This window comes from Arvicanthis niloticus, chromosome 12 (assembly GCF_011762505.2).
Source record: "Arvicanthis niloticus isolate mArvNil1 chromosome 12, mArvNil1.pat.X, whole genome shotgun sequence".
NCBI classification, from domain to species: domain Eukaryota; kingdom Metazoa; phylum Chordata; class Mammalia; order Rodentia; family Muridae; genus Arvicanthis; species Arvicanthis niloticus.
The window spans coordinates 39,593,737-39,737,915 of NC_047669.1; positions in this window are offsets into that span (position 1 = coordinate 39,593,737).

Here is a 144,179-nt window from a genome sequence, read left to right on the forward strand (position 1 = left end):
ATCTTTTGAGTTTTGTTTGTTATTTCTTTGCTTGTTTGCATAAGGGTAAAACCGTGCTTCTTAACCTTACTAATGTTGAGACTCTTTAATACACTTCTGCATATAATGGTTGTTAGGATTTAGTGGCATAAGTAAGTACCTTAGCAGGTTTCCGCCAAGGTACTTAAAGAGATCACACCACACAAAAGATCTCATGCAAGATACTTATTGGAGAAGAGAAATGAAAGTCCATCTTGGAGTAGACACAAAACATAAGAGAGAGACAGAGTCAGACAGGCTGGAAGACAGAGACCACCATGATGGTCATTGGGGAGAAAGATATAGCACAACCTTTTAAAGAGTATGCATGTAACATAGGGAAAATATGCAACTTTAGAAATAGTGAAATCATGTCTACCCAGTGTTAAGTCCCTGAAGGACAGGCTAGGGGAGCACCTGATTTCCAACAGTGGTGACACCAACAATAAAATTATTTTCAGTACTTCCACACAACTGTAATTTTGCTACTATTATGAATTAGAATGCAAATATCTACGCTTTCCAATGGCCTTCAGCTATCCCTGTGAAAAAGTCATTAGACCATTAAAGGAATCATGACCAACAAGTTGAGAAACACTGAGATCAAGTCTTATGTAGAGTAGCCTGGTATCAAACTCAGTATATAGCAGAGGCTGGCCTTAATCTCCATACCCTTATTCTTCCTCCTCATAAGAATTAATACTACAGACATGTTGACCCTCATATATTTTCTATAATCAATTTCTAACTTAATTCCCTTCCTGATTAAGAATAAACTTATATTGTTATAATTTTTGAATCATTGACTTATACCTTATGGCTCAATATGTGACCTACTCAATGTGTGAAATTTCCCTGCAAATTTGAAAAGAATAAATACCCTGTTTGTGTTAACTGCACTATTATATAAAGGTCAAATAGGTCACATGATATATTAATGGTGCTATTCAACTGTATTTTCAATGGTTCCATCAATTATTAATAGTGAGATATTAAAGTCTCTAACTAAAATGATTATCAGTATCACTCTTTGAAATGCTAAAATTTTAATTGCATGATTTATGGCTATTAAATAAAACCACTAACAAATGATGGAATTTTTGAGAATGTATCCATTAGATATGCCACTTTTATTGGTTATTTCATTTATTTAACATTTCAAATGTTATTCCTCTTCCTGGTTTCCCCTCTGCAAACACCCCTATTCTATTCCCCCTGCTTCTATGAGGGAGCTCCCCCACCTACCCACCCACCCACCCACCCACTCACTCACTCCCACTTTACCAATCTAGCATTCCCCTACCTTGGGGCATCAAGACTCCACAGGACCAAGGGCCTCCTCTCCCACTGATGCCAGATAAAGACAATCCTCTGCTACATAAGCAGTTGGAACTATGGGTCCCTCCATGTGTATTCTTTGGTTGGTGATTTAGTCTCTGAGAGATTATGCCACCTTTATTTCTGCTAATTGTCCAGATATTGGCTTTGTCTACTGCTCATCTAGCCTTCCCAAACTTCTTTTTATTCATGTTAGTTTTAGCCCATATTTGTATTTTTGAGATTCTTTCAGAGGAAAATCATTCAGTGACATTCTTATTTTAATTTGAATTGAGTTTTTATTTTCAAATGAATTTGTATTTTCACAGGATGGAGTCTTGAGTGGCTGAGGTCTTGCCCTTGGGTTTTACTGTTACAACAGTGTAGGGTACCAGGGTTCTTTTTTATGATACTAATCTCTAACCAATTACATATGATGACACTAGTCTCTAATAAATTACACATGATGACAATCTCTGACCAATTACATATGATTTGTCAGTTTCCTTGTCTTAAAATTTTACACTTAACTAACACAGCTTTCCTTTTCAAACTTCACTTTTTAATGTCTTCATGCCTCATTCGTGGCTGTTTCTACTATAAATCTGCATGAGATCAATGAGCAGTAGCCACTCCACAACCTTAATGTTGTCCTGTCTTAAAATGTTCTCTGCCAAAGAAATTAATCCATTAACTGTAAATTCAATTTCTACCAGTATTGCTGTAGATTCCACACCAGAATATCATATTAAAGACTTCTAGCTAAGTTCTCTTTTTATTGAAAATTGATTTTTTTCATACAATATATTACAGCTTCCTATCCCCCACATCCTCCCAGATTCGCCCTACTTCCAAACCCTTTCTTTCTCACTATTGTTAGAATACAAATAGGTATATAATAGTAATAATAATGATAATAAATGTAAGCTAAAATTGAAACAAACAAAACAGTATACGACAAAATGAAAAACAAATAGACAAAGAAAAAAACAGAAGGGGCACTTATAGCTAAGTTCATTATAGAACACTATTCCCCTTGGAAGCTTCATGAGCCAGGCTGCCAATGTCTAGATTTCTCTCAGAACTATTGTATTACAAATTCCCAAAAGAATAAACCATTAAATTCTGTTTACAGTATTCAAGGGTATTTTAAGCCCAAAGTTTCAAACACTTCCACATTTTTTCCGCAATTCAGGTCCAAGTACCTAATAAACATTTATCAATTTTATGGCAATGGTGGCTTCTTCTCAGTAACAATTCTATTTTAGTTAGTTGGCTTTTTCTGAGACAAATAACTGACAAAAGCAGCCTGGAGAAAGTTTTATTTTGGCTTACAGCTTCAGAGATACAGAGTTTCATGACAAGAAAGACATCTCAACAGGAGTAGTATATGGCAGAAGATTGATGAATGAATTACTTCATCCCAGGCAATGGAACAACACCACTCACATTTAATACAGATCCTTCCACCTCAATTATTCTAATCTAGTTTACCCCTCACAGCCAGGAAGAGAGATCTGTTTCCACAGATTCCAAGATTTAGTAATTAGAGTTATCTTTCTGGATTTTGAAATTCTCTCAAAATTCCTCTTTTGGAAAAAATATACATTTTGAAGCTGTTTGTCTTGTCTAGTTTTATATCAAATTGAGAAATGATAGTCATTTTGGAAGAGGCAACTTCAGTAGAGAAAATGCTCACATAAGTCTGCCCTATGAGCCAGTCTGTGCCTGTGCCTGGAGCAGTCCTAGGGAGTCAGGTCTGTACCCAATTCCCCCAAACCAAAAGGAGGCTGGACTCCAAGGAGCTCTAACATGCCCAGGAGTGTAAGTGAGTAAGTTGCTACCCTGCCCTCTCAAAAAAATAAAACAGAGAGTAAGTGGGACCAGGTGGGACCCAAATCTCCCTCAAGGCCAGGGGAACACGAGACCCTTCTGGTCTGTAACAGTGCATGGAGCCTCGAACACACTGGCACAGGGGGAAAGTTCCTAAACAGGACACCAATGGCTTACGCTCTAAGTTCAAGAATTGACAAATAGAACCTCATAAAATTGTAAAGCTTTTGTAAGGCAAAGGACACTGTCAATAGCACAAAATGTCAACCAACAGACTGAGAAAATATCTTTTCCAATCCTACATCTGATAGAGGGCTAATATCCAAAATATACAAAGAACTCAAGAAATTAGACTCCAGACAATCAAATAACCCTAATGAAAATGGGGTACAGAACTCAACAAATAATTTCCAACTGAGGAATACTGAATAGCAGAGAAGCAGCTAAAGAAATGTTCAACATCCTTAGTCATCAGGAAAATGCAAATCAAAACAACCCTGAGATTCCACCTCACACCAGTAAGAATGGTTAAGATTAAAAACTCAGATGACAGCAGATGCTGGCGAGGATGTGGAGAAGAGGAACGCTCCTCCATTACTGGTGAAATTGCAAGCTGATACAACCGATCTGGAAATTAGTCTGGCAGTTCCTCAGAAAATTGGACATAGCATTACCTTAGGACCCAGCTATACCACTCCTGGGCATATACCCAGAAGATGCTCCAACATATAACAAGGACATATGTTCCATTATGTTCATAGCAACCTTATTTATAATAGCCAGAAGCTGAACAGAACCCAGATGTCCTTCAAGAGAGGAATACAGTGTTACGATTCTAGAGACTTGTTGATATAATAAACAGTACAAATGTAATTGTTCCTTCTACCACCAAATTCCTTATCATGAAGCCTCAATATTAGTAGTATTTAGAAATATTTAAAGAAATAAAGAAAAATGAGCTCACACAAGTGAATCTTACTGTCCTTATAAGGAAGAGTTATTGGAAACACACGTGCACAAAAAAGGGGCCATGTGAGTTCACAAAAGGTCAATAAAATCAAACCTGCCATGCCCTTGATTTTAATCTAATCTCCCTAACGAAAAAAACTAAACTTCTGTTATTTAAGCTCCTTTGTCAGTTGTTTTGTTATGGCAGTCCTAGAAAGCTCACATAAAGGAATATGTGGAAGAAAGGAAATAATTAAGCAACTTTTAGCCTTTTGTCTCTTATCATGAAACTTAAGAAATGTATTTGTAAATGTTTTAATACCCCTTGGTAAAAACTGAAACTAAATTTTACAAAGGTAAGTTGATTGCCTCTCCAGAGAATTCTTTCTTGGACAGCAAAAAGGGCTCATCCCTGATAGAGGATGAGTCTCCTTATCCTAGCAGCTATTATTTCTTTGTTTGGGGAGGAAACCTATGGTTTTTTTTTCTTCCTTGAGGGCATATCCATTGATATTTTCATTGTTCTTATTTGTATCTGATTCATATGTAGATATTTCTAGGAGAGACTGTTTCACAGCAGTCTTCCTGGTATCCTGGCTCTTACAATCTTTCTGTTCCCTCCTCCTCCTCAATGTTCCCTGTGCCATGGATGCATGAATTGTGATGTAGATGTATTTTGAGGGTTGTGGCTCTCTGTACTGTGCCCATTTGAGGTTTTCTGTGATAGTGTCTATTTGCTCTTAAGAGGAATTTCTTTGATGAGAGATAATAGCTACAATTATCTGAGGATGTAAGAAGACTTAGAGTCTATCAAGAGTTGACGCCTGTCTAATATGTTGGTGGTACTATATTATTTTCTTATATCCATAACCTCACCAGCCCTGGGAACCTAAATAGGTTTCCAATATGATGCATGATTTCTCTCATGTTGAATGGGTCTCATGTCCAACTAAATGTCTATTGGCCACACCCAACAGGTGAGCACCACTTATTGCAGAGTCACTTAGGAAGGATTTGATAGAGGGTTGCTAGGAGACGCTAGTTAAAAAAAAAAAAAAAAAAGGGAAGGGGAAAAGAGATGTAAATCTATTTCAAGTAAAATTTATCTTTTAAAACAGAATAAAATTATGCTTTATAAAAAAATTTTATTGAGTCATTATGAAATTTTTCAATTTTTTGTTTGAAGAAGATCTAAGAATGCTGGCTTCCATAGGGATAAACAAAATAGACCATGAAAATTCTGGTGACTCCAAATCCATTGCAATGTACTGACTGTAAAAAACTACATATAGATACAGATGAATTTTCTTAGATGTTCCTATGTATTGAATCATTAGTCTTGTGAACCATAGATTCCCCTGATCTCCTTAGAAAATTACGGAGCCAACATATTCTACTAACTATAACATATATTAAACCTCAAAAACAGGTTAAAAGAAAGATTGAATTTAGAAGATCTTTGAGGAAGAAATCACTGTAGGATGAAACTGGAACAAAAAGTAATCCTGACAATTGTACAGGGAAATCCTCAGGAAAGGAAAAGAAAAGAAATATAAAGAAAAGGAAGGAGCAAAAAAGGGAAGGAGGAGGGAAATTGTTTCAGATGGAGAACAAACAGATACAATTGCAGAAGAAGGTTAAGGTTCCCTCAATGAGGTCCATGGAGAAGTTAGTTAAAGATATATTAGTAGAAATCTATGAATTATTAAATCATGTTAGAAAGAAAAATAAGGGGCATGTGGCAATTTAAACCTTGATTATAAGACCAAGACAGGGCATTTAAGTCAAGCTTTCTATAGAAATTCTGTACCTCCTCAGGAGTTGTTTCCAGTGACCATGAATCAAAAGGACACTAGGTTATTTAGCATGAAAAGATCCACTATGCTATAGATATAACTAATTAAGTTTCAATCAATAACATATAATTTTGGAACATTTGTAATATTTATATATACAGCCATGTCATTAAATTCATGGGCAGTTGCAGTGAAAGTCTCAGGTTCTCACCCTGTCTTAGTTAGGGTTTAATTGCTGTGAAGAGACACTATGACCAAGGCAATTCTTATAAAGGACATTTATTTTTTCCTTTATCATTGTAATTTATTTTTGTTACATTACAATTTAATAAACATTATATTTATTTCAATACAAGGTGAGTATATTCAGATACTTGAAATTTTTATTGGATATTTTATTCATTTATATTTCAAATGTTATCCCCTATCCTGGTTTCTCCTCTGCAAACCCCCCATCCCATCCTCCCTCCCTATGCTTCTTTGATGGTGTTTCCTCACCCACCCAACCACTCCCACACCACCACCCTGACTTTCCCCTACACTGGCATCAAGTCTTCACAGGGCCTCGAGCCTTTCCTCACACTAATGCCAGACAAAAGCATCCTTTGCTGGGGCCATGGGTCTCTCCATGTGTACACTTGGTTATTTAATTGGGACTAGTGTGCAGGTCCATTATCATCAAGGTAGAAAACATGGCAGCCTTTAGGTAGGCATGATGCTGGAGAAAAAGCTAAGAGGTCTACATCTTGTTCTGAAGGGAACCAGGAGAAGACTGACTTTCAGACAGCTAGGAAGAGAATTTCAAAGCCCAGCCCTACATTGACAGACTTACTCCAACAAAGCCACACACACTTTAACAAGACCAATCTTCTTATTAGTGTCATTCCCTGGGCCATGCATATTCAAAGCACTACACACCACTACTAAATATTTCTCTGAGCCTGGCAACAGCTATCTATATCTTAAGAAAGCACTATGAAGAATGCTGGAGAAATTACATTCTCTTAAATCTAGAGAAATAGCAACTGGAAAAATAGAAGTACTATCAAGCACAAGTATCTGTCCTATGATGACTAATTTCATCTTTAAGGTCTAATGCAAATTGTACAGTTTCAGTATTCTACAACAAGTTAATTCTTAACTTTTAATGAATTAAGCCCATATGATTTATGCCTTGCCAACACATATCTTAAAAATTGTTTAAAGTCTTAGATTACTATTTTCTTTATGAACAGGTTACTCTAATGCATATTTAGTTTATAGTTTATTATGCTTATTGCTTATCTAAGAGTACATATAATATACCAGAGTTTCACCTTAATCCCAAGAACCTTAAGAATAATACAAAGTTCTTTCTACTGAAACTGGTCCAGTATAGGGTCAGTGCACATTCTAGAACCTGCTTCTTCTTTGGTCTCCTTTATAGGTTCTACTTTCTTGGTGGTTTTTACATACATTATTAACCAACATTGCTACTTAGACTCACCTTGAACAATGCAAAGGTGGGTTCATTTATCTCTTCAGCCATGCTGCTATCTGTTACACTGAAAAATACAGACAACTAGTATAATGCTCTTACAACTTTATCATTTGAGCCCTATTACAGTATTATTTTTCTTGACCAACATTGCATGAGGGATGCACAAATTAGATTTAAAAGTGGAAACATAGATCATATCTAGGTATATTTTATTTGAGGGTTATTATAACAAATATTAGGGTTATTTGTATGTTGTAAAACATAAAGACCTATAGGCAATTGACTCTCAAATTATTAAATGTTATCTAAAGAAACATTGTCAAAGAAAAATCTATACCATAATTGCCACTGATTCTTCATGACTTTAATCCTATTATCAGTTATATAAAGGTGAAATTTTTGTGTTTGAACATTCTATGGGGGATCTGCCTATAAAAATAGGCCATGCATTAAAAATCCCAAAGTATGTCAGATTCTTGCCAAACAGTCTCAAAGGCTCACCACCTCTTCCCCTTTTTTATTTCATTAAAAACACTGAGCTAGTCTTAGGTCATTCTGACAGAATGCCTTCCTTACTCATCATGGAATATGCATTATCAAAAGCAATGCACTTATATTTTAGGTTGGTAAGGCTCTGTGCAGAATCTTACCCATCCTTGGCTTGTCAGCCTGTTAATTTAATAACTCTGTCTAGGGGTCCATTTTCAGGTTCAAGTCATATACTTGGCTGCCAACCTGTTGATGTTGTAGAAGAAAAGATTTAACACAATGGGTAGGAATAAAAGTATTCCCAGGACAAAAAGAGCTAGCATAATCAAGCTATATGTGCCATTTTTGAAGGTTGACCAAAATAGAAATAATGACCTCAGACCATGGGTAATTTTATCTCTAGTATCTACTGTATCAATGTTCAACAGAGCAGCATTCTTGAAAGCCATAAGCTCCCTATGTATCATTAAAACATCCAGAGAGGTGTTAGAATTATGCCAAATACACTGCACATGTCATTAAGCTTCTTCCTAATTATAATCACTACCACTGTAAATTGTAGAACTAACATAAATTCAATGGTATTTGGGGTGATGCTCAAGATGACTCCATACCCTTAAGTTGTGAACCTCCTTCTACTTAATTTGAATAGGATAAAGAGCATCAATCCATTCTTCCAAATGCCTATCTAAATCCTCTGATATATTCAACACATTAATAACATTTTTTGCTAAATGATTAACAAAAGTAGCTGTCTTAACTTCTTCTGTCACAGCAATTACAGAAGCAGTGATGCTAGCAATTAATGTAATTAAAGCTCTCATACCAGCAATAATCAAGCCCACTATAAGGAATTGGGCTGCTTGGCAGAAATATGACATTGGCCAAGGACAAGGAAGTAGGCTTCAGGCAGAAATCTGACATTAGGCTAAAACAAAGAAGTAATTTCATTCAGGAATCTAAAATTTAGGCTAGAACAAGGAAGTAGGCTCCAGACATGAAAATGAGCTTGGACTAGGAAAGGGAAGTAGGCTCAGATACTTTGGTCATCCTGATACACCCTTAGAAACAGTGATCACGGGAGTATTCACATAAATGGGTTTAATGCCTTGCTTTTTCTTTGACTATTTTTATTTATTGTCTTGCTTGTTTCTTGACTTTTTGCATCTATTGCATTGCTAGACCTTCAACCTAGAACTGACCTTAATACATGCATGTAACCCAAATGGTATAAAAGCATAAAGGAGGAGGAGGGATGTGATGGGGGGTTAGGGGATTCTAGGGAGGGGAAATGGAGAAAAGGGATGACATCTGTATTGTAACTAAATAAAATATCCAATAAAAATAAATAAAAACAAAAATAAATGAAAAATAAAAATCCCAAAGCAAAACTCAATGAAGACAAAGTTCATTTTTTCTGGAAATGTTAGCAGTTCTCCAAACTTAACTTTCTTCCATACCAAAAAGTTAGCTTTAAGTTAAAGACATAACGAGTGAATAAATTATATACAATATAATTTACTCCTTAAAAATGAGATTTTAAAAGATGTACATTAGCTATACATCTTCACAAATCTCAATAGTTTAGTAAGTGTAGTTGACATGCACGTTGCCTACTGCATATTGTGAAATTATCCCATAAATTTGCATCATTAGCAGCTCTTTTTACAATAGCTAAGAGTAGATAATTGATCCTTGTAAAAATCTCTAATCAAAATACTATTTATGTGAATTTAAAAATATCTGAACATAAAACACAGCACTCATTGTTTGCCTTCTCAGGGGAAAAATCTTAATTGTTCTTAATTATAGGAAAAATAAACATCCCCTATGTATTAAGATGAAAACATAGTTAATATTTCAATTTGATCCTGACAATTATTCCTTTGTCAATGATTAGATATCACTTTAGAATAATAGTTGATTCTAATGGTAAGTTTTATGCTGTTTTGTTTGTACTGTCTTAGAATGCTAATTTCAATTTTCTAATAAAACTAAAACATCTAGAATTCTAAGAACTCATGAAGTGCTTTTATGTTATCGAATTTACAATTAATTAACAAGTTGCATTTTAGCATCACATCAATCTCAGCATCCAAATATGTGCTGGTATAACTATCCAAATCACTGATTCCTAATACCTGATGCAACCTTGAATCTCTTGATACCTTCCAGGTCTTTCTTGATTCCTGTCAGTTTCCAGCCTCGACACAGGATCAGAGTTCTCAACTGGAAGCAGGGATATCTGAAAGGCACGTAATAAATATACACAAACTACTTTTTGAGTAAAAGCTGACAAGCAATTTTTTAAGGCTTAATGTTTCTCTCTCTTCTCTCTCACTCTCAGCTGTCTTTCCCGTTATTTGCTCACAACTTGAGACTTCACACACTCTGTGTTCTCCTGCACACTCTGCTTTTCTCCTATGCACTTTTCTTTTCTTGAACTCCCATACTCTTACACACTTCTGTGTATTCTCTTCTGACTCTCACACACACTCTTCACACATATCTTATATATACCTCAAACACACCACATGCACTCTCTTTTCACTCATATACACACACTCCATACACACCTTGCATTCCATCTTCATTTACTCTTCACATTCTCTCTTCACTCACTCTTTACATGCTCTTCTCATGCTGTCTCACCTTTTTCTTGCCCCAGTCTTTTATTGATATTTCAAAAGCAGGCAGAAAAAAAGACATTGTATAATCATTGCCAAATCAAATTCAAAAGAATAACCATGTCCCACAAAGAATTAAGAATTACAATTGTTCCCCAAAGTTTCAAACTTCCCTATTCGCAGGCCTGTAGCCAAAATAATAATAATTGCAAACTTATCATTATTTAAACTTTAACCTTTAACTTATTATACTTCAGAACTCAGAGCTCCGAGGTCAGCTACTTGTATTTTCCTGTGAATGATAAGTGACATGGGCAAAGCTGCCAGGCAGTGACCAGAAAGAGTCAAGTTAACCCTTAACTCAGTAGTTCCACTAGCTTTCTACTTCTGTGATTTGCGCACAATGACTCTCCTAAGACTCCCAGTTTTTTTACTTAGTTTTACCAATATAAGATTTTATATATTCTATACCTCCTTATCTAGGAACCACTCTTAAATGTTATGCAAAACTTATTTCATAACTTCAATAGATTTTTCCTTTCTTGAGGTCCCAGTGTTGGCTCTATTTCATTTTCTAATAATCTCTTCAAACTTTCTTTTCAAGTCAAACATTAATCTGGAACTACCATTGTGCAGTTATTGCATTGTTTCCAAGATGAGAACACATAGATGCACCTGTGCTGTGCTGTGCCATATGCCTCAATTTTTAATTGTTTAAGAATTATTATATCACAGAACATCTAGTTTCACAGAGTTCACCAGAGCAGAAGGAGAAAGAAGTAGGAAAGTCAGATAGAATAAAATAATTATGCATACCAAGGCCAACTGAAAGACAGTCACGCACAAATGAATTCTATACAGCCATTGTCCAAGGCTAAGGTTAGGAGAAATGGGAACAACTGTTTTTTACCAAGAGCTGCGGGTGGGCTACTGAGATGTCTCCATCCAGGCCTACTGCAAGCAGTCTCTTATTTCAGATGGTGGGTCTCATGGAGGGATGTGTCTCCTGCTTCTCATGGTCCCAGACACCATCCTCTTTTAAAGGAGCTGCCAAGAGCTTCAGAAATGTCTCTGTCTCAGCCTACTGCAGGCAGTCCTTGTCATTGTATGCTGTCCCCAGCAGATTCCTAAGCACCTCATGGCCTTGATCCCAGCTACCTATACTGTAAATTATAATCCACTGTGGCATTTCTAACTAAATGTGGAGGTCCTGAAAATTTCGGCAACATTAAAAATTTTCTGAACGTGGAACAGCCACAAATGAATTAAACACAAACACAATAAATCCAACCTATTTCTGGCAGTGTCTTTCATGTTGCATCAGAGAACTTAACTGTACCACTGGCTCAGAATAAACCACATGCTCACTTGACTCTGTATTCTGTCACCCCACACATAATTTATCTAAAAAAACTTCAGCTCAGATACAAGCCTGTTGTAATTGAAGGATTACAGTAGATTTTGTTGTTTGGTTGGTTTTGTTTGCTTTTGTTTTTGTTTTTGACTTTTTTGTTTTGCTTTATTTGGGGATTTTTTTTTTGTTTGGGGGGGGTTAATTTATTTTGCTTTTTGTGCAGGCACAGTTTTGTGCTCCTACAGAAACATATTGGTTTGATTACTGTGGTGGTTTAATCAGAATGAACCCCATAAGCTCATATATTTGAATGCTTTGTCATTAGGGAATGGTGCTGCTTTAGATATTAGAAGGTGTGACCTTGTTGGAGAAAGTGTGTCACTAGGAGTGGACTTTGCAGTTTCAAAAGCCCAAGGTAGTCCCAGTATCTTTCTATTCCTGCTGCTTGTGAATCTGTATGTAGAAATCACAATTTTCCCAGCACCATGCCTTCCTGAATGCTATCTTGTTTTCTATCATAAAGATAAAGAACAAAATCTCTGATACTGTAAGCCAGCTTCAACTTAATGCTTCCTATATATGCGTTTCCATGGTCATGACATCTCTTCACAGCAATAGGACATTGACCAAGACAATTACCTGAAATGAATTTTAATATTTAAACTTTCCCTATCAATCATTCATCATCAGTGGTTATCAGATTAGCATATCTTTGAGTAGCTACTACTAACATAGAATGTTGATTTTTAAAGTTTATATTCAGATTATTGATATGAATGTCAGTAATTAGAACTGTTAACTAAGAGGTCTGGAGTAATATTCCATGCATAAAAATACTGGTCATAAAAGTATAAAGATCAGAGTTCAAATCTCCAAAACCCATAAAAAGTTGAGTACATGTGACAGCTGCCGCTTATTTTAACACTGGGAAAGCAGAAACAGATAATCACCAAGGACAGTTAGAAGCAAAGAATGCTAGGTCCAAGAAAAGACTCTGCCTCTGTAAATAAAATGAAGAGCCATGATGGAATACACATGACATCAAGTGGGGCCTCCACAAGCATACTCATACATGTCAATGCACACTTGCACACACAAGATATATACACACATGCAAATAGTTTCACATACTAAATATGTGCACATGCAAAGAAGTAGTCAAGTTAATATTGGAATTGAGATTAGAACAGAATTATCATCAATGTCTGAAATTTTCTAAGAATACTTCCATTTTTTATAAATTGCCCTGATATTATTAATATAAAAGCATCACTGACCTCAAATCTTGAGATGACCTTGAACCTAAAGAATTTACTTATTTATGTAAAAATAAACAGGAATACTTCTTTTTTCTTTTATGAATGCCTAAGAAATATATAAGATTTAATAATATTTAATATATTATTAAATATTTGCTATTTGTACCTAATTTATAAATCCAAAAATATCAAGTCTTATTTTCTCAGATGAAAAATAGTCATGAGTAGAAAACCTTTGAGTCACTATATGGTCGAGGATATTCTGAATTGTCACATTGAAAACTGATAGCCAAAGCTCTGGAGTATAGCTCAATAGAGTCCTTGCCTAGTATGCTTGAGACCATGGGTTCAATCCAAATACTTCAAAATAAGAATAAGGGAGAAAATCACAAAGCAGAAACAAGTGAAAGAAATGCTCTACTATCAAGGATTTACATTTCAATTAGATGTGTGATAAAATTTATTCTAGATTTTCATATAATAATCAAAATAATTAGGTGTCCTATTAATTTTCAATATGTGGTAACTATACAGAAAAACACAAGACAACGTAAAAGTAATAAATAACCATTAGATGTGATAATAAAATGGCTTAAAATATAGCCTCAAGTGACTATTTTTGTTAAGTAAAATAAAATACAATAAGATAAAACAAAAACTAACACATTAGAATGAGCCTAAACAAACAAGCAGAAAGAAAAGAGCATAAGAGAAGGCACAGGATGGTATGTTCTCAGGAATGGACTGAGTTGAAAAAGTGTCACCACCTTTTGAGCAAACTAGAATGGTGATCCACTCATACCTGCTCTTAATATTTTCTTTTGCATTATTTACAGCTACATCATTTTATTTGATATTAATGTATAGTATGCAATCTTAATTTAAATGCATCATGAGATGTGAAATACTATCTATAAAATAAACAAGGGTTTGTCTTTCCAAATTTCTATGTGCATACAGCACTTCAAGAGCTGAATATTAAGCTTTTAATTAATAATAAAAAGTTTGACAAGTACTGAGATTACAACAAAGTCAGATATGGTGTTCAGACTACAACAACGTTAGCCTATAAATTCAGTCATGACATTATTAATTACATTTCACTTTAATAATTAACACAATGCTGATAATATTCAAGTTTCTCAATTAAAAAGAAGCTCAGTTACATATAAAAAATAAGTTCTGGTGATTTATTGTATTATAAGTTGACCAAAGATAATGATATTGATAATTGATAATGATATTGTGTACTGTATCTGAAAATAAAAATGAGAATTGTTTTCAAATTTGTTAGTACCAATTAATGATAAACACTTGAGAAAGACATGCTTAACAGACTTGAGTCTTACACACCACATACAAATTGGAAATGTCACACAATTCCTTGTAAATACTTACAATTTTTACATTAACTAAATAAAAATAATGAATGTTGATTTTTTCTAATACATTCAGTATACCATCACTTTGTAGCATTATGGTTAAAAGAAAATGTACAGCTCATGGTAAAATTCAGTTAAATAAATCTTAAGATTAATTTTAATTAACTTTCCAAAGATAGATGAGAATTTTTGTTGGGTTTCTGAACTATATAAAATGAAATCATTTTATAATTAAGAAATTAATGAAAGAGCACCAAGAATCAGAAAACTCGAACCTAGTGAACATTATCATGTGACTTAAAAGTGAAAACACAAACATTTATTCTCACAATCTTAATGGTGGGGTGTAATATTTTAATGTAAATATTAGTAAAAAATTATTATTCATAAATACATGTTATTGAAACTCAGCTGTTATCACTGTTTTGATACATTGTCTAGAGTACCTTTCATGTTGCAGAGGAAGTGTTGAGTTGATCCCAAGAGAACAATCTAACAGGCAGATTGTAAAGACTTACATATTTCCAGAAAATGATTGCTGATGTGTATTCCAGATCCTCACAATGCAGTACTTGAATACGTACTGTGATGATGGAAACGGTCCACAGTGGCACTGATACAACTAATATGCATTATACCTGCATTATTGAAAGCATGAAAGTGGCTGATGTGACAAGAAACTGATTTGCAACATTTAATGTAATTCAACTTGACTTAATTTTTCTTCGTTATTTTAAAATGTTAATGTTGATTTAGTTTCACCTGCTTTTAGATACAATATAGCGCAGATGTTCTCAAGCCAACAACATGGTTGTATTCCAACAACACATTTCATGTCGAAAATGCATTCAATTTATCCATCTTAACGACTATCATGGATTAACCACACAACACAGTGTAGAGAACAGGCCATTAATAATCCTAATTCCATGTCTGAGCAGGAGCTTCAGCATACAATATGACATGTGGAAAAGGGTATCATACCATATATAGGGAGCTCAGGAAATGTCCATAATTCAACCTTGAAGCATTCTTTTACTAAAACATCATATTTGCGCTACCATAAAGTGAATGTAACAGGAAGTCAAACCCTCATAATGCAGGGAACTTCTGTGACCACAGTTAAGAGACTTCCTGTAGTTTAGGTTTTAATTTCAGCCCCCATTTAAACTATTTCTGAAGCCTCATGAAATGTGCCTAATCTTTTGGTTAATAGCAACATATATTTTAAATTATTATTAATATTGAATATGATGACATATAGGTTATATAAAATTCTACTAGTATAAAATCCTTACTTAATATGTTGTTATGACTAACAGTTTTTATATCAAAATATGTTCAAGTCATGCTCAAAATATCTGTACTCCTAGAATCTACTATAAGTGTCATGCATAAAAGAACCAACAGAGAAAATATCTGTTTTCATGAAACTTGCATACTATAAGAGAAAATTTAAATTAATATATGAAACAAAAAATACAATAAAAGTTAAAGGCATCTAAAACACAATGTAGATCATTTCAACATGCTGAATTGTCATAAAATAGAAATTATATGACAATAAAAACTGCTACAAATCTTTGTCTGCCACCAATAACTGCTAATTTAAATTTTTTATATTGGATTCTCTTCAATGTTTCATTGATTTTTGAACACACTAGAACACACCTGTGGTCCTCACACTGAAGCAGAGCAGAAGGATAGCATAGCTAGCCCAACCTGCATTGCAAGACTCTGATACATCAAATGATAGAGATTTTGAAGTTGGAAATGTAAATTGCATTTAAAAGACAAGATTGTACTTGTTGTAAAACCAGTGTTTTCTGCTTAAAAAATAAAAGCTACATTTGTATTTCAAAAGTCTTCTGGTGTGTGTGTGTGTGTGTGTGTGTGTGTGTGTGTGTGTGTGTGTGTGTGTTGGTGTCATCAGCCTTTAAATTCAGCCTCCAAATCAACTAAAAATCACAGTAATTTATCATTTATTTTCATTTTAGTTATTTAATTTTGGAAGATTATATTGCAGTTCTTAAGTCACCTATACCTTATGTTCAATCTTTATATTCAAATAGAATATGAGGATGTTGTTGAAAACTAGAAGGAAATATAAAAATTAAAAATATAATTTGCAATCAATTTTAAAATATTAGATGTACCCAATTAAGAAGAAACATAAATTAGCTCTTTGCCATATTACAACTCAGCAAAGATATTCACAAAAATATCTTGAATAATTAATTTAAAGACAAAAGAGGTGGGCCTTTTAGCCTTGAGAAGAATACACAAATCATACTTTGTAAGATTTTTGATAATAATTTAGTTTCTGAGCAGGGGATATAGCTCAACTGAGAAAGTGCTTACCCTACATGCTTAAAAACCTAGACTGAATTTTACAGTGCTATACTATCCAGGCTGAATAGTGCAAAAGGTGTAATCTAGGCACTAGAAAAATACAAACAGAAGATTCAGAAATTTAAGAAATCTATTATCAATGAGATATAAAAAATACAGATCATATTCAATCATTACGACTTACAAAACTGATTCAGTACAAAGTGTAAAACCAAGGCACAGAAATGGCATGCTACTCAATCTTTTAAATTTTATTTTAATTAATTATAGTGGTTTTGTTTATATCATAAGCCTCAATTTTAGAAGATTACACATATAAAGAATGCTCTTTGAGAATAAAGTCATCAGGCTAGATATAAGTAGTAAAATGTTAATGAGAAAATACTGTATTTTGAAAGTTAATATTCTAACTCTGTATTCTAATTCTGGATAATTCTGGATTATTCTGGATCAGGAGATAGAACAAATGGCTGTTTTTTAAAAAAAAATCAGTGAAATAATGCATTTGATATTTTTCAAGATTCCATTACAAATTAAATTCTGAAGCCATAAGGGTGATATCAGTGACTTAAGTATAATTCCCTAAAGTAATGAAAAGGGGTAACAAAAAGAATTAAAAAAAAAAAAAAACAATGAAAACAACAAAAACAATACAGAAAGAAATTAAGGAATTAGAAAGCTAAAATGATTTATCTAGCCCCTTATATCATTCCCTATACTTGTTCTAGAGTTATTTCGACTTATAGCTTGTTCCTTATTTTGGTTAATTAATTAATTAATTAATTTTTAGTTATTTACTTTACATCTTCTTCACTGCCCCCTCCCAGTCACCTCCTCCCACAATCCTTCCACCATCACCCCTTCCCTTCTCCTCTGAGTCAGTGTTCCCCCAACCTCTCAGCATCCCCTACCCTGGCACATCAAGTCTGCAAGCCAGTGTCTAAAGCTCTAGAGAAAGGTTTTCTCTACTCCAAACCCTTTTGTAATCTCAGCACTGGCTCTTAATCAGTGTGGATTCTGTTGGTCCTGGGTTCTGCCTTCTATGCCCATTCCTGACCCCCTCTCTAGAAGGTACACCAGCAGTGACCCAGAAACACTATGGATTCACCCTTCTGGACTTTATTGTCTTGTCAGGAACCAAGGTTACACATTAAGCTGACATGCAGAACTTGGAAAGAAATAAATAAGTCTTTCACCTTCAAAATATCCAAGAATCCAATACTTGACAAGTCATGAACCTTGAGGAAAACCCAATAATATTGTTCAGCTAAAGGAAAAAAAAAGCAATAAACTGATTAATAGCATATTTCTATATAGATAGGTTTATACATCTCTCAGTACTCATCAAAGAAACTTCTTGCAGTAGATGGTAATTAACACACATACACACACGCACACACACACACACATATATACATATTTACAATACAGATGTCATCCCCTTTTCCTATTTCCCCTCCCTAAAACCCCCTATTCCATCCTCCCTCCTCCTTTATGCTTTTATACCATTTTGATTACATACATGTATTAAGGTCAGTTCTAGGTTGAGGGTCAAGCAATACAATAAATGCAAGTAGTCAAGGAACAAGCAAGACAATAAACAAAAATAGTCAAAGAAAAAGCAAGGCATTGATCCCATTTAAGTGAACACTCCCATGATCACTGTTTCTAAGGGCTTATCAGGATGACCAAAGTATCTGAGCCTACTTCCCTGTCCTAGCTCAAGGTCATTTCCATGTCTGAAGTCGACTTCCTTGTTTTAAGCCTAAATTTTATATTTCTGTCTGAAATTACTTCTTTGTTCTAGCCTAAAATTTAGATTTCTACCTGAAATTACTTCTTTGTTTTAGCCTAATGTCAGATTCCTGCCTGAAGCCTACTTCCTTGTCCTTGGCCAATGTCATATTCCTGCCAAGCAGCCTATTTCTTTGTCATTGGCCCATGTCAGATTCTTGCCAAGCAGCTCCCACTTTTTTATTTTATTAACAAGACTGAACCTCTCTTAGGTCGTTCTGACAATAATGCTTTTTTTACCCATTATGGAATATGCATTATCAAAAAACAATGCACTTATATCTTAAGTTGGTAAGGCTCTAACACAGATATATTTTACATTACATGCCACTCTACATATACTATACCTAGTTTCTTCCTACCTATAACATGAATCATCCCTTTGTCTTGTTTATAAATTGATACTCCTTGGTCACTCGGTGAACATTTCTTTCCATTATTATATAAAATTGACTGCTTGATATGGCAGGACTTTGTACACATGACCTTCTTCAGTTTACATAGCCCTAAAACAGGAGCACCAATGCCCGTACTTCTCATAGACCAGAAAGAAGATGACATGTTCTACTTTAGTGTAAAGATTACTGGTGAAAGATTGCACTGAGGTTTTAAGTTTGTTTAAATTTCTTAGATGATCTTGAGTTAGCTGTGGTAGGTGGTATATATATCAAGACATTTATCCATGTGTTCAGGTTTTCCAATTTTGTAGAGTATAGATTTTTAAAGTATATCCTTATGATTCTCTGAATTTCCCTGGTTTCTGTTTGCATAACCCCTTTCTCTCTATTTTATTAATTTGGGTTGTCTCTCTGTGTCTTTTTAGATAAGTCAGCTAACAGTTATCACTCTTACTGAATTTCTCAAAAAAAAAAATCAATTCTCTGTTTTCTTGATTCCTTGTAATTGTTTTTGTTTCCTTTTTATTGATCTCACCCCTGAGTTTGATTATTTCTTGCACTCTTCTTGCAATCTACTTCTTTTGAATATGATTTCTTCTTTTTGTTCTAAAGATTTTAGGTTAATATGAGATCTCTCCAAAATATAATACTTACATGTGGATGTTAGTAGTTAAATCTTTGATAATCAGAGGATAGTCCATATGATCACAGAGGTTAGTTACAGAGTAGGGAACTAGAGAACATGGAAGGATCTCTTGAGGATGGAGAGATAGAATATATTGTTGTAAGTGGATAGATGAGGATAGGCTCAGATGGGAAGATTAAACAGAGAAGTGAAAAGAAGAAGAGGAATAAGGAAGGGAATATACCAGAGAGAGAGCTAAAACTAAGAGCCATTTTAGGGACCTTATGAAAACCTACTCTAGTAGAAGTCTAAGTAGCTTCCTAAAATATATACCTATATAAAATTATTCTAACCAAATAATGGGGAAGAAAACTCTAACTATACATATGTCACTAGCAAATGAAATTTCCAGATCCAAGAGTTAGTTACATCTAACTGAGATATTGCTCAATAGAGTCCCATAGAAATCCTCGAAGAACCAGGTTATTTCTAAGGCTATTTTTTGTTCTCCAAATACGAAGTATAAGGCCATATGGGTGAAGAAAACACCTACACAACTCATTGATCATGGAGAAATCAAGCTACTACCTAACTAGAGTTTTTCCACCAATGAGCATTGTTAAAGGTACAAGAAAGCAACCTACATGTTACCTAAATAGAAAAGTAAACACCAACCCTATGTCATTCTCTTCAGTCTATAGTGATGACTTCCTTGGAAGATATACTGTTGCAATAGGGGCATAAAAATTGTAGCAATAAGTAACCACTCTCAACTTGGATGGAAGATTTATTTCATGAAATAGAATATATTCATGACACTGCTCAGATGGCTAAGAACCTGAGAGAAGATAGGCCATGATCCTAAGGGAAACACAAATACTACAGTTCTTCCAAAGGAATATGCCAATACAATGACTCCAGTGGCATTTTGCTATACTCATAGATCAATATCTTTTTCAGCTATCATCAGAGAAACTTCTTCCTCCTAAACACAGAAACAAATACAGAGACCCAAAACTCAACATTATTCAGAGAATGAGGGACCTTGGAATTTTCAGTTCTAAACTGGATGTCTCGATCCAATTCATCCTCTTCAGGGATCAGGGAATTTTACAGATGGTGAGGCAGAAAGATTTTAGGAGCCAGAGGGAATGGGGACACGAAGGAAACAAAGCCTTGTATACATAAAAGGCTGACACACATATGAATTTAGAGACTGTGGCAGCACACACAAAGCCTGCACAAGTTTAATTCATATGGATACCAGTGCTAAGAGAGGAATTGGATACCAATACATGATTTGTTTGCTTAGTAACTGAAAAAATATTCACCTTCCCCACAAAATCTATACATTTCCCAAAATCTTACTCACCCATCCAAACCCATATTCTCTTTATTGCTCTTCAAAAGTCAAATAGGTAACTAAAATACACATGCATGTGCACACGTGTGCACAGATACACACACATGCACACACAGAGAAAGAGAGAGAGAGAGAGAGAGAGAGAGAGAGAGAGAGAGAGAACAAAACAGAGTCAAAGAAAAAGTACATAAAACATACAAACATACAAACAGAGATATAGTCATGAGCACATAAGAGCACAGTCACTCAGGCACACATGTAGGCATAGGCAGACACACACACAGAAAGAGAGAGAGAGAGAGAGAGAGAGAGAGAGAGAGAGAGAGAGAGAGAGAACAAAACAAAGGCAAAGGAGAAATATGTGAAACATACACAGAGATACAGACATTCACACCCATGAGCACACTCACCAAGGTACCCAGGTATGTAGACACACATACATAATTGCACATGCACACATGTATGTGCACGGAGATGCAAACTAAAAACATAGGCTCACATGTTTGAATGCTCAGTCCCTAATTGGTAGAACTGTTTTGAGGTCTAAGAAGCTTATGGAGGTGATGTATTGAGGTTTCAAAATCAATATCAACCAACCAGAACCCCCAGAGCTCCCAGGGACTAAACCACCAACCAAAGAATAAAAATGGACAGAGCCATGGCTCCAGCAGCATATATAGCAGAGGATGGGTATATCTGGTATCAATGGGAGAGGAGGCCCTTTGTCCTGTGAAGTCTCCATGTCCCAGTGTAAGGGAATGCTAGGTGGGAGTGAGTGGGTCGGTGGGGGAACACTCTCATTATATCAAGGGATGGGATAGGGGGTTTTCAGAGGGAAAATTAGGAAGGGGGATAACATTTGAAATGTAAATAAAGAAAATATCAAATAAATTTATTTAGAAGAAGAAGAAGAAGAAGAAGAAGAAGAAGAAGAAGAAGAAGGAGGAGGAGGAGGAGGAGGAGGAGGAGGAGGAGGAGGAGGAGGAGGAGGAGGAGGAAGAAGAAGAAGAAGAAGAAGAAGAAGAAGAAGAAGAAGACGAAGAAGAAGAAGAAGACGAAGAAGAAGAAGAAGAAGAAGACAGGGTACAGCTGCATCGTCCAGCAGGTTCCTGTTTTTGGTTTTTGAAGGGAATTCCACACTGACTTCTATGTCAGCTGAGTCCATCTACATTCCTGCCTGCAATATTCAGGACTTCCCTTAACTCAGTCTCACCAGAGTGCGCCAATCTTCCTTTTACTGCAGCATGTACAGTCATATTCTCTTTATGGTAGTCTCTCTGGCTGAAACTAGACGGAATCCCACTGCAATTTAAATTTCTATTTCCATGATGGCTGAGGATGTTAAGATGTCTTGGTCATATGTCTTTATTCTTTGGACAAATGTCTATTTGATTCTCTAGCCCAATTACTGATTGGATGATTTGAGAGGGAGGTAGGTGATTAATATGTGCATTTCTATAAATAATCTAGATGTTAACCTATTATTTTCCATTTTAGAATCTCTCAACATCATTGTGAAGTAGCTTTAATATTCATTTATGTGATAATTTATAGTTTACATACTTAGTTTTTTATATTTTTATAATAACTCTTATTCATAGCAACTGATCAACCCTGTAAATTTCCTAAAGGGGAATATTTTTGTAAATATTTTGTAAGTATTTTTATGTTAGCTTTAGTGTTTAAAATGTTTGTTCTAAATCTACTCTACTTGTTAGAATGTAACCTTGCAGTGCTTTGGATAAGAATGGCCTCCATAGGCTCACATGTTTGAATGCTCAGTTCCTAATTGGTAGAACTGTTCTGAGGTCTAAGAAGCTTATGGAGGTGATGTATTTAGGTTTCAAAAGCCTCAAACAGGCCCAGTTGCTCTCCCTTTGCTCAGTGCCTGTGGACCAGATGTGATCTCTCAGCGACTGCTCCAGTGCCATTTCTGCCTGCCTCCTGCCATGATAATCATGAAGTCACTCCCTGAACCTATAAGCAAGCCTTCAACTAAGGGCTTTCTTTGCTTTGGTCATATGTCTTTTCAAAGCAATAGAAAAGGAACTAAAACATCAGTGATTTTAGCTACAGTTTGAAATAAAATTTCCATATGTACAGGGAAAAGTTATTTGTCATTGTAATAGATCTTCTGATTTAAAATTATATTAGCAAAGGACCAAATAGTATAGTTTTGGCTTAGTATTAATATAAATTAAAAGATGAATTGGGGGGTTAATATCATCATTGGAAACATTTAGAATGACTTTTGAGCTCTTTAGATATCATAAGAAACAGAGTAACTTTCAACCTTCCCTGTTGCTTGCAACCTGACCAAGACCCTTGAGAGTAGGGGTAAGAAGGCAGATTCAAGATGACACAGACTCTGGGAATCAGGCTAGTGGCAAAAGTAGACTCATTTATTGCAAGCACTGAACAAACCTTTATAACCCACTCGGGGTATCTCATTAGCTCTCCAGCAGCTAGATGTGACTCTTGTCTTTTTCTCATTGGCTTGTTCCATCACCTGATCCAGCTTCAGCTGTCTCTAGCCCTACTGGCAGAATCTTGATTGGCTGGGGGAGGAAGCATTAGTGCCAACATTGCCACTGAGACTGCTTAGCTAAGTTCCGCCTACACATCCCCTTCCAAAAAAAAAAAAAAAAAAAAAAAAAAAAAAAACCTAGTAAAAAGAATATGTGCTTTAAGATGAATTCAATCTAAGATGAAACAATTTGTTCTCCTGCCCTGAGACTTATAATCTTAAATTCTAAAATTAATCATCAATATGCAAGCCCATATAAAGTGTTGACACATCTAATAAAGATAAATACACAAGATATATGATCTGTTTCCTTCTGTTTTATCAGAAGAACATTGGGATTATTTACATTATATTGTAAATACATGCCAAACAAAGTCCTCTCTAAGGGCAGTTATATTCTTTCTTTGTGGACACTTTCTTCTTTGTCATGCTACAGTGTGGAACTCTGCATCTTCTAAAGGGAGCATTAGTGATGTGGACCAGTAATTAATGACAAGAACGCATAGCAGGAGTACTTGAACCATTGATGTAAACCACATAGTATATTCATTTACACATTAGTATGTTAAGGGTGCAGAAATCAATTTATCTAGTATATTGGTAAATTGAAATAAAAAATTTCAAAATAAATATTTCTTAGCTAGTATGATAAGTAATGCAAAATTATGTAAGAATTTTCATTCATATTTAAATATCCTAAAAAATTATAGAATGATTTTAAATGATGACCATGCCTAATTAAATATTGATTAATCTGGCCAGAGGTTTCCTAAATCTTTGATATTTTGTAATGATAACCTCTCAAGATAGTCCTACTTAATCTCAGTGTAATCCTGCTATTTAACCTCAGGGAACAAGTAGTTTTCAAAACTGAGCTCCTCCAAGGTCCTAGGAGAGTGTCTGTGTGCACTGGTCACCTTTGTGATCTCACAGCGTTCTTTTGTCATACACATTATAATATTAAAGTTCAGCCCCATTCTATATGAAAAGCACAGCCCATTGACCTAATTTAAGATAGTGTCATGACTTTTGAGGCGCCTAGGGGGGCCCAGGAGGCCCATGCAATTTAACTGAAGCTCAGATGCACTCTAGATTTTGGTTCTATTAGACATCCTTCAGGATAAGTTTAGGGTAGGGGCTGGGGATCTGGCTCCAGATTCAGGGAGCTGAGTTTCCACCATTCCTGAAATTTTTACTGATCCCTCCTGGTATTGTTGCACAAGTCAATCTTGTATGTGTTTGTATGTGCTTTATTTTATTTTGTTTTGTTTTGTTTTGTTTTGTTTTGTTTTGTTTTGTTTTGTTTTGTTGTAAGTTTTAGCCAGTGCTCCAGATAACCAAGGGTGGCAGCTCAGGGCATCCAGTTGCTTCTGATTCTAGCATGTTTCAAACTAGTGAAGTGAGAAGAATCTTCAAATGGCCACCTGGTGGAGCAGCATGTGCCTCTTCATCTTGAATTCCACTATTAGTGAGTGTAGGAAAATATTGTGTCTTTAATAAATAACAATTCAATGTATGTTGTAAATTTCTTCGTTTGAAAAATGGGAAATTTTTCATTAGACAGTATTTATATATGTCATCTGAAGAACCTTTGAGAGTCTATATATGCAATTTAAAAATATATTAATTTGCTTTAAAACAGTATGTATAGCTATAAAAGTTGGAGTTATTTTAAGTTTGAGAATGTACTAAGTCTACTAAATATTGAAATCTTGCAGACTCTCTGTCCTGGGTTTTGCTTTTCCTATTGGATGACATAGATAACCGTGTTCTTGTAATTGGTAAAGGTGCCCACACTGAAGTCTAGGCTTGAAAGCATTCTAATAGTGGTTAAGATTTTGAGGTTTGGTTTTGAGAAAAAGCTGTATACAGCTAGAGTATGTGTGATAGGGATTTCTCTAACATTAAGAAACATAATTTATTCTGTGAGAGTTTTCAAGGTGCTTATATTATTATGACATATTTAACCTTTTGATATTAAAAATAAAAAATCTATTAAAATTATCTTTCTAAAATATTTGCAAAATACTGTCTTTAAAAATCAAAAACAAAAAAATCTTAACGTTACTATTTTCCAAAGACACATGAAATAATATATATTATTTTCAGAAAAAAAAAATGGTTAAAACAAGCCCTGAACTTATACACTCAGAATGAACAGGATTGGGGAGGATTATGACTCTTATGCTAAAATGTAGTAGTTAAATGTAAATATAAGGGCTGGAGAGATGGCTCAGTGGTTAAGAGCACTCACTGACTGCTCTTCCAAAGGTCCTGAGTTCAATTCCCAGCAACCACATAGTGGCTCACAACCATCTGTAATGGGATCTGATGCCTTCTTCTGGTGTGTTTGAAGACAGTTATAGTGTACTCATATAAATAAAATAAATCTTTAAATGTAAATATAAAACTTTATCAATATTCCAATATTAGAGTACCAATAAAGTTCCATTAAGGAAAAATTTCTTCTAGTGAAAATATTCCAGTTGTGCTGGGTCAGTCACATGGTGTATTGGCTGGTTTTGCGTGGCAACTTGAATCATCAGAGAGGAAGGAGCCTCAGTTGGGGAAAATGCCTCCAGGAGACCCACCTTTAAGGCATTTTCTGAATCACTGATCAATGGAGGAGGACCCAGCCCATGGTAGGTGGTACCCTTACACTAGTGGTCCTGAGTTCAATGATAAAGCATACTGAGCAACCCATGTGAAGGAAGTCAGAAAGAAGCATCCCTCTATGTCTTTGCCATCAGCTCCTGCCTTTAGGATCCAGCCCTGTTTGAATTCCTATCCTGACTTCTTTCAGTGATGAACAGCAATGTAGAAGTTTAAGCCAAGTAAATTCAAAATGTTCATCCATCAAAGTGCATTTCTCATGCTCTCACAGATGAGAACATGTAGAACTGGCTGTATCCCAATCTCATATAGCATCTATGTAAGTAAATGTAACAGGATAGCATTCTATGCTAAACTCTGAAAATTTATAACTAAATTTAAGTTTTGGTCGTGGTGTTTCATCTCAGCAATAAAAAAATCCCTGCGACACATGGACATAGAAACAAATGTGGGGTCAACTTGGTCCATGCTGAAGAGAGAGGCAGAACACTTTTCTTTTTGAGGTATTCTACTTTATCTTCCCAAAACGCTTATACTTAGTTCAGTAGCTTATGGGACCACATCCATGCAGTGTCATAATTTTTCTAAGTGTTCTGGGGTTTATAAGAAAACAAACTGAGAAAGTGAGCAAAGAGCCTTCCTCTGTGGTCTTTCCTCAGCTCCAGTCTTCAGGTTTCTGTTTGAGTTCAGGCCCTGGCTTCCCAAGATGATGGATTCTAACCTTCAAGATGTAATAAACCTTTTTCTCCCCAGTGTGATTTTGATTAGTGTTTTATCCTAGCAACAAAAAGTAAAACAGTTGCTTATTTAAATATTATTTCCTGCAGAATTAACAGTATCCTTTAGAATGAATTTGTCCAATTTGCCTTTATTTCTTTTTCATAAAGAAAGCCATCATTTTCATATAAAGCACTGGGAAATGTATCAAGATTTTTCTAAATTCACTTTAGATTCTAAGCAAAGAAAACCTATTTCTATATAAATTTTCAAGAACAAAGGCGTGGGAGTGTATTGTATAGTTGTGGAGTGAGCAAGAAAAAGTTGGTCGATCCACTGTGTATTATCATCAGGAAAATTAAATATGAAAGACAATACTATAAGAAAAGAAACATGTTTTCATATTTTACGAACAGAATGAGTTGAAATCACTGTTGAGAAATTTTTAAACCCATTACAAAAGTTTAGGCATGTGCTACTTAAATTTAGTTATAAATTTTCAGAGTTTAGCATAGAATGCTATCCTGTTACATTTACTTATATAGATGCTATATGAGATTGGAATACAGCCAGTTCTACATGTTCTCATCTGTGAGAGCATGAGAAATGCACTTTGATGGATGAACATTTTGAATACTTCCAGTCTTACACCACAAACGTCTAAATATAATAGTTCTTGCTGTGGTAATGTATGTATTAATCAAGCGTCTTACAATTGTTTAATGGTTATTTCTTAAAGTTCAACAAGCTTTGACAGAACTTATAGTCTGTCTCCAAGACAAAGAACTCTGTCTCCAAGACAAAGAACCTACTTGGAGAAACCGCCTAGTACATGAAGCAACTGGTAAACCCCAGCTAGGGATCAATGTACAGTTGACACATAGAATATGAAGGGGAAACACACCAGCAATGAGCTAATGAGTAGAGAAAGATTCCTGCACGGGATGAATGGTGTTGAAAACAATGGGAAGGCATCGTTTTGCTTATCTGAGCAGCACCAGTGCTGTATAAATTTATTTATGTATATAGTATATGTTTGTGTATGTATATGTACATACATATATGTCTGCATATTCATGTATGTATATATGTGTGTATATACATGTGTGTATATTTATGTATATATGTGAGTATATATATAATGTGTATGTAGAGTATATGTATGTGTATATGTATGTTTATATATGTATGCGTATGTATGTATGTGTGTATGTATACATGTGTGCATGTGTGTGTGTATTTACAATATTTATTAAAGTAGCTTACAGGCTATGATCAGCTATTTCAGGTTTAGCTCATTCCAGTTGAACCTAATCAATAACCAAGAGGGCTAACCTGTTCATTTGAGATTTTAAGATATTTTCAAAGTGATAATTATATACTGGAAGACAAATTAGGTAAATTTAACTGTGTTTTATTATTCAAAATTAAAAAACATAAACTAATCCAAATATTAGCATAACTTTAAGTTTAGACAAAAATGAAATAGAAAAAAATTGATTTTGCTTCTTAAACTTTTTAAATAAATTTTCAGTGGTATTAGTAAATATAGAAACATATTAACAAATATAAACATATTTCATCCAATAGGAGAAAAGTACTTTGTTCATAGCAAAACAAACACTATCAGTTGTCACATGCTCTATGACACAAAACAATAAAAAGGCTAGGCTTGATCTCTCAAATATAATATTTCTTTTAAAATACATCCCTTTACTCCAACGTTGTAAGCTATTTCTTCACAGTATTGAATGTATTGAAGCAAATGTTAAATACAAATGTGATAAAGACAACGGCTAACAGCTCAGACAGGTACCTGCTTTTCTGCTAGAATGAAATGCTGTCCTTGACTGTGCTAACATCTCATTTTCTATGTCCCTGCAACTTTAAGTAGATAACATGATTTTTGAAGCTATAGATAAATATGTTAAGCCTTTTTCAAAAACAAATACATTGCTTCTTTTGACAGACACATCTGGAAGCATGCATCACTGTGTGAGAGAGGTCTCCTGTTCCTGATTTAAGAGACCAGGTTTATGATCCCAAAAGCTCCAAGCCCTACAGCAATGATTCTAATGAAACTAGGACTTGCAGCTCTAAGGAAAGATTGCATAGACTTTTATTTGATGGTTGTGGTTATAGCTTTAACAAAAGGGTCACCCCCAAGGCATCAATAAATGTTTCCACTAAGCAATATATACAGCATCTGAAAGAAATTAAGAACTAACTAATGATGGTATGTAGAGACACAAGATGATTTATAATATGAGTAGACAGTTAAATTAATCTTCTAATACAGAGATCAAGATATAAATTTGTGAATATACTGAAAATGTGAGTATCACACATTTTTCAATTAATATACTTATTGTCCAGCACTAAGGTTAATGTAAGTAAGAAAGAAAACTTAAAGTCTTCCAGGTTTTCTGTGGTTTTATTGTTGAATAAATATAGTCAAGTTACTTTGCTTGGGGTTCATATCCCTTATCTATAAATAATAGTAATAATACATAATACAAGTACCATGAGGAAAAATTATAATTGTTTCTTAAAGCTCTGAATAGAGGCTTTTCCCTGGAAGCTTCTATTATGATACCAGTAGTGATTATAGACATCATTTATTAATTAATATATTCTGACACTATGAAGCATAATTTTATTTATTAAAATAGGCAGGTTTTAATATCTTAAAGAAATTCCACTTCCAGAACTCAATTCGCCTATTGAGGAACAGAAACTAGCATCCTAGGGAAAAATTATAGATGTCAAGTTAAAGCCAAGCATCTGGTGAGTAAAACCTCTAGTCCACAGGGATGTGTTGGCTCCATAGGAGGCAGCTAGAGTCAGAGAAGCAAGTCCTCATGAACACCTTACTGGTAATGCTTCTTTGACACTAAGATTTAATTCAAAAGTTGATAAATGAAGCACTAATTCCCTAGAATCCAGCAGCTCCTTTATGTTTCAATAGGTGCTACTGTGAAGAATTACATTTCATCTCCCAATATAACAAGGGCAGCATACTTGATTGACTCTTTTCATTTGAACATCTAGTGAAATAGTTTGTGGAATTTGGAACAAGCACTACAATGTACATATAAAATTAAGAGAAAAACAATCACTGTGGTTAAAAATTTAAGCAGCCTGAGACTGAAATATATCAAGAGATCAACAAACGTATTTTTTAACATCTAATTCACACATAAATGTTTAAATTGAATAAAAATAATGAAAATCCTTCTGTCTCTGCACTCCCCACTTTTTCTCTCTTTCTCTCTCTCGCACACAAACACATATACAAACTCACTATCTTTCTATATGCAAGTGTATGTTTAAGTGTTTAATATGATATGTCTCTTTTATAATCAAAGACATAAACTTCCTTGAAAATTTAAGGAAGTGAGAACAATGTCTTGGCATAAAAAGAGTTCAGCTTCTAGCTTGCAAGAGTAAAGTTACAGTCCCCTTAGGTGTTCATTTCCACAGCTAGCTTGTATTCTATGTTTTCTCATTACAACAGCTTGCAGAATATTTCAATTCAATTATTTCTTTGTTTTATCACAGTAATACCATAAAAAAAACCTTCAAAGCTTCTTAAACACAGCACCCCACTCCTATGGTTGTGCACAAGTGAAATCTCCCTTGGAAAGGATCTGTTGAAGAAAACAGAGTTAACTGAAAGCCCAACCCAAATTAACCACAAAAATCTGCCAAGTTCATACCAAAGCCACAGTTTCTTCAGTGCCAGTTACTATTTGGGCATGATAGGGACAGTAGAACTGGCAGATTCTGCCCAGAGCTTGACCAGTGCACCTCTTAACACTCAGCATCTTCTGGGAGCTTGACATTAGCTGCCTAGTCAATCAATGCTAAGAGACACTACTGATAGCTCTTTTCCCCAGATCTCTGTTTTGCTTTCATTTCATGGGAGTTAGAATTTCATCACAGTCTATAGACTTCTCTTTCCTGTAGCCAGATTCTCTACTGATCCTTCACAGGCATTTATCTCATAACATCACTTCCATGTCAAATCCCAATTTAGTATATTCTTCTAGAATTGAACTGTTCTTTCTATTTCAATGAAAAACAAAAGTGTTCTTTTCAGAATCAACGAACATCGTGGTGATTTCTGCCAGCTTGATTAGACTATGGGTCACCAGACAATTGGATCAGTAGGATTCTAACACACTGGGCAGATTGTTCCTCTTGATGACACTATTGGAGGATGATGAATAGTGGAAAATAAAACGTAAATGAAGGAAGTAGGTCAATGGAAGGTGTTCTTAGGGCTATACCACATCCCGGTCCCTTTCTGAGAGCTTCTTAACTCTGCTACTTATCCACAAAGAAGAACAGACTTCCTCCAAAAAATCCACTGACATAATACTTTATCCTAAGCTCATTAGGTTCCAATAATTAAAAACTAAGAACTTGAAATAATGAGCTAAACAATGAGCTAAATCCTCTTTCCACCTGTCAGATAGGGATAAAATGATACAATATGTACCACAATATACTTACAAACTCATTTATTCTTTCTTGTTTGCACTTCCTGTCTCATATTACTACTGCATACTAATGCTTTTATTAAGTGTCATTTTGTCCAGTTATACATTAGATCATGTGGTATCTGGCTCATGTGTGATACACTTCCTTTCTAGTCTCTTCTACTTTTCTCTTGAAATATATATGTGTATGTATATGTCTCTGGGCGTGTATGCATATAAAAGATTTATTTATTTATTTATTTATTTATGTATGTATGTATGTATTTAATGTATGTGAGTACATTGTCTTCAAACACACCAGACACACCAGAATGGGGAATTGGATCCTGTTATAAATGGCTGTGAACCACCATGTGGTTACTGGGAGTTAAAATCAGAACCTATAGAATAGCAGTCAGTGCTCTTAGCCCAAAGATATTTCTTCAACCTCTGAACCATACCTTGGATACTCAACATTTTTACTAATAAAACACATTGCATTGTTATTTAACAAAAATACTAGAAGTTAAATATTTCTTCAGTTTCCATCTGTACTGAGTCTATGGCTCTATTGTTGGGTTTTTTTTTCTTTTTTTACATTCTCTCTGCATGTTGTCTGAATTTATATATTATACAAACCCAGTGCCATGTTTTGCCAAAATCACAAAAGACATTGATCTTTACAATGGTAGTCAGTTCTAAACTTTCAACCAATTCACAAAATCAGCATATAATTTTGGTCACTTATTCACAGAAAGTCTCTTTCCATGTTGACTCCTGACAGTGCACTCCTCTTTCTCTATTCCCCAATGAATCCCCCTTAAATCCTCTGCTACACGTTCCTATTCTTTCTGCATTCTTGAAACTATTTGGAATTTCCACAGCTTTGCTCTAAGATCAATATTCTTTTCTAATTACTTATGTTTGTAATGTTCTCTCTTTCTCAAAGCTTTAAATATCTTCTAGGATTTGCTAACCACCAAATTGTATTCTCTAACATTGAAATCACCCAGGTTTTGAGAAATCTACTCAAAATGGCCAAACAATCGCCCTTTACTCAACATACATAAACATGTATCCGTTACTTTCTCCATTAAAAGATAACTGATTAATATCATCCTCTTTTTACACTTACTTAAGTCAAAAGCCTTAGAGTACCATGACTATATCATGCCATACAGAAAGATGCTGCTGTATGCTTTGTTCTTTTTTTAATGGCTCTGTCTTCAAAACACAGCCAACTCACCTGTCCTCCTCATTGTCACTGCCACAATGTTCTCATAGACTACTTCAGTAGACATCTACCTGTTTTGTATCCACCCTTACTCTTTCAGTCTGTTCTTTGCTTTGTCATTAAAGTTACAGAAAATCACATCATTCTTCCATGAAGAAGTGCTCTAGAATAATTGTCAGGCAGAGAAAAATTTAAAGCTCTTGCATACCTGGCTTTCTTTTTTTTTTTTCTTATTATCTGGTCTCATTTATTATCTCATTCTCTATCTTGTTTATTTCACATCAATCACATTAGCTTTTTAGTGTGTCTTCTGCCATTATTTCCTAGATTTGAGAATTTTGAGATACAGAATTTTATTTAGAAATAGGCACACAACACACACACACATGAAGAATTTTTATTTGTACTTAATTCATATATATTGATGTTATCCAGAGCTATGAATATATGTTGAAGGAATAATTGCAAAACCTTAACATTGAGACAAACAGAAAGGAGGGAGGAAGACCATATTACAAGAACTAGAATAAAAATTAGAAAGAAAACCTAGTTAACGTATGATTATTATAATTCAGGTGTGACTAGTGCTGTGTTAAGTGGATGATAATAGCATAATGAGTTCTGTCTATGACAGCTCAGGCTCCTATAACAAGTACTATAATCTATGTGCTATATAAACAACATAATATTTCCATGACACTTTTGCCCCATAATTCCAAAATCAGCATGCTGGCACAGTCAGTGAGACTAACAACTACCAGTTTCTCCATTTCTCCTTATATTACCTCCCAGAAGGAAAGAAAGTAGTTCTTTGATCTCTTTTTCATGAGACTATAATTCTTCTCATTACGTACCGAGGGAAACTCACATACCTGGCGTTATTAAATGCCAACAGTTAGCCATTCTAATGTTATCACACATGAATTAGAGGTTTAATATTTGAATTTTAAATTTGAGTCACTGCAACTCCCCCAGTAAAAACAATGACTGTGTCTCTAAAGAGCTTGCCCTAACAGGATAGTTTCACACATGTGCTACATTGTCATAGATAGGAAACAGGAGGAGCTACAGGGATGCCCTTGATAAGTGGGTAAGTTAAGGTAGTTTGGACATCGATTTCTCCAGATGTTACCTATGACTTTCTTTAAGATCCAGCTATGTATATTCATGAATACTTTCAGTGCTGTGAGTTCTTCTTAAAATAATAACATAATAATGATTATAATAATAATAGTAGTATTTGAATACAAATAGTTGTCTTGAAGACTCCATGCTGAGTCTCAGAATATTTTATTAAAAAGTAAAAATTAAAAAGTAAAAGAGAAAAATTAAATCAGGTTGAAAAATAAAAGTGAGATTGAAATTGTGAAACAAAACAATATATCAAATTTTATATCACAACAATATATCAAAACAAACAAAATATCAAATTTTATTTCAACTGTCAACTACTAAAATTCATAATGACACACACACTTAACTTTTCTTAATTAAGATTTCATTAAGAAAGTTATTATATAATTTTAATAAGTATTTTTGTTATGAGAGAATGAAGAGGCATTTGCAAAACAGAAATTATTCTCTTCTTGATCATTACAGTGCCCACATTCTTTTGAATAATACCTGTTATATAATAGTCTCTGGATCAATTTCTGTTAAATTAATGACAACTATCTATCACAAAACATAAGGACTAAGTGGCTACACTGATTTTACACCACTACATCTCTATCAAACTGTTGAAAATTACAATCAAAGGATAATGCGAGTGTATAACTTATTCTAGATAAACAGCACTTATTTATATTTTTCAGTGTCATTTAGATTCTAACTTTTGACCCAACTTGTTAAGTATAGAACACTTTCTGTCAATGTCTCATAACAACTTTGAAAAACTGCTGTTTCTAAGTGCACTAGACTGCTAATTTTTTCACTAGAAGTCAAGAGAGCAATAGTCCCTTTTATCTATAAACTGCACTCAAGTAATTTTCACACTGATTGAATTAAATGTGCAAATGGAAAGAGTGCTGATTTGAAATTTAATGAAAATGATGCAATGTATCAAAATTAAGTAACTGATGTGCTAAAAATTAATTGCTCAGTTGTTTAACCTCATGTTTTGAAGTGCTACAAAAAATACAATTTCAAAGAAAAGTTATATGAATTAGTAGAAAAAATGGTTATTAATACTGTGATATTGGGCAAATACATGTTTTTATAATTGTCAGGTTTTTTTTTACATAATGAAGTCTACTTAACCTTTTATATTACTAATGAACAATAAATTTAGAAAAAAGGATATTAAATCTGTATAATAATGATGATATTCCAGTGGCCTTATACATAAAACTGTTGCTATTTATGGTGTGACATTAGTAAATATAGATTTGAGTCACAACAAAAATTCTCTCTGGCCTTTTAGTGAAGACACAGCTTTAAAGAATGATACCAATAGATATGATAGTAAAAGTGTTGAGACCCGTACTCTGCCTCAACGCTTTGGAGCTAAGTGCTCTGGTCAAGAGAGAGAGTGGGGCTCTTGGGGCAGAAGACGCAAAGAATGGAGACAAGACAGGGTGTTCGGTCAGGTCTCAAGTCTCAAGTCTCGTTTATTGAAGGGAATTCTGAGGTATTTATACACTTTTGCCATGTGCCTTGCAGGTGTTGATATGACGTAAGCCTTACAGGCATGGCTAGCATGGATAGCACGTGCACTGTGCGCCTTGCAGGCTTGGATACCACATGTGCCTTACAGGCATATATGGCCTGGATAGCACGTGGACAGCATGTGAACTGCATGCCTTGCAGGTGTGGCTACCACGTGTGCCTTGCATCTGGGGGCAATAAACAGCAAAACAAAATATGTGGGATATCAGAGTGTGCTTCAGCTATTGTAGGCTATTGAAAACCAAATCTCTTATCAGGGTATATGGTTCCAGATGGCTGCAAAGTTGATCTAGCCGCTTTCTACTAAAGTTGGCTCCCAACATAAAAGCATAATTTCAACTGCCTCATCAACAATCTACTGACAGATGGGTGGTAACTCACAAAATCTACACCCTGGCCATTTCTTCCTTCACAGACAGACATTCTCACCAAACAGTGTTTTCTCTCAAAGTAAATTTCTCAGTTCCTTCAACCAATATGTATGTTCTCTTCAGTAGTAGCGTTGTACCAGAAAGCATTCATGAACCCCAAAAGACCACCAAGAAGCCATTTCTAATGTAATAGCATTAGGGAGTCATTATTAAAATCACAAATGGTCTGAAATCTTTGAAATCACAAATGGTCTGAAATATTTGCTAGGAAATAGCTACTGAGTAACTCTGGCCAAGGTCAAGCCCTGAGGTTCTTCCTGGTATGTGAGAGCGGATCGGGTTCTGTCACAGGTCAAGTTCTCAGGCTTTTTTTTCTTTCCTTTAGGATAGATCTAGGCCTGTCCCAAGATGGAGTAGGTTTGGCCTCTCAGTAGCAACTTCTAGCATCCAAATCTCAGCAGTATCCAAAGCTTTCAGACTCTGTGTGGCCTCAGGTGTTACCCTAGACAACAACTCAGAGGAAGATAACACAGTTCTGCCACTGGAATTTTTGTTCCGCCATCTCATGGTTCCAAGAAAGTACCACTTTCTCCCTACACAGTGCCTTCTCAATACAAACTCTTGAGCTGCTATCTTCATTAATCTTCCAGATGCTTTTCCAATTCTGTATGATAGTCGAGAGTTAGCATTAAATAACTAAACTTTTAACAGAGTATAGGGAGGTACTCTAAGCATTCACTGATCTCAGCTGCATCCTGAAATTATGCTCTTATATTTATTGTTCAAATATTTTGTAATCGCACTGGATTTCTGTTACTTTGTTTCCCTGTCAATTCAAAAACTAATTTAAAAGTATGTTACTGACCTTAAAACATCCATAGGTATTCTGGCTCTTTTGCTATTGAATTTTAGTTTTACTGTAGTATTTTGCAATAGCAAAACAATAATTTTAGTCCTTATTAGTTGACAGTGTGTCGTTGTATATAATCCATTTTGGTATATACTTTGTATTTTTAAAGTAGTTTTACATTTGATACTACTAATATAAATTATATATTAATACCAGGTTTTTCATCAAGAATGGTTCATTTTGATCTCCAACTCACTTAATTTGTTGAAAAATCTTTTTTATTCTATTCAGGTTCATTGTGCAAAGTTTCATTTATGAAAATATTCAAGTAATATGTTTATTAATGTATTTGAATCACTAATGAACAACTTTCTAAATTAGAAGAGCTTACTGATAAATTCTATCAAGTAGACAGATGCTGCAATAAAAAATATCTACAATCTTTTTGAGAAAATATAAGCACACAGAATATTTCTGACCTCATTCTTTGCTGCCACCAAACATTACCCTAAGATGCAAATCTGACACAGGATATAACATAAAAGGAAAACTAGACAGTCATATCTTTCATAAATACAGATGTAAAAATACTCAACACAATTGAACCCAACAATCAATAAAAAGAATTATCCACTAAAAACAAATAGAATTATCCACTAAAAACAAATAGAATTTGTCTACTCAGGCAAGGCAGGCTCTCCCTTCAATGACAGTGAGTGGAACCCATTAAGTCAATATGAGCAGGCTGAAAGAAAAAGTACCATGTGATTCTAACATTAGATACAGAAAACATATTTAACAAAATCCAACAACAATTTATAACAAAAATGAGTGAGTAATAGCAGGATGTTCCCGCAATGCACTTAAGAAAAAAAATCTAAAGGATCAACCATTGATATCATTCAATACTTAAGAAATTAGAATCGTTCTTGCTCAGGTCAGGAGCATGGCAAACATAACATTATGTTTTTCAGAGTGTTTTAGATCTGTATTAATTTCTGTGTCACATAGTTGATGTTATGCTATTAATGGAATGCACACAGAATATCTGTGTATACTGGCACTTGATTTCTTGAGTTCATTTTCTTTGATATCACTTCTGTTTTATGAGACAAGTTATGATTATTCCAGAATGGCTTCAAACCTGCTGTATGGTGGAGAATGACTTTGAACTTATGCTCATGCCTCTACCTCCAGAGTGCTAAGATTAGTGGCATGCACCATCACACATAGTTTATGTGTGATGTACTAGGGGTCAAACACAGTGTCTCACGCATATTAGGCAATCACTGTTTAATTACATAGCCAGCATTACAAAGTCTTGCAGAATCATAGATTCAGTTGTCAGATGCTAAAACTAAAAAGCAGAAGTTAGTATATTGCCTACTTTAGTCTTTATGTATTTATGTCTTACTGATTTTCTTCTCTAAAAATTAGCATATTTGTTAACTTAAAATATTCTACATATTAAATAGTATTTCAATTTGAGCATTTAATATATTTGTGATGTAATTATTAAAGGCAGCAATGTAGCAATGATCATTTTTCTACTGCTGGAATTAATAACAAATTGGAAAGATATGAGTGTGCCTAAAGACAGATACCATATTCTAAAACTGAATTTCTATTACAACAAATAAGACAAAATTCGGAGGAAGCAACAGAAAGTGTACCTAGAAGACTTTAACTTATGGGCATCATTTACAATGATTAGTTATTTAAATCTAAATCTTAATGAATTGCTTTTAACTTTCCTCACTCTAACATTTTTAAAATTGTTTCATAATCTAAAATCTCTGGATGACAACTGTTTCTAGATCATTGACAGAGAGTGTTTGACAATTAGAAATGTTGTAAGAACTGATTTTTGAGTATAAAACTTAGATTTTGGTAAATCAAACTTGGTTGGCCTTGAAAGCTGCAAAACAGGATACCGTCAGTGGGCAATAGGGTGGCACTTGAACACAGACAAGTGCCAATGAAGTGACATAAATTATTATCCTGTGACTCCCTGGAACAGAATGCTCATTCAAGGCAACCTTTGGCAGACAAGCTGACTGCTATGAAAAACTTGTCATAAGATTGAATAATACAAGTGACATGGAGCAGGCTGGCTTTTCCAGTGACACCAGAGAGTTTAAAGAAAAAAAGAAATTAAGGTTAAGGTCAAGGTTTTTAATCTTTATCCAGTAATGATGGAGAACAAAGAAAGGACCCATGTGCATCTTAAATTTATTTTATGCCTCTTGCAAATTCGGTAGTTGAATGCCAAAACTGAAAACCAGAAGCAAGCATTTTACCTGTGGATAACTAACTCATAACATCAAATGATTTAGCTCCCTTGCAAGATCCAAAAGAATTTAAAGGAGAGTCTAGGGCCCAGCAAATGGAATGGGGCATTTTTATGAATTCCAATGAGTCTTAAAAGTTTGACACATAAACCAAATTCATTCTTAGAGTAAATGAAAAAGCTTTTCCTATCTCTAGTGATGAAACCCTCCCTTACCTGTGGGTCTGCAGTAACCTCAACAGAAGAGATGGCCATTCAGTGGAAGAGCATTTGTCAATCCCACTATCTTTGCCATTCCACTCCAATGCCAGGGTGTAATGTAGCTTAAGATCACTGCATCTCCAAGGTAGCACCTGTACATCTACCCTTATACAATAAGAACAGCATGATTTTAATGACATGTACAGATATATCTCAGAGCTATTTATGGAAAAAAACTGGTTTGATGAACTTAGTTTATTCCAACATGAACAATGAAATGTAGGAGGAACACTTCTGCAACTACTGAAGTATTAACAATTCATCTGTGGAGTTGCTGACACAAATCTACTTGGAACATATGACTTTTCAAACATGATCTTCATAACATTAGGGATAATTCTATGGGAGTAATATGCAAGTTATTTAACAACATAATACTCAAAAAAGTACTCTGAGTGACACAAAATACAGGAGTCATCATTTCTGACATTTTTGACACCAGTAGTAAATCACATAAACACTAAATTTAATAATGAGTGATTTAAAGGTATAGCTATACTTTGAAAGGTATACTCCAGGCATGAAGACATCTTTTGCATAACAAGTATGTTGTATCTTATGAAAGTATTATAGGGAATTGCACAAAAATACACAGGATATTTTACAAACAGTTATTCATCATTCATAAGAATCCCTATATCCCACTATAAGAATCCATGTACTAATATGTGCCTGTAAACAAGAAACCCTTCTAAGGTAATTGGACTATAGGGAAGCTACTTTTGAATGAGCTGATGTACTCATGTGAGCTGCTATTTGACCTTCATGTCAATGCCGTTCTATAGGAGAGTCAATCCAACCCTTCTCTGCTCTGGCACCTGGCCTTGCTGTGTGACCTCACCTCTATCTATGCTCCTGCCTGAATGCTGTCTGCTAGACCAGCCTTACTGAAGCTATTACCATGCTTTTTGGACTTTTTAGTCACTGAACTTGAGTAATAAATAGACCTTTAACAACAAAAAAAAAGTCTTCAGCCTCAGTTACTTTGTTTTATCAACAGAAAATAGATTAGGATATTGTATAAATTTTACCACTACATAAACTGGTGATCAGAGAACAGGGTATTTTGTCTTGACTTTTTTACAACATTATTTCAATAAAACTTATTCAAATTATTATTATTATTCAAATTATCACACATCCAAAACCACCCACCTCCCATACATGCAAACACAAACAGTAGGTTTAGGTAGATAATTAAGTATAATGATCTTTTCCAGAGATCATGACTCCATTAAGTCTATATATTAAGACAATGCAGATAGCGAAACTTAAAGTATTGTCAAATTAAATCCAGTGAACAAAATTCTGATGCATCCTTTTTATATCTTGACATTAACAGAGTCACTTTGAGATTCATGTCTAGCTGGTGATTTATTATCTTATCTCTATTTTGCCCTTACATTAAAGTTATTTTACTCTTTATTGAATAACTTTATAAATTCTTCAACACTTGGATAAGCATAAAGCCATAAATTGAAAATTCTTGTATTCTATATCACAGAGAAAATATAATTCTAGTTCCGTGTCCAAAAATAAATAAATAAATAAATAACTCTAGTAATCTTTAAAAATAGTTTGGGGTTTCTTGTACTCCAAGTACAAAATAGTTTCTTGTACTCCAAAGTACAAGATTGACAGTGAAGAGCTGTCATCCCTCATCACTTAAAAGACAAACCCAGATCACACACATTTTACCAACAGTCTTTATATTATACCCTATGTGAAGGAACAAACTAAAGCAAGCAACTTAATATTCTTTTCTCATAGAAATGATGAGAGTAAGTCTTCCAAATTTAGTATTTTGTCAAAATACTACAGCAGAGGCAGTTTTATCCAGTGCCATGATCTTTGCAATCTGGTCAAAAATAAAACACTTTCAGATATGTCATCAGCGTTTCTGCTGGCAGTATTTTATAAAAGTTAGCCATAACCCTTCTTGACACTTACCCTCACCCCAGGCAGCTTGTTTCTGGCAGTGACTACAGATGTTCAGCAAAGTTTTGCAAGATTCTCTGTACTTCTTTATCCCACTACTTCTCTTTTAGACGACATAATTATTATAACAAGACCCTGAACTTCATATGTCTGTTAATAGCTGAACTTCTAATTGGGGGTTTTCCCATGTCACTGCAGCCCAATTCTTCAGTTTGTGTTCAGTGTGCATGTGTAGATCTAGTCATGCCTTATCTCCCTAGAGGAAGCTTAAATGTGTTGACCACTGTTTCATCTCTTCACTTAACATTTATTCATGTACTTTTTAAACAGAAGCACATGCTTTGATGATGCCTGAGAGTCTCATGTTGAAGACAAACCAACTACAGTTATCAGGCTGCTAGATCTTGATAAGAAGCATCATTGGAGATCATCAATAATCTTACAGTTTAGGCAAAATTTGTGATAGCATTACATTCGCTTTGTCTTATATTATACCTGATACTTCATTTCTTTTGATGGATGATATTCTGTTGTTTCAGAGAGTTTCATGAAGTCAGGGTGTAGTCATTCATTGTATTCACTCTAAAGTTAAATCAATTCTAATTAAAGTTTGTATAAATCATATCATAACAATTCTCAGATAACTAGTGCCAGATATTGGAAAAGCATAAATGCTGGATTGTTTAATATTCAATTTTAGTTCTTTTAGTTATATTAAGAATATTTCTTCTTAGCTCTGGGTCGGCATACACCTACAATCCTAACATTTCTAAGGCTGAGGCAAAGTAATCACAAATTCCCAGCCTGAGTTACATAGCATCACCTGGTCTCAAAAAGGAAAACAAAGAGCTGAAGGCTCAGTCACTAAAACATCTTTCTCATAAGCATAAAGTTAAGATGCTCATGAACTATATTAAAAAGCTGGGCAGAGTGGCAACTGTAATCTCACTGATGATCTAAATGTTGGAAAAGAAGGATGCTAGGGAGGTTGCAGGGAAGCTAATGCGGCTTAAACGGTTAAAGTTCCAAGATAATCAGATGTTTATAGTACAATTGAATATCACGACCCAAGATTGCCTTCTGACAACCAGTGTGTGAATGCCCTCCCACCCAGACATACAGTACATTCACAAACGGACCTACCCAAAAGGAAGAAAAACACATGTACCTTGTTTATGCATTTTTAAAGAAAACAAAAACACTCACAACACATAAGAAATTCCCAAAGAATAAAATTTCAAGTCAGTAAGAAAATTTGCTGTTCTAACATTCCTTATATCACAAGTAAATGTGTCTTCATTAAAAACATAAATAAAAGTAACTCATCCTTTTAAAAAATAAATGCAAATCCCTGGGAATTCCCCGGGCGCTCTAGCCAGGGAGCAGGTAGGCTAACTACAGATGCTCACCTTCTCTCCGTTCCTCCAAACCCAATCCCACAGTCTCATGACAACTGTGCAGCAGACCCAAACACACAAGCATACACCCCATCTCCTGTAGATAACACAGATTGTCTTCTCCTCCACCAATCTCTTTATCTCAGCCCCCCAACTCCAAGAGGCACTTCCTGAGACCCTGCATGCCACTCCCACCAGCTTAACTGCAGATTAACACCTCTTCCTCTCCTCTAAATTAAATTCCCCAGTTTCATCACAGGCTCTGTAACAGACTCCCTGTTTTGAACTTTTTTCACTCTCTGTGGCCATCCCAAGAGACTAAACAGAATATAGAAGAACACTTTGCTTTCCTCCCTCTATTGAGCTCTGTCAGCTATGCCCCCGGCCCATTCTTATTCCTAAAGCTTCACACTTTTAATAAATGAATGTCATAATTAGCTCATAAATGGTTCACTTATTAAACTTATATTACTTGCTAAGAATGCCCAATCCCTAATTAAAACTAGAAACTCCATGAACAAGAAAACAATAAAATTAAATTAGGTATGTTTTAAAATAAAGCAGGTATTTTTCACTGCAAGCATAGTTAAATTTCAAGCCTGACTAAAAATTGATCTTTGGGAAGCCTATACCAAGTCTGGTGTTTCTTATGTTAATGATGTCACCAGAAACATGCTATATTATAGCATGTGGTACTATCAATCAATCATAAATCATGGCACTTAAGGTTACACAAGTAATAAAAGAATTAACTAGGCCAATATTATTTTCACATCTTTAAAGATTTTAAATGTCTGTGATGTCAGAAGTCTCATAAGAACTACTAATCATGAGACTCTTAAAAAAATAAACTTGCATAGATCATAAAAATTTCTTTTCTGTTCTCCAGTTGTCTTCAAAATTGACCCTCCAGTCTGAGGCCATTCACTTATACATCATAAATGTGATATGAAAGGAGTTTGGTTCATTTCTGAAACATGAATATCATGAAATGTATATACTCATTCTAATTGTGTAATAGATTTGAATAGTGATCAATTGCTTTTATTTTCTCATTCTTATTGGTTGGTTTCAAATTGCATATACAAACTTTGAATATATTCAAATTTTCATGAAACCCAACAGGACTCTGGTGATTCCTATGAACTGGATGTGCAGCCTTGCACTAGAACATGGTGAACCAACTAAGGGCCACACCCTGAAGAAATCTGCCTTTCCCTCTTTTAGCAGCTTTCAGCAGTCAATTGTTCCTTAGCTAAGGGTGGGACTTCATGTGCGTGTCCCTACTCCTTGCTGAGATTTTCTCTTGATTTTGTTTGTAAAGGTATATGGTTTTCTGCATGCTGTCTAAACTGCTGAGAATTCACATAGCAACTGTTCTGCTCTGCCTTTAAAACACTTTCGTTGTACTCATCCACAAACTCTAGTTCTTATACTCTTTCCATCATTTTCTGCAATTATCTTTGAGCCTTGGGAGAAAGAGGTGCAATAAAGATGTGCCATTTAGTCTAAGAATTCTGTAGTCTCTTAATCTCCCCATATCTTGGCCAACTGTGCATCATTTTGTTATAATATATTGCACAAAGAAAGTTCTCTGATAAGGATATAATAATAAGTCATTAAGAGCTGGCTCAATATGTCCATTTTGCAAAGTAATGGCATAGTTTCTCCCCTAGGGCTTAGGGCCTGTCTAGTCATAGGTTTTTGGTCCCATTTCAGTCTAAGGTATGAATTTCAACTTATAGAGCAGGCCTTAAATATATACAGAGAGTAGTTAGCTACTGCCATGATTTTCATTCCATTATTGTACCAGTAGGTATGTTTGGCTAAGCTAGTTGTTCTTATAGCATGCAGGGGTTGCAGATAAGTAAATCTGATGGTTACCTTTCTCCTCTAGTACAGTTCACCTTGAGGCACTATGAAAACTATCAGGAAGAGATGAAGCTTCTGAGTGAGCACCAACATGATTTCTACGTGTTATAGGACTAAAGTATGTGTTGTCTTCAGCAACAGGATATTACCATCAAGAACCAATTGCCTTAAAATTAACTCCCCCATTTCCAAAAATATACATTTTAATGTATATAACATAGATCCTTCGTCCCATCTGTATCTCTCAAATGTGATTATAATCTTATGATCATACTACATAATTGCTTGCCTATATTTAATTTATTAAATCTTTGTGACTCTGGTATTATTGTTTTTCCTGATGTGGTGTGGTATCAATGACTGCATTCTCTTGGTACGTGAGCATGTATATTAATACTTCACTGCATGTTCTCAGATGAAGTGGTCAGTTTTGCAGTTTTTGAAGGTATTTATCTATCAATTAGGATTCATTGTACAAAGAAAATTAAGCTCACTGTATACAGCTGATTGCTCTTTTCCCCAGAGTGTATTTCTGACAGCAATAGAATTATATTATGTCATTGCTAGACTTATAACATGACTTTTCTTTTCTAATCTAATCTGTTCCCTAAAAGTTCCTTAAATTATTCTAAACATTTATATGTCTCAAGCTTTATTCTGATATTGTTAATATCTTCTATCATTCTTCCATTTAATGTTCTATGGTTGTCTTTCATAAACTTAAGTTCTTTGGGGTAAATTAATTTTGTCTGTTTTTCTCCATGGGGCATGGAATGTATGGCTGAAATCAGGTCATCCGAGGTGAATGAAAGCTTTGTTTTAGAAGTGCAAGTGACATCTGTGGAAGAAATCCTACATAGTATGTGATTATTGTCGCATTGTCAGAGCAGGTGAATCCCAATATACAAACATTTTGTTATTAACTTGAAAGGAAGTAAATATCAGTCATTCTAGAGTGAATTATCTTTTATAGGAGTTAAGAGTAAAGAGTGGGTGACTACAGGCAATCCTGACATGGTACCAGAACTCCAGTTGTAATGGGAAAGGGTAGAAACAGGAAAGGAAAGTTACTAGATTTTAAGTCCATAGTCCCAGTATTAATACAAGTTTCAGACTTTTTCTTAAATTTCATACATTTTTTTCCTTTTCTAAACTATGACAGCTCTAAAATAAATACTTTATTGGTACATGTTTCCTTTAAGGGGAGATGTTTTCTTCAATGCTTTAATATCAAACAATGCAATTTTTACGTTCCTTTTTATTTTTTTACTTGTTTCAGCGGCTGTTTACTGACTTACAAGTGAGTCCTATGATTACAGGCCTACAAATGGCTGGAGCAGTAGGAAGATGGAAGGCGGGGGGGGGGGGGGGGGTGCAAAAGGAATGTACACTGAGACGAAGGCCCCAGGCCATCAACCCCTACTCTTGCTGTCTGTAGCCTAACTCCAGGCCAGAGCAGAGAGTTCTACCGGCAACATTTTTCTACAGAACTACAAGAACAAAATACATAGTTGTTGCTGTCCTCTTGTGATAAACTCAGGGATTTCTGATCCTTCATCCTCTTTGAACCCCTAGCTTTGGTAGGGCCACACAAAGGATCACTGATCTCTTCTCCGTGTGTCAGCAGCATTGATTTTCCCTACCGCCCCAGCACCCCATTATGGGAGACAGTGAGTATAACTTGTGTCGCTGGCCTGATGGATCTGATGGGGCTTCCAGGTGCTTCAAGCATGGTGTTAGAGAAGCCAGAGGTAGGTGCCAGCTCATCAACACGATGAACACATTTCTCCTTTTGAAGAAACCTCAGGCCTGGCGAGCATTCATGGCCAAGTTCAGCAGAGGTCTAAGTCCTCAAGCTAGTCTTCCTGGACCACATTCTATACAGACAGAAGAGATGCCATGGTACAGATGGGCCTGCCTTGTTATCTGGGGGATTATGCATCACAGCAATGAGAACATGTGGGTTCTAGTCACCTGGTCGACACTGCTGCCAAACGTGATGAGCATGATAATGATTCCCATGCAGCACTTGAAGGTGGTTTCCATAGCATCCGGGGTAGAGGCACCTCTGGGGTCTTTGGTAATGGGTACCAGGTGGTAGAGTTCCTCCAGTAATTGCAAGTGGTAGATAGGGGCTTCTGCCTTGCTGGCAAGCAGATGCTCCATGCAAACAGCCACCAGAGGATAGTCAGCTTTAATCTTGCCAGCAGGGTTGCATTGCCTAAATATCATCTTCTGAGCAAGGAAGACATTTCTGCAGAATTCCCAACAATTAGGTAGCCACTGGTAACCATGATATTGTCCCTGGCCTCCAAAATCTCGTCAAACCTGTGGTCTTCTTCAGGCTTCTAAGTGTACTGACGATCTTGTGGTTCGTGCCTTTTACTCCCAGGACCTTCTTAACCTCATGTACATTGGTCACCTTGAAGAGGAAAGACTGTCAAATTCCGTGTTTATATCCTGTTCTGCTCTGAACATCATATACGGATGTCTTTATCAGACACAGCAGAGGGGTTCAAGAAGCCCTGTAAGGTTTTCATGCTTTTTGCTGCCCCATGAGCTAACATTCATCACCTAGGTCACCAGGAAGCCAGTAACTTTCTCCTTCACCTAAAATGAAATGAGCCCGCCAACATCCACATAGATCTTACTGCCTACCTCTACCACCTAGTGGATAGAAGTTTGTGTAATCCAGCCTCTGAATGTTCATGTCAAACTTTTTCAAAAAGATATTATTCACAGGGACCCCCAGAATATCTCCCTTCCTCGCACTCTGCCTCCACAGTGCTGCTGTACTTGAATCCAATTTGGATCTCAGGTCCCTTCATGTCCAGAGCCACCTTAACATGCATGCAAGTAGAAAATAGAGTGAGATGTGAAGCTTCCTGTGGATATGTGTACATTCTTAACATGGTCTCTAAGTGGTACTCTTCAGTTCCATGAGAGAAGTTCAGATATCTACATTCATTCCATACTTAAACATCTCATAATGCATATCCAGAGACTGGTATGCAGGACCAAGAGTACCAAATGATGTGGGTATTGCTGGCCTCAATGGGTGCACAGGAACGTGTATTACAAGAAGATGTCCAGTTTAGCTGTTTGACGCTTCTGGATCTGAATGAAGGAACTGTCAGCTTCACTGTGTGGTTTGGGCATAGTGTGGTTTGGACTCTGGTTCCTGTCTCAATGTCCAATTTAGGCTCTAAGAGGATCAGGACTGTTACTGCTATGCATGTTTTAAATTATTTCTTTTAATTTTTTTTTAAAAATTTATTTAATCGTTTTTCTTTTTTACAGTCCAGATTTTATCCTCTTCCTGGTCCACCCTCTGACTGTTCCTCATCCCATACCTCCCCATCTCCTGGTCTCCACGAGGATGTCCCCACCACCCGACCATGCCCACTCTATCAAACTTCCCTATTCCCTGGGGCCTCCAGTCTCTTGAGAGTTAGGTACATCTTCTCTGACTGAGTCCAGACCCAGCAGTCCTCTGCTGTACATGTGTTGAGGACCTCATATCAGCTGGTGCTTGCTGCCTGGTTGGTGGCTCAGTGTCGGAGAGATCTCCAGGGTCCAGGTTAGTTGAGACTGCTCATCTTACTACAGGGGTGCCCTCCTCCTCAGTTTCTTCCAACTTTTTTCTAATTCAATCACAGGGGTCAGCAGCTTCTGTTCATTGGTTGGGTGTAAATATCTGCATCTGACTCTTTCAGCTGCTTCTTGGGTCTTTCAGAGTTGCAGTCATGATAGGTCCCCTTTTTGTGAGCACTGAATAGCCTCATCAATAGTGTCAGGCCCTGGGGCTTCCCCTTGAACTGAATCCTAATTTGGGCTTGTCAGTGGACCTTCTTTTCCTCAGGCTCTTCTCCACTTTTCTCCATGTAGTTCATTCAGACAAGAACAATTATGGGTCACAATTTTCAACTGTGGGATGGCAACCTCGTCCTTCACTTTATGCCCTGTCTTTTTCTGTTTGTAATGGGCTCTACAAGTTCCCTCTCACCACTGTATAGCATTTCACTTAAGGTCCCTCCCTTTGAGTCCTAAGAGTCTCTCAACTCCCAGGTCTCTGGAACACTCCTCCATTCCTGGTGGGATTGCAAACAGGTACAATAACTCTGGAAATCAATCTGGAGATTCCTCAGAAAATTGGAAATAAATCTATCTGAAGATCCAGCTATAACACTTTTGGGCACATACCCCAAATGATGCCACATTATGCCACAAGGGCATGTGTTCCACTATGTTCATAATGGCCTTGTTTGTGATATCCAGAAGCTGAAAACAACTCAGATGACTCACGACAAAAGGATGGATACAGATAATGTGGTTCATTTACACAGTGAAATTCTACTCAGCTATTAAGAATGATGATATCATGCCCTTCAGCCCCTCTCCCGCATCTGAGGCCTGGTGCAGACTCACGCCCTGTCCGATCCTTTGTGGACACCAGACTCCTCCTGAGACATCATAGAAGGTCCACTGAACCCAGAGTGGTAAGAAGTAAGACCCAAACACTGCCTTACATCCATAGCTGGGTGCGGGGAGTGCTCAGATTCTAGCAGAAAAACAAACCCTGCCCCTTTGGAGTGGCGCTCCCCTTCCACCATTCTCCCGGATCAGAGGCCTGGTGCAGACCTGCTCCCGGTCACTCCTGTGTAGACACCTGACTCTTCCTGAGACAACCTAGAGGGTCTACTGAACCCAGAGGGATAGAGGGTCCACTGAACCCAGAGTGGCAGAAGTACCACTGAACCCAGAGTGGTAGAGGAACAACTGAACTCAGAGCAACAGACAACATATCCCAAGACATCCTAGAGGAACCACCACACTCAGAGCAGTGGACACCTTATCCTGAGACATCATAGAGGAGACACTGTACCCAGAACAGCAGACACCTAGCTGGTCTGCTACCTTGGAGGCACCATATCCTGAGGCATCCTAGAGGTACCACTGTACTCAGAGCAGCTGGAGAAGATGGCTGAGAAGCACCTTAAGAAATGCTCAGCATCCTTAGTCATCAGGGAAATGCAAATTAAAACAACCCTGAGATACCACCACACACCAGTCAGAATGCCTAAGATCAAAAACTCAGGTGATAGTAGATGCTGGCTAGAATGTGAAGAAAGAGGAACACTCCTCCATTGTTGGTGGGATTGCAAGATGGTACAACCACTCTGGAAATCAGTCTGGTGGATCCTCTGAAGTTTGGACATAGCATTACCTGAGGATCCAGCTATACCACTCCTGGTCATACACCCAGAAGATGCTCCAACATATAACAAGGACATATGCTCCACTATGTGCATAGTAGCCTTATTTATAATAGCCAGAAGCTGGAAAGAACCAAGATGTCCCTCAACAGAGGAATGGATACAAAAAATGTGGTACATTTACACAATAGATCTATTTACTCAGCTATTAAAAATAATGAATTCGAAAAATTTTTAGGTAAATGGATGGATCTAGAAATTATCATCCTGAGTGAGTTAACCCAATCACAAAAGAACACACATGTTATTTACTCTCTGATAAGCAGATGTTAACCCAAAAGATTGGTATTCCAAGACTCAACTCACAGACCACATGAAGCTCATGAAGAAGGAAGACCAAGAGGGGATGCCTCAGTTCTACTTAGAGCAAGTAACAAAAATACTCAAGGGAACAAATATAGAAACAAAACATGGGACAGATGTGGAAGGAGGGGCCATCTGGAGACCATTCCACCTGGGTATTTATCCTATGTACAGTCACCTAAGCTAGACACTGATGTAGATGGCTGGAAGTGCATGCTGTCAAGAACATGATATAGCTGTCTCCTTAGAGGTCTGCCAGACACTGACACATTCAGAGGACTATGCTCACAGGTAACCACTGATATGATCAAGGGTTTCCCAATGGAGAAGTTAGAGAGAAGACTGAAGGAGCAGAAAGAGTTTGTGACCCCATGAGGAAAGCAACAATACCAACCAACCAGAGCCTCCCCTCCCCCAGGGTCTAAACCACCAGCCCGGGAGCACATAGGTAGGGACCCATGACTCCAGCAGTATATGTAGGGGAGGATGGCCTTGTAGGGCTTAGGTGGTAGAGGAGATTCTTGGTCCCATGAAAAATGAACACAGATGGGGGGGGGAGAATGTGAGGGTGGGGAGGGAGTAGTGGGGGTGGTGAGTAGGTGGGGGGGCACAGCCTCATAGAAGCATGAGGAGGGGGGATGGGATAGGAGGTGTCTGGGTGGTGGGAGGAAGTGGGGTAAGGGGATAAAATCTGAAATGTAAATATAATACCCAATTTCAAAAAAGAGAAAGAAAAAAACAGGAAAATCACACCCTCATGGAAACACAGAGAGGGGGATGGGATAGGGGTTCCTGGGTGGTGGAGGGCATAAGGTGAGGGGATAAATTTTGGAATGAGAATATTATATCCAATTAAAAAAGGGAAAAAAGAAGAGAAAAGTTGTTAAAACCAACATCTTTAACAAAATGTCAACCCTCTAAAAAAATTATCTTGATACTAAAACTTGTTTTGAGAATTGTATATTGCAGAATATACAGCCTTGGTGTATCTACTCATCAAGCAAGCTGAGCAGACCTGCTCAAACCTCTGATGTCCTGGAATTCCATCTGGATGCAGAGGCTTATCAATTTACTCTTCCCCCCACCCCTCTTCTAATATCTCAAGGCATGTAATCAGCTTGAAGAAGTTAATGAAGAGTCAGCGCCCCTATTCCCTGGGCTTGGGGACTAAGGTGGTTAATATTGTGCTGTCTTTCTAGGGAAAAGTACTGGTTTTTGTTGGAACAGGGAGGATTAGCTAGGACTTATTGCATAGCCATAACCTATAGGTAGAAATCTGTATAATTAATATCAAGATGAAGGTATAATTTCTTAAATGGTACAAAATTTACTTTGATTTCAAATTTAAGGTTTTCATTGGTACGAGTTTCTTATTGATATAAAAGTGAGATGAGCTTCTGGTCTGGGCCAGAGCACTGAGCAGATCTTGGGTGGCAGCTCTGCCCCCAACATCCAAGAACCCAGAGGAAGCAGGGATCCCAGGCACTCGAACTCAGGCAGTATCCTAGGTAAGCAGACAGCAGGGCCTGTCCTAAACAGGGAGTAACTGGGAACCAAAAGGACCCAGGAAGTTACTCCTGGCCCGGAACACTGGTTCCTTCCGGTCTGGGCCAGAGCACTGAGCAGATCTTGGGTGGCAGCTCTGTCCCCAACCTCCAAGAACCCAGAGGAAGCAGGGATCCCAGGCACTCTAACTTGGACAGTGTCTTAGAAACTAGTTCTCAGATCTGAGGCCTAGATCAGACCTCTGCCAGGTCTGCTGTTGTGTGGACCCCGGATTCCACCTGAGACATACTGGAAGTTCCACTCAATCCAGATCCACAGAGGAACAAATGAACTCAGAGCTTCAGACAACATATCCTGAGATATTCTAGAGGAGACACTGCAACCAGAACAGCAGACACCTAGCTGGACTACTACCTTGGAGGCACCATATCCTGAGGCATCCTAGAGGTACCACTGTAATCAGTGCAGCTGGAAAAGATCACAGAGACATCTGGACCCCTAGGAGATCAGACACAAGCTAGATAACTAGAAAGACAGGCTTCAGTCAGAGACAGCAAGTACAGGCAGCACTAGAGTTAACCAAATGGCAAAAGGCAAGAGCAAGAATGTAAGCAACAGAAACCAAAGTTACATGGCATCATCAGAACCCAGCTCCCCCATCAGAGCAAGCCCTGAACACCCCATCACACCAGAAAAGCAGGATTCAGAATTAAAATCACTTCTCATGATGATGATAGAGGGCTTTAAGAAAGACATAAATAACACTCTCAAAGAACTTAAGGAGAGCACTGGTAGACAGATAGAAACCCTTAAAGAGGAAACACAAAAATCCCTTAAGGAATTTCAAGAAAATGCAACCAAACTGGAAAAGGAATTAAACAGAACCATGCAGGATCTAAAAATGGAAGTAGAAACAATAAAGAAATCACAAAGGGACAATACCCTGGAGATAGAAAACCTAAAAAAAGATCAGGAGTCATAGACACAAGTATCACCAACAGAATACAAGAGATGGAAGAGAGAATCTCATGTGCAGAAGATACCATGGAAAACATTGACACAACTGTCAAAGAAAATGCAAAATACAAAAAACTACTAACCCAAAATATACAAGAAATCCAAGACACAATGAGAAGGCCAAACCTAAGGATAATAGGTATAGATGAGGGGGAAGACTCCCAACTAAAAGGACCAGTAAATATCCTCAACAAAATTATAGAGGAAAACTTCCCTAACCTAAAGAAAGAGATGTCCATAAATATACAAGAAGCTTACAGAACTCCAAATAGTTTAGAACAGAAAAGAAATACTTCCCGCCATATAATAGTCAAAACATCAAATGTACAAAACAAAGAAAAAATACTAAAAGCAGTAAGGGAAAAAGGCAAAGTAACATATAAAGGCAGACCTATAAGAATTACACCAGACTTCTCACCAGAGACCATAAAAGCCAGAAGATCCTGGACCGATATCATACAGACCCTAAGAGAACACAAATGCCAGCCCAGACTACTATACCCAGCAAAACTGTCAATCATTATTGATGGAGAAACCAAAATATTCCATAACAAATCCAAATTTACACAGTATCTCAACACAAATCCAGCACTTCAAAGAATAATTGGTGGAAAACTCCAACACAAGGAGGGAAACTACAACATAGGAAAAGCAAGAAAGTAATCTTCCAAAAACCCCAAAAGAAGATAGTTACACAAACATATCTCCACGGATGTTAGCCCAAAAGCTTGGATTAGCGAAGACTCAACACACAGACCACATGAAGATCATGAAGAAGGAAGACCAAGAGGGGATGCCTCAGTTCTACTTAGAACGAGAAATAAAAATGCTCAAGGGAGCAAATAGGGAAACAAAACAAGGAACAGAAACTGAAGGAGGGGCCATCAGGAGACCTTTCCACCTGGGTATTCACCCCATGTACAGCCACCTAATTTAAACACTGTTGTGGATGGCTGGAAGTGCATAATGTGAGGAACATGATATAGCTGTCTCCTTAGAGGTCAGCCAAAGACTAAAACACTCAGAGGACAATGTTCACAATTAACCACTGATATGATCAGGGGTTTCCCAATGGAGAACTTAGTGAGAGGACTGAAGGAGCAGAAAGGGTTATTGACCCCAGGTGGAAAGCAACAATACCAAACAACCAGAGCTCCCCAGGGTCTAAACCACCAGCCTGGGAACACATAGGGAGGGACCGAAGACTCCAGAGGTATATGTAGGGGAGGATGGCCCTGTCAGACATAGGTGGGAGAGGAGTTTCTTGGTTCCATAAAAAAATGAATGAAAAATGAATGAATGAACACACGGGGGGGGGGAATGTGAGGGCGGGGAGGGGATAGTGAGGGGGGTAGGTGTGGTCACTGCCTCATAGAAGCATGAGGAGGGGGATGGGATAGGTTTCTGGGTGGTGGGAGGAAGTAGGCTAAGGGGATAAAATCTGAAAAGTAAATACTACAACCAATTTTAAGAAGCGGGGAAAAAAAAAGTCTTCAGAACCAACATCTTTTAAAAAAAATGTCAGCCCCCTGGGGGTGAGAATTTTTTTTTCTTGATACTAAAACTTGTTCTGAGAATTGTATATTGCAGAATACACAGCCTTGGTGTATCTACTCATCAAGCATACTGAGCAGACCTGCCCAAACCTCTGATGTCCTGGAATTCCATCTGGATTCAGTGAAGACACAGCATCAGAGGCTTATCAACTTACTCTCCCCCCCCACCCATCTTCTAAAATCTCAACGCCCTTAATCAGCTTGAAGAAGTTAAAGAAGAGTCAGAGCCCCTATTCCCTGAGCTTGGGGACTAATGTGGTTAAGAATGGTCTGTCTTTCTAGGGACAAGTAGTGGTTTTGTTGGAACAGGGGGGATTAGCTAGGACTTATTGCATAGCCATAACCTACTGGTAGAAATCTGTATAATTAATATCAAGATGAAGTTATAAATTCTTAAATGGTACAAAATTTACTTTGATCTCAAATTTAAGGTTTTCATTGGTACGAGCCTCTTATTAATATAAAAATGAGATGAATATTGATACACTCATGGGCATTGTGCCTGTATAACACATTTAGGAATACAATGCCTAGACCCAGCCCTTTTTTAACTTTTTTAACTGATTTGGGACGGTTAACCTATGAGTTAAGGGACTATAGCAAATTCATATTTTTGAGTTTATTGTTAGGGTGCTTTCCATATTTTACTTAGAAATAGCTGAGAGGAGTTAACAGAAAACAGTCCAGATTACCTTACATGGATAGTTGGTTTTCAAAACATCAGAAGTCCATAGAACTGATGCTACAAATATTTATATATTAATGTTCATATTGATTAGAGACCTGTCTGCTCCTGACAGCTTCCTGTCGTGGATTCTAAGAAGAAATTGAGCATCCTTGGAGTTACTCCAGTTGTGTGGTAACAGCCACCAGGCAAGAATTGCCTCTCTCCATCTACAGACAAATTACTGTCCAGAAAAGGACACACATGCAGAATAGTCGACTGATTATACCTGCCTAGACAGAGTAATCAGTCCTTAATAATCCTGCATCACCAAGGTCTGTCAGATGATTCTGGGCCAGAAGGCTGAAGATTTGATGCTCCAACGTTCAGTAGTATAGGGGCTTTTCAGGTGTTCAGAGGTCTCTATAAATTGGGTAAGTTTTAGAAGCTATGCTTTGTGCTTCCCACAATTATAGTTAACTCAGTCATTCTGGATTTCTGACGGGGTTGAAAACTTATAGCTATTTACCGTAAGAGAAAAGATTTGAGTGGATGGTCGTCAGCTGACATTCATCCTAAAGCGAGGTTCAGAACTAAATGTTTTAGTTAGGATAGATGACAGAGGTGCTGGTTAGTCAACAAAATGATGGACTGGGTATTAGGACTATCTTGTACCTCACTGGTACAAATTGGCATAATTATGCTCTAATTGTATTTTGAGAGAAAAGTTTCATTTTAACAGGAAGGGTGATGTGTAGGAGGAGCTAAGGTAGGAGGAGTACTGAGAGGAAGAAAAGGAGTAAGAAGAGGAGGAGAAGAAGGATAGGAGAAGCTAGGTGATGAAAGAGAGAAAGAGGGGGGAGACAGGGAGGCAGATATTCATGTATCTCCACCAGTCAAAGGTAGTTGTTATATCTAGGTCGGTCAGTGGGTTACACCTCTGATTGAACAATTCCAAACTTATAACGCTTATGATTAACATTATTTAAAAAAAATGTGTAAATGCAAAAAGGAAAAGGGGGCATGGGATAGGGGTTTTCTAAGGGGGGGGAATGGGGAAAGGGGATGGCATCTGAAGTGTAAATAAAATATCTAATAAAAAATAGTAAAAAAAAAAGTAAACATGAAAAAAATAAAAAAAAATAAAAAATAAATAAATAAAAAGTGAGATGAATATTGATACTCTCATGGGCATTGTGCCTGTATTGAGGCTTAGACCCAGTCCTTCTTTAACTTTTTTAACTGATTTGAGATAGTTAGCCTGTGAGTTAAGGGACTATAGCAAATTCATGGCTTGGAGTTTATTGTTAGGGTGTTTTCTATATTTTATTTAGAAATAGCTCAGAGGAGTTAACAGACAACAGTCCAGATTACCTTACATCGATAGTTGGTTTTCAAAATGTCAGAAGTCCGCAGAATTGAAGTGACAAACATTTCTGTATTAATGTTCAATTGATTAGAGACCTGTCTGCTCCTGACAGCTTCCTGTCTTGGATTCTAAGAAGAGATTGAGCATCTTTGGAGTTACTCCAGTTGTGGTGAGACAGCCACTAGGCAGGAATTGCCTCTTTCCATCTACAGAAAATTTACTGTCCAGAAAAGGTCACACTTGCAGAATAGTTGACTGATTATATCTGCCTAGACAGAGTAATCAGCCCTTAATAATTCTGTATCACTAAGGTCTGTCAGATGATCCTGGGCCAGAAGGCTGAAGATCATCTGCTCCAATGCTTTGCAGTATAGGGACTGTCCAGTTGTTCAGAAGTCTCTATAAATTCTCTAAGTTTTAGAAGCTATGCTTTGTGCTTCCCATAATTTCAGTTAACTCAATCATTCTTGATTTATGACAGGGTTGATAACTTATAGTCTCATAGCCAATCCTGGTTATTTACTTTGAGAGAAAAGATCTGAGTGGATGGTTTTCAGCTGACATTCATTCTAAAGCCAAGAAAAAAAGCCAGGTTCAGAACTAAGTGTTTTAGTTAGGAGAGATGACAGAGGTTCTGGTTAGTCAACAAAAGGATGGACTGGGTATTAGGACTATCTTGTACCTCACTGGTACAAATAGGCATAATTATGCTCTAATTGTATTTTGAGAGAAAAGTTTTATTTTAACAGAAAGGGTAATATGTAGGAGGAGCTAAGGTGGGAGGAGTACCGAGAGGAAGAGAAGGAGCAAGGAGAAGAGAAGAAGGAAAGGAGAAGCTAGGTGATGAGAGAGAGAAAGAGAGAGAAAGAGAGGTGGGGGTGGGGGACATGGAGGCAGATGTTCACGTGTCTCCACCAGTCAAAGATAGTTGATATATCTAGGTTGGGTATTGGGTTACACTTCTGATTGAGCATTACCAAACTTATAAAGCTTTTGATTAACATTTTTAAAAAATTGTATAAAAGCATAAAGGAAAAGGGGGCATGGGATAGGGGTTTTCTAGGGAGGGCAAGTGGGGAAAGGGGATGGCATCTGAAATGTAAATAAAATATCCAATAAAAAAAGAATGATGACATCGTGAGTTTTGCAGGCAAATGGATGGAACTAGATAATATCATCCTGATCCTGTGTGAGGTAACTGGGACCTAAACAGACAGGCATGGTATATACACACTAATAAGTAGATATTAGCCAGAAATAGTACAGACTATCCAGGATACAATCCATAGAACTAAAAAAGGTTAATGCGCCGAGGGACCGAAGTGAAGATGGCTCAATCCTACTTGGCAGGGAGAAGAAAAAAATCACAGGAAGGGGGAAGAAGGGGGGACCTGAATGGATAGGGGGACAGGGAGGGGAAGAGGGGAAGAGGGGAAGAGGGGAACATGATCAGGTATTTGGTGGAGGGAAGAGGACTGAAGCCCTGAGGGCCAGCAGAAAGAATGGAAATAGGCAAGCTCAGGAGGTAGGAGGTTGGGTGACACTCCAGAATGTTTTAAATGATTATTTCAAGCAAAATCAGTTTTGAAATGTATTAGACTTTTCTTTGTCTTAAAAAAATTGTACATAATGAGTTATTACACTTATTGTGTTGTAGGACTGCTAACATCGGTCTCACATATTGCATCTGGCCATCACACTCTGTCAGCTGCACTGATAGAAACTTCAGCAAGCCTGGATGACTGCCCATCATTGCTTCATTAGGGTATAGAATAGACCCTTATAATCACTCGGTCTCTTTAACTTCGTGTTGTTCAGTAAGGAATTAATACTTTCTCCTATAGACTTTTGATTCATAAAATAAAAATCAATGCAATCACATCATAACATAGCATGCATGTAGAGAAGATATGTAGAAAAACTTCATTTATAAGAACTCAAAAAAGGCTGTGGTATCATTTATACTACAATACTACCTCACAAGTGTAGATGTGTGCACATGCTTATGAATACATGTTCTAATTGCTTTACTTTTAAATTTTAGGTTGGGTCCTGACCCACTACAATAGCTGAGTTAGGTATTAGTAAAAAGGCTAATTATCATGCAATATTATCAATGCTGCATTTAACCAGATCCCCCTACCACCACCATCACCATTTTTAGCTCTCTTATCTCCACACTGCTTATCCAGTCCGTTACATCACCAAATGTATTAATAACCATTTATTACATAATAAATCCCAGGCTTTCATGGTCTGATCTACCACAGGTAGTTATTCTCATGTATAAAGTAATAAAATCATTAGCTTTTCCTTTTGCCATTACACTGCCATTATCAACATGCCCTTCTGGAATGAGAAGTTATTAAAAGGAGAGAAATTAGAAGCTATGCAATTCTATCTTAAGATAGTACAGTCCACCTGTATAATAAAGACACAAAGTCTCTCAGAAGCCAGTGTTTGTAAAGTTTTTATTCTAATCATATTAGCAAACTCATTGAGTCTCAGAAACAGAATGGTAAAAGAACATGGTGAGGGGGTTTAAAAGAAGAAAATTGAGAAGTCAAAGAACACATATTTGTCCACCATGCATTAAAATGGAATATCTGTAGTTGCACTGCATGTATTTTTAGAAATGCTACATAAAACTAGACAGTGATAGCAGCTGAGAAGAGTAATAGAGAACTTGAATATAAGTGCATAAGTGCTGTCCGTTTTCCTTACCTCAGCTAGCTGTATATAGATATCAGTGTCCATGATCCACAAGGTGAAGTACTTTTATAAATGTCTCAAAAGAAAACTATAGGCTGTCCAAGAAAAGACTCTTCAAAAAACATATACAGTTGTTATCTCTTGTTAAAGGTGAAAAAAATAAACCTATGGGCCATTTACCATGCCAGCTTTCCAGATAGCTACTGTCCTAACAATATTACAGCATTAAATATGATTGTCCTCTCAACCCAAGTAAAGCTTTGCTTTCTGAACTAAAAGAAAACACTCAAATGTAAGGAATTTCTCTTTACCATTGTGGGGCCATGTAGGGTGTCTTGGTTTTTGGTGTGGCATAGGCCTCCAACCCCGACCCCAATGGGGCAAATGCAGGTATTCAGCCACGCCCCCAGAACCCAGGGTCCTGACACATGGTCTAAGACCTCCATTTGAGATTTGGAATGGCCTAGAAGACTTAGATTTAGTTATGGATATGATGATGTCTCTGGACAGCTTTAACTCAAAAGACTTATGCTCCATGTGGAAGTACAGCCTTTTGACTGTAATGTTTGGCTGAATAAAAAGATGATAAATCAGGGGGGAAAAAAAGACCTCCATTTGATCTGCACTGTTCAATCATCAATCAGGGCAAGGGTCCTACCAGCCCCTCCATAGCTAGAGGGTGTAACTACAGGCTTCAGCCTCAAGAGATTTCCATATTAATGGGTTACTGAAGGCCAGAGGGCATAGCTAATTAAGTATTTTTTTCCAAGTTCCTCCTCCATCCCCCCCCCCCCCGCCCTATTTAGGTCAGGTCCCCACTGACCTAAGTAGGCAGTGCACATCCAGATTCAACTATCATCCACTATGAAAATAAAGCCATTTTGGAACCCTGGACTCCTCGTGTTATTGGAGAGGACATCCCTGTGCTCCAGCAACAGGGACCCTCATACCATAACAATATGGTCAACTTTACCATCCATCTTTTCTCCCTAGCGAACAGGATAATTCAATTATGCAAGGCTGTATTGGCAATGCTTATCTTCAGCATGTAAATATTGCAAATGATAAATGTTTCATCTACACTGCACACATATAACCAAAATCAATAATCTCATGCTTTTTCTGTCTAATACATAAGACAAAAACTCAAAATTATACTCTCTTGTCATTTAAGAACCTAAGAAAAATAGCTAAGGGAGTGAATATACATATGAGATCTCAAACTGAAAAGAATTTTCTGTAGTCATTTCTGAACTTCCAGCATTTGATTAATTAAAAATAATATATCCCGAGAGATACTAATGTAGTTGTTCTTTCTCTAAATTCTCTTTAAGGTAATCGGAGATCCACATCATGTAAAACAATTGTGTAGCAGATGTCCTTTAGACTGGTCATTATGCTTAGGGGCATATGCTGTACTTTAGAACATATGAAGTCAAGTGTAAACTTTTCCTTTCGCTTGTGCTAAAAAAAAAAAAGAAATCAATAGTCATTGAAGTGAACATGAAGATTAATGACTTTAGGGAATTTTGGAAATAGAAAAATATAGATCTATTCTAGCTAAATCATGCTTTTATAAACAACAGAAGTATTGGCCTTATAATATGAAAGTTCTATATAGAGCAGATCCTTCTGCTTCCTTGACACTAGAAGTCCTGACCTTCCTGACAATAGGGACAACCAACCCCTGACCTTCACTGCAGTTCAGAAGGTCATCCTACACTGCTCTAGCTCTAAGGCCACCTAGAAATTTTTCTACTTGTAACAAAGTACTCTTTGTTTAAATAGCTCTGGGAGTTTAAATAGCCCAGGTGTAAATTTATCTCAGAGTTTTAGAAACAGGGCCCAGGATAATTCTTGTCCAATATTCTAGCCATAATCCCTCTCACTCAATCTATGTAAGGAGGTATTCTTTATGCCTCTGTGGGGTAGCAGGAGGGAATACTAGAAAACCAGGCCTCGATATCCATAGTGACAACTTAATAATTCACTGATTCTCAGTCTTTTTCCTCCTCCAATTTCTTTCTTTTCATTTGTTAACTTTTGTTTCTTAAGAAAGCCAGGAGCCTGCCTCAGAATTCTTTCAAGGAAACCTACGATTTGTAAAATATTTTACTTGAAATAAAATTACATCACTTTCTTCTTCCCTTTCCTCACAAGCTCCTCTCAGTTACCAGATCTCAAACCTCTCCCATGCCCATTAAAGTTGATAGCTACATTCCTGCAGTCTAGAATTCATGATTCTGGAAAATCCTACTTAAGCTGCCAAGGGAGAAAAACAGTTTTAAATAGTCCTATCTAGCTGCAACACCCATGAACCATGACAATTACCAGAATGTTAAGATATAAATAAAGGTGAAAGAAGTATCACTTTTCACATGGTGGCAACCAAACAGTGTTTATTTGAACATAAAACCCACTAAACAGACCTTGGCTGTCTTGGAACTCACTCTGTAGATGAGGCTGGCCTCGAACCTACAGAGATCTACCTGCCTCTTCCTCAACTGTGAACATTTCTCTGCCTTTTGCTTCATGCTACCAAAGTATAAAAAGACCATAATCTAGGTGTTCTTGCTACTACACTTCTTAGGTTCAAAACTATAGTATTGTTTAAATAATTTCCTTGTTGACAAATGTTTTTAACGAAATGTCAGTAGTCATTCAAAAAGAGTGAGATGGTATATATTACTTCTTAGATTTCTCCAGGAACCAAGAATCTTTGTAATTTTTCCAATGTCTGCCAGCTAACTTCTCTAACCTTATCAGGAAATAGTGTGTTGATTTATCTCAGCATACCTGAAGGAAGACATAACTTCTAAAGAGTAGCATTAATCTTAATGAAAGCCAGACAAGACTTTAGGTGGACATGTCACAGAATGGCACAGGCAGTTTAAGTGTGATGTTTGATACTTGAATCAGATAGCTTCGACTGTATGAGGTCCTGAGCAAAACAGAAAAGTCATATTACATGGATCTCTAAGCAACCAGTCTAAAAATACCAGTAAAGTTGGTTAAGTTCATTCCCAGGTTATTACCTAGATACACTTACTTCATTAAATGTCACATGATTCTAGAAACATTTGAGTCACTGAATATGATTCTAATATTAGTTTAGAATATAGTAACTTAAGATCTGGGAAAATTATACATTTTTAATACTACAATAGTAGGTTAAAATTAAAATAGTAATAGTAAGATTAACCTTCATTTACAAATTAAAACTAAACTTCATTCTCAGGTCTGAGCTTACAAATTGATTCAAGCAACCGCATACCTGCCTATCTAAAATAATCTTTGTGAACAAGCAATCATATCTTCTTTGGTTTTATTTGGTTAGTTTTGGTTTGGGGGGATTTATTTTTGGCTTGTAGACAGTATATATAGTACTGTGTGTCATAATGACGATGTCTTTCTAGTATATTCTGTAATTGAGACGTGTGTAAGCTGGACAGCCTTCCTTTTCTCCTTCATATCCCATCCTCTCCTAATGCTTTCCCTTCCTTCACCGAACCATCTTTTTAGTCCTATGCTACATGTTTTATGTATCAAATGCTATCTAGAATACATGAGTCTAATCAAGTATGCTATATTTGTCTTCTCTGAGTCTGGTTTTGTTCAATTAATATGATGATCTCCAACTTGCACCATTTATGGGCAAATAGCATCTCATTAGTCTTCATAGATGGCTAGAAATGCAATGTGAACAAACAACACTTACATCTTTTTATCCATTCACCTGATAATGGACACATGTGTGTGATTTGTGACAGTCCCATGCAGGCTCTGGTAGTGTCGCTGTTTAGTAAAACTCAAAATTATTTATTACAGTACTTTCTGTATCTTGATTTTTCTCATAATTCTTTTGTACCTCCATGTAAACTATAGGCTTATTGTTCTCTTTCTGTAAAGAATGCCATTGAATGTTATACATTTTCCTTTGATTATCTAGACAATATATTTTGGCAGTATATCCCTTTGTATCCAACTTTTATTCGGTTAGCCGAATTTATCCAGTTCTGGCAATCCATGGAAATCGTGCCACCTTTCATAATCTTTGACTTTTCTTCAGTTTCTTAAAATTTCCTGTTAAAGATGTCTTTTACTTCCTCAATTAGTTTTATTTCTAGTTATGTTTTTCAAGTGATTATGATGGATGCAGACTGTATTTATTATTCCTTTTTCAGCATGTTAATTATCAACATAAAGAAAAGTACTGATATTTCTGAAATTTTTTACAGGTTCTAAAAGTTTACTTGTGGACCCTTGATGTCTCATTCCTATAGTATTATTTCATCATAAGGATGTTTGGTCTTTTCCTTTTCCATAGATATCTTTGGATATCTCTTCTCTTGAGTTAGTGCTTTAGCTAAGACATTAAGCTAAACAATTTGGCATGCATTACCACAGGTACATATTGAGTAAATTTAAAGAAACTGGAAACCCCTGTCTTATACTTGATTTTATTAAAAATATTTTCAGTTTTGTCCTATTTTGTATATTTCAGCTACACTTTTGTGATATATGGTCTTTGCTATGTTAAAATATGCACCTTCTCCTTTTTTGGTTCCTTTGGTGTTTTTAATCATGGTGTGATGTTAGACTTCATCAGAGGCCCTTTCTTTATCAATTGAGAAGATTGTGTAATTTCTGTTATCACTGCCATTGGTAGAACCTGCCAAATGAAAACTTTTGAAAAGATCGGTCACCAACAACTCAAAGTTTAATGGGAAATGCATTCAGAATTCTAATGATACTTTTAAGAGTATCTGGGGGTGGGGGACCTGCATTTAAGTGCTTTTAATTTAATTTATCCAAAGCAAGATGCAGTTTTATTTCATACATGAGTATTACAAGGAGGCAAAGTAGTGCTTTGTAAGAGTATCATTAATCAGTCCTTATGCTGTGATCTTAGGAAAAGCATCCGAGAACTTGCTGGAAATACCAGTGCACAGCCTTACCCAAGTTGATTCACCAGTGTCTCTTAGAACAAGGGTCTAACAGTCTACATCTGAACCCTGGTGATTCGAATTGTATATCAAATGTGAGGCCCTTATCTAAAGACCATCCCAAATCACTCTTTACCGATCTTGGAGTAAAAAGTAACCCAGATTAAACGTGGTAGTGGAATAAGAAATTAGTGGTGTAAACTTCAAAAAGTTTATTGAGCATATAAACAAATAAACTTGGTACTGAAGATTCCATCATCCTGAAAGTCTGAAGAGCTCTTTAAAGTTATATAATATCAAGCTATAGTCACAAAACAAAGCAACAGATACCTTGCTATCAGCCAGTGCAAGTTGAAGTATGGTCTCTTGCTCTAATCCTGACCTGGTGCTTTTACGCTCATGTTGTACCAGGAAGTACACTGTATTAAAAAAATTCTGCTGTTGATATCAGTCTGGGATCTTGGGAATTCAGGATAAAGAAGCATAAAGGAAAAAAGAATTAATGGATGTTTAGTGCCTTACATGTCACTGGAAAATAGAGAAAATGGCTGTCCTGGGGGAAAAATTCAGCCTTAAATGGATTATAGGATATAAAACTAGAAATATCATTTCAGCTTTATCATTTGAAAAATATCAGTTAGGTTTTCATTTCACCAAGATTAAGTATGTAGCATTACACATAAGAGGAAGAACCCTTAGTGCATTCTGGTTAAATATGGATGGGCTAATTAATTGCTTTGCAAGTTGCAAAGACTTACACTAGTTACTTAATATTAATGATATTTTATCTGTGAAATGAGATTTACAAAAACATAGATGTTTCATAGAGATAAGAGAAAACATCAGTTATACAAAGAGTTTCAATGAAAGCTTTATAATAGATATTATCTAAGCAACAGATTTAGAATGGGTAATATTTAAAAAAAAAAAAAAAAAGCAGAAGGGCAGACCACAGGTGAGAGGTACATGTGGTTTTATCTTAAAGGTTTCATTAGTATCTTGAATAATAGTGATTATTTCTCTCTTGAGTTTACATGAAATTCTAAATTAATTCTTGTAGTAGCCAGAGCTAAAACTATGCATACAATCAATTAAAAAGCAACTCTCTCCCCAGTGGTAGCAAAATTAAACAGAAGCTAATTTGTGAATCTTAGATTTCATTTGTCATGACTAACTCTGAAGACAGAGGAAGCCATATGGAAGACCTATACACATCTATATAGGTCTGTTTATGTGAATGAGTGTATACCTGTGTACATGTGCATATGAAAAGCAGAAATCAACATTGGATGCCTCCCTCTATCACTCTGCACTCTTGCTTGTGAAATAGAATTTCTCACTAAAGTTGAAAACTTGAATCCTATTTGTTCTGAACACTGAGGCCAGCAAGCCCTAGGGATTGACCATCTTTCCTCTTGGCCTTCTCAGTGTGATAATTGAGTGTGTTTGAATGTGTTTCTGTAGGGTTGTTGAATCTGAATTCAGGTCTTCATGCTTACACTGCAGACACTGCATGGACTCAGCCATCTTTCTTCCTTTCTCTCTCTCTCTCTGCCTCTCTCTCTCTCTTTCTTTCTTTTTTTCTTTTACTGGATATTTTCTTTATTTAGATATCAAATGTTATCCCCTTTCCTGGTTCCACCCCCAAACTCCCTATCCCATCCTCCCTCCCCCTGCTTCTATGAGCATGTTCCCACACCCACCTACCCACTCTCTCTTCCCCTCACTTTCATTTCCCTACACTGGGGCATCAAGCCTTCATAGAATCAAAGACCTCTTCTCCCACTGATGCTGGACATGGTCATTCTCTGCTACATATGCAGCTGGAGCCATGAGTCTCTCCATGTGTACTCTTTGGTTGGTGATTTAGTCCCTGGGAGCTCTGGGTGGGAGGTGTCTGGTTGGTCAATATTGTTGTGCTTCCTATGGGGTTGCAAACCCTTTCAGCTCTCTCAGTCCTTTATCTCCTTTTAGCCCCATATCAGCAATATTCCATTTTTGAGAGTAACCCTCTGTCAGCATCAGAGAGGATACAGAACATGAGTTCTTCAAGTGCAAAGAGCTAAATTATACCAAGAATTTGATTGAGCTTAGAAACGTATTCTCTTGGCTTCTACATCAGAGACTAGCTCAGCTAACAGAGCATTCTGACCTTGTAAGACCAAGGGCAAAGAAACTAGCTGGGCTTACCTATGACCTCCAGAACAGCTAGATAACAAATTGGTGCTTTTTTAAGTTGGCATGTTTGTGGTGATTAGTTATGCAGCACTGAAAACTAATACAATTTTTTCAGCAGCTGATGGATACTCATCTTAACTAGGATTGTGTTAAGAAATGTTTTCTGATCATACCCACCTTTTTCCCACATTCATTCTATAATGAATATGTAAAATGGAAGATCCATTAGAAAGACTTCAGAAACAAAACAATTACAGGCAATGCCATGGCTCTCCTTATACACACTACATTGAGACAGTAGGAGGGAGAAGAAAAGAGAGGCATAGAAGAATACATATCAGATCATGGTTGATCATCCCATTGCTCCATTTATAGAATACTAAGAAGTATAAAAATTAAACTGTGGTGTTTATGAAGTGTATATATAGGGACATAGGGCAGAGTATGCACAGAAAAACAAAATTATTACCAATAAATTCATGACAAGGTTGTCTTTGGGAGAGCAGAGATGAGAAGGAAAGTATATGGAGACAGCAACAGCTGTGTGGCAGAATGACTGATCAAGACTTAGATAGTGATTACTCTGTATAACCGTATGGAGTATCACTAGAAATAACATTCATTTTATACCATTTTTATACATTTAATGCTCTGAGGCTAATAATGAACTTTTGTATCCTTCAAATGACAGCTCAGGACTTAATTCTTAAAATCAGATACTTTAGTGGAACATCTGGGAGATGTAGATGGAAGATCCTCTTTATCTAAAAGCCCGTGTCTTTTCTTTTCTACCCTGGATTTATGAAGTAGTCTACTTTCACTGACCTTTCACTGCCCTTATCTTTCTGTGTGTATGCTGAAGGAAAATCACCATAGTTTGAACATGGGCGTAAATTATTTCTGAAGGAACTCTCAACTACTCTGACTCACCAGACCTGCAATTTTCTTGAATCATTTCATATGCTTCTGTTCTTTGCTTCTACTTTAAAGGCAGAAGAAATGCTGTCAAGGAGGCTGATACTAATGCATCCTGCACTGTTACCTCACTGATTTGCTGCCTTTTTTTAGACTAATGTGATGAGGCAGAAGCAGTATTAAAGATGAACTACTGATTGCACTTCCTTCCCCAAACCCAGCAAGTGCAAAATAGTCCTACTGTGCTCAATATCACTACTGTTTCTCCCCAAAGGGGGGAAAACTAGAATTGAAGCATTGAAACTTTGTCTCATAAATAACATTTAAAATGATAGGGTCCACATTGTTTGGCAAGAAGGAGTTTGTCCATTAACCCTGCTATCCAAAGCTAACATTCAGTATAAAAAGAAATAAGAACATAGACCATTCCTCCCCATTGTGACCCTCAATAAAATAAAAGTATGTGTATCCTTACTGAAGACTGTGTTGTCATATCCCCCTCTCTCCTTGTATGTGTATGTTTGTGTATGTGTGTGCTGTTGTATACTTTGTTCATGTGGGTGTGCATATATGCATTTATACATGCGTGTGGGGGCCGAAGTTTGGTGTCAAGCATCTTTCTTTTATTTCATCCAACTTCACATTTTAAGTTCTCAGTTAGCTTGAATCTCACAGATTTACTAGACCATCTGGCCAATAAGGTTAAGAGATCTGCCTGTCACTAGTTTCTCTACCCTACCATAGCAGCAGGGTTACAGGCACATTCCATTAGGCCCAGCTTCCTATGGTATATAGTTCCAAGAAGATTCGAGAATAACATGGATTGAGCAAGGCCACAATCCAAAATGCATTTATATTTGAACTCAACCATAACACCTTTACCAAATCAGCCCATCACTTTCTATAAACCCTGCTCCATATCAGCTAATCCATTTCCATGAAAACCTATGTGATATTGTCTTATTTTGTCCATACAAATTCCACTCTATATTGTTTAATCCTTCTCCATTCAAACTTGCATCATATCAGAATCTCTCTCTTTGATAACCCTGATCCCTGATCTTTGTTGGCTGATTTTTCTCCATAAAAACCATATTCCTTCCTTGTTTCTAAGAGGGCTCTATGAATTTCCAACAACAGTCTTAGAAGACTTCATATTCTGGTCACCTTTTCTATCTGTTCTTTTATATCCTTTAAGCTACAGCTCAAGACTTAATTCTTAAAATAAAATATTGATTGGTTACTTCCACAAGCTTTCTGCCACCATTGTACTAGCATAGCTTGATGTCTTTGTTACTCTTTTGATGGTGTACCATCTTTCTATACAGAAGATGCTAGAACAAAGGGGTGGAGCCTCTATGTAGTTGCAGGTTTAACATCGCCATCTTCAGTGATTTATGCAGGTGTTGTCTTTAGCAATGGAGCCTTGCTGTCACTTTGTATAGAACCACCTATAATCTTGGCAACACACTAAGTTGTTCAGGGATTTTCCAGGGGACTGCTTTGAGCAACCAACCACTCAAATATATATAACCGAATCTCAGTCCTGGAATCTTCATTTGCTGACAAGGTATAGCCAGTTGGGGGTGAGGTCTATATCCCCAAATATTTGGTGGTTTCATTTAAGTATGTATTATTTTATGAAGATTCTGCTTCACTAGGTTTTCATACAAACCCTCAAAAGACTTTTCCAAATATAACAACATATAACTTTCTCACATGATCTCTAATATTTTAATTACATTTTGCTTTATTGGTATCTGGTCATGCTGTTCTCATTAAAGTAAACCATTAGCTCCATACAAGGCAAAACACTTTTTGTTTTATCATGTGCTTGATTTTGAAAAAATGTTGGATACTGAATAGAACATAGGCATATCAGGCTGTATATAACAGCTCTGTGGTGTATAACTTCATACAACTTTTAAAATATAAGTTACAGAAACTTAAAGGAAATATAATTTAGAAAGTAAATTTTGGCACATGTAGTATTAACTAGTTAGTATATGGTCAAAAATGTTCTTTTAAATTTGATTAATTGGTTGATTAAAATGATAACAAGAATATTTATTTTCCTGAAAATACCAAAAAAATGAAGAGTTAAATGAAAGTACAAAGTTTTTAAAAAAGTAATCTAAAATAAAATAAGTTGATAATAGCTCTTATTTTTAGCAATTGCTGAGATGGTGGCCACCCTCCATTTTTACCAGTGGCAGGTCTTTAATATCTACACCTGTTTTACATGTATCTCATTTGATCTGGTCACAATCCTAAGAAATAAAAACCCATGACGCTTCTAAATTTTTAGCAAGCCATGGTCTATAGAGATTGGATTTGTGTCCTAATTCTGTTGTAATATGTAAGCACAGTAGTAAAGGCCAAAGGTAGAACAATATAACTTAATTTTGTGTTTATAAATGTCAGAAGCCTGGTTTTACTTGTGCCCAAATCAAGATGTCATGGAAGCTGTGTTCTGTCAATTTTAAGCATGAGTTTACTTGCTTCTCTTTTTCCACTTTCAAGGCTCCCTACACATCCTAGCTCAGGTTCTGTTCTCATTGCCTAGGTCAGCTGCTGTGCTGTTCCCTTCCTCTCCCACTACACCATTCTCTGTGTCTATCCCTCCTTTGCCTTCCTCAGTATCCTCTCCCCATCTTCCTTCCTTCCCACCTTTCTTATTCCTAACTACATCTGTGTTTTGACATCTCCTTAGATACCACATTATATTTAACCCATCCTAGATACATACAGTCCAAGATAATTCTGTAACCTCGAGGTTCTTTTTATAATCATATCTACAAGCCCCCTTTTGCCATGTACAATAACATATGAATATGTTTTGGAAATTAAAACACCATCAGAAGACCATTATTATACACACCACAGAAATAAAATAATTTGATCAAAATTTATCTAGCTCAGAGGTAATAGAGATGGTGTTTATAAATGCTGGCTCCCAAATCTGTAGTTGCCAAAACAACAGTAGAATGATCCCCCTTGTTTTCTACATTGTTTTAACATAGTATTTATTTGCTTCAGGAATCCACAATAAATAAAGAAAAAAATTATCAAAGTAAAACCTAACAAACACAAAGATACCCTAATGTGACATCCTTAACCAATATGCCATTCAAAACAGCAGGATGAATATTTGCTCAATAACTGAGACTGACAAGAAACCATCAAGATCTGAGAGTTGCTTTTCTCTGTCAGGTAATGTATAACCTGAGTTTATCATAGGGAGAGTTCAAAATCATCTACCCATCTTCAGAGAAAAATACAAATAATATCAATGTTTCTAGTTTAGTATGTCTGTCCAGCTAACTCTAAGTCTTCTGTTTCCATAAGCATATTTGTTCTTATTTCATATGTAATTATAGATTCCAGTTTTCACTTTAAATTTAAATTTTACATTTTCAGGTTCTAACAAGAAAGGTCCCAAAACAAAAGCAATTCTCAATATTAAATTGATTATTATTTTATCAAGCTTTTCTCTGCCTTCCTTTCTCCCTATTTTTCTGGTGGCTAAACAAAATGTCCATTTAAAGTCACAGTATGGTTTGGAAAGGCCAGAGAATACTTAGTCCTTTCTCTCCAAGCATTGAGTCTTTCAATATGAACAACAGTACAAGGTTATTACAAACCAAGCAGAAGAAAAGGCACAGAGGTATGTTGGCAAAGCATACTGTAATCACTGGAGGAGGCCATGCCATTGTTGTAAGTGACTAAAAACCATTTGTTTCAGGTATTTTTTTCTCTTCATTAGCACTGATAAACAGTCGGAGAAACAGACACAGCAAGAAATTAAGAGATAGCGATGGAGAGAGAACAATGTCATTTTTCATATTATTGTGCCTTTAGTGTCCATTTTTAGTTATTATGATTCCTTGAGGAAGAAAATGTTCACAAAAACATGGATGTATGTGGTGATGGTCATATTTTCACTTGGTAATATCTGAATATCATAAACTAATAAGGGCTTGCATGTTGCTGATCCTGGCATCATTTCAGAGAACAGACTTTGAATGAACACCCCATTCCTGACAGAGTGTCTCACTAGGGAGGAAGAATTCATACCTTAAATTCTGATAAAATTGTGTCCATTGTCTCCTTGCTGTCTGGGTAGCCCAATGCAGAGAGTCAAATAAGAAAGCAGCTAAGATCCATGAACTAGTTACAAAAAGCCATGCCAAAATCACTGAGGAAAGCAGTCACTGTGAAAGACTATGGTCTGAGAGCATTATTTCTCAACCTGCCTAATGCTGTGACCCTTTAATACATTTCCTTTCCTTGTTGTAAACCCCAGCCACAAAATTATTAATTTTTTTTTTTGCTATTTCATACTTGTAACTTTGCTATGGTTATGAATTATAATATAAATATCTGTGTTTTCTGATGGTCTTAGCTGACCCCTGTGTGAGGATCATTCAACCACCAAAGGGGTTGTGTGACCTACGCGTTGAGATCCATTGGTCTAGGGTCAGAGAACAAACACTACAAGGCCTGCTCTTTCACCTGGAGCTCACAATTGTGTAGCTGCATGTATAGCTAAGAGGCTTAAATGACTACTAACTCGTGTAATCCCTGGGCTCAGAACAAAAAAAATACTCTATTTATTGAATTTCACTATTCAGGAGGCATTTGCTCATCCATTTATACATCAGCAGTGAGCTACTATATGCAGTTTCCTCTTTTAGACACTTAGGACACCATAAAGAACACAGCAGACACATTTGCAATCTTTGAATTCTTGGTTTTCAAAACCTCTAAATTACAGGATGGAGTAATTTCTCAATTTCATCTAAATAAGATAACAAAACCTCAGGAACAAAATCCTTTGAAAGAGACACAAATGAGCAAGAATCTGGAAGGATAATGAGCTGGATTCGAAATGAGCCAGATTTACAATGAGCCAACCCATCAACATGTTATGCTTATTACCTGTGCCAAGGTTCAAGTACACATGTGCATGCATATGCACGCATGTATAATTCTTTTTAAGCCTCTGTTAAGGTAGGTTGACTGTTAAAGGCAATTTTCCAGAAATACATATGAGAAATGAAAGTAATTTTCTTGCTAAATGCCATGAGTAAGTACCAATAAAGCTAAGTCTTTCCAAGTGACACGCAAGTGGCACTTAGTAGTCGTAGATTCACCTATCTCTTGATAACAGGTTTAAGTAAAAGTTTATAAATTGTTACAAATATGTCGAAAATATCACTGAATCATCTATTTGTCCTACAAGGTTAACAATTTTATTTTATAAAAAATGCAGCTGTTAGTTCAGGACTCACCAGTGAGCAAATGATTGTATTGTACAACCTAAGAATAACCATAATCATCTTATACCACATCAACTTATATCACTCAATCTATGAGGGACAACTGCTGGGTGACCTTAGAGGACTAACATGCTGAGAAATAACTGCAAGTATTTCTTCTCTAAACATTGCAGTCTAAACAATGTATCTATCACATACTTTATGTGTTTTGTTGTATGGGTCACAAATTCATCCATTCTCTATTAGATACCATCACAGTGTGTGTGTGTGTGTGTGTGTGTGTGTGTGTGTGTGTGTGTGTCTGTGTCTGTGTCTGTGTCTGTGTCTGTGTCTGTGTGTCTGTGTGTCTGTGTGTCTGTGTGTGTGTGTGTGTGTTCAGAAATATCAAAAGAAAACTAAAGTGCAGAGAGAGGGTAACATGCTGTCTTAAAATGTTATCCATTGGAATAAAGAATTTCAGTCATGCAATCATAGACGTTCATGTTTCCAGATTAAAATTCATCCACATAAATGTTTATATTATACACATAACTGCATAGAGAATGCTCTACAAAAAAAGAATAAGGATAAAAGCAATCCAAGACCACCACAGTTAAACATGTTATAACAAACAATAGCCAAGGAGCATTTTAATTAATTTGGATTATCTGGCACAACTTATGGGAAAGCATTATCACCTTTCAGCACCTTGAGTGTTTCCTATTTGTATTGGTTTCATGACTTTCGAATGAAGATAATGTGTCTGATAACAATGTAGCTTTGATTTTAGCCATTCTGACCTGTGTAAGATGGAATCACAAAGTTGTTTTTATTTACATTCCCCTAATGGCTAAAGTCGTTGAACATTTCTTTAAGTGTCTTTTAGTCATTTGAGATTCCTCTGCTGAGGCTTTTCTATTTAGATCTGTACCTCACTTTTAATTTAGTTTTGTAATGTCTAGTGTCTAGAGTTCTTTATATATTTTGGATATTAGCCCTCTGTCAAATGTGGAGTTGGAGAAAATCTTTTACCATTCTGTAAGCTGTCATTTGTTTTATTGACAGTGTTTTCTGCTTTACAGAAGTTTTTCAATTTTATGAGGTCTCATTTATTAATTGTTGATTTTGGTGCCTGCACTATTGGTGAGCTGTCCAAAAAGTTGACTCCTGTATAGAAGCCTAGCATAGTCGTCATCAGAAAGACCAAAGGGACTTCATCCACCAAGTGATGAAAGCAGTTGAAGAGTCCCAAAACCAACTATTAGGCAGAGCTCAGGAAGTCCCAAGGAGGAACAGGAGGAAGAACTGGAGGAGCGTGAATGATGAAGGACACCAAAAGAACACAGCCCAGAGTCAATTGACCAGGACTCAAGGGGGGTCACAGAGATGAGAGAGCCTGTATGGGTCTGACCTAGGTCCTCTGCATATATGTAGTGGTTGTATAGCTCAGTATTCGTGTGAGATACATAAGTGTGGAAGTAATGTCTGTCCTTAATTCTTCAGCTTGCCTTTGGGACACTTTTCCTCCTACTGGATTGCCTCATTCAGGCTTATTATGAGGATATGTGCCTGGTAGAAAGAAAGAAAGAAAGAAAGAAAGAAAGAAAGAAAGAAAGAAAGAAAGAAAGAAAGAAAGAAAGAAAGGAAGGAAGAAAGGAAGAAAGATGGAAGTAAGAAAGGAAGGAAGGAAAGAAGGAGGCAGGGAGGAAAGAGAAAGAAGGAAAGAAAAAGAAAGAAAGAAGAATGTAGCTATTATGCACTAGTGTGCAAGCAAGCATACACACACACATACATACACACACATCAGTTTCTTGTTTCCTTGAATAAAATAAATCAATAGAGGTAAATTTCTGGGAACTGAAAGTCACTGTTGATGATTCTAGTTTGAGAAAAACAAGTTATGATAAAAAAGAAGAGAGAATCACAGACATGGTCCAGAGCCAGTGGGTGAGTCAAAGATTAAAAGATCTTTGTCTGAACTTTACTAACTTAAAGCCAGTGTTAAATCTTATTTAGAGAAAAGTCTATGTGAAAGGGGTGCTATAGTTTGGTATGATATCCGTGTACATAAAGGGCCCACTACAATTGAGAGATTGATGTTCATTGTAGGTCCATCATGTGCTAATGACCCTACGACAAATGAAGTCTAAAGTGTGGTCCTTAAGCTACTGGGTGCCCAAAACTCCAACCATTGCTACTCATTATGATTAAATGCAGTTGTAATCCAAACGAGTGCAGTTGCCACACCCTTAAAGTAGCCTGTGTCAGGAGTTTTGTAAGACATACCTAACTAATGCATTATAGAAGAGAACATAATAAAGTTAGAGCTAAAGGAAAGAGCAAGCAGAATTAGCAAAATATTGTCAAGTTATTTAAGAGAAAAATACAAGAGAGATGTCTTATAGGGTTTTGAGATCAGACTCCAACTTACTGTTGGTTTTTTTCCCCCTTGTGATGAAATTCAGTAAAAATAGCATTACACTAAGTGGCAGTAAATACTTCAATCCACATTCTAGATGTTTCTTCTCTTCCTCCTCTAAAGCCAGAAAGAAAATTAAAGGTTTAGAACTTTAAGGGAAAAATAAAAAGCCTTTCCTCCTCTGCAGGTGGCCTGGGGAAAAACCCATGTGGGTTTTCAGCAGGAGTTCAGCATACATTAATCTGACAAGAGCCAGCAGGAGCCCCAGCAATGGTGTGCAGGATGGTACCATGTGACCCCAGGAGCCTTATTCTTGCAGAAAAGAGTGTGGCAATTATTACAAATAATTACTTACAAAAACAAAGCTGCCTCTGGCGAGTCAGAGTTAATTTTTAGTTTGGAAGTTTCTACTCCCACTGTGAAAAACTACAGAGAGAGAGAGAGAGAGAGAGAGAGAGAGAGAGAGAGAGAGAGAGAGAGAGAGAGAGAGAGAAAGAGAGAGGAAGAGAGAGAGAGAAAGAGAGAGAGAGAGAGAGAGAGAGAGAGAGAGAGAGAGAGAGAGAGAGAGAGAGAGAGAGAGAGAGAGAGAGGCTTGCAATAAAATGAGAAGAAAACAGTAGTAGATAAAAGAGAATTACAGGAAGCAGTTGGGTACAAAGCTGCTATTCCAATGAAATACACTTCTTAAGTTCCCCCAATTTGATGCCAAACAAATGAGTAATATAAATTCTAACAGGATATTTACATTCAAAAAGGAAAGACCCTGAGGCATAAATTATTAGCCTTTAGTCTGCAGCATGTCACAAAGCATTTGCTCATCAGCTTGGCATCTCATCTTGCTCAAGGATAACATTCTCCTTGTCCTTTGATTCTGAACAACTGGATTATGGCTATGGTGAGAAGCTCCTTCTATGATGGAGATAGAAAATTGTATTGAGTAAAATGTTTCTCCATGTTTCTTCGTGTAGACCCAGCTCACCTACAAAGTAGCCATACCTCATTGCTGAAAAATGGCTGAACAAAGATTTAGCATTATAAAAATACTCATCCTGTCGCCATAATAGATCATATGATAGATGTTTTCTGAAATGGTCCCGGTGTATTTACATTTGTGATGCCCTGAAATGACTGCATGATTAATCAGGGAACATAAGGATCCTTCAGGAAGTTATTTGTACAGCAAATGTCTTCCAAGATACAGGGCAATTCACTTACAAATGATTTTTGGAATGCTACCCACTCATCACTTGAAGAGTCTATTTAAATAATAACAGCATGTCATGAAACAAAGGAAATTATTCAGGATGATTCTGTACTAGCAAAGATTACATTAATATATCTTCATATTTTATCTTTGTTTGGAATGTCCTAATTTCCACTAGGGATATTTAGCTGTTTCATTTTCCCTTCTTTGAATTTTAAGTGCATACAAACTTAAATAAATAAATAAATAAATAAATAAATAACAAGATAAACAAAGTGAGATACACAGGAAGCAGTATCATTGAGATCACTGAGATGATGCCACATAGTACAGATGTCCAACTACAAAAACTGCCAGATGGACAAATGAAGGAGTATTTCAGCTCATGAGCCATTTAAACCACAGATAAGTTACATTTTGAAAACCCAAAGTGATTGAGTATGATCTAGTGCATTCACCAATACTTCTAGGAAATAAGATGATGCTATATGTATGATAAGATTTCTCACAACCTGATAGACTATGTTACTAATGCTACTGTAGGTAAAGCTTCAATCAGAGTAATAGTAACATGTTAAGTAGAGAACAGACTATGCAAAGCACCATTTTTTTTTTTGTGTGATTTCATATGGTCTATATTTATGGTTCTCCATTTGAAAAATGAAATGGATCACAGAACAAAATTGCCCTCAGGATTTTGGTTCATATAACAGTGTGTTGTGCACCCCGATAAACTTGCTCTTTAAAAATAGAGAAAGGTATGCCAGTTTCAGTAAAACTTCCCTGTTTCAGTAACCACCAAATCAAACTTGTCAGTGTTGTGATGGGTATTTTCCACTGCTTTCATGTAACCTAACACAAGGCAATGGATCATTTCCAGGGCAACAAACAAAAATCCTGTGAGTTACCAAACAAGAATTAGCACTGTCATTGAACAGCATATCATCTCAAATCTCAACACCTTAGAGGAAATAATGATTTATTTCCTAATCCTCACTCATCCTTTTATCAATAAACACTACTAAAAGCATAAACTCTACTAAAGTATTTACAGAAACTAGGAAAGACTGAACAAAGAAAAATAATATACCTTCTGATATAAAATCACCCATACTGAAAATGAATAAATACCAAACATTTTTTTAAAAAGTTTTTTTTTTCTAATGTGAAGAAAAAAATCACATTTCAACAATCATTTAGTATTTATATGCTTCAGAAGGACAAAAATTAAATATTATTTCAGAATAAAAACACAATATTATGTAAACATATTAGTAAATAGTACCAATAAATTGTTTCCAGAGGAGGGGAAAAAAGCAGAACCTTGCATAATTGAGCACAGGGTGACAAATAAATCTGTAATATTTCATTAAAGTGGCAGAAATATATATGACCGAATAAGATGCAGTGAAGTTGGGTGATGGTAGAGTCATAAGGATTTCACTATGTTATGCTTTAAACACTTCATAATAAGCAGTGTGTTATGTCTGAGAAGTTCTCTAGTCAGAGGATATCATTATTGACAGACGAAGTAGCTTCATTAAGCTGTTAAAGACTCTCTCAATAAAACTGACATATTTTCTACTCAGGCTGCTTCTCCTCTTGATGTAGGCATAGCCATTGTTTGCTCAGCGATACTCAAACATGTCAGAATTTTCTGAGAGAATTTGACGATGTATAGGGAGCTTAAAACCAAGCACTGGAGAAAATATGTTCCAGGCTGCTGCAGATGCCCTCAGTTCAAATAATACTTTAATGAAAAATATGTGAAGGCTAAAGTCAGGAGCAAGAAAAAATGCTTGAATTGATTTGTAATATGACTTGAAAGAAAGAAAGAAAGAAAGAAAGAAAGAAAGAAAGAAAGAAAGAAAGAAAGAAAGAAAGAAATACAGTTGTGTCTGCACATGTTTTGTAGGGTTTTTTTTTTAATTGAAATATGACCATAAACTTAAAAATATGTTTTGGATGAGGCTACATGCTGTAATCTGTGCCACTTGCTATAAATATTGAGAAAATCCAGTGGCTACCAGGATAACAGAAAAAAAAAATGTGATTTTTTTTAAATACTTGGTTTTGAGAAAACAAGTTATTAAAGCTCATTTTAATATAAAATTCTTCCTCTGCATCTCATGTTACTGCATTTGTAGATTCAACTAACATGAGGTTGAAAATATTTTAGGAAGAAATACATCTGTAGTTAACATGTGCATAGTTTTATTCTTGTGATTACTTCCTAAACAACTTAGCTATTTATAGAGCATGTACATAATACTTGTTATTATACTTCATCCATGAGAGGTTTACTATATATAGGAAGCTGTGTATATACTTTATGGAAATCACATACAATTTTACATAAAATGTGAATATCCTCAGGTTTTGAACCAATCCCTCAGTGCTATCTAGAGACAATGCTATTGGGGATAGGGTGGGAGAGCAGAGCTATCTGACAGCTTCCTTGTAGCCAACCATCGGACTGAGCACAGAGTCCCCAATGGAGGAGATAGAGAAAGAACTGAAGGTACTGAAGGGGTTTCCAATCCCACAGGAAGAACAACAATATCAACCAACCAGACACCCCAGAGCTCCCAGGGACTAAACCACCAACCAAAGAGTACACTTAGGGAGACCCATGGGTCCAGCTGCATATGTAGCAGAGGATGGCCTTGTTGGGCATCACTGGAAGGAGAGGTCCTTGGTCTTATGAAGGCTCGATGCCTCAGTGTAGGAGAAAGGAGCATGAGAGGGCTGGGAGGCAGGAGTGGGTGGATGGGTGGCGGAGCACCCTCATAGAAGCAGGGGGAGGGGGATTGGATAGGGGGTCTCTGGGGGAGGACCAGGAAAGGGAATAACATTTGAAATGTAAATAAAGAAAATATCCAAAAAAAGAAACTGTCTACCGTAGATCTTGGGGTAGGGCCTCTCAATGGACACAGAATACACCAACTTGGACTGGCAGGCTAGGGAGCTCCAGAAAAATTCCTGTCTGTGCCACTCTAGTGCTAGGATTACAGGCATGTGCTGCCACATGTAGATCTTGACACGAGTAAGTATTCAGGTCCTCCTCTTTATATAACAAGTATCTTTAACTAATTACTACAAGTGGTGTGTGTGTGTGTGTGTGTGTGTGTGTGTGTGTGTGTGTGTGTCTAAAATTAACCTTAAACACGGAAGACATGCACTTGGCTAGCATGATTAAATGTGATGTAGAATGCTTAGTCCTTCTATTCTTACCCTAAAATAATGCCCTCAAGCAATAATTATCATAGAAAATGGATGTGGTAAAGGGGGAACATCTCCCTGCAGAAATCAAAGGCAAATAAGAATTGAAACTTAGGAATCAGAGAGGAACATTCCTGGACATCTGAGGACAGACAGATCAGGAAAGACAGCCATCTGGGTCATTACCATCACAGCCAAAGAAAGAGTGAAGCCTCTGTAAATTGCTTGTGCTCCAAAGGAAGACAGTTAATTGATTCTCTCAGGGGTGAATGATATTATATATTGCAGAAGAAACTGTTTTACACTGAAAACCGATAGGCTTTAGCTCAAGCTATGAACTTTGTAAAGTTTTCCCTATAATAAGTACATTAAAACCAAATCTTTCTAAACCTGTCATTGTATTTCCCAGTGGCCAGTATAGTGGCTTCTGAGTACACATCTCTTTCCTAGTTTATTAAAACCTCTATAAACACTAATAAAACCACCATAAATAGAACATGTTTCCCACTGGTTTGTTATAGTACAAGAGTTCTGCACTATTAAAATTTGTAGGCTTATATTTTTTTAAAACCAATTTTAATAAGTGTACTTGAACGTTTTAACCTTTTTTTCTAGTCAGCCACCTACCACAGCTGGTGAAAAGGAAAGGTTAATAGGGAAAAGAAGAATGAAAACCTTTTTAGAAATAGTTCTTTGGGGCAAATCCAATCTCTGTTATCAGGATATCCGCAGTTTAGATCACATGAATCATCAGTGCTAACCCAATCCACTTGCAAACAACATTCATGCATCAGCAAAGGCAGTTCAATCCAGAAGAGAGAGGCAAGGCTCTGCCAACTGGCCTGTGTCTTCAGAAGCAACAAGAAGCCTTTGGAACACCACCAGAAATTCTTTGGCGCATTTCTCTCTACAAAGTCATGACAAATGATGATCAGCAAAGAAAGGCAAGGTGAACCCCTGCCACACAGCATCGTCCACTGTTGGGTTTTATTTATTTTCTTTCCAAACATCACATGTTCTCTCAAACTCAGGCCCTAGCAAAACATGGCATTCCCCTTTCCCAGGAAGCTTACAGAAAAACACCGTGTGTCTTTTTTTTTTTAACAAAACATCCTCCCATGTATCTGTTTCAGCAAGAACCTTCTTTCATAAGACAGTTTCCATAACATGAAACAACTGACTCTTCAAAAAAATTCACTTCAAAAAAGAATTATATCAAATACAAAATACAAGCCATCTTTACCTATGTTAAAATGAATATTCCTTAAAATAGTCACCATAAAAAGATAGTATGGTCCGAAAAGTACACATTACTTCAATGAGATAGCAATTAAAGAAACTTCAAGAAAAGCATCTCTAATGATCACATTTTAAGTGAATTTTAATACATTACCTCTGTTCAATTATCAAGACCTGCTTCTCTCTCTAAATTTAGTACAAACTATTACATTTAGAAATTCATTCTCTGAATGATACATGGAAAAGCTTGAACGTGAACATTGTTCTTTTTCTGAATAAATTATAGTGAAAGCAGCTAGAAGAAATGACAAATAGGTATATGAAATCCAAAGTGAGCCAGAAATTGGAATTAGAAGTGACTATAAGAAGTGTACTCCCCTGAGAACGCACAGAAATATTAGAAAGTACATAGGATTCCTTTCTGAACTTTAAAGATGCGAAGCAACTTCACATGCATCCCACAAGAGATAGGAACCTCTAATGATGTCATCATTATATCTGGAACAGGGAAGTATATATATTGCCCAGAGTAGACTTAAGAGACTCCAAAATATAACTAAAAGTTAAATAATAACCCTATATTGTAAACATTTCTTATAGCATAGTTATATCAGGAAAGAAAATTTAGGATTCCTCTATACAACCAACTTTACAGCTCCCAATTGGAAAACATCATAAATATGTAAGAGTTCTACATATTCTGAAGTAATTAAAACTCTACCAATAAAACAAAGTCCATGTAAAGACCATAAATAAGCAAACTAGCCACATAATTTTTTTTGAAAAGTGCTAAACCCTAGAGTATTTTACCAAATTGCTACCAGAAAGTGTCATGCAAGCTTCTAAACAAAGAAAACAATCAACTGGCCTTCCCAGCTATGAGAGAGAAGGGGAGAAGGAGGGAGAGAGAGAGAGAGAGAGAGAGAGAGAGAGAGAGAGAGAGAGAGACTGTGTGTGAGAGAGACTGATAGACAGAGAAACAGAGAGAGACAGAGATAGAGAAAGAGATTAGAGTCAGACAGATAGAGACAGACAGAGAACGTGGGGGTATTAATCTTAATCTTCTGTTGTCGATTAGAGAATAGAAATTGAATTGTAGAATGAAGCAACATTAGTATTTCTTTAAGGCACAAAACATAACCACGTGAAGATGTGTAGTACCTTAGTTAGGGTTTCCATTGCTGTAAAGAGAGAGCATGACCCAGGCAAGTGTTATACAGGGCAACATTTAATTGGGACTGGCTTACAGGTTCAGAGGTTCAATCCATAATCATCAAGGTGGGAGCATGGCAGCATCTATGCCAGCATGGTGCAGGCATAGCTGAAAGTTCTATATCTTCATCTAAAGGCTGCTAGTGTTAAGACTGACTTCCAGGCAGCTGGGATGAGAGTCTTAAATCCCAGGCCAACAGTGATACACCTACTCCAACAAGGCCACACTGACTCCAAGAGGGCTACTCCTAATAGTGCCACTTCCTAGGCTGAACATATACAAACTCTCACATGTGGGAAATGGAATGTACATATTAGTATAAGGTTAGCAACAGCCCACCTCCAACAGCACTAAGATGCTAGGACATGAGGAGATATGGACTATAGATGTAAACATGACAATTATTGTAAGTAATTGTGTCTTGGACAAACTTCAGCCTTTGCAAGTATTGTCTAGTACTGCAGTTTTGTTAATCTAAGGAAAGATCCTGCCTTGCTCTCACTTTTGTTGTAGATATAAATAGTGTGAAAAAAGTGAAAAGGGGAGGGTCAAATAGCCCAGAAGACCAAATAAAAAGGAACAGGAAGAATATACAAACACTGTGACTTCATTTTATACACAGCATCATATGGGAAAAGTTATTGGTATGATAACGCTGGCCACTCAAAAGCAGTGGTTAGCAGTAGCTGTGTGATCATAATACAAGATACATAATCAAATCATAGAAAACAAAGGGTATTTTCCAGTGACTGCTTCTTTAGGAAACTAAAGAACATGAAAACCACAGAAATGATTCCAAGGGCAGGAAACATCCTCTCACTGACAGCCATAAACGAATCACTTTAATTGCTGATTTTCTTCACAACTAGGACTGTTGCAAATACTCTTGAAAGAACTCTCTATGTATTCCCAACTGACCCTTTGAATGAATACCCATGAAGACATATTCACTTCCTCAGAAGTTCATTTCTTATTTACATATTTACATTACATTTTGGAGCCATAGAAGGATATCTGACAATATCTTTTAAAGTGGTGTTGTTTTGAACTTTCCTTTATTTAATCCAGGTGCCTTTGGCTCATTTCCCTCATTATTTTGTCTATGTACTTTGGATTTCCAATTATCTTCTGTCTCTTTTCTACTGTCTTCAAAGATAACAAGGCACTCCTCTAAGTGTGTTATTCATACTTTGCACATTACTTTTGGTTAAACCATTGGTAAGCAATTCTTGACTCAGCAATTTATTTGATTTACATCACCAAGTGCAATTTAATTCTGAGTTCTGGTATTTTTGCTTTGTTGGTTGCTTCTGACAATTATTTTAAATCTCTAAAAATTAGTGTATAGTAAGAATATATAGGACTGAGTTTCATTATGATATTTTCAAACATGCCTGTAAGTGTTTTTTTCTTTTAAAATACTGAACAATAGTATAAAAGAAATGCTTCTTTAGAATAGCACCAAATAGCCAAGATCTTAAGTTTGTCCTTTCTTTTCATTAGAAACTCCATGTTGCTTGAAGTACTGATAATCTAAGATTTCATGTTCTGTGAAGACTGAATTAAATGGAAGAAGATATTCTCCTAAAATTTATTAAGCAATTTATGAACAATGTTTGGTTGAGTCAATTACAAGAGTTATACAAATGGAGTTTTAGAGACAAACTTAATACAGGTGAAAGAATATGATGAGTTCCCCCAAAGAAAAACTCGAACTCAAACTCGATTCTATTAATACAGCATAAAAAGAGATAGAGGCAGCAGTTACTATCACTTCTGAAATGATGTGATGTTACTTGAAGCCCCAGATTCCTAAGTCACTTCACTGACACAATGATAGGAAAAAGAAATAAGGTCTATTTCTTATGTGTCAGCCTCTGAGTTAAGCAATTCTACAAACTAATACATTATCTAATGTTTAAGTGAAAGTCAAAGTTAATGTTTAAGTAGTATGTTAAGCCAAAGATGTTACCTTTCACTTTGTGATGGCTGCTCTTGGTTGGCAAGTTAACTATACCTGGAGTTAACTAAAACCACAAATTGAAGGCCACACCTATGAGGGATTTCTGCTTAATTTGAAATGGGAAGATCTTCTAATCTGGTTCTTTGAGGTGGGAAACACAACTTTAATCCACATTGATAATCCAGATCTAATCTGAGCAACACCTTTTGCTCAAAATCTGTATAAGGACATGGAAGAGATAAACCTTTGTTCTTTATCTGTTTGTTCTCTCCTTGCAAGAATGTCTGATCCTTCACTGGCATAAGTCTTCCAAATTCAAGCATATATACTGAAGCTCAGCTGAGATATCCAGCCTCATAAACTAAGCAACTACTGGATTGTTTGACTTTCTGTTCATGGTCAGCCATTTTTTAATTGGCTAGACCATAACCTATAAGTAACTAAAAAAAAGAAAAAAGATAGATAGATAGATAGATAGATAGATAGATAGATAGATGATGCAAATATATATAATCTACTTATTATCTATTATATATGATATATATATATATGTTCATATATATATATGAAGAGATAGGGAGAGAGAGAGATAGACAGTGAGACAGAGAAAGAGAGAGATATTCATTCTATAACTTCTGTTGTTTTCAGAGTCCTGACTAATACAGCATTTGAATATATGTCTAAGAGGGTAAAGATACAAAAATCATAACTGAACTAAGACCTAATGGGTAATTCCATGCTATTCCTGTATTTAATTTTGAAAATAACTACAACCCACATGTCCAAACTTGACATAATTAAAATATGATGAATGCATACAATAGATAATATATACATATCCTTCTTTTTAATAAGCATAATACCCATAGATACTACAGAGGGTGAGTGAGAAGCATCATGGACCATCAGGAAATTACCTACTCTAATGGAAGATTGGATTAATTAAAGGGACCTGTTTTGTAAATTGAAATTTTCAAGTTATTTGACAGTTATTAATGTTTTATATTTTAAGGAAAAAATATAGCATCTTAAATTTTTCTCACTAAACTCCTGTGCTGATATATACCATAGTATATCCAAAAGCAAACCACCATTATACATTAGGTTACCTGTATAAGAGAGCTTAATTTCGAAGAGAAATTTATATTGGCAGTTTAATTAATTGATGTATACTAGACCCTATAGAGTTCATCATACTTGTAGGACATTCATAGTGAAAAACATTTATAATAAAAAGATTACTAAGATATCTCAGAATGTAATGAATATTTCTATTTGAATGTCCTCACAAATTTCTTCCTAGAATTAGGAAAAATGACCTGCATTGACATCCTTTATTGAGGTAACACTTAAATAATATCCTGTATTAGCTTTCAAGAGTTTTCATTACTTTTTTTCCTAAGATCATATTATGTCTTAGCTTAAAGTATTATAAAAGCTTGTGAGCATAGTTTATAAAATATTTCAGTAGCTTCCTCTATGAATTCTGTTGCATCTTTTCTACTAAAGTTTATCAATTTCTAATGCTTTCATATCCAATTGTATTTAGAAAAATCTACTTCACCTTTATCAATGCCATTCATCTTAAACTGTGTTCCAATGCCCTTCATATTCTCTTTACTCATGTTGTTGGCTGTTGAGGATATCAGCTATGCATAAATTACCTCCCTAATCTTTAATCTTCTACCATTATCATTCAATTTAATTGTATGCATTTCTCAATATGTCTAATTTTTATTGATTTCTGATAATTTTAGGGTAAATTCTTTTTGGAGTTTTCGATTACTTTATGGGTAGAAATATAATCTGTTCTGCTTTAGGTACAATATCCTTTACAAAATCCTTTACAATACTCATGAATTTTAATATTTCCTCTCAGTTGAAATACAATAACTCAATCCTTTTATTTCTGCAAATTTGATTTATTGGAAGCTAATGGCATTGAAACACTGTTGTATGTGATCTTATTATTTACTATTTGAAATTTTAATATTTTGTAAGCTGTAAGTGCAAAGCTTGCTTGATTATAATAAGCACATGAGGCTTTAGAGGTAATCTATCTCCATTCTTGCTTTGGAAGGACAATAATGACTCCATATTGAACAAGCAAAGGCAACTTTCATTCTCCAAACTGCATTCAAATTATAACTGGCTCATTTTAAATCATTGTATGTGCTATTGAATTATTTAGAAGTTTCTAAAAGTTGTTTGTTTTCTTTTTTTTACATCAAACTAACTCAAGTGGTTACCCTGCTAAATCAGTATCCACATTCTGAATAGAAAATGGTGTTCAGCTGTGTGACTTTTCATTTATATCTAATACTAAGCTCGTGTGTATTTCCTGTGTAACTTTCTCATTTTATTTACTATATCTTTGAAATCATTCTGAATTTGAAGTCTATGAAGCATCATCATTCAGAATGGCAAAGTACAGTTCCCATTGCTAATGCACAGGATTCTCCTTTTGTTTACATGAGTCAGATAACAGAAAATACATCAAGAAGCTGATAAATGTAGACCATATGTACTTCTGTGTGTCTAAGAAGTTTTAGTAACTTGTTACTAATTTTTTGGAAATTTCATACAAATATTATAAACACATTCATTCTCTTTTCCCAATTCCTACCATAATCACCGTCTCCATTCTTCCAGACCTTCCCTTTCCACCCAACTTCCAGATTTTTTTTCTTTTTCTGTTGCCAGATAGTACTGGAAATATACCCTGGCATAGTATGGGGACAATTTTTAAGGTGTCAGGCATATCACAAAAACCAAAACAAATAACAACAAAAATGTGACTGTCCCTTTACCTAAAGCTATCAAATGAAAATAGCCCCTCAGCTAATAGTTATATTCCATGACCACCCTTCCCATTCTATGCTCACAATAGCTATGAATTTATATGCGTAACTGCCAGTTGGGTCTGGCAAACACTCTCCCCTTGATGTTATCAAAAATCTCTGGCTCTTACAATCTTTCTATCCCTCTTCTGTGAGAAGGAGAACCTTGAGAGGAGAGGTTATGTTTTGTAAGTCCCCTTTTGGGTTGATCACACCATAGTTTGTTATTATCTGTACTTTGATCAGTTGTGGATCTCTGAAAATATCTACCCACTGCAACAAGAAGCATTAATGAGTGTCAAGAGATCCTTCATCTATGAGTATAAAAATAAGTTGTTAGAAGACATTTTAATATTATGTCCATTTAACAGAATAAAATATTGAGTACCCCTCTAAGCCCCATCTAAACATATGTTCTTGACTGAAAGTTATGGGCTTCTCTCTTAGAGTAGGCTTTAGATCCAACCAGAACGTAGTAGATTATTCCCATTGCATTTATGCACCTATCACACCAATGTAATAATAATTTCATATCGGGTCATTCACTTTTCTATCTTGCCTGATTAACAGCTGGGTGAAATTAGGGATTTTTTTTTTCTCTCCAGTAGACTGCATACACTTTCTATCATTACGAAAGTTTTCAGGTGAGTTCCATCCTGATTTTTCTCTGCTAAGTGACTCAAGTATGTTATGTCATCAGCATTAGAGTCTTATCTTCAAGTTCCAGGGGGTAACCAAGAAAATTGACAACAGCCATAATGCTTAGGAAAGGTTGGGACACCATTGTCCAAAACTTCAAAAACGGTAGCCTATGTCTTTCTGGTATTAAATATTTTGTTTGCTAGTATGAGAAGTCTAATTGGGGTTTAGGCTTCACTTTTTCCATAACTCCATTAAATTACAATTTTAAAATGTGTTTATTTAAATTTCCAATATGCTTCTATAGTAGTAGGTTGCCATAAAGCTTTTGAAGTTAATTATATCATCTGTATCCTGTCTTGCTATCTCCAACCCCACTTTGATCATTCTTTTTCCACCATTCACCTTCAACCAAATAAATACCAAGAATATAGGTCCTTTTAATTCTGAAAAAAGGAATAAGAATAAATGCCATGAGTAGTTTTTTTTATTATATTTCATTTATATGCATGCTTTCTTACACAGATAAATGTAAATCAAGTGCATTATTGGCCCTCAATGAGACTAAAAGAAACTGTTGAAACCCTGGGATAGGAGTAAGAAGTAGGAGCTGTTATCTGGGTACTGGGAACCTCATCTTTGTCCTCTGAAGGGCAGTTAGAGTTAGTGTTACAACTGTTGAGATATTATTTTACAAACAAGTTTATTGTGAATATTCCAAAATAGCTTCTTATCATTTTCTTAGACTATACTCAAGCCACGGATTTCTATTTTCCCATTTAACATTCATAGTGTCCACATAATTATCATAGCTTCATAATTTAGAAAACAGACACATTGGAAATGTAATAATTTTCTTAAGATTGTGAAGGTAATGCATACTTACAGTCCAAAAGTGCTGACTGGCTTGGTGACCCCTTTGACTACGTTAAAGATAACTAATTAAATATTATTATATTGAACAGACAGCCTGAATAATTTCTTAGTATTCAACAAAATTTTAAATGATTTCTGTTTTACTATTGATCATCATCCAAAATTATTTAACAAATTGAGAAAGTTCCATGCACAAAGCATTAGATCATAACAAATATTTAATGATTTTTGATGTTCCTAGTAAAGTATAACAAACATACTCCTATATGTAAACTTGATATAATAAATTAAAATCAGAACCTGAGTCTACCTACAATTAGAGCACTTTTTCTAAAATTTTCACTATGAGACGATATCTCAGTAACAAAAATCTCTCTAAATTTATAAAGGCAATTGATTGATGTAGTAATGAATAGGGAATTCTGCCTATATTCAGCCCTCTTAGAAGTCCTAGCAAATAGTCACTGCCTGTTCTTAAGATGTAAGGGGCTACAAAGTCAGAAAATATCTTGTGATAGAGTTGATTTATATGTTTGTCCAAACTGTTATTAAGGACAGAATTATGAGTTTTGAGTGAAGAATATAGTGAAATAGAATCACCTTTAAGAGTGTAGGGGAGGGAGGGAGAAGGAAAGATCAGAAAGCTTGAGTGCAGCCAAGTTCTAGCATGTTACTGTACCACAAGAAGATTGCATATGGTTATAGTAGTCAAACTCAAAATTAAGAAAGCATAAAGTTAGTATGTTTTCCTATAGCTTTTTCAATAATCTTCCATGTTATTTATCCATCCTTCCTCCCTGTTCCTCCTTAATGCCCTTCTTCCTCCTCCAGATAAAACCCTCCCTGTCAGTAGAGGCACTTGGTCCTGGAAAGGCTTCATGTCCCAGTGTAGGGGAAGACCAGGGAGAGGAGATAGGAATGGATGGGTGGGTGAATGGGAGAGCACCCTCATAGAAGCAAAGGGAAAGGGGGATGGAGAGGGGGGTTCTGGGAGGAAAATCCGGGAAAAGGGATAACATTTGAAATGTAAATAAATAAAATACCCAATAAAAGAAAAAAATACCCTCCCTGTCTTAGTGTTTTCATCTCATTCCTGTCATTGTGCCGCTGTCATATTAAGCCCTCTTTACATCTCCTTCTCTCCTACCTCTTTGTATTTTCCTAGTTTCTGAACTTAGTCCAGGTTATATAGTCTCATCTGAAGATTTGGAGCAAAGAACCATCAATAAGAGAACATGCTGCATTTGTCTTTCTGAGTCTAGGTCACCTCAGTATAATATTTTCCAATTTCTTCCATGTCATATATGATGCCATTTAATTCTGATGTTTCTCTGTTTAGATTTGTACAGAAGATTTGTCTATTGAAGAAATTGGGGTATTGTTTTATATTTACTTAAAATTATATATAGTGTGTATATGTAAATAATTGAAATGAAATTTTACCATGTTAGGTGGCAATGCTTTTCCCAAGAGCCATGGAGTGTCTTTAAAAATGCAAGGCTTAGGAAACCTTTCTTTTAGTTATTCATGGGGTAGTACAAAAACCTCCCAATACATTGTAGGTTATTGCCCCTGAACTTGTATACAGTTACTCGTGTTATGGGGAACCCCAGCCATAAAACTATTTCACTACTACTTCCTAACTGTAACTTTGCTACTTGTATGAATTATAATGAATATATCTGATATGCAGGATATTTGATATGCGGTCCCCAAGGTGGTCATTATGCACATATTGAGAAACTTAGAGTTATACAGGTGGAATTGACCTAGAAACCCCTCCCTGATGACTCATTTAAAATGGGTTCACTGATTTGAGAACAAGGTAGGGGCCATGGAGAAATTAGAGGGAGGATAGTGCAGGGTAGAAATTATATAAGTACAGTACTCATGTATACAATTCTTTAAAAAGTAAAATAAAAGGACATACCAAATGCTGTTTCCATACATCTTTAACCTACCTCTTCTAGGTAATGACATCATAATGCTACATGACATCTTTGCATGATGGATTTTCAATACACTACCATTTGGGGATACATAATATATCATCTTGTCTTTCTCCTGTAAACATAATTACTCTTGGTTTTCACAGTTGTCCACAGTCACTATTACAAGAGTTCAGCCTGACCAATACAGATGCAGATGCTTGCAGCCAACCATCGGACTGAGCACAGGGATCACAATGGAAGAGTTGAAGGGGTTTACAGCCACCAGGGAGAACAGTATCAACCAACCAGACCCCCCAGAGCTCCAGTCCCCCAGAGGGACTAAACCACCAAACAAGGCCACATGAAGGGACCCATGACTCCAGCAGCATATGTAGCAGAGAATGGCCTTATCTGGCATCAATGGGAGGTGTGGCCCTTTCTCCTATAAAGGCTCCTTGCCCCAGTGTAGGGGAATTCTAGCTCTGTGATGTGGGAATGGGTGAGCAGATAGGGAAGAACCCTCATAGAAGCAGGTGGGAGGGATGGGATAGGGAGTTTGTGGAGGGTAAACTAGGAAAGGGGATAACATTTGAAATATAAATAAATAAAATATTCAATTTTTTTTTAAAAAAGGAGTTCATTGTTTCTTCTTGAGGCTGTGGTTTACTATGACATGCCTTCATCTCACTTGAAATCTCTCAACTCAAAGGGACTAGTTAGAGAAAATAATCCTCAATATTGGTACCTAAGGGTCCAATGGCCTCAGGGTGGACATATAGACCTTGGGTGTCATCACATTTCATGGTCACAGAAAATTTCCACTTAATGCAGATTTCATTCAGTCACCTTATTGTTGCTTCAGAAACAAGGTGTAAAGGGACATTTCCTACCAGCACCCAAAAAAGCTCCAGGGCATCCTAAGCTTTTTACTAGTTGAATCACAAGCTTGTGGAGGGTGGAGAGATGGCTCATCCCTAGCAAACAAAAGACAATTTTCAACTCAGTAATTACAAAATTACAAATGGTTCCCAGCTGGTGAGAACTTCACCTGTAGAAAGCCCGAAAGATATTGGGTCTCAAGCACAGGATATCCTTTTCTTTGAAGACTGTCCCTTTCTTTCTATGGTCAACTGTTTGACTATGGCCACCAGGCAGGTCACTGTCAAGGCAGAAGTAACTTAGGGCTGGCCATTCCCACTGAACAGGATGCCCATGCAAAGCCAGAGGAGATGCTGAACATGCCTTGCATCTCAACAAAGTGCAGCAGTGAGGAGGACACAGAAGACACCACATTCCCCCATAGCTCCTCACCAAAAGCCAAGCCCCTCCCCAACAGGCCAGATCACAGTCCATCTAAAGCCCCTAGCTGAAGTCAGTGTAGAAGTTTGAAGGAATGGGCAAAGAGACTTGGAATTTGCCTGATGACACTCTTCTGATATGTACCATCTAGGAAAAAACAAAAACAAACAAAAAAACAACAACAAGAAAAAAACTACCCAGGAAAGAATTGAATGCCCCTTCAAAGCTGAGGACATAAAATAAGTGTCGTAAGAATGGGCAGGAGGCATGGAATATGAAGTCCAAAATCCCTCTTCAGTGTGTCAGGAATAAACATGCTCCACACAGACAGGGCTGTCAACAGCCACCTGATATGGGACATTGGATCATAGCAACTGGAAAGCTTCTACATGTGTGCATTTATAAATAGAAAATATTGATTCCTGTGCTGGAAGAATTCTAAGTTTGTCCACTGAGTCCTTAGCTTGGCTTCTTGACCTTAATGTCACCCATCATTTGTCCACTAAACAGAAGCAATGCACTAACATAGGTCTCACTTCAAGTTGTGACAGGGTTGTGGACAGAGACCCACATGCCACTAAGGTCTTAGAGATATTGAAGAGTTTCTGCCATTCCATTGTATAGTATAGGAGTCCAGCCACTGGAAAGATTTTCTCTGCAAGCATGGCAGCCCAAAGGGAAATTAATCTAGAAACAAAAATATAGGGTACCAGTCTCTGTGTTCCATTAAATCTGCCTTAGACAACAACTAACATAATTGCATATATAACTTATATATGTAACTATACATAGGCACATGCACACACACACAAACATATATATATATACAAAACTATTTTTAAAGTTAGAAAAAACAGATTTTTTGATAAAATTGATAAATGAAAAAAATGGATATGTTAATATTACAAAATTCTTGCAAGTATCTATCAAAACTTTTCTTGTTACATTATTAATATATAGAATATCAGTTAAAACTAAATTTTATTAAAATGAAAAAAAAACATAGAAGTGAGGCTGTTAGAAAATGCTGAACATAGCTAATAATTGTCCCATATAAATTTTTTACAAGAAGCCAAATTTCAGCATAGACTGGACTTACTTGTGCCAAAAGAGTTTGGAGTTGAAAAGCCTGGCTTCCTGACTCTGCTTTTGGTTGGTAGAAAGCAGTCACTGAAGTGTCAGTGACCCCATGACCATACAATAAGCTTCACCTGATCCTTTGGGAACTAAACTAGATCCCATTGACCAGAAGAGTTCCCCATAATCAGTAGCAGAGTTGGGAAAGAGAGTGGAGCAATAGCCAATGTTGAACAAAAGCCAGACTCAATTCACTTTAAGCTGGGTAGGAATCATTTTCCAGAATGTCTAGGAGCAGAGGCAAAAAAAAAAAATCGCACTTCTATTGCACAAACTGAACTCTTTCTAATGATGTAACTCAATAGAATGAAAATATGAAACTGGATAATGGATCCTAGCTTTCATTTCTGGTCTAAAAGAGAGGATATTGGGAGATAACTAGCTTCCTTGACCTGTGCTCAGTGGATAATTTGTAGCATTATTTTTTATATATGATTTTCCTAGTAGGAAAAATTCTGGCACAGAGAATGGTCTACATTTTTGTCAGCAAATAATAAAATATTTAAATATTTAAATATTCATCTATAGAGATAGTCCCACAAAATGAATAGAACTATGCTATGTGCATATAAACATTTCTGGTTACCTCATTAGTTCAGTCTTATTTTTTTTAATAGACGCTGACATGTTCTAAGAGGTCTGCACCCTCCAATCACAGAGACTGATGTGATACCACGGCATATCCAACTGAATAAGAAAGAGCTGAAATCCTATGGACATGCTTATACACATTAAGATGTTTCTTGTTATACCATCTATGAAAATTCTCTCAAAATCAATATATTCACATCTCATTTTCTAAAACTAAAACATATTCTACTAAATATTTAAATTAATTGTATAATTACTATTTATTTGAATGATTAAGAGGTGGTGGGTTAAAATCAGAAAAACTTACTTTTGTTTTGTTTGCAGTATCAACTGTTTACAGACAGTAACTCTGAAACAAATAGAATCATCATATGCTAAATTTTAGCATAGTTTTGGGCATTAATACATGCCCTGCAAAAACTCTCTAATTTTCTCCAACTTACTTTTGGCCTGAAATTCAAAGTTTCATGCTTTAAAATGTCAAAACACATTTATAAAATAATATATATGTGGGACTACAGAGCTAGCTAAGTGTTTAAGAGTGTTTGCTGTTTTCAGAGGACTGAGGTCAGTTTCCACTCATGTCAGATGATTCAGAACCAGCTGTAATTCCAGATCCTGGGGATTCACACTCCTACTTCTTGTCTTCTCAGACACATGCCCATATTAACACGTGCACAAATTAAAGTATAAATCATGTATACCTTAGTTTATAAAGTATATTACAGTTCTGGTAGCTCAGAACAATGAGCAACTCAATAAATAGAATTTCCCTACTAGCACCTGAATTGGTATTCACTTTGGGAAGATTATTTCCCATTTTTAATAATGCAGAGTTGAGAAACTAAGATAATAGAAATGAAATTGCTCTGATGGTAATAAAATATTTGTAAACTAAAAAAATCATTTGACTGCAGAAGACGTTTAAATAATTTAACTGCTGTGAGTAAAATTGGAAAGGGACTGTAATTACTCAGATTTTCAGTATCTCTTGCTTTGTGAGAAAAAAAAAAAAAACCTGCCATTGTTTTCACTGTCACAGATCCTTCTGTCCTGCCAAATAAAAGAATTAGAAGTGTATGCCAGCTGCAGAGAGAAGGAACCCACAGCAAAGTAACAAAATACAGGTAACACTTTCCAAACACTCTTCCTTAATAATGTGTTTTGTGAATATATATTTCACTAACTGCAAATATATACATGAGGGTTACATCAACTTTGGGGAAAGTCTGGAAAACAACTAATAATTTTCCAATTTTGAAAAATCTCCATCAGCTTTTAGGAAGTACTGAAATAACACTTTCAAATTAAGATCACAAACAATGTGCTCCCATGAATATGCAAATTATTTTCTACTCTTCATTTATACACTACCACATATTTTGGGATGATGTAAGCCAGATACTTTGTAATCCAGATAGGAAAACAAAAGGGACTAGATTTCTATATTCTTGTAGTTTTTTGTCCTCGGTGTTTATTAAAAATTATTTAGTTTAGAACAAAGACATTACTTAAGGAATTATTTCTTCTACTATTCTGTATCATCCTTTGTCCCCAAGAAAAATGTTCTTCTGAGACTTCTATATCTATATTGTCTATGTCATCATATCTACATATGAATAATGTATAGAAGAAATTTAATCTGGCAACATGACTGCTAAGCAATTTGATGCAGATTAACAAAGCATAAGCAAGCAATTTTTCTTAGCCCATTCTATTCCTGGAAAGCTGTATTTCGCATTACAAAGATGAATCAGTTATTTTACTATTTTTCATATATATATATATATATATATATATGAAATATATGAATATATATGTATATATATGTGTACATACACATAAATATACATATATAATCAGCCATTTCTATTTTAATATTCAAAGTGCACACCTACTTATCAACATATTTTTATTAATCATGTCAGGAAGCCGAAGGTAAACATGGGTGCCAGAAATTAATCATCAACTTTGATCACCAATTTTACTTTAGGAATAAAGGCACATCAGGTAGCAATAGCCAGACTACTATTGTTCTTGTTTATAGACCTTAGCAAGCCCCTTGCTAAACTATCAAAAATGTGCCTTTCTGGACTTCAATTATTTCTACAAAATTTCTTACATCAAAGCCATTAATAAAAACGTATTAACCTAACTTTACTAACAATTTATATCTCTAAATTCATTCTAAAGGGTGGTGATTGAATCATTAATCTGCTCCAGTAGAAATACTCTAAAAAGGTCAATTACTATTATTACAAGTGCCAATGGCACTGCCCAGTGAGGGGCTAGAAACACCCTCAGAGTTTTCATACAACTCATAGATTACAAGGGACTTTGTGACCATGAGGGCAACAAGCAGAGTGATACTCCATAACAGCCTGAGGTTATTAGGGCATGTAGTTTTCACGGCACACGCATTGTGGTTATGCTAACATGTTTGCCATGCTCCATGAGTTCCAAAGTGTTTTGCTCTTCCTCTTGCATGGGCCCCCAACACTCCAGATCATCTAAGAATAAAGAGCTGATTTTTATCTTTTTTGTCATTTCCTCATGATTTTTGATCTGATGTGACCTCTCAATCTCTTTCCCTGAACCAAACACTGATCTATAGAAAAAGGCAACCCAGAATTTTAATGCCCTAGACCCTCTGCTTGTAATACTGCAGAAAAACTATCTTGCATTAAGTACTATTATTTTGGGAAAAATAAACACTATTCTTTGACAAGTGATTCCTTTCTTCTAGTTCAATCATGTGGTTTTAGTGGTAGGTCTATGTTATTATCTTTATCTATCACACATCCACAGAGGTTCTTCGTGGCTTATGCTCACCATCATGTCATTGCACTGTCTTCAAGCCTATACCATTGGTTAATACTTTCTAAATAAGTATGCAAATACTTTCTAAAGAAGTATGTAAAAATGCTTACATATTTTTTGAGTGTTTAGTTTGTTCTGAGTTTTTATTGCTGTGGTTTTTGTTTGTGTTATGTTCTTATTGAAACAACATGGCCCTTGAGCATCAGCCAATTATAAAACTATGAAGAATAAACTCAGAAATTGGCAGGCAGCATAGTTATATTTTGGATAGCTTACTGACTAACAGTATCAAAGCCACCATGGAAAGGAGAAAAGACCAAATAGAAAAATAATGATTTTTTTTTGCCCTGATATTTTTGCATGTTTGGAGAGTGACGTTATTAAGGCTTAATTAATAAGCTCAGAATCTAGTAAAGTAAAATTTTGTTTTTGCATGATTTGAGTTTAGCTACACTGAATTCCTTACAATTCATATACCTTTAATATTTTAAATAATGCAAGTATGTGTAATAACCACCATTATTCCTTGAGCAGGTATGCCTACAGGATGTTCAATATGAGATAAAGATAGTAACCATTTCTAGTGTTCAGTAGAGCTAATATTGAATAATATTTTAAATATCAAAATCTTTACTGCTGAGTTAATTATGGCTGTGTAAGCAGAGGTGTGACATACTTTCTGTCCCTGGAGCATTGCCAGGCCATTGGTCCCCATGATCCTTACATATACAGATGGTTGCTCTTGCCCTGAAGTTGATCTGCTGTTCTTACTACTTTACTTTCAATCTTTTTTTCTTTTTTTTTTTTTCAATCTTTCTTTCTGGGGAATATACTTTCCTCCATTACTCAGAGATAATCACACCATAATAATTAAAAATAGATGTGATTTTCAGGAATGAGGAATAGAGATGGTCATGAGAGTGTGGAGAATGAAGAACAGGCCCTCCAATTGGCCTTTAGGGCCATGGGAAAGGATCTAGACAACATAACCACAGAAGCCATAAAAGCCTACATGGTCGTTTGTAGAAAAAATTCATTGCCAGACATAATTTTGAATTTGGACTCATGAAAAGACACATGTACTCTCCAGTCCAATGACTGCTCCATTAATTAGCCATGGTGAACTTAGAGACATCAGGGATAGAAAGTTAAAGTGGTCACAAGAAGAAAAGTCATGGATAGAAAAAATAGGAATTTATACGTGATTTAGGAGTAAATAGCATTAGAAGGAGAGTACATGAGGCTATGGAATGGCTGGGATAAGGAAACAAAGATGAGAGAATTAGAAGATGATGTAGAAGTATTCAGAAAAGTTAGTGCTTAGTTCTCCTAGCTATTACAGATGATAATGCCTGGAAAGATATTAGAGAGAGCTAATGGCTTTATTTACATAAAATTCAAGGTTTTGTAAGTAATCATTTTAATTTTAGTAGTGTGTCATCTTGCTGCTCTTACATGAAAATAGTTACATGAAAATAAAAACTGTTGCCTACTGTAGCAGGAAACTGCAAAGAGCTGTGCCCAGCTACCAGTGAAGAACAGACTGTGTAAACCTATAAGGAAATGTGCTTTTGCTTTGTGTTTAGCTTATGCTCTAAGGAAACAGGGGTTGGGAATATTGATCCAAGATTCATATGATTTATGTAAATTTAAGAATTTTGGAGAATTATTAACAATGATCAAGGCCTTGATAATGTAACTTTAGTAAATAAAGGACTGTGTTCAGGATCTCTGGTCAGAAAGGAGAATAAGGAAGAATGATAATCATATGGGAACAGAGAAAGTACCTGAACTGACAGCTTGCATCCACTACTGACTCTGAGTCATTATTGAATCAGCACTGCTCCCATTCCTGCCTTTCTCAGGACTCTCCTCACAAGGCTGGACCTCAGCACATTATAGTTCAAATAATTTGAATTGGTTTGGATGTTTAAACACTAAAATCATACTGCAAAATTGTTATTTCATGCTTCATCTAGAAATCCTTTCTGTAAACTAGATTAAAAATCCTATAATTATACATTCCTAAAATAGTTCTATGTTGAAGATTTAAGTAATAAATTTATTTATTTCTTCAACGATACCTAAAATTAAACATATTTCTGAAGTCCCATGTGGTGTGTTTATACCAGTATGCATAGTGTAATATTCAGAGTAACTGAATCTATTTACTTATACATTTACCATTCTTGGAGGTTAAAAAAATCAAAACCCTTTTCCTGATATTTTTGAAATATTTTATCAATATTTTATTGTCATTCTACTGTGCAGTGGAACACCAGAATTGTGTTTCTTAACTAACTTGATTCACAAATTGATCAGATACATCAATACCTAAAACAATATCTATTTTCTGCTTACAACTGTTTTAGCCTTTGACAACTCCTAGTGTATCCTTAACTTTCAAAACAACATTTTTAGATTTCATGTGAGATCAGGTAGCATTTGTCCTATGATTCTGTCTTGTCCACTGTTAGGAAACCAAAAAGGCAGAAGATTCCTACAATAAGAATAATGAATTGATGAAAAAAATTGAAGCTATAATAAATAGAAAGACATTCATGTTCGTTTATTGAAAGAAGTTAAATTGTTTTGAAGTTCATACAACTCACATACTCTGTTGACACAATTTGATTCCTATCGAAAGTACAACAGTCTTCACAAAATAAGTAACATGCCCCTCCCATTCCTGTATCAAAACCCCTGCTCCTCAGTCTCTTTCCTGGATTCTTAACTTCCAGTTTTGCTTTGTGACCCACTTAGTTTAACCAGGGCCATCTGTATGACTACTGGGTTGGAACTATCCATCAGAACCTGGTGGAGTCACAAATCTGTACAAAACTAAAGGTAATAATCTCCCCCCTCCCCTCTGTCTGAATCCATCAGTAGCAAAAATTTATCAGTGAAGTAGTGCCCCCAAGGCTCTCCTCTACCCTTTCCCAGCTGTGATAGGCTTATTTCTGTGCAGACACAGTGCAAACATCCACAGATGCTCTGAGTTCTTGACAACAATGATTGTGTCTTGCATAAAAGATCCATTTCAAAGCCCTTCTATTTAAAAGATTTTACATTCTTTTCAGTTCCTCTTCCATAATGTTCCCTGATTGTAAAAAGATATGGTACAAATGTCTACTTGGATTGCTCATCTATCACTTAATCTCAGTAACTTGCACAACAATGAGTCTCTGCACTCACCACTGTTCAATGGAAATAAAAGATGCTCTGATAAAGATGACAGTAGCATTTGTCCATGAGCATAAAAATAAATATTTGTAAGGAAGTTTCATATATGTCAATTTATATAAGCTGAAAAATTCAGTTCCCCACTAGGATTCATAACCTCCCCAGGCATGGGTTTTTGACATGGCTTATAATAGTAGTCATGTATTCCCTTCTGTGAAGCATCCCTCAATTCAATCAGAAAGTGATTAGTTATCCCTCCATAATAGTGCCATTTCACAAGTGGGCCCATCTTGCATAGAATGGTAGTCTTCCAATTTTATAAGATCCATAACTTGATAAGAGCATCAATGCCTTTGCCCTCTCAGCAGCATACATAACACCTTCCAGGACAATGAAAGCTAATGATAGGCAGGGAACTTCCAACTCTGTGCAAACTTGGTTTTTCTACATCACACAACCAAGGTGCACAGTGTCTTCAGCCACAGGGTCTTATCATTTAGTTCTGAGGAACAACTACAAGAGGAAATAGCAACAGATTTGTTGTTTTGGGGGATTCTGGGCCCTCCCTGACAACACTTCATAAGGATGTACCCACCCCACCACTGGTTTGTAAGGTTTTTGTTTTGTTTTCTTTTCTTTTTTTGTTGTTTTGTTTTGCTTTTTCTCATTAATAACCCACAGCTTAGCTGTACAAATAGCTAAAAAATTTTATACAAGGAAGTTTATAATTATTTTTATTTTCTTTTTTCAATAATACATGTAAAACCCTTTAACTTTTTTCAATAAATTATCACAAGTGATATTCCTAAGTGAGAATATAGCCAAGTTTTGTAGTTTTAATGGCTATTACTTAAAGGCTCCCATACTCAGAAAGTCTTTGAAAATTTTGTATAATACTTATAATATAATTGCTAAATAACTATAAAAAGGCTTTTATAGATAATCAATATTTCTTCCTATGAGATAAATGATAGATAATATATTATATATTATTATATTATACATATAACATATTATTATAATAATTATAGTTTATTACTAAAAATAATATAATATTGGCAAAGAATTTTAAAGACTTTTATATATATTTCTTTCTATGACAATAAACAATAGGTGATTGATAGATATAGATAGATAGATAGATAGAGATATAGAATGAAAAAAGTCATTTTTACTTTTGTTTGCAGTTTATACTGTCTAAAAATTACTTTAAGAACTAAAAACAAACAAACAATAAAAACCTTACTAAGTATTCCATACATGCAAAGACTCAGAGAAGACAGTAGAATTAGTGTAATTAAATTTTATACTTGAGACTTTGATAGAGTTTTGTTAGCTATGCTTTAGCAACAGCATAGAATAAAATTTCAGAAAAGGCATTTGAAGACTTGTGAGCAGGAAAGCTTGGTTGGGATATATCAGTTTCTTATGCATGCTGACATAAATGAAAGGATGGACAGAATCCAAATTGTACAGGAATCTGATATTCGATGTGAGTCCATTTAAGTCAATTCAATCTTCAGAATGTTTCTAATGAGGATGTATCAAGTACCTGGTTTGTGCTTAGCACTGATAATGCAGTTTAATTTGGTTGCTCACAGATATTAGAAGAATGAGGAAGCATTATGTTGGTGAAGTACACTAAGGACTGGGAAGGTTTCCTGGAATATCTGACATTAGAAATGAATGTTGAATAATGGTTAAAAAAATTAAAAAGCCAGAAAAGGAGAAAAAAGAGCCATATTAACTGAGTGCCAGGAACAAACTCAGGAAGACCATGTCACTTAAAAGAAAAAAGTATTTCAATAACTTTGAAGCCTAGAAACCGACTCTAAGAGCTACGTTTTAAAATGGAGTTTTTAAGTCAGTATAAATTTAAGTAGTAGCTAAATATCAGACAGTGTTTTACTCTTAGAATTGGAATCCTCCCTGTGAACCTTCTTTATACACACCATTCATGAAAGTCTTCAGTTTACTTCATAGCCATGTTATCACATGCCATTCCTAGGCATCTTTTATGTGGAAAGCACTGTCAGAGCGGGATGTTTACCTGCTTAAATTTGAACTTCAAGATTCTAGAGAAGTAACTGACACAGGAAGCGAATCCAGAAAGTGCCAGCTGCATGAAATTAATAATAGACTAATATATATTGTTTAAGAAAAGTTAACTCTTTGTCATTTGAACAAAAATGAAGTGGGACAGCCTATTATGGCTCTGCTAAGTGCAGTAATTCATGCCATTGAGAACATGGGAGAATGATGGAGCTTTTCTGAAAGTGCTCTTCAGAAAACCATCCCATGGAATAAATCCCCTTCCCGCTCTGATGGTTGCTAATTGTCTGGACAACAGAAACAAAATCAATAAAAAGATGGGTTGTATAGGATCTCAGTCTTCGCTCAGCTTTAAGGATATTTAAATAGTCAAAAGCCTCCTTGAAAGAGGACTGATGTGGGACGCTCTGCCTCTAATACACGGTGGTTGAATCCTAATCAGACAGTAGCCTCCTATTACTAGTTAGCCTTTGATTTTCACGAGTTCAAGCTTAAAATTCGAAGGTTACAGGGACAATTTCTACTTCATTTAGACAGTTTTCAGCTCAACCTTTTTTGAACTTCCAGAGTAGATAAAATAAAAGAGCAATCTTACTGTATTTTGTCTTGAAAGAAATTTAACTATAAGACTTATGAAGGCTCAGATGGTAGCCTGTGTGCAATTACCAAACAACCTGAATCTCATGGTCTATGGAGCAAACTTCTCTAAGAAATAGTTGGCATTTAGAAGATCACATGATCAAAAGAAGAGCCATAATACAGAAAGTGAACTCACTCCACATCATTAAACTTTATGTTTCAAAAAAAAAAAAAAAAAAAAAAAAAGTCCTGTGCTTTCTGTTCTCATTTCTTTTGGTTGCCAGATTCGTTGAGTACTTCTTCTAGCCAGACAGACAAACAAACAAAACCCTTCTAATCCTCTTTCTCAAATATTATGATAGAATTAACATAGCATGAATATGAAAAGAAAATGAATTTTGAGGGCCTGAACAAAATGTTGTAAACTGAATGACTCCCAAAATTAATATTATAATTTCTCTCCGCTGTAGTAGAAAACACATACTGCAATTCAATTTTAAAATCTAGAGTCTCCACATACATCAAATATTAGTAAGACTCAAAGATTTGATTTTTTGATGTGATTTCTCTACTATATTTGAGTCTATAAAAATCAAACATGCTATATATAATTTCAGAATACACTATTGAGACAAAAAAATAAACATTTCCACTGTAAGATAGAAAAAAAATAGGGATACAAAAAAATGAGTAAGATATTTCTATGTAACTCCAAAACCCGATAAAGGAAACCCAAAGCCCATAAAACAACCCTCAAGGATTGAAGACAACTACCTTGCCACTCTCCCAGACCAAATTGCTTACCCACATTCAGTGGTTCTATTTTAGAATAGTTGAGAATTGAGTGGTCCCCCTAATTCAGTTCAGTCACAGTAACTCAATGGGAACACTGCAGCAGCCCTGTCCCCACATCACAGAACCAGAGGTTTGGATTACTCTGAAATCAGGATGGAGGTGATGATGCCTTCACAGCTTACATACTCTATACACCTACAGATATAGAACCACTCGAATGTTAACAACAGTCTTTCAACCGCTATAGCAGTGATTGGGATCACACCTGTGTCAATGGACTCACAGCTGGAGCAGCCATGGAACACTACACAAGAATGCACGGAGAACAGACTTGAGATGAGGCTTGGCAGAACACTATGAGATGCACACGTGACCTGGATGCCTCACGTGAAACTGTTCTTCTCTTAACACACTGGTTCTCTGAGTCCGAGACTAGAGTAGTAGCCTCCAAGATCTCTAGCTTTCCTTTAATGTTCATGAAGTTGTGAAGGTCAGCTAGCTTCTATGTCTCTTTCAAAGCATCAAAACAAAGATAAAATTTAGTTACTTCTCTGCCAATTTGTTAAAATAATGGTCTTCTACTCTCACAGGAAATACTCCTAATATCTAAGAACTCATAACAGTTTCTATCAACCTTCTGATCGAATTTCACCATTTAAATGATCTCTAGGCAGAATGAATATATGGCTACACATCTTTTCCTGTTCTAGATCCCTCAACAAAATAGTGCTTTAAGGTTTAACTTCTACCCATTAACAAGCCCAAATCTGTTTCTATAATTTTAGGTAGTTGTCTTCTGAACATTCCTATTTCTTATTTTGTCTCAGTTAATTTTGTGCAGAGGAATTTTAATCCAGCAACATGGCTGCCTTGGGAAGGGATCACATTCAAAGACTTTCTAAGTCTTTGTGATCTGGCTGGAATACAGATACACATTTAGGCTCAGGAGAGTAAAGCAAGTAAATCTCCGAGTTCAGGCCAACCCTGGTATAGAGCAAGTTTCAGGTAAAGAAAAGCTTAGGTCCAGGCATAGTGATACATGCCTTTAAGCCCAGGACTCTGGTAACAGAATCAGGCTGTAGTCAGTCCATTCTGTTCAGAGTTTAGTGCAGTCAGTCAGTGCAGAAGACAGTGCAGTGCAGTTGAGTTCAGTTCTGTTCAGCTCATGCAGCAGAAATGATTCAAGCCAGAGAATAAGGAGTCAGAAGATTAGAAGAAATTACCAGAGTTAGTTCGAGGTCATGCAGAGCAATTCAGTCAGAAGCCGAGTTTGAATCAGTCAGCTTGGAGATGAATTTGAGCCAAAACACCTAAGTCGAACCAGCCAGAGTTCAGAAAAACACTAGAAAGGGTGAGCTTATTCATTAGTAAGCCTCTGAAATGACAGATGCATCAGGTGATTAAATGTTATTTTTATATGTTTGCTGTTGTGATAAAGTACTATAACCTGGGTAGTTAGTAATTATTTTAAATAAAATTGATTTTTGGCTATTCTAGCAGAGCCAAGTAAGCTCAAGATCAAAGTTCTGGAAGGATTGCTGTCTAATGAAAGTTTCTGTAGTATATTGTATCTGGTAGCTGTATCCTCTGGAGAGGATGTATACTATGCCTTTATATCATAGAAGGGTCATAACATAATAAAGGAAATGAACTTACCTCTTCATGCCCTTTTGGTCACTAACTCTATCCATAATGCCACAGTTGTCCTGGCCTCATTACCTGCTAAGGCCTCCTCTCTTAGACTAACCACAACACTGATTAAGTTTCCATATGGGAATTTTGGAAACATTCACATCCCAGGATCTGCTCTGACTTTTGTCTCAGTAAAGGAAAGTCTTAATTACTGAATACTGTATCAAGGCAGTTTCCCACTAAAAGTCCTAGCTAGACCTTATGGCTGCACTCTGCTCAGAGTAAAACATGCACTTTTTGAGACAAAAGGAAGTGCATCCTTTTGCAAAAGATACAATTATCACTTTTATATAACTCATATTTTAAAATAGATAAACCAATTATTTAGTAGAACCATAGCATCTTGGTTGTAAGATTGAATATAATTCCTTCTGGGGCTTCAGATGAAAAAGTAATGACAAGTTCACTGCTCAGGAAAGGCTGAGGGCATCATACCAATGCTCACTTCAAACATTCAAATCAGACAAAGTGATTTTGCAAAGGGATGCTAATTATTTGCTTTCTACTCTTCAAGGTTCTACTGGGAATAGTATTTATAATATGGTGAAAGAGATGGACTGCTTGACAATTTTTTCTTTACCATTTCAAAATTGTTTATAACAAATCTTAGTCACGTTCACCCTGATTACTCTCTCCTGTTCTCCCTCTCTCTCCCACTGAAAGCCCCCTTCCCAACAAGACTCCTCCTACTTTCATGCCTTGCTTCTGTGTGGCCCACTGAGTTTAACTAGGTTTGCTGAATCTCCTAACAGTTTTCTTACCTTCTACTTTGAAAAGGGAATTTTAGAACTTGAGAGTGTACTCTTTGCCAGAGAAGCCTGAGAGGCATCTGTAGGACATCACTAAATGAGTGTAAATATTATTCTTGCCAAATAGAATCATAAGGTAAACTCATTTTGTAGAAGCCAAGGTATCATACAGTAAGTTGTGTAAACACAAGTCCATCTCATCCTTTTTTAGTTGTATTGGTGAGTACTGTTTGTAGAGCAGAATATTAAATACAGCCCAGCTGATGGAAATTAGAGGTCAAGTGTCCAAAATTCTACTCCTCCATCAAATAGAAATTAAATTCTTTTCATTTTTTAAAAGTACAACATAATTATTTTAAAAACTCTCTAAGGCATAATAATCTTTTGGTAGTATAGTCATAGAATGCCTACTTGTGAGCAAAATAACTTCTAGAAAAATTGCTCATGCAAGAACATCAAAGTAATCAAATGAGGTAATTTATTTTATAGCTTTGTCTTTTACCAACCTGTTAGAAGCAATGAAATGTCTATCAAAGGTAATTGAGTCTCTTTTAGAATCAGTAGTATCTTTTTCTTACAAAAATTGTTAGGAATCAGGATAGATTGTTTCTGAATAAACCCAATTCAAATCGATAAATTTATAATAGACAGTTGTCTACTAACTAAACAATGACATGGGATCTCTAGAAAACATTTTAAAGAAAGGAGAATAAGAATGAGGCTAATAAATTTACTCCTATGGAAGCTCGAATGTGCATCAAATCCCTGCCCCTAACAGCTCCATCACTGAATAACTTTCCAAGATCAACATAGGTAGATAGATAGATAGATAGATAGATAGATAGATAGATAGATAGATAGATATCAGTGCTTCTCAACCCTCCTAATGCTATGACCCTTTAATACAGTTTTTCATGTGGTAGTGACCCCTAACCATAAATTTATTTTCATGAACTGTAATGTAAATATCTGTGTTTCCTGGTGGACTTAGGAGATCCTTATGAAAGAGTTGTTCGACCCCAAAGTGGTCAACCCCAAAGGGGTCATTACCCACATGGTGGGAACCACTGATATAGAGCCCTAAATATCACTGCAGTCAGTTTGCAGCCATTAATAACACAGAAGCATTAGTTTTATAAAAACAATATATTTATGATGAATATTTCAAGAGGTAACAAAAATAGAAAAATGATAAATATCAGTTCCTAAAGCCTATCTAGCCCTTAAGAAATGGTGAACATTTAATATTAGACTAATACCAACAAATTTGGGGGCAAAGAGGTTTAGAGAAATGTGAAAACAATAAATGAATTCTCTGATATTCTTTTTGAAGTGAACAACCATCTTGCATAGCCAATTGACCCATGCCTACTACTCAATATATATTAAATAATTTAGAATAATCTGAGCTGGGTATAGCAGGTTATGTCTCTGACCCTTTTTCTCAATAGGTTGAACCATGAGGGTTGTGACTTTGAAGCTAGCCATAGTTAGTTAGTTCTAGGGCAGTCTGGCTTTCAATTTATAGCAAGACTCTGAAACACCAAATCATAATTACATTATTATTATTATTATTATTATTATTATTATTATTATTATCATCATCATCTGATAAGATTCTTTAGAATGTTTACAAGCATGAATGGAATATGCTTCCTTAGATAATTAATACATCCGAATAATTTTAAGATCAAAATGAGACTATTTTAAAGTAAATCAACTAGAATTTAGGCTTTGCAAAATTTGAACCTCTTTATCTTGTTTTGTACAAATAAAAAAAATGAACTTTACAATATTATGAGAAACATGGCAGCTCATGTGCTCAGGTACTAGTTCTCCTTTACTACCAAGTTTTACAGCTTTAGTCATAGCATACTATGAAACTTTCCTCTAGATGTACTGAATTACTCAAATACACACAGTAACCCTTAAACAATATGGCTCCTTTCAACTTTACTTCTTGCACAGTATATCACTAATCACAAGGGGATATTTTGAGCATTATATGGTACTTGTCAAACCAAGTGTCACTGGAGTCCTTAAAGGAAGAATGTTTACACTGTTCATTACTTTTATCTCCAGAACATTTGGCTGAAATAGAAGGTTGTCCCAAAGTATATTGTTAAAGAATCAAGGACCAGAAGAGTTTATACTTGTTCTGGCTTTTGGAGATCATGAATCATTTCTGGTTTTATGATACTCAACAGGTAAAGAAGCCACTTTATCAAGACATCTAAGTGGAATTTACTTTCACCCCTTTCCCAAAAGCAGTAGGCTATCTAGATAGCATTATGTTAAGTGAAATAAGCCAGTGACAGAAGACAAATACTGTGTGATTCCATTTACATGAAGTTCTACAGAAATTAAGCCCATTGCAGAGGGGGAAGGAAGGCAATAGTGGCCTATAGAGCAGAAACAGCCCAAAATGGGAAGTTGTTCAATGAGTATTACATTTGCTTGACAATATATTCTAATGATTTTGAGCACTAAGTCAGTGTATGTTCAGTTTTGGACAATTCAAAATGTCAAGGAGGCAGATTTTATGCTGCTTTCTTCATAAAGTTAAACTAAAACAAAAGGTTCCAGAAAATTGTGGATCTTGGTAGGCATTTGATATAGCCATTAATTCAATTGCAGTGATGGTGTAAAGACTGTTCTGGTGTGTCCAATCTTTTAAGTTGTATACATTAGTAGAGACATCATAAGAGTTTGAGTTCTAATTTACTTTAATCATTTCCCCTATGTTTTCTAGTTCATTTATTTGTTCTGAAAACAATCTGACATAGAAATGAACAGCTCTGAAATAAAGGAAACAATCTTTTTTTTTCTCTATCCACAATAAAGGTTTTTAAAATGTCAAGGACTAATAATGCATAGGATGGATGTCCATAATCTAACCTAATGCTCTCTCTAAGCCAAGTTATGGGCAACCTTTCTCTTACATTTATCCTGTGAAACATTTCACATAACCACAAAGTCCTAATAAAAAATGAACTTGCTCAGAAGTTTCCTATTGATAGTAATATATTTGTTTTTTTGTTTGTTTGTTTTGTTTTTTTCTGAATTCATACCTTGAAGTGAAGCAGTCCATTCATTCTAGCCCAAAGCAGAGCACTTTCAATCCGACACCAATCTTGGTACTCAAGCCTATAAATGATTATCTTAGCCACAGGCTACATAAAATAAATTAAGTTTTAAAGATCATAAAAATAAAACCATGTGTCTAAACATATGGCGTGCTCACTGGCAGGGTGAATGCTTATCATACGAGCAAGCTCATCCAGTTTGTTAGGCAAACGAATCAAATATTCCCAGTCTTGTAAGCCAGAGAAATGGGAGTAAAGCACATATGGCTTACAATTGACACAACCACTAAGGTATCTACCCCCATGAAAAAAATAATAGTAAAGAAGAAAAGAAGTAACAATTAAAACCATAAATGTGTAAAAATTAAACTTCTAAAACAAGTGTTTTGAGAGAGCTTAAACATTAAATATATATTCTTACCCTTCCAAGAAAACAAAACAAATGATCCTGTACTCTAGAAATCCGACAAAAGCTAGAATAAGTGTGCGGAACTGAACATCTTTCTTTGACTGGCTCCTAAAAGGTTTAAAATCATCCTGTAAACCTGTCAGCCCAGAAGAGAAGCAGCCTTTAGTTCCACTCACCACTTCCCAAATATGTCCACCCTGCACTCAATACACTACACTTGCTGTTCGAATCCTCAGCTAGATCAGATCACATATGACTTCTATCTTCTCACACATTTAAAGTTGAATAAAATTAGATATTGTTGTACTGGGTAATACTAAGAGTAGAAATAAGTTTGGGATTGTGGAAGTCAGTAAATCCACATCTTTCTCCTTCCCTAAGAATTCATGGAAGGCACTTTTTTTTTTAAATCTATTTTACTTCTTTATTAAGTAGGCAAATATTTTTATTAAGTAGACTGGGTGAAAAAAAAAGAAGACTGAGTTTAAGAGTCTAAGATCAGGAATTAGCAACATAGCAAGACTAGGTCTTAAAATGAAAAACAAAAAACAAAAACAACAAAGACTAACAACAAAACAGCAAATGAACCCCAAGGGACAAGTGAGTATAAAAACCATGAAAGTGAATACCATGATCCCTATAGGGAATCTTTATGCCTAGCGATCTCTACAGTATACTTGCATATACTTGCATAAGAAAATGGTCTGAATTCTGACCTTCTCTGGGCAAGTTGTAGAAGACGCCTACTCAAAATTCAAGATATAACCTAATCAGTCTGAAAAGATTCATAAAACTTTCAAAATCAGTGTTGCTTCAATGACCTTATTTTGCAAGTGCAAAAGAACAAAATCAAGCTATTTGAACTTCACCAAGATAGATAAGTAAACAAATAAAGAGAATGAACAGCAAGTGCTAATTTTTTGCAGTCTTGCAAGCTTTGGGGTTGAATCTAAGCTCTTTTGGCATAAAATTCAATGATGCAAGCAGAATTAAAATTATTCCTCTCGTACAATCATAAATAGCTTGATAAATCTGTAAGCCAATTCCAGTTTTCTTTCTTTTTACAGGCAGAAAGCAGTTAGGAATGAAATAAAATGATAGTGTTTCAGAAGAAAAGATCACATGGAGAAAAAAGGCATAAGAAAATAACATCCATCATAAGCACATAGTTTTTGTTGTTTGGTTGTTTGGTTGTTTGGTTGTTTGGTTGTTTGGTTGTTTGGTTGATTGGTTGGTTGGTTGGTTGGTTGGTTGGTTGGTTGGTTGGTTTGGTGGTTGGTTGTTGGATTAGGGTATCATTCTACAGCACAACCTGTCCTAGAACTTTCAATGTAGAGCAGGCTAGCCCCAAACTGACAGCAAACCTCTTGCCTCTGTCTCCCATTGTGTGATTAGAGGTATGTGCCACCTGTGGAGACTTTTAAATAACAACTTTATAATGAACTCAAGGTTATTTTGATGTGTTTATCATACTGATAATGTGCCCTTGTTCTCTTTAGGATGCTTATATCACTCTCAAAACTATTGATGTTTGAAAATGTCTTTAGATAGCATGATGGACTTTGTAATTTTATAATATTTTACATAAGTGGTTAGTTATTGAATTAAACAATGAATTAAATGGATTAAGTTATTGAATTAAACGGATGAAGATTAAGATTAAAAGGAAATTGGTATAGCTTATGGCTACTCATTTTTATTTTTTTTCTTGAAGTTGCACTGATTTATTTTGTTACATGTCATTATAAAAACTATTTTTTCTTTGTTCTAAAGGGAATGAATATATTTAAATTAAATTTGCAAAATCTAAGTCAGATATCTGGTAGGACTTCTCGACAGTATTCTACGAGCTATCTTGGAAACATCTTCTTATCCGCTGGCCTTTCAAGACAAATATGATGATTTTGTGAGTTAAATTTCTAGAAATAGCTCAGATGAGTAGCTGAAATGTCTTAGAATGTCTTTTGGTCAAATTTACTCAGACTTATTAATTATAAAACCAGGTTATGTTGATAAATGTTCTTTTTTTATAATGTTTAGTATTTTTATTAATTCTTTCAGAACTTCATACCATGTATTTTGATCATATTCACTTCTCACTCTGCCTGTAATTCTTTCCAAGACCAACCTTACAATTCGAAACCCAATGCTGTGATATTCACCAGGAAGAAAGAGTTGGAGTTAGAGATTGGTTCTATTGCTTTGATTCAATCAGGAATTTGCATGTCCAAAACCTAAAGGTCCTTGTTCTCAATTGATTTTTGATCTCCCAATAAAGATGTCAGTGGCCAATGGCTGGTCAAAGGAAGACAGAGCCGGACCCTTAGAGTTGTGCAGACTGGGACACAGGAGGGAGGAGAAGGAGAAATTACCATGAAGTGGTGAGATATAGATGGATGTAGGAGTTGCAGGAGATAAAGCCAACCAGCCATGTGAGATTTCTGATAAGTGGCCACAAGCCACTTCCTCAACTGGGCCTATGGTAGCAGGCAGAGGATTAGAAGTGTCCAGTTATTGAGCTAGATAGCTTATTAAAAAATAAGCTAATATGTGTATGTCTTTCATTTGAGGATCCAAAGATTCCCTGGGTGGGTGCCTGGAAGTATGACAGCAGGGAGCATAAAGCATCGTGATCATATAACAACTTGATTTCTTTATGTCCGTGAACAATGTATGTGGTATTGTAAGTGTCCACGATTTGCCAAAAAGTGATACTCCAGACTCAAATAGTATATAAACACAAAGAGTGTTTTATTCTGCACAAGTCCAGCATGCCGTGGTTTCACACTACCAAGATAGGGACACAACCAAATGAGCTCACAAGCCTGATTTATAACACATTAGGTGATTTTGAGGTAAATGGACCTTTTTGCTCCATATCTAGGGACATTCTCAGGGGATGGGGGCTAGAAATTGTTGCTGAGGAAGTCTGGAAACTGCTGCTGACCCATTATCCTTGCCACAGGCAAGGCAGTGGGGCAGCTTCTGAGGCCTGGACTTGCCTAGACTTGCTCAGTTCTTCAAAACAGAGATTTAAGCCTTGTCACCTAAACTGCCAATTTGAAGCCTGTCATAGGATCCGCCTAGTCTTCTCAGTATCTTTAACAACAAAGTATTACCATAAAGTTTTAGTGGGGAATCAAGACAAATGTCAACAAACTGTATTGTTTGAAGGGTTTTCTAGGATACCTCTGGCCTCCAACACAGTAGGTATCCCATAAATGGCACAGGACATTGCAAATTTTTTTCTTTATTGCCTTATTTATATCTTATCTCACACCACTCTTTCTCCTACCTCTGCCAATTATTGATTTCACTCAGAAAACAGTTTTAGTGTAGAAAAGGCAATGAATTTCAATTATTTTGATGAAGAAATTTACTATTTAAGGATATGTATGGCTGAACATGTTTAATAAGGCTTTACAGAAGGGGGGAAAAGCAATCAGGGTCAAGTAAGAAGGAAACTTGACTCAGCCCAATTTTATTTCAGCCAGGGCTTCTAGAGTCCAGCCCAGATAATTTTAGTTTATCCATATTTAAGTATAGCACAATTTTGAAAAGAAAATTCAGATAACTATTAACTCAGCCCTATGAGCACAACAAAACTTAAGACATGTTTACACTGAAGTACTTAGTGAAGGACACATGGCTTCCTTCATCCATAATATGGATTCTTGACTTAGACACAATGCACATGATAAAGGTCTACAAAGAATGACTGAGATAAACATAATGTCTGTGGGAGTCAGGATTGGCCTGGTCCCTGCTGCTGTAAAACTCAAACAACATCACTCATAAGGATGAGTTTTATGACCTAAAAGTAATGCTCAAAGATTTTAAGGGGAAAGGACATTGTTTAAAAAGAAAGGGTATTATTTTTGATAAGTAAATTCTGGGAGATATGAGCAAATTTTGTCTCATCAGATAGCAAAGGATCCAGGTTGTAAAACTACATCACTCCTGGTATTCCAGGAAGGGCTGTAGTTGAACCTACTTAAGCTTATCCCAGACTATCATACAAATAAATAAGACTCAGATTATGGTTATTTTATTTGGATTTTATGATTATAAGGGCAACACCTAATCTACTTTTCTAACTCTTGACCAAGCTACCTCCTGAGAGATATTCCCCAAATACTTGCTGTTTCTCCTGGCCATGTGTTTCTGGTACCTAGCCTTTCATGGTGGCCTCTTTCCTTTTGTAACTCAAAAAACCCACCTACCTCTAATCCCTCCAGTAATTGGCTATAGCCATTTTTTTATTTCATCAGTAGTTTTAAACTAAGGAACAAGATATGCACAACAAAAGCAAGTAAACATGAGAATTCCCTCATAGGCCTAGAATGTCACGTACAGAATTTAGCATTACAATACATAACAAGGGACCCAATCTCATCAGAGAGCAGTTGCATACCTCATTTCATCGAAAAGGTTAGCTGTGTGTTTAACTTTTCTGGTTTATCTAGTACTTGTCAGTGTGTATGAGGCTTTTTGGCCATCTATAATAAGGTAAATGAATGAGACGTCACACGCGCGCACGCGCGCAGACACACACACACAGAGTTTAAAGATACAAGTGAATCAACATCTTCCACTAATTACTAAATACAATTGAAGGTCTTGATATTTTTTGTAAGTAGATAATTTTCATTACTCTTTCTTCTATTTGGCCATCTTATCCATGATGTACATGTAATATATTTCTGAGCTGGGAAATTTAGCTTTTCACTTCATAGAAGCTAATTTTCAGCACTATTTAATATTACCCATGTAGTTTCTGCTTATATATTTTATTTGTGAAGTTATTTTGAAAATACTATTTATGGTACTGAGATGAATTACTTCTATTTAATTTCCGTGGTCTTGAGTTTTCATAATTTTGTATTTGAATCGCCGAATTTTCAAAGCTGTTTTAAGATTTTTGTGTCCTTGGCATTGCCTTGGGAAGGGATGTTATTTGCTAGAATTTTATAAATTATTTCACATCTAAAGTGCTAAAATCTTTTATTAGGCCATGGGTCCAAGTTAGTCACTCAGACTACATTTGATTTCAACAAAGAGAAAATTCAACTATCATTTCTATGTGATTGGCTGTTAAGTGTGAACAATCTGTTCCAAAGAAATCTTGGATGATGAAATTGCAATGGAACTGTGGTAACCATTGTAATACAAGCAGAAGTCCATCTGTAATAAAGATAAATAAGTCCATTCAAAAAAGTATTGCCCATATTCTCCAAGGTAATGATGAAGTTTTACTTTGGTAATCCCACACAGCTGACTCATACCTTACTTAACCTCATTATCTTCTTTGACTCCAGTGAGATTGTCTTGATCTCAGCTGACATTTCTCACTTTCCCTTTCATAAGTCCACAAGAAATCATTCTGTGTATCTTCTGTACAACAAAGCCTTCAGCAAACAGTTTCAATTTCACTATTATTTCAACTCTGTGAGCTACACTTATTGTTTATGTGAATATTACTCGCTTGCCCTGAATATTCTTAAACTAAAGTTTACATTCAGTTTTAGTTCAGTATTAAATTAAAACTCTTGGAATCTTTGTCTTAATTCTAAAAAAAAAAAAAAACAATGGAGCATATTCATTTGCAGCAACCTTTCTACCATGCAGTTCTCATGTTCAGATATGAATCCAAGCAAAAATTAATGCAGATGACCCCTATACACAGGATAGCATGAACGCTGAAAGGAAAGGGGAAGAACTGACTGTCCATTCTTGTTCTAAAAACCCTATCTGTTGTCATCAAATACAGCTTATCTGTTTACTTTTCTATTTTAGAGACCAAAGAACCATGATAATTACAGAAACAAATTCCATAGGAAGAAGTTAGACTATAACAGGATATACTACAGACACTGTGTTCCATATTTCCATGATCTCTGCCAGAGATTCCAATTACTATTTTGTCAGTCACTGAGTAAGTATGCAGTATGATTAGTGACCTAGTTTTCTTTTTTCTGCTGTGATAAATACCATGACTAATAAAGCAACTTGAGGAAAAGGCTTGATTTTAGCCTATAGGCTACAGGTTACAGTCTATCTAGAGGAAACCAAGGCAGGAACTGAATGCAGAACCATGGAAGCCAGAGCTAAATTGGAATATACTTGGGGGTGCTAATTGATGGCTTGTTTCCCATTGCTTGCTCAGCTTGCTTTCCTGTACAACTCAAGACCACCACTTGCTCACTGATGGCATTAGCCACTGTGGACTAAGCCCTTCCATATCAGCAAATTCCCCCACAGACTTGCCTACAGGCAATAGTATGAAGATAATTCCTGGATTGAAGATAAGTCCCCACATCCAGATAACTCTATTTTGTGTCAAATTGACAAAAATCTAATAAACACACTGGGAAAATGGGAATCTTTGCTCAGAAAAGAAAATGTAGTCATGGAGAAAACTGAGCAATTATCTCAGTGTACAATAATCTCAAGCAACATAAAAAGTTAATTCATTCTCTCTCTCTCTCTCTCTCTCTCTGTATGTGTGTGTTTGTATGTGTGTCTGTCTCTCTCTCCCCCCTGCAGTTTCTCTTCCTTATTCTATCTCTCATTCTCTATATTCATGTCTCTGATTTCTCTGTATATTTTACAACCTTTCTTTCTAACGCTCTTTTAAAAGGTAAATACAGTTTTTAGTTTTCTAGCCATACAAAAACAAGACAAGCTATATGATATTTTATTTTTTATTGCTACAACAAAATATCTGAGTAGATTTTTCATAAAGAAAATATATACTTGAGTGAATGAAAACTCAAGATCAAATACATCCATCTGTTTGCTTTCTAATGAAGGTTTAGTGGTTTGGCATCATGGCAGCAGTACTAGTGAGACATCAGACAAGACAGGATCTAGAGAGCAGATTGGCCAAGTTTGCAGTGTTACAGTATTCTATTCTCATGAGAAATAATTCAAGATCTCTTGAGAATTACATGACTCCTTCCCAAAAGCATACTCTTAATGTTGAAACCACTCCCTACTATCTCCAATTTTTTGAAGGTTCCCTCACATTTCACACCGTGCACAAGGCATTACATTTGACCAGCCAACAAGTCAAGTCACATCAGCTCATTTGCTGACCTCTGTATTAGACCATGTTTCTTTCTATTCAACTTGTTTTCTTTCCTACTTACCAATATTAGACTTGCTGAGAAGCTAATAATATATGCTGTTAAACAGTAACTGATTTCTCGTGTTTTAAAACTGCAAATATATTTTAAATTTATATGTATAATTCATCAGGATGTTGAAACAAGAAATCAAACTGTTCCACCATCATTTATCACATGTAATATTCTTATGTCACTTCTCTGGTAAGAATTCTGAGAAAGTTTTGTTCCTGGTTAATTTAACCATTCTATAGAAAGATTAGATACACTATATTCACAGACAATGTGATTATGAAATATGTTTGTTTCCAAGACCTGCTGCTTTCCATAACACTTTGTAAGGTGTTGGGTGTGTCAGAACAAATATAACCAACTTTTTGCTTCCAACATACAGATCCATGAGGAGGACAGGAAAGCAAATAATCAAAACAGTTTCACTCAAGAGTTTTAAGTTTTCTTCTAGATGTGGTAGAGAGAAGCAGAAAGCTAATATATAAAACTATCAAAGACCATAAAAACAATATGGGTTGAAAAGGTATATTTGAGACATGTTTGTGAGAGAGGGGAACACGGAGGTGGTGTTCTCATGTCTCCGCCAGTCAAAGGTAGTTTGTATATCTAGGTTGGGTATTGGGTTACACTTTTGATTGTATGGGCATCTTGTTATTGAGCATTACCAAACTTATGAAGCCTTTGATTAACATTTTTTTTAAAGTTACTAATAATAAAAGGGAAAAAAGAGACATGTTTATGTTAATCAGTTTAAAATATAGTCACACAAAACCCTTTAAAGATAGTGTCAGAACAGTGCATGGAGATAGGAAAGGACAAAAGGAAGAGAAGAAGGAGATAAAGGAAACCTTGATGACAAGCTTAGAGGCTTTATGGAGATCAACCAAGGTAGCTTTCTGCATCAGTGTTGACAGCATGATTGAAATAGTTAGGTATGAAACACTAAGCTGCCAATACTGAAGCAGAAGACTCGGAGAGAAGTGTGGTGATCTTCAGGGAACTGGGGTCCAAAAATGCAACAAGGCAAACAAGTGTCCTCAATAAAATGGAGTATTGTTTTGTATGCTTTTTTCTGCAAGACTGATAATCTAACGTTATGAAGAAAGAAAATAGGATGTGTAGGTAATTGCTGCTGGGAAAACACAGAGAGTTCCTTACATCGGGCTGTGGGTAGTTGACTGGGAACGCTCTGGGTTCCTCCAGGGAGAAGTTAGGCATGGCTGCTGTGGCTCCACGGCAAGGTTCCAATGACACGAGAAAGTCCATGGGTTTTTACATGCTTTAATGTCATGGTGGATGGTGGATGGATCTGGATGCACCCCTGTAAAACCCAGGGCAATCCTGAGTTAAATAGCAGGGAGAGAGGGGGGGAGAGGCTGGGGAAGTATGCTTAATTGACTCCACCCTCTGGCCTTCAGGTACCTCATTAGTATGTAAATCTCTCTAGGGCCTGAGGACTGTTCCTTGTGATTGTTGGTCATAGACCTCTCTGTAGGAGTGGGGTTGTTGGAGGGCTGAAGCTAAAAGAAAAGAACCAGGGCCTGGGAGCAGAGAGTAAGGTTCCAGGTTCCAAACTCTTGCTCCACAAAGCACCCAGCTGCTTCTCACAACCCACTGCCCCACAAGGAAGTACTACAAATTACTATTTTTCTCAATAACTATTAATTTTGACTCTTTGGAAAATAAAGAAAATAAAATAAAATAAGACCTCAGCTGAAATGCAAAATGATAGTCCAAGATCTATCATGTATTTGAGACACATATATTTTTTTTAGAAATTTAATTTAATTGAAAAGAGTATGTATTTTTATTTTATCTTCATAATGTTACAATAATTGAGAAATATAGCAGAAGAGTCCTACCCTGGTATGTCATGTGACATGTGGGCTTATGGTAAACTCCACTCTGCAATCTAACAAACTATTTAAAAGTAGAGATGCTATTCTGGCTCCTTTTACTTTAAAACATTAACTCATGTTTTCAGCCAAGAGACTGCACTGAATGTTCCGTGATTATGGACATTCAACATCCTACGGGCCATTTAAGTACCTTCAGCCTCAATTTTGCAGCTGGCAAACTACTGCTATTTATGTTTTCAGTGCATTTGAAATAATCTAGAAGTTATTTTACTTCCATTAGGCATTAAGAAAAGAACCAAATGTAAAATCATTACTTTGCCAATTTACTGTGGAACCCAAAGGAAATATCTCAAATGTATCATTTATTGAATGGGACTAGTTAACATTTTGGTCAGGTAAATTTATCAAATGTACATTAAAGATTTTGAGAGTTTTTCCACTTGTTTTGCTGTAAAAAATAGAAGAGTTGATTAAATAGCTCCCATATGCTAGATACTACAACCAGTATTTTGTGCCTTATAATCCTGAAAATGGTATATTAAGAGTAAGCTAAATTTAATAACAATACTAAGATGTAAATTTATTGAAAAGCATAGGTAAGTAATTGAAAATACTCAAAATTTCAGCCCTTTTGCAAGTGTGTGTGTGTGTGTGTGTGTGTGTGTGTGTGTGTGTACAACTCTGGAGATAATAGATAGAAGATATAAAATGTAATAAAAGTAGAGCTTTGGTTTCATAATTTCATCTCTAGTTTTTTAACTCATAGTGTTGAAGGACATAACAGAGGTCACGTCCCTCATCATCCACATCTGGCTTCTTTGGCCATTCATAAGATCCCTTCAAACTGGTTCTCATCCCTCCATCTCTGCTAACTTCTGCTTTTCTCAGGATGAACACATGTTGGAGCCATGAAAAACTGGCCTGCTTCATATTTATCTCATTAAGCATTTCTAGAATCTTAAGTATTATAAAAATCATCAATGGCAGGCCTTCAAATTTTTCCTAAGGCCCCCAAATACCATTAGCACTGCTCATGTGGAATTTCCCTTCCACATCCCTCACCTTCCATTGTCTCTTTCACTGATGACGTTCTCTGGCTCGGCTTTCACTTTTACACTGTATTTCAGTACCTCATCAGGCCTAGCTCTCTGCTTTATTATTATTATTATTATTATTATTATTATTATTATTATTATTGGATATTTTATTTACATTTCAGATGCCATCCCCTTTCCCAATTTCCCTCCCTAGAAAACCCCCATCCCATGCCTCCATTTCCTTTTTGCTTTTATACAATTTTTTTCAATGTTAATCAAAGGCTTTATAAGCTTCGTAATACTCAATCAGAAGTGTAACCCAATACCCAACCTAGATATATAAACTATCTTTGACTGGTGGAGACACATGAACATCTGCCTTCATGGCCCCCTCTCTTTCTCTCTCTTTCTCTCTCTCATCACCTAGCTTCTCCTCTCCTTCATCTTCTCTTCTCCTTACTCCATCTCTTCCTCTCGGTACTCTTTCCCCCTTAACTCCTCCTACATATCACTCTTCCAGTTAAAATAAAACTTTTCTCTCAAAGTACAAATAGAGCATAATTATTCCTAATTATACTAGTGAGGTACAAGATAGTCCTAATACCCAGTCCATCATTTTGTTGACTAACCAGAACCTCTGTCATCTCTCCTAACTAAAACACTTAGTTTTGAACCTGGCTTTTTTCTTGGCTTTAGAATGAATGTCAGCTGAAGACCATCCACTCAGATATTTTCTCTCAAAATGAATGGCCAGGATTGGCTATGAGGCTATAAGTTTTCAACCCCGTCAGAAATCCAGAATGACTGAGTTAACTGAAATTATGGGAAGCACTTAGCATAGCTTCTAAAACTTAGCCAATTTATAGAGACCTCTGAACACCTGGACACTCCCTATACTACCGAACGTTGGAGCATCAAATCTTCAGCCTTCTGGCCCAGAATCATCTGACAGACCCTAGTGATGCAGAATTATTAAGGGTTGATTACTTTGTCTTGGCAGATATAATCAGTCGACTATTCTGCAAGTGTGTCCTTTTCTGGACAGTAATTTGTCTGTAGAAGGAAAGAGGCAACTCTTGTCTAGTGGCTGTCTCCCCACAACTGGAGTAACTCCAAGGATGCTCAATTTCTTCTTAGAATCCAAGACAGGAAGCTGTCATGAGCAGATAAGTCTCTAATCAAAATGAACATTAATATAGAAATGTTTGTAACGTCAATTCTGTGGACTTCTGACGTTTTGAAAACCAAGTATCCATGTAAGGTAACCTGGACTGTTGTCTGTTAACTCCTCTCAGCTATTTCTAAATAAAATATAGAAAACACCCTAACAATAAACTCAAAGCCATGAATTTGCTATAGTCCCTTAACTTACAGGCTACCCATCTCAAATCAGTTAAAAAAGTTAAAGGACTGGGTCTAAGCCTTGTAATGTCCTAAATGTCTAAATGTCCTAGCTCTCTGCTTAAACAACTTTTTTCCCCCTACAATTACAAGCAAGATGACTTGTCAAGTTGTCTTGTCCATTATGCTGGAGCTACATGTTCCTCTAGTTGAATGCTGTCTTTCAGTTTTGGATATTGTAGCAGACAGAATGAAGATTTCTCAGGGATCTTCACATCCTACTTAAGAACTAATAAATGTTACCTTGGATTGAAAAAAAAAAGACTTTATAATGTGATTGGTATTAAGGACCATGAGATAAGTTTATTCTGCCCTGGTTTTTTAGGAAAGAAAGGGAGCTCTAAGCTGGGGAATACAGTAAAAGGCATGGATAAGGTTCCTTCTCCAAGCCTACACAAAGAAAATCAGTCTTAACAAATGTTAATTTTAGCTGCTTAAAGATTCTGATCTATAGAAGCTCTAATTATGATTGAATCACAAAGTTTGTGATTATGTGTTACAGAAACAGTAGTAAACTAACAAAGGTTTCATCTATCAGGAGAACATCTATGGAGTCTATTGCTTGTAGTATAGCTATGTCTGTCTCTGCTTCCTTCCACACTTCTGCCTCAGATATGCAACCCCTGTCTACTACTGTCTCTAGCTATTGACTGATATTCTGTCTTCTTAGTAATGTGAACTTACTTTCACAGGCTTACTAAAACTATCAAAAATGCTTTAAGTAATGCTTTCCTTCACAATTCTTAACTGCATCCTAAACACATATCCTTACAACCACAGATAAGTGTAGCTCTCCCCTCTTGTGAAAGAAGATCCCATTTACAGCAGATAGAGAGCATTGCTGAAAACCACAACTGGTTAAAGCACAGAGAACACATGACTCAGGGCTCCTGCCACAGCTGACACAAATATAGTACCACTCCTGAACCTAAGGCTTGCAGAAGAGGAAGACTGAAAAGTCAAAGTATCAGCAAATCTGCTATGAGACTGTATACCCAAGGATGACAGGAATGGTACACCCATGATACCACACCAATATGGCTGTGTAAATAAGACCCAAATAGTGACTGCACAATACACATGCTGATGTAGAAGGGGGGAATCTCATATGTCTTCAATCTCAAAACATAAAACTATGGGTAACTAATGAGTTTTGAGAGAAAGAGAATTAGTGGACTTTAAGGAGAAGCTTCCTAATTGGTTATGGAATACCACATGACCAGTCCTGAAATTACATACACATAAGCAACACTAAGCAGACTCAACAGATTCATATCTATGTGTGTATGTATAATTTAAATTTAATACATATTTTATATATATTCTGATATATTTGCAATATATGAAATGTATACTGAGTTATATTTCAATTCAATGTGCATTTTATATGGTTGTATAAATATGTGTATGTATTATATACATATATTTTACACACACATATAATATATATGTATCTTTATGTGTATGTGTGTATGTGTGTGTGTGTGTGTGTGTGTGTGTGTAATACTCGAGGAACATAAGGCGATGAGTTTGAAAATAAGGGGTACACAGAATAGGTTGCAAAAGGGATAAACAAAAGAGAAGAAAGGAAAAGGAAGAAATGATGTAGTTATATTTTAATTAGCAATAAAACAGTAGCTTCCCTATTAAATATACTAGAAGTTTCTCTTTATCTCTTCCACAACTTCAATCTACCTGATCATCTTGACTTTGTCTTGTGTGTTTAAATTCCTTTCTTCTTTGGTCATTATTCTTGCCAGGCTAACATTTTCCTTAGCCTGATGCACAGCCTGCTTAGATTATTTGAAACATGTGCAATTCTCTTAAATGTTGTCTGAAAAGAAGGGGGATGTGAGTGTTCTCTCAGAAACCCTGAGCCCAGCAGTCTCTCTTTGAACATCTGCTTTACTCTCAAAATAATGAGACAATTTCTTGGCCCTCTGTCCCCCAGGAGTAATGTCTTTGACCTTCTGACATTCAGCTTTCTTAGGTGCTTCTGGGACAATTAAAACTTCTTGTCTGTAACTGTGAACCCAGAAATCTAGAATGAGTAAGGATCTGAGAATTTAAATAGTTTCTTAAATGCACTCAAACTTCCATTTGAACAAGTTGAAACACCTAGGCTATACAGGAGAAGAAAATTCTGCCCACTTAAATGCATCTTTCTTGTTTTCTTAGACTACAATTGGGAAAATGCGAACATCAAATCTTAAGCTACATAAATCCTTAAATCTTTGAGTTAATCATACAGTCGTGTTAGATTTTGTCGACAAGCATATATGATTATAAAGTAATTGGAAACATGCCAGGTCTTTAATGCCAAAGGAAACAAGGAGTACTGAAAATATAAATGATTAGAAAGTTTAAAATAAACCAAAAGATATTTTTAAAATTGAAAGTACTTCATCGCAACTATTTTTAACAACTATTTGGTGGTTTTCTCTTGGTGTGTGTGTGTGTGTGTGTGTGTGTGTGTGTGTGTGTGTGTGTGTGTGTGTGTTGAAGTTTTGAGGCAGGCTTTTGTTATGGATTGAAAATCTTGATCCTCTATCTCAGAGCCTTAGTGCTAGAATTATAAAAGTAGGCTGGGAATGCAAATAAATACCCAGCTGTGTTTTCATTTCTATCCCCACATTTCTCTGGTTTGAAGAAGGAAAGATTAGTTTTAACATTTTAATTTATTATTATATTGTACAATGTGTGTGAGAGTGTGGAGTGGGTGTATCATGCATTCACGTGATCAAGTCAGAGGACAATATTATACAGTTAGCTGAGTCCTTCCACCTTTTCTTGAGTTCAGTATCAAGCTAAGGTCACCAGAGTTAGGCAGCAAACACCGCAGCAAACACCTTTATCTCTGGAACCATCTTACTGAATAAGATTGGTTTTTAAAACCCAAAACTCAAAATGAATGTATAGTCAGAAGTCTTACCCTCAGATCAGAAATTCTGCTACCCTTTCTATATAGTACATGGCATAGTACATAGTACATGTCACTCATTTCATTCTGCAAGAACAAATTCTGAACATATATCATGGCCATTTATCAGCATACTGTTTACTCTTTAGGAATCAAAGTGCACATAAAATCAGGCTTTAACTTATGGAGACTAATTTTATGCAATTCCATGTCATGTGATGCAAGCTTATGTGAAAGAAGCCAAATTGTTTGTTTTGTGCTTAAATTTAGACAATGACAGAACCTGAGCAACGTACATAAAATAAAGTACAATGCAACCAAATCACTCTTCAATGTTTTTATAGCCACAAAGGCATGTAGACGTGGGCACCTTTGAAAGAACAGCATTTAAGTTTCAACACACTAACCATATAATCCCTACATAGGAAGAAGATGTCACAGGCATTACTGACAAAGGACATCTATCTTCTAAAGAAACAGCCCACCATCACCACTGAAATAACACAATAAGTATGTGCTAAATAGCAATGACAGATGCAGGCAGTTTTTAAAATAATACAAAATGAGGGTTTCTGGGATGCGTAATTTAATTTGCATCCCTGGGGTACATTTTCATCTTCTTGTCAAAGAATTTACATTCATAACTTGCCATGCATGAATTACAATATAAAGGGATCTGGGATGTTTTTGTTTGTATTTCTTTCTTTCTTTTATTTTTTTTTCCCCTTCCTAACCATGAAACGGAGAACAATAACTTCAGAGTGCTGACCAAAGTAAGCATATCACTTGGAATGTTTATCTTGTTACGCTAGCACAGTAATTAGTTCAATTTGCAAGTTTCAGAGATTTCTGGCATTATAGTGCCTCTAATGTTTTAGGCTGTAAGTCCCTGCTGGCTCATACCTTTCAAGTCAGCATTTCGGTAGTTACTACCCCCTTCCACACAAATCCTTGCACACTGTGAATCCGTGAGCTCCTGACACAGCCATGGGTCTTCTCCTCTGCTCATTTTGTTCTACTTTTGTTCCTCACTTAGATGGCACAAAAGGAAGAAGATTTTGTTTGGGTTTTGTATTGTCATTTTCTGCCTGTGGATTCTTGGCTCTTTCACCTTTGAAAGGATTTTTTTTTTTCTTTTGTCTTCATATTGATATGGCTTGCAAAAAATTTACATATCCTTTGAAATTCTTTTTTTAGTTTATTGTGTCATTGTGTTCTGATTTTAGTTCTCAAATTTGCATGCAGTCTAAGCATGATCCACAAGTTTTCTGCACAAATAGTAGGCTACAAAATTTTCCAAAGTTGAATCTCTCTCACTTATTGCAACAGATTTTTTAAGTTAAAACTTCTCAAGTGGTTGACTTCTGATGTAATATAAAATGTGGTGGTGGTTATTACCATGTATTGTCTAAAAGAGAATAGTTTAGAATTAAGTAATTAGAATTAAATCCAATTTTAAATTTATCTTTTTGACCATGCATTCTTATTCCAAGAGTTCAATCATTTGAAAGAGCACAGATATCAAAGGACATTAAAATCATTGTACAAAGTTATATTAGACAGTATCAGTTTACATGAAGTCTTATTGTCCGAGACAAAAGAATTCTAATGTGACCATGTTAAAGTGTAAGATATGGAAGAAATACTAGAGTTAATAGGTATTATGTTCTCTGAATGTAGTGAGTGCAAAGTAATTCTGTAAAAGCACGCAAATTGGTGTAAATTAGATGCCAAACTAGGCTAACATGTTAGGATTTATCTATGAGTACGACCACTTTACATACAAAACATAGCATTTTATGATATAATTCTGGATCCTGTTCCTGAATAAAGGTCTACTTTATTCTTGCACCTGGATAATAAGGTTGTGGTCTACCATGTCCGGACAACTTTTCTAAACTCAATGCAAAATGAAGGACTCCTTTTTTGTTAGTGGGGTTTCCACTTCTGATCTGGGGAGCCCAATACCCACTGTGCCTGAGAAATGTCATATAATCCCTTGTGAAATTACAGGTTCAACTTCCCAGTATGTTTCCCCATGTAAATGAGGTATCCATAGTCTCAGCCAATGAAACTTCACCTTAAGAAGAACCCCTTTCTACTCTCCAAAATTTATATATACTGCCCTGTTTCATCCCGAATAAGGTGTATGGGTACAAGCCCACCCCAAATAAAGGTTTGTGCACAAGCTAAGATTGTGACTGTTTCATTAAAGATCATTAGCGAATATCTTCATTGCCTCATCTCCATCCATCTCCTCTAATGGCTCCAGCTCCTTGCTTGACTACAATGAAAAGAGGTTCTCAGCCTGAAAACTTGGGGAGGGAAATACAAAAATCCAGTGATAACAGACTGTGTCAGTCTTTTGGAATGAAGTAATAATTGCAAGGGCACTCAAGCAAAGGGCCGATAGAAAGTCATAAGTCTGCTAGAAGACGGGAGATTTCCCTGCTTCAATGGTTCTATATCCTGAAATGTCTACTGGTCATGATGTAAGTAAATCAGGATGCAAAGTGATAAAAATGGGGAAAGTATAATTATTAACAAAAGTAGCCATATGTTTCTTAACCCTTCATCCTGATCATAAGTAGTTGAAATAACAATCACTTTATCCTGATAATCAGTATTTGAAATAAGTTACTGCATTCTATAATCTTATAATACATTATTCCCAGTTTATAATACAGAATAAATAAAATGTCAGTGGATTTAGCTATCATTAAAGAACATGATACGCTACTTGAAAACATAACTGATTCCAGCTTCTCTTGCTAATTCTGCTCAGATCTGGGATCATGACTTTTCACTGAAGGGTGACTATCGAGTTTACATGGAACCTCAGTAAAATGCATTGCTTTATGCTGAGAGCTCCCTTGCTTCTACTACAAATTCTGTTTCCTCTGAAAGACAATTATTGCTATGATTTTATTGAACGCACTTATAGTCAAAAGGTGGCACAATGTAAAGATCACAATATTTCACTAGGAATCTTCACTATGTATGATTTATCTCCGATGACTCAAGTGTGTCAACCATACCTTGCCTTTCCTTGACCAAAACGAGTAGAACACAGCTCAGTTTTACTTTTTTATCCCTGATTTAAATTTCCCCTATAAAATGAATATTCAAGCTAGTCCCCAAATCCATATAAGAAATATGATATATGATATGTGATGTGTAATGTATGATGTGTGATATGTGATGTATAAGGTATGATGTGTGATATGTGATATGTGTTATGTAATATATGATTGATGATTGATGATATAAAATATATGATAAATTATTGATATATGATATGTGATATATAATGACATTAATATACCATATGTATATTGATATATGATATAACTATGATTATGATAATACATGACTGTATTAATATGCCATATATGATTATGATATTGATATATGATATTAATATAACATATTATATAGATAAATATATAGGTAGATAGATATGGTAGAGAATAGAAAGAGGACAAACTAATAGAGAGATGACAGAAAATAGATATAGAAAGATAAATGATAGATAGATAGATGATAGATAGATAGATAGATAGATAGATAGATAGATAGATAGATAGGGGATAGATAGAAGAGAAAAAAATGAATGGAAGAAAGAAAGATCAAGCAACCAAAGGAAAGAAAAAAGGAAATTTTCCCAGTTAGCTTAATAAATGTGAGCTAAAGAAACAGCTACTATTTATAAATTATCCAGTCTTACATATTGTGTTACAGTAATGGACAGAAGATTGAGATATTTTCTCTCCCTTCTTTTCCATATAGGCAGTTTTTTTTTCCTTAGTATCAAATGTAGGGAACAGAATATCTCCCTGAACCTTACAGAAGTCTTATAGCTTTTCAAACATCATCCACTAATATCTTTCTTCATATACCAGCTGGTTTAATTAAAAACTCCATATGTATAACACAACTATGACATTTCAGAAAAAGAAATATTAGTAATTAATACTGAATAAATATTTACCATGTGACAGACATTACCCTGATAATAGTGATCAAAATAGTCCAGTGAATTATGTTAGAAAGTGATGAAATTAAAATGCTCATCAGAGATTAGGTCCTGAAACACAGTAATTAGTTTATGTGGAATCTCAGTCAACAATTTGACCCTCTGCTGTGACCTGATTTAGTAGGTGATACGTATAGGAGATAATATAGATTCTCACGGCTCTATGCATCTGTGCATTTATGAAGACAAGTAATTGAGGTGGCATTGCATATCATTGAGACTAACTTACAAAATCATTTGGAAATACTGATTATTTCCCATAAGGAAACATAAACTTAAGTCCCTATGTCAAGTAAAAGTGAGTTCACAATTCATAAAAGAGGAAGTAATATTCAAAACGGACTTACAAGTATTTTCCCTCACTTGCAGTCAATAAATCACACAAATAAAATAAAATCTGTAAAAAAAAAAAAAAAAAAAAAAAAATGGATTGCCAAATAATGAGAAGCTGGGTAAGGCAAGGAAACTGAGAAAATGAAATTCTAAAAACCTGGACTGAATCATAAGTTAGCCCAGCCAATATGGCAAGTAATTAGGGATGATTTTAAATTAGAAATGCACAAACTGGGAGTCAGCAATTCCATTTTTAACACATTAACATGGGATGGTATGACAAACAAGCACAGAGAAGGGTGAGCCTTGAGAACTTGGCTACCAATATCAACAATAAGGAGAGAATATTGAGTAGTTCTCTTTTTGGAAGGCAAATATGCAGTCCCTCTCCTGTGCTAACAATATCATAAAGTATTTTTGTATTTTAAGAAAGACTCTATATTCTAAGTTCTTCTAGAATTCACCACTTAGCCCAGATATTCCAAAAAATGCCATCTTCAATGAGATACAATGACACATGCCTTTAGGCATTGTACTTGAGAGTTGGAAGCAGGAATATCAGGAGTAATGAAATATGAAATACATGTGTTAACACTAGCTTTGTGAGATCTTATATCAACACAACAAAGTAAAGTCAATGAATATGACTCAGTGAGTAAAGTATCCATTGTACAAGCAGGAAGACCTGAAAATGCTGAGTGTGGAAGCAGTCTATGCCTCCAGAACTCCAGTTCTTGCTAAAGATACAGACAGGCAGATCTGAGATTCACTAATGGACCAGTGGACCAGTATAGTCAAAGTGGTAAGCTTCAGGTTCAGTGAGAGACTGTCTCAGAAATAAGATGAATAGACCAGAAAGATAGCTCAAGGAGATAAGAACACTTTCCTCCAATCCTTATTACCTGACTTAAGTCCCTGGAATCTACATAGACAGAGAAAAGGAATAATTCTTGTAATGTGTTCTCTGACCTCTGCATCTGAATACACACACACACACACACACACACACACACACACACACACACACGCGCGCGCGCGCGTGCGCACGCGCACACGCACACGGTCACGCTCACGCACACACAAGCACACACACATGCAAATGTGTGCACATTTGGGTTGGGAGGAAGCAGAGACAGAAACAAAGACCATACAGAGATGGAGACAGAGACAAGAGAGTTAGCTTTCTGTCTAGTGGGTTTCCATAAAGCAATTACATGCATCCTTCCTTTAGTTAACTCACACATTCCTTTCTTTTCCCATCCCCCCACTTAGTTTTTCCATCTAGTATCCTTTCAATTGTATTTTAATTGTTTGAAGAGACATTACATTTCCATATGGTGGTCCATAAGCCCTTCCTTCAGGCTAGCCTCCCCATCTCCTCCATGCTTCTGTCATTTGCTTGGTTAGTTACACCAAGATATTTTATATTATTCCTGGCAATTGTAAGGAGTGTTATTTCACTAATTTCTTTTTCAACCAGTTTATCATTTGTATAAAGAAGGTCTACTGATTTCTCTGAGCAAATTTTGTATTCAGATAGTTTGCTGAAGCCGTTTATCAGCTGTAGAAGTTCTCTGGTAGAGTTTTTGTGATCACTTATGGATACTATCATATCATCTGAAAATGTGGATACTTTGACTTCTCCTTTTTTGCCAATATGAATTCAATTGATCTGCTTTAGTTGTCTTATTGTTCTGGCTAGAGCTTCTAGTACTATATTGAATAGATAATAAGAGAGTAGACAGCCTTGTCTTGTCCCTGATTATAGTGGAATTGCTTTAAGTTTCTCTCCATTTAGCTAATGATGACTATTGGCTTGCTATATATTGCTTTATTTATGTTTAGGTATGTGTCTTGTATCCCTGATCTCTCTAATATGTTTAACATGAAGAGGTGTTGGATTTTGTCAAAAGGATTTTCAGCATCTAATGAGATAATCATGGTTTTTTTTTCTTTCAGTTTGTTTATATGGTGGATTATATCGATGGATTTTCTTTCTTTTTTATTTTTTATTGGTTATTTTATTTATTTACATTTCAAATGTTATTCCCCTTCTTGGTTTTCCCTATGCAAATCCTCTATCTCATCCCCCTCCCCTGCTTCTATGAGGGTGTTCCCCACCCACTCCCACCTCACTGTCCTAGCATTCCTCTATGCTGGAGCAGTAAGTCTCCACAGGACCAAGGGCCTCCTCTCTCATTGATGCCAGATAAGGCAATCTGCTGCTACACATGCATCTGGATCCATGGGTCTCTCCATGTGTATTCTTTGAGTAGTGATTTAGTCCCTGGGAGCTTTGGGGCCTCTGGTTGTTTGATATTGTTGTTCTTCCTATGGGGTTGCAAACCCCTTTATCTCCTTCAGTCCTTGCCCTAACTCCTCCACTGGGATCCCTGCATTCAGTCTGATGTTTGGCTGCGTGCATCCGCATCTATATTGGTCAGGCTCTGGAAGAGCTTCTCTGGAGAGATCTATACCAGGTTCCTGTCAGCAAAGTGCTTTTTGACACCAACAATGGTGTCTGGATTTGATATCTGCTGATGGGATGGATCCCTAGATGGGGCAGTTTCTGGATGGCCTTTCCTTCAGTCTCTGCTCCACTCTTTGTTCTTCCATTTCCTTTTGACAGGAGCAATTCTGAATTAATATTTTTGGTATGGATTTTCAAATATTGCATCCTCAGGATGAAGCCTATTTGATCATGACGGATGATGTTTTTAATGTGTTATGGGAGTCGGTTTGCAAGTCCTTTATTGAGTATTTTTACAACAATGATCATAAGAGAAATTGGTCTGAGTTTCTCTTTCTTTGTTGAGTCTTTGTGTGGTTTAGGTATCAAGGTGACTGGCTTCATGGAATGAGTTTGGCAGTGTTCTTCTGTTTCTATTTTGTGGCATAGTTTGAAAAGTATTGTTATTAGCTCTTCTTTGAAAGTCTGGTAGAATTCTGCACTTTTTTGGTTGGGAGACTTCTGATGACTGCTTCTTTTTCTTTATGGGTTATTGGGATGTTTAGATACTTTACCTTATCTTGATTTAACTTTTGTAAATGGTATCTCTCTAGAAAACCATCCATTTCTTCAAGAGTTTTCAATTTTGTGGAGTATAAACTTTTGAAGTAAGACCTAATGATTCTTTGAATTTCTTCAGTGTCTGTTTTTATGTATCTCTTTTCATTTCTGATTTGTTTGGATATTGTCTCTCTGTCTTATGGTTAGTTTCTTTAAGAATTTTTCTATCTTGTTGATTTTTCTCAAAAAAAAACAGCTCTTGGTTTCTTGATTCTTTGTATTGTTTTCTTTGTTTCTAAGTGATCAATTTCAGCCCTGATTTTGATTATTTCCTATCTTCTACTCCTCTTTTGTGGGCTTTACTTTTTTCTAGAATTTTCAGTGATACTTTTAAATTGCTGGTATGAGAACTTTCTAACTTCTTTATGAAGGCACTTAGTGCTATGAACTTTCTTCTTAACACTGCTTTCATTTGTCCCATGAATTTGCATATTTGTCATCATCTTTAATTTATTCTTCATTTCTTTCCTGACCGAGAGATCATTGAATTGAATTGTCCAATTTCCATGAGTGTGTAGGCTGTCTGTTGTTTTTATTGTTGTTGACTCCAGCTTTAATCCAGGATATAGTCTGATAAGATGCAAGTCATTATTTCTTTTTCTTTTTTTTTTTTTTTGTATCTGTTGAGACTTGCTTTGTGATCTACTATATGGTCAGTTTTGAAGAAGATCCATGAAGTTCTGAAAAGAAGGCATATTCTTTTGTGTTTGAGTGAAATGTTCTATAGATGTCTGTTAGGTCCATTTTAATGTCTGTTGATTTCATTATTTTTCTGTTTAATTTTTGTCTGGGTGTCCTGCCAGTTGGTGAGAGTATGGCGTTGAAGTCTCCAACTATTAATGTGGGAGGGGGGGTTGATGTACCATTTAAGCTTTAGCATGGTTTCTTTTACAAACATGGGTGCCCATGTGTTTTGGCATAGATGTTCAAATTTGAGATATCATCTTGGTAGGTTGGTTTTTCCTTTAATGAATATGAAGTTTTCTTCCCTGTCTCTTTTGGTTAATTTTGGTTGAAAGTCTATTTTATTAGGTATTAGAATGGATACTCTAGCTTGCTTCTTAGGTCCTTTGCTTGAAAAACTTTTCCAGTCCTTACTTTGAGGTAATGTCTATCTTTATTTCTGAGGTGTGTTTCTTATATTCACCAGAATGTTGGATACTTGTTGTGAATAACCCTGGGGTTGCTTGTATTTTTATTCCACTCTCCTGGGAGGGGATTCAAATGAGGAATGAGTCCTGTACTCAGGTAACTTCTTATGAACCATCCCCTAATGAATAAAGAAGACAATCACTGGGCAAGTAGGTGGGACTTCCGGGTTGGATGGGGTAGAGAGGAAACAGGAGACAGATAGGCTCTTCTTGGACAGTGATAGTGAGAGGACAAGATGTAACTACTAATGTCTCCAGGTTTCAATGGTGGACCCTCCAGGATTCACCACCAGAGTGTTTAGATTTATATGGCTTACAAGATTAGGATTCTGGTTGTTGTGCCCAGCAATTGAGTTACCATTGATTCTGAACTAAATTTATGTGGTGTTTTCCTTCACTCAGTGGTTCAATTGGGTTCCAGAGAGAAAGGTATAGTGGCAAAGCATGGGTTTGCCTGAGTACACCACAAAAGGCCATGGGAGTTTTGACGCATTGGGCTGGTGTAGTAGTGACCCGCCAGTGGGAGCTTAGAGAGCTGGGTGCAGAGATTTTGGAGCTCTGAATCAGAGAGTCTCCACGAGATAAGAACAGGCCAGTCATTGCCCACCAGTGCCTGGCTAACCTGTTGTGAATTGAGAATTTATTGATATATAAATCTGACTGATTAATTGTAAGCTTCAAGAGTTTTGATTTACTGGGTTAAGGGGATTTGTGACAGCCAACTATAGGGGGTGGATGGCTAACAAGGTACACAGGCTCTGTGGCAGGCAAACCAGAGCTGTGAAGACTGCCATCAGAGGCTAGCCTAGAGGCAGAGGCAGCAAGACCATGGGGAGAGAGTAGCTAGGAGTAGCACGGGAACTTGCCGACTTTTTAAATATTTACTGCAACAGATCCTGTGTTCACATCCATTCTGTTAGCTTGTGACTTTTGTTGGGGGACTGAGTCTATTGATGTTGTGAGATATTAATAATCAATGATTGTTATTTCCTGTTATTTTGATGTTGGTGGTATGTTTGCATGTGTGTGTGTGTGTGTGTGTGTGTGTGTGTGTGTGTGTGTGTGTGTGTATGTGCTTTCCTCTTTTTTGCTGGTGTGGAATTATTTAGTTCCTGTGCTTTCTTGGATGTAGTTTTCCTCCTTGGGTTGAAGTTTTCCTTGTAGTATTTTCTGTAGGGATGGACTTGTGGATAGATATTGTTTGAATTTGGATTTGTCCTGAAATACCTTGCTTTCTCCATCTATGGTGACTGAGAGTTTTGCTGGGTATAATAGTCTAGGTTGGCACCTGTGGCTTTTGAGAAGTTGCTTGATATCTGTCCAGGCCCTTCTACATTTTAGATTCTCTGTTGAGAACTCTGCTTTTGTATGTTATCTGGCCTTTTTCCCTTGCTGCTTTTAATATTCTTTCTTTGTCTATACATTTTGTATTTTGATTATTATGTGGCAGGAGTTTCATTTGTTTTTTCATTTCAAGTCCAGTCTAATTGGTGTTTTACAAGGTTCTTTTATGTATATAGATTTCTCTTTTTTTAAGTTGGGAAAGCTTGCTTCTATGATTTTGTGAAAAATAATTTCTGGGCCTTGGGGCAGGGACTCTTCACCTTCTTCCATTCGTATTATTTTTGGGTTAGTGATTATCCTAGATTTCCTGGATGTTTTGTGTTATAAATTTTTAGATATAACATTTTGACTGATTTATCAATTTATTCTATTGTATCCTCTACACCTGAGACTCTCTCTCTTCCATCTTTTGTATTCTGTTGGTGATGGTTGCATCTGTTGTTCCCGTTTTCTTACTTAGATTTTCCATCTCCAGGATTCTCTCAGATTGAGTTTTCAATACCACCTTTATTTCTTCTTTCAGGTCATGCAGTTTATTTCCTTCACTTGCTTGTTTGTCTTTTTCTATATATCTTTAAGGGATTTATTTGTTTCCTCATTAGAGACCTCTACCTGTTAGATTGTATTTTCCTGTATTTCTTTAAGAGATTTATTGATTTCCCCTTCAGAGTTCTCTATCATATTTATAAGATTGAAATTAAGGTCATTTTCTTGCATTTTGATTGTGATCAGATATCTAGGGCTTGCTGCAGTAGGGTAGTTGTCTGTGAAAATGTCATATTGTTCTGGTTTTTGTTGATTTTATTCTTTTGAGGCCAAAGCTATGGCTATGGTCCCTGGATGTTTCTGTTGCAGTAGGTATTGGGAGGTAGACTAACCTCAATGCTACTGGTGTGGCAGTCCTCTGATGGGTATCCTTGGGTTGTATAGGTGTGGAACTGTAGTTCTGTATGTTTCAGGATCTGCAGGTCTGTATGGTTCAGAAGCCGCAGATCAGATGAAGATAGGTAAATGGAGGTGATAGGAAAACGGAGGTCTGCCTGGGCTAGCAAGGCACTCAGGGTAACCAGGCTTGCTCCAGTGGACTCAGCTAGCAGGGACGATCCCACCTCTAGCATTCTAACCCTCTATTTTAATTTTATATATCTATTTCCCATACTTTAATATGAATCCTATCAAAAGCTCCATTTTGGGTTGCACAGTTCCTATTTCTGTATCAAGTTAAACACAACAAGTTTAAACAAGAGATTTAGAGCTAGTATCCACATATGAGAGAGTAAATGTATGGAGTTTGTTTTTCTGTACCTGAATTACCTCACATTTATATTTTTTTCTGGTTGTGTCCATTGACCTGCAAATTTCAAATTTTCATTTTTCATTACAGCTGAGTAATACCCATTCATCTGTTAATGGACATCTATGTTGATTCCATATCCTGGCGATTTTAAGTATAAAATTGGATGTGCAAGTGCCTCTAGGGTAGGATATAAGTCCCTTTGGGTGTATGCTCAGGAGTGATATAACTATCATAGTGTAAGTCCATTTTCAGCTTGGTGAGAAACCTTCAGACTGATTCATAACATGGTTATACTATTTTACACTCTCACTCACAATGTATAAGAGTTTCCCTTTTATCATATCCAGTTCAGAATTTGCTGCCATTTGTATTCCTAATGATTGCTGTTCTGATTGGGGGAGGGGGGTTTAGAGTCTTAAAGTAGTTTGAATTTGTATTTTTCCACTTCCAATAATAGGTTTTAAACCTATTATAATGCAGAAAAAGATAAGTCTTATGAAAGTTTGGACATGTTACTATTGCCTGTTAAGTTTTTAAAAGGTTTTAGTGCATACAGCATTTTCATTTATATCTATGTTAATGCATATAGCTGGAATAGTTCTTCTTAGATCTATAGAGTGGCTGATTCTGTGGAGATGACAGTAGAAATAACACTACTAAGCATGGGAAACAAGTAGGCCTTTGGATTTATTTTTAATGATGCATTAGAGAAGACCCTTAAGGAAATGTGTGTGTGTGTGTGTGTGTGTGTGTGTGTGTGTGTGTGTTTGTATACTCTAACTTATCTGTGAGAATTGAATCTCAGAGTTTATGAGTTTATGGCTTTCAAAAGAAAACAGAAAATACCAGAAATAGAAATCAAACTTACAGTATGATAAAAAGAAAAAAAATGAAATGTCTCAGTTTTTTTCCTCTGATTAATCAATGTAATTCTTAATTCTTGAAATAACATTATAAAAACAAATTTGCACTAAATATTAAATATAAAAAGTGAATTCCAATTCTAGTGGATAACAAACTGATGACCCTTGGGATTGCTAAGCCACAGCTCTCACCACCATGAGCAAAGGGCAGCTGTAAGGTTAGCAATCACTCATTGTTTGAGCTTCAGAAAGAAAATCTGTATGTCAGGAAAGAAATCATTTTTACATGTATCAACCCTCTTAATAGTATAATAATCATTTCAAGCATTATTATTACTTCTATTCTCTGTAATAGTATAACAATAATAGATCTTCATTTCTGACTCTCCAGAGAAGAGGAAAAAATCCACTGGGAAGATGATGAAGGAAATTAGACCAAATGGTCTTGATAAATTCTCTATTGTAATTTTAAACAAAGCCCTAGATACCATCTGACTAATTGCAGATATTTCTGGAAAGCTTGAAGGACTCCAAATAATTAGGTTGAGAAGAGGGAGAAAATCGGTTAGGAACCTGATATCTCCCTGGACACTTAGAGCTGGCAACTGGCCTACAGTGTGTGGTGGTGCTGACAGTGTGGGCATCAGGCAGCCCATCTTGGAGGCTAATTTGGTCCCAGAAGCAATGGTGTGTCTATCCAATTTAGGGAAGCATTTTGGCCGTGAGATGCATTCAGAAGCAGAGGTTCGTATGGAGAGAAAAGGGGAAACTTGAAATTAAATTTATAATGTATTTGTTATGAGCTGAATAAACAACAATTTTATAGGCACAAGCTAAAATGCTCCGTCATTCTTCATCAGCACCCGTTACATTCAAATTCCTTTACTAAGGAATAAAAAGTGTCCAGGGGACTGATAAATCTTTATGTGCCTCATTAAGTCTACACAAAACAAAACACAAGCAAACTTGATAGAGGCATCTTATGAAGATCTGGTTATCATAATTTCCATTCAGCAAAACAAATCATACACAGTGAAAGGAACATTAATAGAAACATTTTAAAATTTAAGAACAAGATAATGATGAAGTTGTAAATATCTATGTTGGCAGGTACAGGATGTCCACTTTTTTTTTTTTTTTTTTTTTTTTTTTTTGTGACAGATAATGAGAAGGATGTTCTCCCTCACAGTCTTCATAGCTTTACTTGAAATTCTGACTTTCTTACACAGATCTGCTCATTTCTTGTTAGGGAATTTTATGTAATGAAAATATGGCTGTTACCCCTTGTAGAAAACCATGCACAGTAATATAAAAATCTAGCTTTATACCCCAGAGTTTCCAATACATACTATACACAACACTCTAGAGCTTTTAAATATTTCAATGTTTATTAGTTTTCTAAGGCTTTAGTAGCAAACTGCTACAAAGTTGGTATCTTAAAACACAAGGAAGGCGTTCATTGACAGTAATGTCAACTAAAAGTCAGAAATAAATAGAAATAAATATGTTGACCTTGCCTTTTCTGAGGAATCCAGAAAGCATCCTTCCTTATATTGACATTGCACCTTAGAATTCTGGCTAAACCTTGGTATTACAGGTTTCTGACTTACTGCTACATCAATCCAATTACTGCCTCCATTGTAATAAGCTTGTGTACCTATGTGTCTGTCTTCCTATATGCTCATTACATACTAGGTTTATGGCAATCTAGTATGATTTAGGATAGTCTAGTATGGCCTGATTTTTATTTAATTGTACCCATAAATATTTTATTTTGAGATAAGAATTTACATAGAAACACCAGGGGTTAAGGCTTGCAGATGCCTTTTTAGATGAAACAATTCACTTCATTAAGCAAGTAAAAGGCATTTGTGAAGCACAGATAGTCCTGAGTGAGTGTGTGAGGAGCAGATGAAGTACTGAGTAATTTTGTGTCACTGACATGGGTGCAGCCATGTTAAAGACCCTGATGTCTAAGATCTATGGGAATGGCAGAGCCTTCCTGGGTCATGATCAGAGACTTGTTAAAGCCTTTCTCTGGTCCAAGTACAAGTGTTTAAGAAAAATTAACTTGTGTTTACAGAAACTGTCAACCACTGTCTCCTCCCCTAGGATGAGCACAGCCTGAGGCTGCTCTCATACACAGACTCTTTACAGAGACTAAGTAAACTTGCCTCCTTATTTGGTTATATACAATTAACCCATTTTCTTGATTCAAATGTATAAAATAAACATGCTGAATTTCCAGGTTACTGTTTGTAGTAATGCATCTCCATCAGAGGGCACATAGTTCACCCAATCTCAGTATTTTTGGTACATGTGTCTTCATGTCTTCCCTTTTCTTCATGTCCTCGACATTCAAATCAGGTCCACTCCAAAGCCCTGCAGAGAATGACAAGGTTTATCTGATTCTCTATACCTGGAATTCATAACCAAACACAGACAAGACTTTAGGAGTAATTGCTATCTTCTGATTTGAGAAATGTAGTCATGGGATTATATGGAAGAAAATCCTTCTACATAGTTCATTATCATTATCATAGTTCATTATCATAGAATAATAACAGTCATGGAATTCCAGAATTCCTGACCTCTTACCTTTATAAAATCTGCAGAAGAAAGGCCCTACCAGGTCATCAAATATTCTATCCAGACTTTGGAAATAAAAGAGGGTAACAATAAGAAATAATGAGAAGACTTCAAGCTTCTTTCCATGCTTATTTTCATGGCAACCTCTCCAAAGAGGACACATCTCTGAATTCTCCTCTTGTATTTGGAAGCTTTTCTTCCTCTGCCATTATAGAATCTCTATTTTCAGAAGTCTACTTACATGCATAGCTGGTACTATAAGAAAACCCATGGTTCTTCCCCCATCCAGAGATCATCCCCCATCCCCCATTCACCTTTACCCATTTATATCCAATCCCAAACATTACAAGTACATTATAATTCAGAAGGATGAACTATGGCTCATTTGGAGGTGAACAACTAAGATGTCTATTTTATGATTTACAGATTATTCATTCTTTTCTCATAATTTGCTTTCTTCTTTCTGCATTCATAGCTATTTGGTTAAAGAAACAGAGGCTGTTTTGCCTTCTTCTAATGATCTAAGCACTTACTCCAATGGTAATCTGCAAAGAACAGTAGAAATTATGTCACTAGTCAACAGTTCATAGTGGTTGTTTCCTGCAAATAATCCTTAAAAGGTACTCTTCCAAGTGTTTTAATATGTGACAAAACATTTATTCTATTAATAAATGTTAAACAGGCATTCTTTTATGCCCATTTTACAGAAAATTAACTAAAACAGAAAAGTTACAGAGTTGCCCAAAGCTGAGCAGGACAGAGGAGTCTAGATTGGGAATCAATATTTTTCCCCGTCGAGACAGTGTGTCTCTCTACATAGCCCTCGTCTGGCTTTCATGGAGCTCACTATGTAGATTGAGCTGGCCTTCAGCTCAGAGATCCACCTGCCTCTGCCTCTAGATTGCTTAGATTAACTTCATGTGCTACCACACACAGGAAAGGATGCAAATACTTTGAGCCTGGCTCTCGAGTTCTTATTTTCTTTTGAACAGCATTTCTAAAAGAAATTATTGGAATGAAACTCTGGTTATGCATGGCAATAGAGTATCAAATATTCTTTGCTGACTAATTAAATACAAGTGTGTGTGTGTGTGTGTGTGTGTGTGTGTGTGTGTGTGTAGCATTCCCTATTATCTCATTCTCTGGAAAAAAATGTTTTAGCTGAAGTTCAGTAAGTCTATTTCTGAGATTTTGAGCCTCTTTAAAATCAGGACTCTCTTCAAAGTTTGTTGTGAATATCTAGGTAAGGCTCTGCTGCAAACAAGTGAGTTCATTCCCTTCCCCTACAAAGCTCCGTGGTCCACAGATTTTTTAAGTTTTCCACTTCTTTTAAGATATATGACTCTTTCATTCTTTCCTTCCCAGGTTCCTTGAAGAATACCTCATAACTCTAAGCTATATCTAAAGTATTAATTTCTCACCCATCTATCTCCTGATCACCGTTGATGCCACCAGTATAACTCCCCTTTTCTGAGACTATGCTTGCAAATACAGTGGACTATATTCTTAACTTCCAATGATTATTTCAAACTTTTTTCTTTTCCTCAGAACAAAAATCTAAAAGTTTCTCAAATGACCAACTTGACCTATAAGGATAAACACTTAGAGAAAGATGATCTGCTTCCTGCTTAAGAGATGCCTTGTGATTATTTTGTTCCACCTTCTATGTAAGATTGAAGTAGCCATACTTTGATCTTCCTTCCTCTTAAGCTTCCTATGGTCTGTGGGTTGTATCATGGGTATACTGAACTTTTGGGCTATTATTCACTTATCAGTGAGTACATACCATGTGTGTTCTTTTGAGTCTGGGTTACCTCACTCAGGATGATATTTTCCAATTCTATCTATTTACCTGTGAATTTCATGAAGTCATTGTTTTTAATAGCTGTGGAGGAGTCCATTGTGTAAATGTATTACATTTTCTGTATCCATTCTTCCACTGAGAAACATCTGGGTTGTTTCCAGCTTCTGGCCACAATAGACAGTGGAGAATGTATCCTTGTTATATGTTGGAACATCTTTTGGGTATATATCTAGTAGTGATATAGCTGGGTCTTCAGGTACAACAATTTTCAAAATGGAGCAGAGACTGAATGAAAAGACATCCAGAGACCACCCCACCTATGGATCCATCCTATCTGCAGATACCAAAACTACTATTGCTAATGCCAAGAAATACTCAGTGATAGAAGCATTGTATGACTGTCACATAAGAGGATCTGCCAGCACCTGACTAATACAGGTGCAGATACTCACAGTGAGTCATCGCACTAAACCCAGGGACCCCGATGGAAGAACTAGGGGAAGGACTAAAAAAGATGAAAGAGATGACAACCCCATATGAAGAGCAATATCAACTAACCAGATCTCTCAGAGTTCCCAGAGACTAAACTACCAACCAAAGAGTATATACATGAAAGGATCCGTGGCTCCAGCTGTAAATGTAGCAGAGTATGGCCTTATCTGACATCGATGGGAGAGGAGGCTCTTAGTCCTGTGGAGCCTCAATGACTCTGCAAAGGGAGATGCTAGAGCAGTGAGGTAGGAGTGTGTGAGTGGGTGATAGAGCACCATCATAGATACAAAGGGGAGGAGGGATGGAATGGGGGATTTGCAGAGGGGAAACTGGAAAGGGGGACATTTTAAATATAAAAAAATAAAATAACCAATTGTGTGTGTGTGTGTGTGTGTGTGTGTATGTGTGTGTGTGTAAGAGAAAGAGAGAGAGAGAGAGAGAGAGAGAGAGAGAGAGAGAGAGAGAGAGAGGCACTTGACTTCTGTATGGTTCCATCTAGCTCTACCCTGACATATAACAGTTTAGTGTAGTCAGATGTTAGGAAGATTTTCTTAGTGTTCCTGTTGGGTGCCTCAGAAACCAATTGTCTGGACCTTTGGGAATTCTCACATATGAAAATGAACTCCAGAGTTAATGTAACCATCCTCTTATAAAGCTGAAGCAAGAGCAGAGTCATAAAAGACTTCAAATCCAGGATAAACTGAGTAAATACTAGATTATGTGTCAAGGAATATTGATGCACACTTGTAATTCCAGAAATCAGCACGCTGAGGCAGGAGAATTAAGTGTTCAAGGCCAACCTGAGTTATCTCATGAAACTATGTTGTAAATAAATAAATAAGACAAATAAAAATTAACTAAATCAACAGTAATGTCTCAAGCTGTTGGTCTATTGCCATTAATACCCTCATATAATTTTTTGCATAACCCAACTATAAACTCATTTTTATACTTTTCCATCTACAAGTATTTGAATGACACCCTTCCCCAAACATATGCTATAAATATCTTTAAAACTAACTTTCAAATGTTTCACTTGGCACGTACTCCTCAGGGTCAGGAATTGTGTCTTTGTCTTATTCTTATTCCCAGAATCTAACTCAGAATTCAGGCATAAGTGACTTTTATTTTTTATGACTATACCGATTTAAAAAAAAATGAACAATAATTAAAATGTATTTTTTAAGAGATTTATGGTCATCATCAGGAGAATTGGTTCAGTGGATAAAGTGCTTGCTGTTCAAGTACAAACTTAGAGACCCAAAACTACATAAATGCTGGGCAGATATGGTGACCCACCTGTATTCCCAATGCATGGGAGGCAGAGACAGGAATCTTCAGAGCAAGCTGGAGAGATAAGCGATCCAAATCAGCAAGTCTGGGTTCAAGTGATAGACACTGAATCAACATCTAAGGTAAGCAGAATATAGCAAGTCTCTACTGCTGAAAACACAGCATACTTTAGGTTTAGGCCATAAAGAAATCAGAATGGATCTGAGCTAGCAGTTTCCTCCCGCCTGGCTAACCTTCATAACAACAGTAAGTATCTTTCAGGCTTTGGAAAAAGAAAAGTCATCAAGAGTTTTGCCAAACTGTCACTCTAGCAAGCTGCAATAATGACCAACCAGGCAAACTGTTCCCTCTAGTATAATAGTGGCATACGTGTTACCAGGGAAAACAAATGCTTTCTGCACAGAAGGGAATTAATGCTTGTTTCTGTAAACCTAATCAAGAGCCTATGGCTGAGGAGTGTATAGGCCCAAGGGGCAACATCCTAATATAATTTTGCTAAATAGTCATATTGTCAAATTGCCTTCTAAACACTCTTGTTTATACTCATAGATTAATACTGTCCAGTTTTCATCAGAGAAGGTTTAAATTGAAGTGGGCTGTGGTTAATGGAGCAACCCATAACTGGTCAATATGTTTGGAGTGAGCAATGATAGAAAGCTCTTGCCTAAATAGAAAACCCATATCACCTTCTGCAAGGTTCAGGAGATATTGTGGGAATAGAGACAAAAAGAATGTATGAGCCAGAAGATGGGAAGATGTCTAGAAAAAATAATGTCTTCTGGACATGGTGTAGGTATCATATCCATGAAATCACTGCAAGTATCTACATAAGATTGGAACGGTCAATATTACAACACGGATGAATCATCCATGTCAATATTACATCACAGCCCATGAATGAGGCTTTACCTGTCCTTGGAAAAGTATTGGCAGTTAAAAGTTGTTGCATGAGGTTTGACATTTACTTCAGTAGTGTTGCCAATGAAAAGTTGCCCTTCATCCATTAAATAAATTCCCACTAATGATCATGGGAGAAACTGTAACTAAACTCAGGGGATTATCCCTGAAAAGTAGAAACAAAAATAGGAGGAGAGGAATTTTTTTTTTTAAAAATAGGGCTCCAGGTGGTGAGGGAGATGAGAGGAAAACAGAGGGTGAAATTGATTTAAATTCATTACATAATTACCTTTAAATTCATTCATAAATGCAAGAAATTCTCAAATAATGAAACAGTTTAGCAAAGAAAGTGGTGGTGGTGGTGGTGGTGGTGTGTGGTGTGTGGTGTGTGTGTGTGTGTGTGTGTGTGTGTGTGTATGTGTAATCTGGAAAGACACCTGAAAGCAACTACTAGCCTCCACATGCACACAGGTTCTTGCACACTTGCACACAAACATGCTTTCATATATGTGAACACATATACATGGACATACCACATACAAACACACACACATATAAGATATCAATATACTTTTTAAGGAGAATAATAGTCAAAATGAAAAAGAAGGTATACAAATATCAAAAATAATAATAATTCTGAAGATAGTAGTTTAAAAGCACTGTCCTTTTATTTCAGTCATAGAAAAGTCAGACAATGTGACAAGGTGGCTGTAGAACCAAGTTAAAAGACAAAGAGTTCGGTGCAACTTCAGATGTACCTGATAAAAACCCACTGACAAATAATTAAATGTCTTATTCTTAACTCGGGTGGAGGATGAACTTTCAAGACTCTTGAAAGGAAATATAAAAGTAGCTTTGTGTTCACAGCAGAACCTCACTATGCAGCCCTGAAAGGAGACAGAAAACATGCAGAGGAACACTAGAAATTACAGGAGTACGTTTCAAAAGAGTTGTTACTGTGTTACGAACCACATCCTTTCCTACAGCAGAAGGGAGAACATTTAAACTTTTCCCCAAGTATTTATGTAGAGAAAGATTCTATGGGAATGTGGGTATACTGAAGAGTGACGAATAAATCACGCCTTCAAAGTCTAGAGAGGGAAGTATACCTGGGCTAGCCATCTGTCTGGGAGAGATATGCTACAGGTGGAATTAGTGTCCACTTTCAAGGTTCAGCTGAGCAAAGGACTAGACCAGTTAAGAGTTAAAAAGTAAATAAACAAAGGGGGAAAACCCTGCACAGGTCTGCCTGTAGGGGTCATGAGAATTCAGAAGGGCAACGCTTCATTTCACCCAGAGGAAGAGGCCACTTGCAGACAAGACTTCATAATCGAGGGGCTGCCACTCAAGTTCCTCCTTCTCATCAAGTTGGCTCTCCTATTCCTTTCCTTACTTCTCCCTCTATACCTCATTGACTTTCCTTTCCTGAAACCTCTGCCACTTTCTACTTTAGAGGTTTCACAAGCTGTTCCAGCCATTTGCAAGGCAATCCCTAGCCTTCCTTTCCACCTTTCTAACATATCAGTACGTCAGCTGCTAACCCCAAAAGTCTATGGTTTGAGGTAACTAGTATCTGTTATTGATGATTGTTTCAGCTGGATTTTCTAGTCTTCTTGCAAGCAGCTTGAGCAAAGCTGTATGGTAGACCATCTCACATGGAGTGCTTGTCAATCTCCTGTGTAGATAAAATGGTTGAAAATACAAAGACTTCATCTTTGCACAGGAACGCTCAGTCTACAGAAGACCTTCAAATTTGAGACAAAACAAATGCAATGCTTTTTCCCTGTGTTTTCTTTGTGTGGTACCTATAACAAATAATTCATGGCCACAGCTAGAGTCAGGGCATTAGATGAAATTCCACCTTTTAGGCACAGTATCACACTGTAACACTGTAACCCTGTGGACATAAGAAGACTTCCAAGTAATTATCTGAGTGTAACCTACAGAAATTACCCTATGCAATTTCAGATTATCATACAAGAGCATTCCTAGTCATCCTTTAATCGTCTCTACTTTTTCATGTTTCCTTAGTAGGTATCAAATACATTTTTTTCCAATTCTTACTATGTCTATTGTTTTGTCTTCTCCTTTAAAAATGTATATTTCTGTGGGAGGCTAAATCTTCTAAATTCAGGCCTGTACCTAGCACTAGTTTCCAACTTACCCCTCAACAAAACCCAAGCCTAGCTCTGGTCTCTAGGCTAACACCCAACAAGACCTACATCTCTAGGTTAAAACCACAACAAGATCAGCGTCTCCAGGTTATTTCTCCAACACATCTGCACCCCCAGGTTACGTGCCCACTCCCTACCTGACAACAACCAATGCAGAGGGAAGCAGAAATTAAGGTTATGATTTGACTCTCAGCACCAGCCAATTATGCTAAAGGCTATAGTAGCTTTCCAATTATATGCTTGCACACTCACACCCTGACTTACTTGCTACCTAGATAGATGTTCAGGGATCTGCTTCACCAGAAACAGTCCTGTGTGACAGTGGTGAGCTGAGGACCCTAAGCTAGCTCGAATCAGCTCCTCTCTGTTTTTTGGAGATCACTAACACTTCTTACACATGAACTATAAACCTTTCTTCACTAATCCACTCAGAGTAGTTTCTGACATACAGTGAGAGTTCTATAAACACTCAAATAAGTGAATGGCTGGCCGGTTAATACTCTTAGCCAAAGAAATTATCTCATTCATAACAGAACACTGCAGAATGATGAAGCTGCATGGGAATGCTTTCTAAAGAATCTAC